The 140,700-nt window shown below is 40.4% G+C and overlaps 11 protein-coding genes, 2 long non-coding RNA genes and 1 other non-coding gene across 23 annotated transcripts in view; 5 read left to right on the plus strand and 9 right to left on the minus strand.

Annotated features, from left to right (window-relative positions):
- The window catches only part of mfap3l (microfibril associated protein 3 like), an 8,300-nt gene extending 3,889 nt beyond the window's left edge, over positions 1-4,411 (minus strand). Inside the window, exons 1-2 of the mRNA XM_018705181.2 lie at positions 4,232-4,411; positions 2,254-2,654 (exon numbers count right to left, since the gene is read on the minus strand). Coding sequence (XP_018560697.1) covers positions 2,254-2,527 — 274 coding nt within the window. The 5' untranslated portion in view covers positions 2,528-2,654; positions 4,232-4,411. The remainder of the gene's footprint in view (positions 1-2,253; positions 2,655-4,231) is intronic.
- A 2,869-nt stretch (positions 4,412-7,280) lies between these two features.
- aadat (aminoadipate aminotransferase) lies at positions 7,281-16,228 on the minus strand. 6 transcript variants are annotated; one of them, XM_018705175.2, is made up of 14 exons: positions 16,083-16,228; positions 15,316-15,387; positions 14,707-14,875; positions 14,352-14,484; positions 13,565-13,639; positions 13,262-13,471; positions 12,978-13,043; positions 12,707-12,789; positions 11,756-11,852; positions 10,943-11,004; positions 10,729-10,793; positions 9,058-9,164; positions 7,738-7,839; positions 7,281-7,648 (listed from the first exon to the last, which is right to left on the minus strand). In XM_018705175.2, the coding sequence occupies exons 2-14, from the start codon at positions 15,380-15,382 to the stop codon at positions 7,607-7,609; spliced, it is 1,278 nt and encodes a 425-aa protein (XP_018560691.1). In that variant the 5' UTR covers positions 15,383-15,387; positions 16,083-16,228; the 3' UTR covers positions 7,281-7,606. The 6 variants fall into 6 exon arrangements, 5 of the variants coding, with proteins under 5 accessions (XP_018560691.1, XP_018560692.1, XP_018560690.1 ...); XM_018705176.2 differs by lacking the exon at positions 16,083-16,228 and adding an exon at positions 15,817-15,953; XM_018705174.2 differs by lacking the exon at positions 16,083-16,228 and adding an exon at positions 15,690-15,822.
- Positions 16,229-16,708: 480 nt separating this feature from the next.
- On the plus strand, positions 16,709-19,166 carry ino80b (INO80 complex subunit B). The gene is given in 7 exon segments (XM_018705184.2): positions 16,709-16,753; positions 17,116-17,242; positions 17,244-17,297; positions 17,405-17,565; positions 17,826-17,872; positions 17,874-17,999; positions 18,088-19,166. Coding segments are annotated over 7 exon segments (1,020 nt in total). The 5' UTR covers positions 16,709-16,713; the 3' UTR covers positions 18,553-19,166.
- Positions 19,055-38,106, minus strand: intu (inturned planar cell polarity protein). Of its 2 annotated transcripts, none has more exons than XM_018705173.2 (17): positions 37,602-38,106; positions 34,988-35,589; positions 33,223-33,308; positions 29,279-29,494; positions 26,399-26,517; positions 25,724-25,813; positions 24,983-25,060; positions 24,516-24,699; positions 24,211-24,264; positions 23,435-23,497; positions 22,650-22,874; positions 22,220-22,312; positions 21,684-22,115; positions 21,167-21,261; positions 20,899-21,088; positions 20,541-20,683; positions 19,055-19,872 (listed from the first exon to the last, which is right to left on the minus strand). In XM_018705173.2, exons 1-17 carry the CDS (start codon positions 37,685-37,687, stop codon positions 19,761-19,763), a joined length of 2,868 nt encoding a protein of 955 aa, XP_018560689.1. In that variant the 5' UTR covers positions 37,688-38,106; the 3' UTR covers positions 19,055-19,760. The 2 variants fall into 2 exon arrangements, with proteins under 2 accessions (XP_018560689.1, XP_018560688.1); XM_018705172.2 differs by lacking the exon at positions 37,602-38,106 and adding an exon at positions 36,694-37,087.
- An 890-nt stretch (positions 38,107-38,996) lies between these two features.
- On the minus strand, positions 38,997-39,213 carry LOC127143278 (small nucleolar RNA U3). Its single transcript, XR_007814569.1, has one exon. It is a non-coding gene; the product is annotated as a small nucleolar RNA U3 (small nucleolar RNA).
- A 1,600-nt stretch (positions 39,214-40,813) lies between these two features.
- trmt10b (tRNA methyltransferase 10B) lies at positions 40,814-45,899 on the plus strand. Its single transcript, XM_018705185.2, has 8 exons — positions 40,814-41,536; positions 41,714-41,822; positions 41,964-42,097; positions 42,240-42,392; positions 42,567-42,645; positions 43,680-43,747; positions 43,922-44,045; positions 44,125-45,899. The coding sequence occupies exons 1-8, from the start codon at positions 41,417-41,419 to the stop codon at positions 44,259-44,261; spliced, it is 924 nt and encodes a 307-aa protein (XP_018560701.1). The 5' UTR covers positions 40,814-41,416; the 3' UTR covers positions 44,262-45,899.
- A 2,431-nt stretch (positions 45,900-48,330) lies between these two features.
- cxcl19 (chemokine (C-X-C motif) ligand 19) lies at positions 48,331-52,587 on the minus strand. The gene is made up of 3 exons (XM_018705196.2): positions 51,977-52,587; positions 50,721-50,856; positions 48,331-48,702 (listed from the first exon to the last, which is right to left on the minus strand). Exons 1-3 carry the CDS (start codon positions 52,059-52,061, stop codon positions 48,573-48,575), a joined length of 351 nt encoding a protein of 116 aa, XP_018560712.1. The 5' UTR covers positions 52,062-52,587; the 3' UTR covers positions 48,331-48,572.
- Positions 52,588-56,898: 4,311 nt separating this feature from the next.
- LOC108903102 (uncharacterized) lies at positions 56,899-59,042 on the minus strand. Its single transcript, XR_001964193.2, has 4 exons — positions 58,735-59,042; positions 58,434-58,542; positions 58,231-58,311; positions 56,899-57,668 (listed from the first exon to the last, which is right to left on the minus strand). It is a non-coding gene; the product is annotated as an uncharacterized LOC108903102 (long non-coding RNA).
- Positions 59,043-65,435: 6,393 nt separating this feature from the next.
- LOC108903101 (growth-regulated alpha protein) lies at positions 65,436-66,811 on the minus strand. Its single transcript, XM_018705197.2, has 4 exons — positions 66,557-66,811; positions 66,326-66,434; positions 66,107-66,187; positions 65,436-65,922 (listed from the first exon to the last, which is right to left on the minus strand). The coding sequence occupies exons 1-4, from the start codon at positions 66,615-66,617 to the stop codon at positions 65,841-65,843; spliced, it is 333 nt and encodes a 110-aa protein (XP_018560713.1). The 5' UTR covers positions 66,618-66,811; the 3' UTR covers positions 65,436-65,840.
- Positions 66,812-69,545: 2,734 nt separating this feature from the next.
- Positions 69,546-93,268, plus strand: LOC108903094 (protein mono-ADP-ribosyltransferase PARP14). 3 transcript variants are annotated; one of them, XM_051075475.1, is made up of 14 exons: positions 69,546-69,851; positions 69,953-70,080; positions 70,569-72,138; positions 72,221-72,454; positions 72,706-72,930; positions 73,080-73,134; positions 73,233-73,379; positions 73,501-73,563; positions 73,653-73,829; positions 89,160-89,342; positions 89,456-90,079; positions 90,432-90,568; positions 90,665-90,845; positions 91,770-93,268. In XM_051075475.1, exons 3-14 carry the CDS (start codon positions 70,873-70,875, stop codon positions 92,054-92,056), a joined length of 3,579 nt encoding a protein of 1,192 aa, XP_050931432.1. In that variant the 5' UTR covers positions 69,546-69,851; positions 69,953-70,080; positions 70,569-70,872; the 3' UTR covers positions 92,057-93,268. The 3 variants fall into 3 exon arrangements, with proteins under 3 accessions (XP_050931432.1, XP_050931433.1, XP_018560659.2); XM_051075476.1 differs by lacking the exons at positions 69,546-69,851; positions 69,953-70,080; positions 70,569-72,138; ... (4 more) ...; positions 73,501-73,563; positions 73,653-73,829 and adding exons at positions 76,679-76,849; positions 77,704-78,771; positions 78,862-79,098; ... (3 more) ...; positions 80,454-80,516; positions 80,614-80,790; XM_018705143.2 differs by lacking the exons at positions 69,546-69,851; positions 69,953-70,080; positions 70,569-72,138; ... (4 more) ...; positions 73,501-73,563; positions 73,653-73,829 and adding exons at positions 86,631-86,773; positions 86,867-87,103; positions 87,367-87,591; ... (2 more) ...; positions 88,722-88,784; positions 88,869-89,045.
- f13a1b (coagulation factor XIII, A1 polypeptide b) lies at positions 92,513-102,995 on the minus strand. Of its 2 annotated transcripts, none has more exons than XM_018705187.2 (15): positions 102,854-102,995; positions 99,461-99,684; positions 98,666-98,854; positions 98,269-98,517; positions 98,045-98,163; positions 97,867-97,974; positions 97,511-97,685; positions 97,155-97,293; positions 96,650-96,753; positions 96,305-96,393; positions 96,053-96,206; positions 95,034-95,309; positions 94,661-94,821; positions 94,400-94,536; positions 92,513-93,717 (listed from the first exon to the last, which is right to left on the minus strand). In XM_018705187.2, the coding sequence occupies exons 2-15, from the start codon at positions 99,645-99,647 to the stop codon at positions 93,576-93,578; spliced, it is 2,229 nt and encodes a 742-aa protein (XP_018560703.1). In that variant the 5' UTR covers positions 99,648-99,684; positions 102,854-102,995; the 3' UTR covers positions 92,513-93,575. The 2 variants fall into 2 exon arrangements, with proteins under 2 accessions (XP_018560703.1, XP_018560704.1); XM_018705188.2 differs by having other exon boundaries at positions 102,896-102,994.
- On the plus strand, positions 102,856-115,160 carry si:dkey-185m8.2 (trichohyalin). The gene is made up of 5 exons (XM_018705186.2): positions 102,856-102,952; positions 107,536-107,667; positions 107,981-107,988; positions 108,110-108,803; positions 109,474-115,160. Exons 1-5 carry the CDS (start codon positions 102,856-102,858, stop codon positions 115,071-115,073), a joined length of 6,531 nt encoding a protein of 2,176 aa, XP_018560702.2. The 3' UTR covers positions 115,074-115,160.
- A 22,642-nt stretch (positions 115,161-137,802) lies between these two features.
- On the minus strand, positions 137,803-140,340 carry LOC108903098 (uncharacterized). Its single transcript, XR_001964192.2, has 3 exons — positions 140,269-140,340; positions 139,913-139,965; positions 137,803-138,045 (listed from the first exon to the last, which is right to left on the minus strand). It is a non-coding gene; the product is annotated as an uncharacterized LOC108903098 (long non-coding RNA).
- ankrd53 (ankyrin repeat domain 53) overlaps positions 139,924-140,700 on the plus strand; it is a 4,955-nt gene continuing 4,178 nt past the window's right edge. Inside the window, exons 1-2 of the mRNA XM_018705194.2 lie at positions 139,924-140,011; positions 140,319-140,412. Of these exons, the coding sequence (XP_018560710.1) occupies positions 139,959-140,011; positions 140,319-140,412 (147 nt within the window). The 5' untranslated portion in view covers positions 139,924-139,958. The remainder of the gene's footprint in view (positions 140,012-140,318; positions 140,413-140,700) is intronic.

Here is a 140,700-nt window from a genome sequence, read left to right on the forward strand (position 1 = left end):
CTTCATATTTGTTGTACAAACATGAAAGTACCAGCTGATCTAACTCTTGGCAAGAAGAGTAGGGCATATTTTCCAAGGCTTCAGATTAAAGTCTGCCTAAGGTTTCAGTCTGATCTACTAAGGTTCTGCACCTCTTTGAATGAAATTTAATTAAATCATGCTCAAAGCAATGAAACACTACCTTTTGAAACCACAACAGGCCATTCGGGTCACTGTCAATAGTTGTGAGTATTTTCCACCTTTTGTTGAAAACAGTTTCTAATCAAAAAGTGTTGACATGAACCCTGTGCTGGCTGTTCATGGACGACTTTAAGTGCACCATTTATCCACAATAAGAAAAGTTTTAGTGAATTCAACTGCAGCTCCTCCTCAACTACTCTCTGTCAGTGTGGGAGTACAGATGGACAGATAGCACACAAGGCGTCTCTAAACCTGCAGTCTGAAGTCTGGACTAGACCATAAAAACATCTCTGCCGCCCTCTATACTGCTGGCATGATCAATTTCCCACACTGGTATCCTCTGGAGGAGATGACTGGGCAGTCAGGAGAAGCAGCCTGGGCTGACAACAGCGTCCCACCCATCCGCTTTTCCCTGCGAAAACAAGATTTCTAATTTTACCTCCACCACCGGACCATGTGATGCGATTGATGTACTGCCCAATACTACAAGCAAGTTTGTAGGAAAGAAAAAGGAACCAAGGAGCCTGAGTAACAGACAGACATCTGCAGAGGAAACCAGGGAGGACAGGTTGGTAATACTGCTCTTAAAGTAACAACTGTGTATCACTGGGTAAACTGCTGCCTGCTGTGGTGAAAGTCTACCTCTCCCTAATTATATTCTTGTGTGTAACCCCAGGGAAAAGCTCTCTGATGGTACAGACACAGCTGGGTCATAATAACAATGCTGCCTTTCCTCTCTCTCTCTCTCTCTGTCTGATGGCAGGTTTCAACAGGTCGGCTCAGGAGAAGCATCAAAACAACAAACGGCTTTTCCCTCTGCATTCTTTCTGAGGTGAATCACAGTATTCAAAAAGATGAAGGAAGCTCGACTTGAATAAAAATCATTTGTTTAAAAAAAAAAAAAAGTGACTTTCTTAATGACTTCCTGAATCTAACTGGAAAGGCTGACACCACAGGAAGAAAATAATCATTGCTGCCAGACAAAATGTGCAATAATTGAGACAAATGTTCCTCAGGAACATGAGGCTGTCCTGTCTGCATGTTCACAAATCAGGGGTTCGCTTCAATTAAAGACTCAAAGACAAACGTCTGCGTCACATCAGTGGAAACAGGACTAAAAACAACTCTGTACACAAGGTCTTCAGTTCCTGTCTTTTCTTTCCCCTCTTCCTTTTTCCTTGCTAAGAGTGTCAACATCCCAAAACCCTTTAATATACTTAGTTACAAGTAGAGGGGTCGGTCTCTTTGTTCTCATTGATGATAATCATCACACAGTGGACATCAACAGATGGCATTTAAGGGCCTAACATCACATCAGTTAATAGGCTCTGATAGTTGTGTTCACAGTGTCGATCAAAGATTATCATCGTGTCGAGCAATTGCAGTTCTGTTTACCTTTTGTCTAAAAAGAGACAAATGACACTTCAGCACTTCCTGTGGTTTCTGTTGGTGCACTCTTTAACTGAGGGGAACCCCACCCCCACGCCCCCACAGTGCATAAAGTGCATTAAAACACCTGCTACCATTGTTTTCTGTAGTTGGGGGATGTGCTTTATGTGCATCAAAGCATCAGGATACACCACAGTCCTATTTCCTAGTTTCAAATCATGTAAAAGCCCCAGAAAAGCAGCATTTTTTTTTACATTCTCTCCTGAGATCAAAACACCCTGGCACCTGTATAATGGCTGCTGAGCTGTGGTGTGAGTATCCTGTATATTAAATCTATGGTGTATACTATGTTACAGATGACGTCAAAATGTAAATAATATATCTGCTACTAGATCACAGTATCACATTAACCGTATCTCAAAAACACAGAATAAAATGTCTCTCTCTTCTATGTCTGTGTGAAACAGACCTTCATGTAATAATCAGTAGAGTGCAAATTCATAAGACCTTTCCCTACAACTAGAAGGTTCCAAGTTCAATCCTTGTTCTTTCAGGAGCCTTGTTCATAGTAAATAACAAACCTGACACCTTCTCAGCTAATGAAATTATAATTAAGTGACTGGCAGCGCTGGTGACAAAGAGAACAGGAGACCAGGTTTAAAGTAACAGCACAATCTGTCTCACCACTCGTCTCCGTGTCCAGGCGGTCTCCATGGGAATTGAACCACTGAACTCTGGGGAACGGGTCTCCGGTGACATTGCAATCAATCAGCGCGCAGCTCCCCTCTCGGGCAATTATCTGGCTCACTTTGGTGAACACAACTGGGACAAATCCGCCGTCTGTCACATTGCTGGTTTTTGTACCGTTTCCATCCGTGTCCACCGATAAGGCCCCGGCGGTGCGAGAGGCGGTAAGGGACACCAGGACCACAAAAACGTATCCACCGGTCCAGTGCATTTTCTCCAAGTGTCGGTGAGGGGGAAGAGACTCTTGTCATTCCTCTTGGGTCTCCATCCTGCTCACTGGCTATCTCTTGATAGTAGAAGGCAATTTGGTATTCAGCTCTGTGGCTTGAAACACCTCACTGAAAACAAGAAAAGTGACGTGTGAGTCATTATTAATCAGAGACAGAACAGGACACAACACGTATCTGTTTAGGTTTTGATGCTCAGCAGCTGGAACAAACTGATAAGGAGGTTGTTTGTGTAGCCAGCCTTTACATGAACACAGGACAACAACTGAAGACTATTTTCATTATTAATAACCATTTGACCTGCAAGACATATTAAAAAGGGGAAAAATACCCCTCATAATGCCACAAAACCTAATGTGACATTTTCGAATTGCTTGTTTTGTCCAAGTGTCAAACACCCAACGATATTCAATTGACAGTAACAAGGAAAAGCAACAAATCCTCACATTTGAGAAACTGGAACCAGCAAATGTTTGACATTTGTGCGCAAAAAATGAATTAACTAATTGTCAGAAAGAGTAGCAGATTAATTTCTGTTGACAAATTGCTACTGAACAAATGATCTCTGCTCTAAATGATTAACGAACAAATTAATTAACCTTCCTTTGGTTGCAACTACACATATGCTTTAAAGAATCTTTGCTTTTCTTTGTTTTATACTATAAGAATACCATACAATAGCTGATTGCTGATGATGCAATAAAAAATAAGTAATAAATTGGTTGACAGTCTATTTCCGTAAGACGTTCAAGTCTCGCATTGGTTGTAGTGGATTCCCAATTGTGGAAAAATGCTTCCAACTGAAGCAAAATAAAAAGCTTACATGCAGCCAAAATAAATGTCTGTGTGATTTTACTAATATACTGATTACATTCACATGCATATTTAACTAACAGCACAAAACACCAGCATTTAGTCTGGTGCTTCATCAAGTCTAGTCTAGCTAATCTGTGTTCACAGCTGAAGCCAGTTATATTGTATGAAAATATTAAAATTTGGGTATCCATAACTTGCAATAACGTTAAAAATGTCAACTATAAGGTTAGATTTAAACGGGTAAGCTTCCTCCTCTGGGTTAACTGCACATACCGGCTTGCTTAATATGAAAACAAAGCCACACTACAACATAACGGAGATGTGACTGGGCTCCGTCTATTTTCCCGTTCACGATGGTATTGTTAGCTTCCGCTTATAAGTTAGTAAGTTAGCAAAAAATTAAAGACATGTAATGATCTTTATAGTTAATTGTATATATATATTTCAGGTGTGAGAGTGCTGTCACGATTTCGTCGCCATTAAACGGTGCAATTTAAACGCAACGCAAAAGAAAAAGGCGTGGGATGCGGCTATGTGCTGGACACCAGTTGGTTTTATATCACGGGACCCTTCCAGAACTGTGCCACTGCTAACTGTTTACAAGAGGTTGTGAGGCAGCTCGTTTGGTACATTTGATGAACGAAGGGTAGTTTCGTGTGTGGCTACAGTTTACAGTTAATATTACCGCAGATAATAACCAGAGTCATTCAAATAAAGCGTTTTTAAGCTCTGAATTCATACCGAGAAACGTTACCTCCTCAGCGCGAGCCCGACAACCCAGCAAACGGCCAACCCAGCGTCGACGTTAGCGGCGTTTGACACTGACAAAAACTAAGAAAATTCTGGTGATAAAACCCCGTTTTCTTACTTACATCATGGTCTATCGCCGTGTGAACGCGGGTGTTGGGTGGGAAGCACCAGAGACGACGTTTGGTCGTTTAATTCTCCGGCATCTCCATCCTCCTCCCACCGCTGCTCGTCCGCTATGTAACCAGCAACTAGTTTCTCTGTGCTTTAGGACAATCTGCCTGGGTGGCAACATCGCCGAGTTGCTTGGGTTGCATTGCTGGGGCAGGTAAAGCAATGAAGCGCACACATGGCTGTTAAAACAAAGATATAGATTTAGAATATGAACACACAAAGACAGTTAATGGTGTGCTGACATTATTATTACAAATTTAATTTGCTTTCTGAGCAGGTGACATGTGGCAGAGCATGTCCTCACCCAGTGGTGGAAAGTATGTATTTACTCATATACTGTACTCAACTACAATTTTAGGTACTTTTGTAATAATTTACTACATTTTAGAGGGAAGTATTATACTTATCTGACAGATATAATAAGTAGTTCCTGTGAGATTAAGACTTTACACATAATAATCTTATAAAACACAAAATGCATTGTTAAAGATCAAAACATTGGTTCCCCACCATTTTGGCTTGCGACTCTTTCAGATGTGTGTGAGTCATAGTATTTTTCCCCTCTAAACCTTTGAGATGGTTTCGTTTAAATAACTGTTCAAGGCCCAAACTGGTAAACTTAACCCACATTTTTCACAAACAGAGAAAGTCTAAAAAAACAAAAAAACAAAAAAACAAAAACTAGAAATTTGTGTAGCAGAGCTTAGTTGCGTCTTCTTTCCAACCGCAACTGGAAATGAGGTTGAGCTGAAATATGCATCTAATGTTACTTGAAGCTGAGGAAAAATTTAATTGCATGATGATTCCCTGTGAGGTTTGTAACTGCAAGGGTCTCTTTTCACATTGCATTTATTATGTGATCCAGTGATGATTGTTTAATGTAGCTTCAAAGGTTAAATCAAGTCAGAGGGAAAGTTCTGGGGGAAAAAAAACATAAAACTGGAGTCTAGGATCCACAACAAGTCTGTTCAGCTTCCCCTGTTCACCAGCAACAACCACCGAGTGATGGACTTGAAAACCTTGCTCACACAAGTACATTTAATTTTGCGGTGCAGTAAGTGGATCCTTTCCTGCATTAAAACATGGTGTGTAGTGACAGGTAAATGGGCTGCGGTCAAAACCCATTCCCTCCTGCAGTTATTATCAATTAAAGCTGAGAGGCTGGACTATGAAGGAGCAGCCGTAGCAGACAAAACAGCAAGATCATAACAAGCAGGAAGACGCACAAACAACAAACTTCCTTCCTTGGAGCAGTTAGGACGCGTGGAAAAAAAAGATTCCTGGAAGAAAGTAAAGACAGAAGAAATGGACTTCTAAATATAGACAGTCAGGGTTATCCAGGTCGTACAGGCTGTTTGTTTGTGAGCCAGAGTTGATAAGTGACTGACCTTGAAGCCACAGTAAAAGTCTGAAATCGACTCTCTGCACCAAGGTCTCAGCAACAGTTTTTTTTTTTTTATTTAATAATAAAAATCTATGGAGTTTGGTACTTTTCCTCCATTGTTTAACAGCTGTAGCAATTGCTTATGTTTGTGTTAAAACTTTGCATGCAAATGTACAATAGATCCATAAAATATGATGCATCGCTCTAGTTTCAACTGCCCAAGAGGTTGAAACTAAGGGTCAGGATGCATATTTTAATGCTGGATTTTACATGGTGGTGTTGCAGCCTTTACCTGAGGTTTTTAAGTGCCACTCCTGCAGCAAGAGGAGTGTAAATAAGTGTTGCAAAAGCCAGATTCCTAAGCGGCCCCTCTGATCCTGTTATCCTTTACAGATGAATGTTTCAGTTGTACACACACACACACACACTTCTGAGAGCTCGGACACGCTGTTCACAAAGTGCTGCATATTAACACAGCCAGGAGAAAGTCTGTACAAAGGAGAAGAAAACAGTCGGGCTCTGTTGTTGTCAGCAGGTGCTGGTGCATGCAGGTTAAAAAAAGTTGAAGATGGCCTGGTGATTTGAACCCGATTTTTCAAAGGTCATCAGAGAAGAGAGGGAAACTCCAGCACTTTGTTGCACCAGCTGAACATTTACTTCAAGCATAAATGAGGCTGCAGAGGTAACCTGACACTGTTTTTAACTTGTCGGCTGTAAAAAAGACAGCTACATAAAACTGCTGGTGACCAGAAATAAAAGTCTTCTTTGTGCCCTGATTAATAGTTGCCTAAATCCTGAGAGCTTTTAGTTTTGCAACAAGATTTTGGTTCTAAAATCTCCAAATCAACTGAGCTGTTTAGCATAACTTAGCGGATTAAACCCACACTACAGAGAGGGATTTAGATGGCAATGTGGCAGTTTGATTCTCAGAGCTGCACCTGCATAGTACAATGATAAATCTATGACCTATTTCCTCCCTCAGAGTTATTTAGATATCAGCACGGTTCCTGAATGTTGGTGTTAGTTGCATTTTCTATTTTTGGTGTTCCACAGCCTCCACCTCTTATCTACCTCCAAAATCAGAGGCAAAAGGCAAAAACAGAAGTGGAGTGAGGGTTACTGGCCCAGCTTCACCTACTTCTAAGGTGTTTTTTTCATTTTTAAGAACAACTTTATTGTGTAGCTGACGCATTTTGACCTGTAGTTGTTGTCCGTGCCAGGGATGACCCATGTCTACTTCAGGTGTTGTCATTCTTTGCACCACGTTTTTGAAATGACACGTATTTGAATAACAGAAAAAAAATCACAGGTCACTGCATTTGTTCGTCTGTATCCTATATGTATCACTACCAGACTCCATTGACAAAAACAGTAATTTTAACATGCAGAACACAGGGGTTGCTGGAATGCAGCTTCCTTGTTTTGTTAGTTAGTGTGTGTTATTGTGTGACTTTAAGTGTGGGAACAAGTATTCAGATCCTTAACATAAGTAAAAGTACCACACAATAACACAAAGAAGCTAACCGATAGAGGCAGGTGTTTTAGGCTCAAAAGTTATCCTTGAAAGTTTTAGTGGAGCAAAAATGTTTAGACTTAAGAGACAAAACACAGAATAATTAAAAGCTATTATTTACTTATTTTCTGTCACAGAAAAGATAAAAACATCTTCACTGTGTTGTGCAATGATGGAGCAACAAATCATGACTGAGCTTTCTTTCATTGTTCCAAAGGGCTTGTAGTGTTCAGCACCATGTTGACTGGACATGCAGCCAAACAAACATTTGTGCCAATATAACTCTGAAAGTGTCTTCTTGATTGTGTTTAGATACAGTCAAAGATAACAGAATATTAAAATATATTCAAACTCAATGATATATTTTAACATAAAAACCCTCAACAATAAGTTAGAAAAATACATCATCTGCCGAGAAAAAGTCTCTCATCACAAAGCTTCTTTGATGAGTGAAGAGAGTCTCCTGAAAGCCTGTTGAAAGAATTGTGAGTGATTAGAGTCAGTTATGGAGTGTGTGTATGTGTTAACATGTGTTCATATGTGTGTTGAAGTGTGTGTACCTCATCAATCTGTTCTGGTGTGGAGAGAGAAAAGGCAGCTCTGACGTAGGGACAGGGGTCACTGCTGTTGATCATGAAGACACCTCCGGGAACCAGCAGCACCTTCAGCACACACACACACACACACACACACACACACACACACACACACACACACACACACACACACACAGGACTTCTGTTACTTGATATCTTCATTGCTTTTTTCTTTTTTTCTAGTTTTTACACAGTTGATCTTTTCATGCATCCAAGGTTGTGAGAACAGAAGCGAGCTTTGTTTTTTTTTTCCTATCAGTGGCTGTTTGTGTTATGAGAACACCAACTTGAGTATGTCTTGTGCTATATATGTAAAGCCAGAGAGGTGATCAAATTTCATTGTTTTTTTAAAGTCACTATTCCCAGCCAAGATATAGGGCCCCATATAAACCACTAATTATTTTTACATTTAGCTTTTAATACATATTAAACAAGTGAAACATAACATGGTGGTTGTTGTATTTTTCTCTTCAGACTGAGCTAGGCTAGCTGTTTCCACCCTTTATGCTAAGCTAAGCTAACTGGCTGCAGCCTCATATTTAACTGATATATGAGAGTGGCATCAATCGTCTCATCTAACTGGCAAGAAAGAGAATAAGAGTATTTTCTAAAATGTCAAACTGTTCCTTTAACATCTGTCAAACTGCTACTTAATCATCTCTAACCTCTAAAAAGAGGCCTAAAGACAGCTTTGAATCATGGGATGAGATAAAGCACAAACAGGACTCTCTTTGTAAATTCATTTCAGATTTAAAATGTTGTTATTCCTCCTGTTAGCGCCGAGGACACACTAGAGAGAGTCTTTACAATCTGCTGTGTGGAGGTGTTAAATATCCAGGATTCAGAGGAGAGAAGCCTACTGTGCAGAGACCTTGGAAAAGCCTGATTGTACCCACTCTTGTTTTTACACGGCTGATCAGCTATTTGCTAGCAGGGATTTACAGTCGCTCAGTGTGTGTGTGTCTGTGTGTGTGTAGGAGGGGAAACACTCAGTTGCTAAACCCACTCACACTGCACACAATGGCTGCTTTACATGCACCATCGTTTGTTGTGTTCAGGCACAAAACCAGCCTCGCCCCTGGTGCAAAACATCTGCTCACAAACACACAGACACACAGAGGAGCAAAAAGCACCCAGATGCATTCTGGGTACCTGCTATTTGCATATTAGAGTGAAGCAGGTATGTGCTAGCCTGAAATGGACAGAGTTAATTACAAAAAGATGAATACATGAAGGTTTTAAGTGGAAATGACAGGAGTGTGTTGTGAGTTTGTCAGTGCTGACCTCTTTCTCTAGCGCCTTCTGCATAATGAGCTGTTGGGTATCAGCGATGCCCTTTAGTTTGATCCACAGAAACATGCCTGCTGATGGGGAGTGCCACTCTGCTACATCTACACACACAAGCATACACAAATTAGGGAAGAGAGACAAGCCAGGGTGTGTACTTTCTGTGAAGCTTCTCTAAAAACTCTTTTCTTAACATTCATTCTTACTTTTCACCTTTACAAATGTAGATGTTGTTATAAATGACATGAATTCCTGTGTCTTCCAATGATCAAGCACTTTAAAATGCAGTTCCATATATGACCACTAGGAGGTGGCTCCTAAAATTCAAGCTATGTCCCAAACCCAAACCACGAACAACCTTTGAACACGTTTTTTGCACGTTCACCCTGAAAACCTAACAAAACCAGTCAGTGTCCATATGCAGACTAAAAACCACCTGATTTTGTTTGTGTGCTGCTGATGGACACTTTTCTCCCACAATGCTATTCACAAAGGAAAATGGTGGCGCCACTCACAGCTGGAAAATATTAAAATGAACTGAGGATGGTGGTAAAACAGTTCCAGGAAAAGTAAAAAAAAAAAAACATAACATTTCTGGAAAAACACTTGCTGTGTCATTGTTAAGTGTGACTAGCAGTGTTACTGTAAACTGTGTGATCTTGTTGGCACAGTACACACACTGCATCATTTCCTTTATAGTATAAAATGGTAAGGGATGTTTATTTCTTGGACTAACTACACAAACAGTACACTGTACACGTATAGGGAATGTATACAGTAAGTGTGTAATGTGGAATTGGGACACAGCTTTGGACAGTGCGTCAATGACTCATAAAAATTCATTCATTGCAAAAGTCTATGCCAGTATGTTTTTCCACACGCCATGGTCTGGAAAACTAATTTTACTTGTCGTGTATTTCACAGTGGCATAGGTTTCTTTATTAGTTTCTTTTCCCTCTCTGGTTTCAAGGTTCATAGGCAAGTCATTTCACTAAAGTCACCTTAGTTCAGCAGGTTTTACCTTTACATTTGACCAGTGCTGACTGGATGGAGTGGAAACATTTCTATATCTACATACAGCAATCTAGCCACAGCAAAGACTACAGCCAGCTACTTCTAATAATGTTGATTAGACAGCCAAGAGAAACTTCTCTTATGCATTATGTCACATCTGGCTTGATAAAACTTTTGTATTTGTCAGTACAGGGATGTATACCATGTGGTGTTTTCTGATAAACAAACAAAAATTATGGTTTCATCCAGTGTTTCTCATAAATATTCATCCACTACATCTTTAATACCTAACAAAACATGCTGAGTGCATTTCCCTCCACATTAAACATTTACAAGGCAAATTTTTTGAATATTTTTAACCTGTTTTGTTTACATCCACGTGTCCTAGCTGCCAGTTTTCCTTCATGTCGTGTTGCTACATTTCTTAACACATTACTGCCACCAGTGGTCAATAAGTGGAACTGCATGAGTGGAATGGGAGTGGATTTATGGTCTATATGCCTGTCACGTTCAGTTTTGGTGGTGGATATCACATTAGCTTTCGACCCAGGAGCCAAATTTATGTTTATCTGGTCAGTTTATAGTAAATCCAACTCAAAAGGCTACAAAATTACCAATTCTCTGTGGTTTTCCATCTACAAAGACTCCACAAACCTTTGAGCCACTTGTCTGCAGAGCTGATCATGGCATCACGTTGTCCCCTGTAAAACTCAATCACCCTGTGAGAAGAAAGAGACTGTTTCATGCATCGCTGCAGGAGTGGCTGTATTAAAGTGGTGCTGATGAGCAGTTATCATGAATGAGCTCATTCTTTTCTTAACCAGTCAAGCCTGTCAAAGCACATATGGCTGTGCAGCCAGTGACATACCTGTCTATATGCTGGAGGAAACCCTCTTGGCCCCAGCTGTGCAACAACTGAGACACCATGAGCTGAAAGGAAGAGCAGCGAGGAACCAAATTATTTCACTGTGCAGCAGATTTCCTTCTTCATGTCTTTATCAGTACAACAGTGCAGTTAGAGTAAGACACACCTTCTGCCTTTCATAACAGCGCTCTGCATATTTGTTTTGGCCTGTTCATGTTTCCAATCTCTCATCACATTAAAGGAAAAAATGTCTACCAGAATGCATGCATTTCTGAGTTATTGTGAACATTTCAGTCCAGATTAGATGACAGGGCAGAGGCGGGGATTGAATCAGAGGATGGCAGCAGATCTTTTGCAGATCTTAATTAATCCTCCTCTTCTTTCTTATTAAAACCTCCTCTGCAGCTGCTGCTAATCCAGAGACACCAAGAAGTTTTATTTGGCCTTATTTGGCTTCAGCTGTAGCGTGACAACACACCCCTTCTCGCTGACGAGTTTGAGTTTGTGTTGGTATAAAAGTGGCGTGCTGGAGGGGTGGGAACAAAAAACTGGCAGACTATACAACTGTGATGACTCGGCTCAAAACTATGCTTCATCGTTGGCACTGTGTGGACAAAGACTGATCTCACTGCTGCATGGAAGTCTGCTTGGTACAGTATTGTCAGTGTCAGCAGTAGATGCCACCAAGATGGAAGTTGTCACACAGGATGAATGACAAGCACCGACAGAGAGCAGGAAGTGGCTTTGCATGTGAACCAGACATGTAAAATGTTTGTTTAGAAATAGTGAGAGGTGTAAAATGAAGGTTTTATTCACCTGTGTGAAGGTACTAGTGTGCATTGTTGAGGCCTGGATGTGCAGCACCACTCGGTCCACCAGTGGTTTGGGACCGGTCACAAAACCTATCCTCAGCCTGAAATGAAAATGCACACAGACGTAAACATGCTGATCCAGTTATACATAGAACCACACAGAATCTGGTGTAATATTTAACCTTATGTTGCTTAATATTAACCCCACAGCCTGGTATGTGACTCTGAATGTACTGTATGCGGACTTAGCATGTTGTTGGATGTTTTTAATCTGCAATCTGAAGTTCTTATTTCAGAGCAACAAACCAAGATAGGCAAGATCAGACTGAATGACTAGATGCTGATTGTAATTCTGAAAGTACACAAATACACACATCCAGTTTGGTGATGCAAAAGCACAACAGAAACATCCTGTGTAGGGCTGTGACTAACATTTGACTGATCTAGATGTTGTGTTGATTAACTCTGTAGTGTGTCTGTATGTGTTGGTGTCTTTGCCCGACAGATATAGAAATAAAACAAACTGCTGTAACAAAGATGAGAACACACAAACTGTCTAAAATATCACTGCATCCTGCATCACTGAGTTTTCTCTTTATTAGAACTAAAGGACCAAACTATGACCAACAGCCCCAGACTATAACGATAAAGATGCCTGCCTTCCTATAAACAAAACCATCAGCTGTGTCCTGGACGCACAACCATCAGATATGACCGGTTTTGACTTACACAAGCAAATTAAACTGTGAGATAGACTGGAAAACCACACCCTGCTTACATATCAGGTCCTGACTCGTTAAAGGAAAAGCACAACCACAGAGCTGCAGCAGAGTCAATAAAACCCTAAGTGGTTACAGCAGAGCTTTACACGCACTGGTATTACAGAAAAAAACAAACAAAAAAAAACACCACCACCCACACACACATACTCATGCACACAGATTCAGACTCTCACCCTGAAGACAGGATCTTAGAGAAAGAGTCTGTCCTGATGATCCTCCCGTCAACGTCCATGGAGAGAAACGTGGGAGCCCACGGCTGCCAAATACAGAAACACAACATGAATCACACCAGACTGTGGCCTCAATTCATAAAAATCCAATTTAAAAGTGTTAAGACCAGACCATGAAGCAACGATCAAGGAGACAACTCAACCGTTTTACCTTGTTTAAATATAATAAAGTAAATTCTGACAAACAGAGGAGGTGAGTGAACTCTTCTTGTACCTTGTCAAACTGCAGGAAATAGTACGGGTCGTCCTCGATGATGAGCATGTCGTACTGCCTGGCCAGCTATTAAAAAGACCAGAGGACGTCAATAGAAAACGACAGAAGAAATCTGCAGGGAAATCAGCTTCACAACAAGCTCTAATTAGAGGAGTCAGCGCTTCACTGGCTGCTTTGCATAAATCAGAGTGAGGAGATTTTCAGAGTCATTCATAAAATGTAACTTCATCTGCAGTCGTCTTTACTGTGTGTTTTTGTTTTGTGGCGCTGCAGGTGAGACCAACCTCATACACTTCCTTCTTCCTCTGAGTCGTCATGGAGGCGCCGGTGGGGTTTCCTCCGTTGGGGATGGTGTAGAGAACTTTGGGAGCAGTGCTGCCGGGCTTGTGGACCTCTGACGGGTCCCACCGAGACAAGACCTCCTTCAGGGCTGCGGGAATCATGCCGTGCTGATCACTGGGAACGTTGATTAAGTTGCAACCGAGTGGCTGAAGCTATGGAGTGACAGAGGTAAAAGGGTTACAGCAGCTTGAATCACTGTATGTTAATGTTATAACTCAAATCATTATAACTTAAAGTGCACTCACTGCTGCCAGCGTGCCTGAATACGTGGGAGCATCCAGCAGAACATTGTCTCCAGGGTTTACCAGCATCTCAAACACCTAAAAAAAAACAGTGATCACACAAGACTCCAAAAACATGGTGGATATCAAAATCACCATAATCATTAGGAAGACAGAACCGCAATATATAGCTGCATCATGACACTGAATTAACTCACTGCTGTGTATGAAAATGTAAGGATTATCACTTTAGGCGGCTGCAGCTGTCTAATTTCTGGGTTTGTTCACACCAGCACATTTTGGACAAATAAAATGAAGAATATGACCCCAATCAACACACACTGTTTTACACGGACACACACACACAAACACTGCTGTTTTATGTGTAAAAATAATAACAATAAGAAAACCAACCCTTTCTTTCCTTTAATGTATTTTATTAATTAAAACCCAATATTTGGGAAAGTGCTGCATGATAAGCCTTCCAAACTGGGCTTGCACATTTGTGGAGGGTGACTATGAATACGGAAATGACAGCAAAGAATAATTATTACACCAAATAAAGTGACATTTAACATTTAATAGGTTCCTACACTATAAATCTGATTGCAAAAAAGTCATTCACAGAAAACGAAACACTAAACTCCAAACGTGACTCCAAACAGAAGTAAAATATAAATTTCTGTTGTGGGCTTCTGAAACATCTGTTCAAAATCATGTCTATGAGCAATTCTCATAAAATCATGAAAAGTCATTTTATAACAGCATGAGTGTTTACTAACAGCAGCATTGCAGCTGGTGGTGTCAGTACCTTACAGAGCCCCTCCTGACTCCCTGTCGTCACACACATGTCCATCTGGCCGTTCTCGGAGGTGTAGCTGGCGGTCGGTGGGTTGTGGAGGTTCTTCTGCAGGTTCTTCATCCACGTCAGCAGCTCAGGGATTCTACGTTTGATTAACATAAAGGAACAAGGTGCAGGTGTAAAATACTCTGTATGGATTTGATGCTCAGGTTTATCCTCAGGGGCATCAACTACTATCTGTTGTCACTGATTACTCAACAAACTCAAAGTCAGCCACCTGAGGCTGTTAAGTTTACAGAATTGGTCATAAAAAGATAACAGTCGCTTCAGAGTGATAACGGGACGACCTGTCTTGATCTCTCACCCGTTCGAGGCAGAGTACTGCAGAGCCCTCTTCATCGCGGCTTCGTCGAAGGAGACCGTTTGCCCGTTCTTCACCTTGATGGACGCCGACTGGAAGGGGAAGGTGTTGGGGTTCGGTGCTCCTCCGGCCAAAGAGATGAGGGACGGAGGCGACCGCTGCTGCAGCTCGGCTTCACACAGAGGGAGACAGAGAAGATGAGGATTGATCCTAGCAGTGGAAAAACTTCCAGAAATAATGCTACAACCTGCAGTCTTTACAGAACTGTGATTAAAATGTGTTTTAAACAGAAGATTTAAAAGGTGAAAAAGCTCAAACATGCTCCCTGTGTGTCAAAATCTGGTTTTAAGACATTTATTATTTCAGCTGATGCTGTTCTTACATGTTGCATATGTATACATTAATGCGTTAAATTGATTAAATTGCTGAAACATGAGTCACTATTTCCTTAAAGTCCAAGGTGATGCAGTTTTATGTTAGATATTTACTCGAAATATGACTTACACAAAGATCTATTATCAAAACAGCTGCCCTAATTCATGTAATGAAAAGCAGAGGAGAGTATATTCAGGTGAAACTGTTATGGACAAGTGGAATAGCAGGAAAACTTACTCAGTATCCTGATGGGAGAGGGCTTCCTGGCTGCACTGACAGCCGTCAGAAACCGAGCGTAATTCATGATTCCTGCAAAAAATTATAAAATCAGAAATATAAATTTCCCCTCGCAAGAAGAAATAACTAGGATAAATAGGATAGTTCATTCGTTCAGTCTCCACCTGTTGCTGAGCCTCACTGTGAAGTATCTGTTCTGTTTGCATCATTTATTTTACATTTAATATAAGATATAATGTAAGTTTTAGAATAAACTATGTGTGACTAAAGGTAACAACAACAAACGTCGCTAAGGTGCGTTCATGAGACCGGTACTGTAACGTTACACGACTATAAAACAACACTAAACCGTGTTAAAGTGAGCTAACACATACACAAGCAGGGGCTAACACTCATCGGGACACCACCGTAAACAGGTCAAAGGGAATTATCCCGAATATAAGTGAGAAATTCAACGGTAGTTACGGTATTTACTCGACCACGTTCAGCTGTGTAACTGACCTTGCGTGGTTTGGTTCGATGGCCCCCGAGGGCTTCTGGTCAATGTATTCTTTCATATGTGGATTATCTGTACCGGTCAGCTACAGTGTCCCTTACGTGAACTACATTACCCAAACTGTTGCAAAACGTTAAAGTTAAAGTTAAAGCTAGCTGTAGAGCTTTACGAAACAACTTCGCATGGTTTTTTGACATTTAATTGTTTGATTCGGTTTAATATAACCAGTTACATTCATTCACAGAGAACAAAAATGACTGTAAATCCGTACCCGCGTAAGGTCTGATGCAGCTGTCGCCGGCTTGTTCTGGTTTTTCTCCGCTAGAGAGCGGTCAACAGTTTCCATAGGCGAGAAATGGCCACCGGAAATCAACGAAGCAGGCGAACTTCCGTGTTGTTAGCTTAGTTGAGTTGTGCTAACTACGAATAGCAAACTTTTCTGCTTAATTTTAATCATTTAATCGGTTAAACTTACCTCAGGTTTACAGCCTGTGGCACGTTTTATTTTTTAAGTTAGTCTATTTTACGATGAGCTTTCTAATGTTAACTGAAGGCGATGAATGCATGCTAGCAAAAGAGAGTGATCTCCCGGCTAAATAAGATAACTTCAAAAACTGACGACCTCCTCGTTCAAGTTAGTTTTTTACAGCTTACTGTATTAATACATAAACTGAAAGGATAATATTCTCTCGGAGAAACAAGCTTTTCAGGTAGCTGCAGCTGTCCCTGTCTGGATCAATGTTGCATTATATAAATGGTAAAGTTATCAGGTGCGTTTCTGCCTGGTTTGCTGCTCAGAGTTAGTTAGGTAGTTTTCCAGATCCCTGCAATATCTGAGTTGTTATGTAGAGCTGCAGACTGGCCGTTCTGTCCTCGGTGTCAACATCCCTGTCGTCGTTTCAATGGGGAAAAGGAAAGACATGATTCACCCCAGGTTTCTCGGTGAGTATGCAAAATTATTGACATTGAATTGTACATCTTGAAAGTCAATTCATGCTTTCCCTCTGCTGAAATATATACTTTATTACCACTTTACTAGACACACCTAATGTAATAGTCTACTGTTGTTTTTATAGATGGAGGGAAAACTGGTGTACATAGATTAATAAAAGTTCAAACAAAAGTTCAACATTATATCCTTCAGTAAGGCAGTATTTATTGCAGGGCTGCATCAGTTTCAGCTAGATTCACTTACATACATAATATACTGACAACTAATTAGAGAACTCCATTGCATTAGAGATGTGGCTGGTTATGTGAGATATAAATGAGATCATCTGTTTCTGATACCTTGTCCTCTGCAGGTGAAGGCAGCTCGAGCCTGCACAGCGTTCACAAGCGGAAACACAAGAAACACAAGAAGCACAAGAAGAAGCACCACAGCTTCACTGAGGCCCCGGAGCCCGAGCCTGTAGTGGTTCCTCGGCCTCCTCCAGCAGCTCAGACTCAAGATCAAACTGGGAGGACAGACGCTGGGGACCAAGAGGTGAGCGGTGATGGTTGATCACAGTCTGATCTCTGGTCTCATCTCCGTTGCTGCTCATTCATCAGTTTGACCAGCACACTAATCCTTTAACGGTCTGTCTCTACCAGTGTTCCCACCTTCACGGTGCATCCCGGTGTGGCCCGTCCTCCCTCTCCACTGATGATCATCCATAACGATGTTGATGAGGATGATGATGATGATGAGGACGATGATGACGACGACGACGAGGAGCCTTCTGTGCCTCTGGAGCAATATCGAGCCTGGCTGGGTTAGTTACAAGTTCATCTGATAGATTTTCATTGCATCTAGAGGTCATATTTCTATCCTGTGGTATCAGTATATTTTTTCTGGTCTTGAAGGCTGCTGAGATGAATGAGTTAAATCATTTTTAAAAAATCTGGTGGTCATGAATGCATCCATTTTGATTTCTACCTTTCATCTTTGATTCAATTTCTGTGTAATGAAAAGCACAGTGGTCTTGCTTAGACTAGAGATCCATTTTGTTCCCTTTTTTTTGTCCTGTATCAGATGAAGACAGCAACCTGGCCACGTCCCCTTTACCAGACATGGACTCAGGACTCCATGTTGGGTGGGCCTGTGGACGAGGAGGAGAGGTGGCTGGACGCTCTGGAGAAAGGAGAGCTTGACGACAATGGAGAGCTAAAGAAAGAAATCGACGAGTCTCTGCTCACGGCCAGACAGGTGAGGAGAAGAAACAGGAGGAGGAAAGATATATATACACTACTACAACTGAAAATGACTTTAACTTGTTTGTGGTGTTCTTCTTCAGAAAGCCCTGCTACACAAGCAGCAGAGCCAGCCTCTCCTGGAGCTCCCCATGGGCTACAAGGAGAAGGAGATGACTGCAGAGATGATGCAGAAACGTGAGGAACGAGCCCGAAAGAGACGCCTGCAGGCCGCCAAGAAAGCAGAGGAGAACAAGAACCAGACGATAGAGCGACTGACGAAAACCAGCAAGGCCAAGATCAAAAGCATGAGGGAGAGGAAGTCCAAGCAGAGCCAGTGCCCCATGGTCCGGTACAGCGACTCCGTCCAGGGCATGGCCATCTCCTTCCCCACAGGGGTCCCCGCTCCAACCCCAGCACCTCCCTGCCCTCCACCTCCGGCCCCCATGAGCTGCGGGGTCAGCGGCTGCACCAACCTGAAGAAATACTCCTGCTCAAAGACCGGGGTTCCTCTCTGCAGCCTCGAGTGTTATAAGAGAAACCTGCTGCTCGTTCAGAGCACAGCCTGAACTTCACAGGGACTGGTATCGGTTGGTTGTAGCTGTAAATACTACACAGGGATGCAATGAGGTGCCCTCAGTCTGCGCTCATAAATTGTGATGAAATTCACGGATACTCTCGGCTGAACTTTACACTTCAAATATAAATCTTTTCAGGACTCAGAGTCCATGTGCAATGTGGATTTACTTTTTATCTACTCTCCTTTTTCTGTTTGTAGATGTGTTATATAAATAATAATAATAATGGCTTTCCCTGCAGTGATGCTGATCACACAATTCAATTATGACATCAAAATCTGTGTGTAATCACATTATCCAATATTTATGATTTCCATTTTTGGAGTCTCTATTTGTTGAAGACTAGATAAAACCCATATTTTTGTACACGTTTTGAAACAGAGTGGTGTTGTTTCCACTGGCTTAGACTTTTCATTTTGTTAATAATGTGAAAGTTATGCTTAGACTGACGGGAATTGTCTATGACAGACAGATTAGTTTGAGAGAATCCGAGAAAATTTGCTTTTTTTAATCTCAAACAAATGTTCATTTTGGTAACAAACGAGTCGATTTCCATACAAAACTATACAAACGTACTTAAATTAATAAAAGAAATTCCTTCCCAACACTGCATACAATTTGTGAAAATATCAATACAACCTTTTTTTTGTTTGTTTTTTTTTTTTTTTGCTCTGTCAACATGGAGATGTGCGCAGCAGCGTAATGTTTGTTGGTCCATCTTTGTAAACGTTATGGCAGCAAAGTGGGCGCCTGCTCTCACCGTCTGCTTGTTATCAGAGGTTTACACCAGCGTGTCTGAGGTAATCACAGATTGAGTGGCTTTTCATAAACACAAACACATTTCTGTTCAGCCCCAGAGCGACTTTTGCTGTGGAACAAGGCACAAAAACGCCCCGGTTTGAACTTGAGGCCAGCAGTCAGCCTGCTATTTACTTATCACTGCTGTAAAGGCCGTGGTCACGCTCTGCTGTTATCTGCAGAAAATCATCTGTAAAATGGAGGCACACTGTAAGAGTCAGACTCCATGTAGACCCATTTTACATTATCCCACAGCAACTAGCATAAAATTCCCACATCTTCTCTCTCAGGTGCTTTCCATGAGCACCACAGTTTGAGCTGTTTTCCTGAGAATGCAACATAATGCTTTGTTAGTTCAAGAAATCTCCATCAATGCCACTAATCTAAAGAGAGATGACGCGTCACAAGGCCAGACCGAAGGAGAGTCTGAAGGCCATCTCTACAGGAACCTCTGCCACTGAGTCGTGAAAACACACATAGAATTCCTGAGGGACGGGCTCGAGCAACATCCGCCTGAAAGTCAAAGAAAAAGATGAGAGAGAATGACTTTAGTTTAATAGATATTTAAAGAGCAACGCCATAAAATATGGACATTTTGACCAAAAAATAAACCTGTTGTGTCACAAATATATCATTAATTAGATCTATATAATGTGGAGGATATCGCCTCACTTTATTGTTTTATGCTAACAGGAAATCAGACTGTGACTTTAAACGATAAAACTCCTTGAAGAAGAAAGTAAATGTCAGTTTTTTGAGTTGAGCTGTTTCACCACCATCCACAAGCCTCTCTATTTCCATTTCTGGGGATCAGCTACAACCTCTGACTACGCTTACTGATGCCTCACTCTCTCATGATCCCTCTCTTCCCCCTGTCTCTCTTCTCTTTGAGCTCCTAAGACTGGGAGACTCTCCAAGACAAAGTATCATCAGTCAGGTCAGTTTGGGGAGTCGCCCCACTTTCAGCTAGAACACTGTGTACAGTCATAGCACAGCAGACAAAGGTTAAAACAGAACAACTGGTACTCTTCATCTGAAGCTAAAAGGAAAAGAGCCACAGAAATGGCAGCTGCATGTTGATGTAAGTCAACTTTTTCCTTTTCTTTTCTCTACAATGTCCAGTTTTCTTACAAGGATCATTTCACTGAAAGTTGAAAAACATTCCCCATTTCCTGACGTACCCTATGACCCAGTAAGTCATGGTGGGAGCAGGTTTCCTCTGGTCGGTCCAGTTCTCCGGTTTACACTGGAACAGGACCCCGTGTTCCTTCACAGGGCCCAGACCCCAACCACCGCCCTGAGGCCGGTCTGCCGCCCGACGACCCTGCGGGGAGGAAAAAAAAATAAAAAAAATAAATCACACTGACGATCAGCTTGATTCATCAGCCACATTAATGCACAGAGGGTTGTTTTCCCTCAGAGGTGACAGAGCAGAGATTTACGGAGACGCAGATGTGGCTTTACAATGTATAACAGCAGCGGCTGTTTGAGGTGTGTGTCTGAGACTACGTTCATTTCTAACTATGTAAAATGAGTCACCCTGGCTGGCAGGCTCTGCTGAAACGCGGCCCGAATGGAGAGGCAGCAGTGGTGGAAGTTGCGGATGAGCTGTGGGTGAATGGAGCCGCTGAGCTGAGCCACTTCTCTGTGAGTGGGAGCGATGAAGATTCCCTGGACGGTTTCCATCAGGACGTAGTGGAACAAGGTGTTCTCAGCACCTGAGGTTAGTCTGCCACAAACACAGGACGGACAGATACAGTTACAGAGAGGACTGATGGTTTTAATGTGTTTTCCCCTGGTCACTTACTTCATGGTGTTGTACATCTCCTCTGTCTCCCTCTCAGTCAGGGTCTTCTTTAGGGTGCCCAGGTAGAACGGGTTTGGGTGTTTCATCCTGGAGATCTGGTGTCAGAGCAACAAGAATAAGCCAGAACCTTGATACGTTTCTTATGAGATTTGAGTTCGAATCGTCAAGTAACAAAACAAAATTGACTTTTTTGACTTGTAAATATGTAGATCTTTCATTCTGAGAGGGAAGGAAGAGAGTGCATGTTCAGACTATGACTAACACCATCCCAGATTTATTTCATGTCATCATTTCAATCCCAGGCTCTCTTCAGGCATCTCTCCACTTCCCCATATTATATTATATTAGGTTAAAAAAAGCAATGACAATGTTCAAAATGTTTCTATTTCACGCTGAGAAATCCTTCCTCGATCTACATTTGTCTGGATGTGCCTCAGAAATCATGGCCTAACCCTCCACCAAATTACATCTAAACTTTACTCAAGTCTGTCCTGCTGTAATCTGATTACTACTGCACCTTGAAGAGGCCTCCGCTGCCTCCACTCCCATCAGACCCCCCAGATCCCAGAGAATCACGTCGCCCCCCCAGCTTCCTCGCCGAGTCTGGGGTGGAATGCGGACTGAAGCCTGGAGCCATCGATGAGCTGGACCTCGACCCAGCATCCATCTGTCCCTCGCTCCCGCTGTCTGATAAACTCCTCTGGGGGCTGGACTTCCGGGACTTCTCTCCGAACAGGCCGCGGCCTCTAGACCCCGATGAGGAGCCTTTAACCGCTCCGGCTAGTTTACTGAACACGGGGGAAGAGGAGGCCAGGCTGTCCAGGCGGTCTCGGGCCGTGGCGGCAGGGAGGAACCAGTCGGCACAGGAGAGGCATGGAGCGGGTGGAGCATTCAGGCGCTCTTCAATACCTGCCTCTAACACCTCCAGCTGCAGCAGGGTGGCCTTCACCTGGCAACAAGAGGAAAGTTCAGTTTATACTGTGATCGACAGATTTGGTTCTTTTTAATTCTCTTGGTTGCAACGTGATTATATGTAAGTTCAACAAGGTCCACCTGATCCACGTAAACACAGTCAGGTCCTGGAGAGCCCAGAGCAGGTGAAGCACAGCCGCCTGCCTCCAACAGCACACACTGCATGAAGTGTCTCTGAGGTGGAGAGAAAGAGAAACAATGAACAGTGTGTACAATGAACATTAACGCATTTATAACCCTCCTGTTGCAGACGTCTTGAGTTGTGTGATAATGCTTACTAGTCGTAAACATTAGAATCTTTTCCATCTCCATTAATCCCATATGACGTGAGCACGGCCGGAGAAGCAGACTACGTCCTTAACAACTGATTCATATCAGAGCAGCACTGTAGTTTGTTTAAAGCAGGTATTTGGCCGAATGAAGGAAATAAACCTCTCCTGAAGAAAGAACAAGACTGACACACACACACACTCAACGACGACAGTCTACAGTCGGTTATTTGTCTCCTTACCAGCCCCACTATGAGGAGGAAGTGTCGTCCTTGTGGCTGGCTGTAGCCCGGCGCCTTGCTGCTGCTGCCGCTGCCGTTAGCTCTCTGCTGGGGGAACACCTCCCTCCAGATGACCAGCTGACCCACGCGCTGCTCAGACGCCAGCGGCAGGAGGCAGTAGTGCTGGCAGTACAGGCACACATCCAGCAGGTCCTCTTTAGGCAGGTGGTTGGCGATCAGGTAGGACTGGGAGGAGGTGAGGGGGTGGATGATTTGAAATCTTTAGTAAACAAGTGTCAACAACTTGGAGTGTGATTATTGCAACAAACTACTACACCCATTGAGGAAAGCATGTACATATTCACTTTTTATTAACCTTTACATTTTTAAATTCTCTGAAGGTTAAGAATAATTTTTTTCCATTAAAACATCTTGCACTTGAGGATGTAAATGTACAAAAATCCAATTCAGCCACACCTGGTAAAAACAGGTGATGTGCTCACACCTTCTCTGAAACAAAAGATACAGCACAGTCCACTGCTCACTGTTCTCCTTCTCCCTTTTCCACTTAGTTAATATTTTAACAGAGTAATCAGGTTGATGATTTGTCACTGAGTCAGAGGACAGGCTTGTCGTGTTATCTTGTGTGAAAGGCCATCTGCATCTGCATACAGTCACTGTTAGCTGGGACTTTTATTGTTGACATTTGCTGTCTAGACAGTGGGGTACCATCAGGGGAGGAGATAGATATGATAAGACCGCCAGCACTAAAGCAAGTGTGTGTCTGTTTTGACTGTGACACATACCTTGTAGAACAAGCAGGAGCCAAGAATAACATACAGACGCCTCAGGCCAAAAAAGTCCTCTGACTGCAATAAAACATAAAGACAAAGATAAAAATACAAGAATGTAAACAAAGGGACAGATATTGGAGAATGCAGACGGTGGCAACAGATGAAAAAAGAGCCACTGTTAAAGGTTTGAGAAATAATTTATGAGTGAATGTAGAAATAAATTGTTGAAAGACTCTCCAACAGTTTTCCCAAAAATGTCTCCAGTACTGTAGATCCTAGATCCTAATTCACTCTCTAAGGGCAGATGAGACATTATTCAGATAGTGCTCATCTGTTTCTAGAAGTAAACCAACAATGAGAAGAGACATCAGGCAGAAAAATGTGTGGAATAAAAAGATGAAATCTCTGGTTTTGCTGCATCCATTTTGACACTTTTTAACTGAACATCATGAATCTGACATAAAGTGCAAAGCAAAACTGTTGGAGTGCGCTCTTAACAAAATGACATCCACTTCACTTAACTGCTTCCGGCATCAGTAATCCCTCTGTAGTCAGCTGGTTAATGCTGCACACTCAGAGGACAAGCCAGAGCCCATTAGCTTCTCATTAAAAATACACACACATACACATGAACATGCCCCTAAAAATAGGCTAACCTTCTCCTCTTCCTTGCTAAAGCAAGAAGACAGATGGCAGATCAGCTCGTGTCCTAACAGCAACATTTAGAAGTACTTTATGTTTCAGTTTTCTGTTTGTTGTAAAAGTGTGAAACTGATGACATGTCTTACCATTTCACCAAAATCAGAAGACTCAAAATCAGAAAGAACAGTGTCCACCTCCATCTGTGGAAAGAGAAAAACAAACATTAGCTTAGCAGCATTTAATTAAGAAAAAAAAAAGATTCTTTTGTATCCTGCAATGTTGCAATGTTCTCTATTGTCTTATAATGTGCATCGTTTTGAACAGTGGAACACTAGAGGGCACCATACCATCAACTTTAAACAGCAACACTAAGACATTTCCTGTGCTAACTGCTGCTTCTTGACAAAATTAAATCTTCTTCAATCTCCACATGCCACACACAGAACTGCACCTTGATTTCCGGAGGCAGTGTGAGCCATCGGACCGCTGGCAGTCCGTCGAGGAAAAGGGTCCCTGAGACGTCGGGGGGCGGGGCTGAGGAGCCGTCCCTCAGACGAGACGGCTGGATGAGCTGCTGGAAGAACAGGCAGAAGAAATGGTCCAACCTGGGGGTGTGGTCTGGTTTACAGAACGCACTGTGGAGGACACAATGAAGTTGACAACTGGTCATAATGACACACTGAAGAAGCAAATGGATTAAAAGAAGAGTGATTATATTTTGTAAAAGAGGGTTTAAAGAAGAGTCGAATGAAGAGTTTGTCTGTAATCCATCTGGAAATCACCTTTTGCTTTGTTTGGGCAGAAAGACACTGTTTTTATTCCAGTATATTTTACATTAAGTATAGAAATGACAGCCATAAAGGGGAAGTTTCAGCCAGGTCTCTCAGCAGGACCACAGGAAAGCTAAGACCGACAAACCTGTCTAAAGAGCCGTACATCACTTTTAGTGTCCGGACAACGTCTCCCACCACCGTCTGCAGATACAGCAGTGGAACCCTGGGGGGGGAAGGGAACGGAAAAAATGTCAAACACAGACCTGGATAAACTTCAGCCCTCGCAGATCTACTGCTTATCAAATATTTGGACTAACAGCCAGGAGCCACGGCGGAAAAACAGTTTATAAATTATTGTTTTTGTCGACACCTGGGTGTTCCTATCGATCCATGACCCTTCAGGCATGAATGTGATTATTTCTCAGCTGAGATGATGATTAATTGGGCTGACCTGGTTGCTAAAAAATGAGAAGGTGGCTAATATGACTCATCTCAAGAGCCATTTTACAACCACACGTTCCTTAAAGAGGTATTCATCCTGCCAGCAAAGGACAAAAACAAGCACATGTGCAAGTTGAAATTGAGAAAAACGAATGGCCCTTTTCAATTGTTTTTACAGGCCGTGCTCTTAAATGTTTCCTCCTCACCAAAACTACTTAATTCCTCGAGCACACATCATGCTCTGAGAATTTATAACCACACTAGTGTCATTACTTTAAAAATGATATTCTGAAAATTTAGTCAGATCTTCTACATCTGCGATTTTTGCTGTTAATATCTATATTAATATTTGATTTGCTGTTTATTTCTCAGGTGGCAGAGGCTGCATCTCAGTGTAATGATCTGTGTGCAGCATGTTTGTGTGTTTGATACTGCCTCCCTCTACCTCTCCGCAGGAAGACCGATGACCAACAGGTTGTTGCTTTCCTTCCAGTAGCCCACATGCACCAGATGTTTCCCGAGCAGGAGAGACGAACTGTGGAGAGAGGAGATGGAGAAGATGGTAAAATCAGACGGAGTACAATGAACAGGACATGTGACTGAACAGAACATAAGAAGATATATATAGAAATGTGTGTTAATGTAACATATTAATGCATACGCTTTAATGTAACGTATAGTGACTGGGGGGCAGGATAAGAGTCCCAACAACCATTACACTCTATTACAGGATTAAGTTATTATTTACACATCATTTTTCAGGGAAAAAAGTCCTGAACATTTACTGGTTCACTGGTTTTTCTTTGTGTTATATGAGAATTCACTGAATATCTTTGGAGTTTTGACTGCTGGTTCAAATTTTCCTGAGGAAGTTTTTACTATATCAGACACCTTTTAGACCAAAGGATATTCAGATTCAGAAAATAATCAATAATCAATCAATGATGAGAATAACTTGTCGCTGTCCTGACATCAACCACAATACACAATTTTTGTTTTCAATGTAAGATGGAGACACTTTGACCTCAGGAAGAAGCAGTTTGAATATCTGGTTGGTAAAATGGTTTAAAGTAAAATTTGTGCATTTTAATTGATGTTTTCTCCACGCTGCCTCTCATACCTGATGATCCTCCCTCCTGTGACATTCTCCAGCATGTCACACAGAGTGAGGAAGATCCCTCTCACTCCTTTCAGCTGGCTGGAGGCTTCAGACACTGGGTACTGGTACAAGATCTCCTCCTGCAGACAGACACACACACACACACACACTCACAGTGTAATTTGGAATATCTGGTTTAAGTGTTGCCCTTTGTCATGAAAATTATACATGCTGCCGGGAGAAAAATCTCTGGTTAGCCTATCAACAGAAAATGTCACATAAAAATGTGAAATATCTGCTGTTGGATGCTGCAGTTACCAAAATTTATGTCTTCTCCGAATTATGGACGGCAGAGAAGAATGAATGGATGAACCGCTGGATGTTTGTTCTGCCACCTCAACAATGTTAGCTTGGTTTTAGTTTTACCGTCAAACCCATTTTCACTTTGGAATAAACAAAAAAAAAAAAAAAAAGTCACTTTAAAGATAAATGTTGCTAAAATATTTTAAGTTTGACTTTTCCAGAGTAAAGAAAAGTGGAATCAGGAAATACGGGAAACACTTATCTGTGTTTTGGGAACTGTCTGTACACAGTTTTCAAATATTTTTCAACAAAATTATATCATAATTACATTTGTACTTTGATGTACTATGAGCACTTATTTCTCTTATTGCTGCAATCTGAAAATCTTCAGGGCCATTTGTTGCAGAAAAAACACTTAAAGTGTGAAAGTCCTCTGAGCAGATTTAGTTTATCGTTGTGATATTAGTATTCCTCCCAGCATGCTGGCAACTCTGAGGAATACAGGGTGGGTAAGAGGCGAGTTGCTGAGAGGGTCAGAGGACGCGGTGGTGCACAAGGGAATAAAAACCCTGAATGAACGGCGCCTCACAGCCTTGGCAACCAGAACAAAGACACAAGCAACTGGCTATGTAAGATATTCACCTTGGGGTCAGAACCGCACACAAGGAGTCCGCTAAAAGTCTGTGAGCGCTGCTGAAGAACAACAAACACAGTAAAACCCTTCAGCTACATCTTGTCTGTACATGCAGGCAAAAAAACAAAAAAAAAAAACACGCACATCACACAGTTAAAACTCAAAAATACCACCGCACAACCTCTCCAATTTCTGCTACCCTGCAATCAAAGGACTAAAAAATCAAAGTCAGAGTTTAGTGGGTTCTAGTGCAGCACTGTCATTTAGAAAATCAGCCGCTGGCTGATGTGGCTCCAGTCAACCCGTACTCTATCTCCACTGCCGTTTTGGTCAACATAAAAAAATAGAAAAAAAGAAAAGAAAAGAAAAAAAGTTTGGCTTGCAGCTACACAAAAAGGAACTGCAGAGCCATGAAGTACAACCATAAAAAAACATAAACCTGCCAATAGTCATCCACAGGGAAAACGTGATTACAGTGTAGAAGGTGTCGGTCAGCAAATGAGCGTAGTTTGCTTCTCAGAGCAGGAAAACGCTTCGGGATTAACACTTTACTACAAGGCAAGCTGTGTCCCACCTTGTGGGATATAAAACAAAAGAATTTGCATGGGACCACTTAAAAAAAAGGAAGTATGTTATTTTGTTAATAGACTGCTCCACCTCAGCCAAAAGGGGCATGTGTGGATTCACCCTAGAGAGAATAAAGTTCACAGCATTAAAATGATGGATCATTTATTGACAGGAGCTGTGCTCGGGGCAGAGCTGCTCCACTTCTCTCGTTTCTCTCCTCCGTTCTCTCTGTTTCCTGTTAGTAGCACCCGCAGGCCTTGGAAACCGTCCAGAGCAGTAGTTTTCTGAAGAGTCTGACTCACATGAGAGAAAGTCAGAGAAAGCTTCCCACTCCTAGACGTGGGATTTCCTACACAACTAAGGTCGTTCTTGACACTCAATTATCAGGATACACTTTGTAATAGTCTAGGTAATAAAATAAGTCTGCTCCATGTTTTTAATGTAGTTTTGTAGGAGTCATGATCAGCTTTCCCCATACAATTTACTTACTGAAGATATGGAACATTAAGTGGTTACTCTGGGTTTATATATCAACAACAGACATTCTGTTTATTCTGTCAGTTTTTATGTTAAAATTATTGACAATATTTACGTTTTGTTTGTCCAGTCTCAGCACACCTGACACAGAAGGTGGCTTCCACCTGAGGAACTATAGGAAGTTTGAACTTTAACAGAAACTTGGGAACTTTAATTGCATTTCAAATGAAATCAGTGTCTGAATGTCGCTCTTGCCCTTCAAAATATCCCAGCTTTGGTGTTAGTACCTTCCCATGGTGCAGGAACTACAGGGGTGAGGTTTGCAGCACTGAATGTCAGCGGTTGGTGAAATACACGTCTTTTTCACTGTTGAGTTCAAGATTAACCATAAGAGTCACAGAGAGATTTTATTTACTAGGTTATTTCATTATGGTTGCCAGACTTAAACAAACACTTGGTGCATATATTTCCTTGCCTCACACCTTGAATTCCTGGTGTTTTCAGTCTCCCTGTCTACTGCTGCACATCTCTTTTCTGACATTGATTCAATCGCCGTAGTTGCAAATCAGTAAATTACAAAGAATAACAAAAACTACAACTTCATCAGCGTCTGTTGTGCTGTTTTGGTAACGCCATAACGCCATCACTGTAGCTGCAGAATCAGGTCCCACACAGATGTCACTTTTTGATATGTCGACTAACTAATGAGGATGCTCTTTGTGGGACTTTAGACCCAAGGGAAAGACAAAAAGCAGTGAACTGAAGGAACCTTGTTGGACTTTACTTCTTGGGACTTTTTGTAAGAGGTCTTTACTCTCATCAAGGTTGTGGTGTTAATTGTCATCCATCATTTTCTCTTTTAAAATGCACATGCTGTAAAGACCTATAAATGTCTCATCATATATTTTACAAGAACTGACCTCCTCCTGCGGTGACGCTGAGTCCAGTTTAAGTGACAGGTACATGACAACATGTGGGATGTGTCCTATTGACATCTGGAGTTCTGCAGTGTCCTCCCCCCACAACAGACGCACCAGCTGGCTGACCGGCGGAGAGGACTTCGTCTTACGGGCTGATGAGGTGTCGCTAGCATTGCTGCCGTCCACCGGAGCCACTGTCTCCAAGGTCAACCTCACCTGGAAGACATGGCAAGAGGAGAGATGGAAAATAAGAGAGTAGATGGAGAAGAGGTGGTTTTGAAAATCCAGTAATGGAACAAGGGATCAGAAAGGAGGAGAGAAGAAAGGGATAAGTTGAGGGAGGGAGAATGATAATTATTAAAGGAGAACAGAAATTGGAAAAAAAAATATTTGAAAAAACAAAACAAAACAGCTATTCTGTTATAATATTGCATCAGCCTGCCCACAAGTCCCCCCTCAGAGTTTTCATTCATTTCTAAAAAATCTCCGAGTCACAATGGCTCCACATGATTACACTTGGCGAAGGATTTTAACAGTGCTCATGTGTCTGTTTTAGGAAAGCAGAGGTGAGCTTGTGTGCCGAGCTTCCAGGAGGAGGAAAAGCTTCAATCATTACACATTCACTGAGGGGAAAAGGCAGAAAAGTGGATAGGAGGATGGCGACTGTCAGAGAGAAAGTGACACCGACATCCAGACCAAACCGCAGCATAACAAATAGCAGGGATCTGTGTGTGTGTGTGTGTGTGTGTGTGTGTGTGTGTGTGTGTGTACACTTGTCTGAGTGTGTTGGGCTAAATTAAAACCAGACCACTGCAAGCCCAAGAAACAGCAGCAAGACAACACACAGTCTATCTTCTCTCGTTCATGCAGTATCTTTTTTTTTTTTTTTTTAACTTTCCATACCCCAGTGCTCTATTTTACATTGTCATTCACAGCAAGTCACAGTGGAAACAGAAACAGAGCTGCATGGAAATCCAACAAGCACGCACATGGAAACACATGCAGTCAAGATGCACAGAAGGATGAGAAACTGCAGCTCTGTGGTGTCTCTGTTAAAACAATCTGTCAGACCTACATTTGAGTCTTGTACAGTCAATCAACATAAGATTATAACCAGGAGAGGCTGTTCACTGACCTCACAGATTGATGTACTGTACATCATGAGTCTGGAGAAAGCTGAATCTAAAACAGTGGACTGGAGTTTTGACTGAAGAAGATCAGTTTTCTTTTCTATCAGTGTGTTTCACTGACATGAACTACATTTCTTTGCTCGAATGTTCTCACAATTGGGGGAAACACAATCCCATTAAAAAGAATTTCTGACAAAGAAAGGCTTCATATGTAGACATGCCATGGTGGCATACCTGTTCACACATTGTGTTTACTCTGGGCTGAAACCTGTCAGCGCTACAGAGGCCATATGTGGAGCTGAGCTGATGTTAACTCAAGTAAATCAGAACCAGAGGCCAGATGTTAGAAGGATCCGAAAGGTTTAGATTAGAAAGGTTAGCAGAATCTGGTTGAACTCACTGGTCAGGGAGAACTGGTTAGTTGGTGTCCTAATTGAATAAGGTCCTACCTTCCTACAGTAAATGTGTTCCTTTTAGCAAATCAGCTAAACTATTTTCCGACTGTGATTTTTATTGACCTTTCAAAGTCAAGTGAGAACGTCAACATGGAAAGCACAGCAACAGCACAGGAACAGGATCTTTCCTCTATATCGTGCAGACTTATAGTCAAGGCCAGGCACTTATATAGTTTATTTCATTTAAAACTGCAATCTAGTAGCAAATGAGCCAACCTGAAGTGCAACAGTGAAGATGGCTGTTGACCAACAACTGAGATGATTACTCAGATAAATCAACGTTTAAAATGTCCATGCTTCATCTATATTGTTGAGAGATGAGTTACTTCTAATAATATCTTCTAATATTTCAAGTACTGTGAACCAGCTGCTGCCAGAACAAAGAACACAAAAACAGAACAGTTTATCCTGTTTATCCTAATGAGGCCTTTTCCTGGTTAAACAAACATATTAAGTTAATGTGAGGTGTAGCTAGAAATGTGTTTTATCACCAAACACCTCCACTTCAAAGCAACACTGATGACGATTACTGCATTTTGGTTCCACCTCTCTGCTGTTATGCAAAGGAAACATCCTATAAAGGCTGAGGAGTTTTCTTTCACTGAGGCAGAGTAGTGGAGGTTCGGTTCTGCTGGGATTTAACCTCAAACCACCAGGGACCTGGCAGATCCAGTTGTGAGTTTTAACCACTGCATCTTTACTGGACACGCCCCAACTATATTTTGGTGTTTGAGTGAAACACAGAATGTGGAACATGCCATTATTGATGCACTCCATGGCCACTTACATTGTTTTACACACAGAAAAAGCACAGCTCCTAACAAAGGTGTGTATGTGTGTGTGAAACTAACCTGTGAATAAATGAGGTGTTGTGATCATAACCTCCACAAAGAGGTAAGATCTGTATTTTTCTTAATCCTAGACCATATGGTGCCTACCAAAAATGTTTAAGGAAAAAAAAGATCATATTCCCTGGTCAAAAATGTTGAAACTGTATTTTTCTAATCCAACGATCACTCCCAGAACCCTCCAAGGCCTGTCAGCACTAACCACAGGCCACCCGCCTCTCCAGCAGGCGCCTACATCTGGGCTCCCAGCCATTTTAGCCAATTTTAGGAATATTATTAAAGAAGAGCTGAGTGGTGGTGGAGCACCATGTGATGTACCTTTCAATTGGCGACACTGACTGGCTCACTCACAGAGTGAGAGGCAAAGATTGTAAAATGGATTTAAAGCTACTGCATCCTCAATTTTTAAGGATTCACAAAGGAAATAGTTATGATTAGACTGAGCTGAGGGCATCAAATTCAGACGTGAAAAAAAAGGTAGAAAACTTTCAAACTCTAAATTTGGGGAATAATTGGGTAAAGAGGCTGAGTGGGCTAACTGCAGCACTTTCTCTCATCATAAATAATAGGGATGTGGTTAGACTGGAGTGTGCTCTCACTGAAATTCCAGTCTGTTGATGTCAGTCATTTAGCACTCGCTCGTGGATGGACACACACACACATATAAGCACACACATGAAGGAGTAACTGTAGTTTGTCCAGGGTTAGTAAAGGGCACGGTGGACTGACTTTAATACTAATATTTGCTCCTCCAAACATAATAAGTACTGTCTCCATTCCATCTGGGAGGGCTGGCACATAGAAAAACCACCCTCCAACACACACACACATACACACTCTCAAACAAAACAATCATTCTGTCAGCAATACAACTCTATTTCAAGTTTTTAGAAAGTCATCGTGGTGCCTGACGAACCTTGTATTTTTCCAAAAAATCTCCCTTGCTCCTTCCCTACGATGTAATTTAGTTTCCGACTACATCTTCTAATCAGCTGAGCTTTCAATCCCACAACAGCTTCCTGTGGCACCGAAAAAGAGTCACACCACAGTCCTGTCCATCCGTCGTGCTCGCCATCAACCCTGCACACACTCTGTCATTTGCAAATTCCTACTTTTTGATGGTCTGCTTTTTGGTGCAAACGCACAACTGAGAGGCACAGACTATGGATTTTTTAGCTACCGATCAAAGGATCATTTCTCGGTAATTGAGGGTTTTCTAATGTTGAGCGGCGCTGGCCTCTGCTCTCTACACACATTTCAGCATCTTAGAAGTACCAATGCGTTACCAAGTAATTTAATGTCTATATTTACTGTTTGAGCAGGATGTTCGTGCCTAGCAAGGATTTTGAAGACCTAAATGCTACCTTACAGATTTAGAGGGCTAATCCAATAGGGTACAAGCTGAGATATTGTTTCAATGTGTGGCAGCAGAGATTATGACAGCTACTGACTATAAAGAAAACTACAAACCTGTGTCCACACAAGCTGTTTCTGAGGATTCATTTGCTCACCTGTGTTGGCCCCGGGATGCACGACAGAACCCTCTCAATGTTTTCTGACGTCACGTCCACATCGTCCACTGCTACAAGCACGTCACCTAAACACAGCACGCAGAAAATAAACATTTATCTGAGGCAGACCTGGATTAAACCGTGAACATAAATTTAATTAGTTTACAGTCCCACACAAAAATGAGTTCATCATGCATCTTTAGATATATATTTGAATTGAAAAACAAGGGAGGAAGTTCTCCATCTATCTGACAATAGTGAAACACAAAGCAAATCCGCTTGGTGCACAAGTATAATACTAAATTCCACCCCAAAATCAAGGCACACTAACACAAAAACAAAAGCTTTTTAACTTTTGCAGTGTAATAAAGCAGTGTGCCTTCATTTATTGGAGCAATGTTCCATCATAAAATAACAGAAAGCACCTCAAACTTTGCCTGCATGTTATTTAAAAAGACAACAGCCAATACTGACTGATCTGCTGTCAATCAACACTTACTGTAACATTTGACCCAAGTTAGGTTGACAGGCAGTGATGCTGATCTGACTTCTAAGAGCACAACTTGAAATAATTTGATTTACTGGATGAATCGTGTCGTGCTTTCCACCTATGCACTGGCCTGTAGAGACCCAGTAAATGCCCTGTAAAGAGCTTCACCTGCTTGTGTGCAGGGAGGCACACTACCATCTAAGTAACAGAGCTATTTCAGGTATTTAACCACTCTAATTGTTTAAGTATGTAGCTCCGCTGCATAAAAGCTCCTCTAAACAGTAACTCATGTGGGTAGTCATTTGTGGTGAAGCACAACTGGCATTCCTCTGTCTGCTAGTAAAAAAACTGCCCAATGATTAGCCCAGATAGAAGAAAATCACTTCAGAGATGCCAAGCTTTCAAACAGACAGATTACTATTTCTAAAGGACCAGACCTGCATTTGAAGTCTCTATAACACTGTGCTGAAAGTCTGAATATAGATGCTGTTCAGAGTTGGCCACAAGAAGTAGCTATTAAACTTCCTACACACATTTTTAACAAGAACTGTGTGGGTTTTACAACACAGCTTAAAACTATGACAATGATTTGCATTACTTTGTAGTTGTTGCTATGGAAAAATAAAGCAGCGTCAATCCCAAACCTCACCTAGTTCTTGCAGAATATTCCTACAGACATGACATATCAATCTAGTTACCATCACAGATTACACTTCAGCGACTTTAGTTACCTCTGACTTGATTGGATGTTGTGTATTACGCCCATTGTTTAGGCTGTGGGCTCTTTTTCATTTAAGAAATATCTGTGTTGTAATAATCGCAGCCTGTGCTTTGGCAGTGCATTTGTGTGGTGTGGAAATGAATGAGTCAGTGCTGGTTCATGACTCTGTAGATGACTGTTATTGAAATCATAACTGCTGTGTAGCTGCATTTTCCCTTTCTTAAGGTTAATAAGTTCTTTTTGAGAATGGGGAAAGCAGTTCTTGCAAAAATTCAGTCACAAAACTACTATTTTTATCCAAATAAAAATTTCCTCTGAAGCTTGAGTTCCTCAGATACAATCCCCCTCCTTTTACTAGAGTGTGTGTGCATATCATTACAGGAACTTTTTAATAGGTCAGGATAGTTCTTAAACTCTCCCGAACACTAGAGGACATAGTCTATTCATTGTTAAGAAGGATGATAACGTATCTTTTCCCCTTCTAAGCTTGACACTATCTTTGTATCTTCGTGTACCTTTTCAAAACCGTGTAGGTTCAGGAATAACAGTCTTACCAATCAGGATCTGGCCACATTTGATGGCTGGGCTGTTGGGTATTAATCCATGAATAGTCAGTCTTTCTTCCTGTCTGACAGCTGCAGAGTCTCCCTGTCCTTTGCTCCACGAGGGGCGATGCACCACCCCCAGCAGAGCCTCCAACAGGCCTCCACTGTCAGAGAGAGGTGTTGATGAACCTCCAAGACGTTTAGGGTTGAGGTAGACGCACACGTCCTTCAGCTGCTGCTGCTGAACTGTCACACCCTGCCTTGGGCCTGGCTGGTTTTTCAGGATGGACGCAGGTGGTGATAAAGTCGAGTTGTCTTTACCCCCATCCTTCCCTCCTCCTCTGCGCTGAGACGGCCGGCGTTTTCTCCTCAGGATCCTGGCTAGCCTCTTGAGAGCAGGCTCGCCTTTTGCCCATGAACCACATCGCTGCTTCTTGTTTTGCTCCGTGATGATCTCTGCTTCCTTTTCGCTAAAGCGAACATGATTAGTGGACACACCTTGACTGGCATTGGCCTGGGCCAGCGCAGCCTCCTCTTCGCCCTCACTCAGCTCCAGGTAGAAAAGCTCACCATTCTTCTGAATGTCGTCCAGCCATTCTGGTTCCAAGTCACTAAGAGAAAAACAAACAGAGCATTGGGAAAGTGCTACTATCAGAAGCAGAGAAACTGGGAAGAGAATGTAGAGTGGTAGAGACAGAGATGTGCTGATATAAATCAACATTATACACAACAAATGCACAATACGCACAATAAATAACTAAACTTTACTGTCATTACATCCACATAATTAATTTCAGTCCTGAGAGGAATCAGACATCCCTCATGCATAATGTAAGTATTTAGAGAACAGTTATGCCAACATGTCTTCAGATTGATGGAGAAAGGTATTACAAGATTTTATCTTTTTAAAGTTCCTTCAGTTAGTACAAAAAGCTACTATAAACTGTAATCAGGTGCTTGACCAAAAGGGTGGAAGTAAATGGTGGATATTTTTTCTTTTGGCTTCTCTTCTTTTAAACCTGCTTTGAAGAACAGAGCCTGTGGTAGGCAGCTTTGACAGGACATCCATAAATTTGCTGAGGATGGCAAGAAGTATGCAATTATTTATGAAGAATTACCTCCCAAACTGAAACCCTCCCAGAAAAGCTATGAAAAGCATAGCAGATGGAAACCGTGTGGATGGGGTAACAATCATCCTCTAGCAAAGCTGGTTGCTGCCTTCACAGGTGTCGTTATTATGGTCCTAAGATTATACGTGTACATAAATTATCTAGAGCAGCCACATACCACAGCTCCGATTTATAATGTAAACCATCAAGTGTCATCTCTTACAACCTTTTGCAACTTTAAAAGACCTCATATTGTTAGCTGCTAGTGCAAATGGTTTCTTTGTTTCTAGTCTCATATTCAAACTATTTCCTTCCTACTTGTGGAAAGTGTTATATATAACAGGTAAAGCCTTAACACTGACTTAAAACCCACTTTCAAATTTGTGAACCCTCATTCTATTTGTGAAAACGGAAGAAAATGGGGGACTTCACTGTTTTTTTCGACATATAAGCGACCTCAGACTAGGTGCAGATAAAAAAACCACTATAGTTAGACTTGTGAAATCTGGACTAGATTATCCCGGAGAGGCTACAGACTCTTTAAAACACAGTTTCAGGTTTGTAAAACCTTTATCCTACTTGTGAAAACGCAAAAAAGAGGTTTACTCAGAGTAGTTGGAGCTGCTGAAACTCGAAGTGGATTCACAGTCACTACCGCTGCCGTGCTCGGTACCGTCTCCTTCCGTTTGACCGTGATAAAGAGTTTTTTCGGCACACTGCTGACGAACATTTGCGAAGGCCATTTTCTCCCGAAGATGTTTTATTTCCTACGCACTTCTAGCCAAACGAACGGTGATACTCTCTCGCCATGTTGTAAGCGCCGACGAGTCTCCTCACAGCGTCACGTGACGCACGAGCGCCTCATTTGATTGGTGGACGGGGCAGTTGCCCCTAACAACGCAGAAGCTTCGCCGGCGGAGTCACGTCCCAAGTGCTTTTACCTTAAGCGACAGCATGAAGCTCTCATCCCATTAAATAATGCAGCAACCGCTCAGACAACACCACAGACATGCCCAAATTAAATTTACTGAAGACGTTATTTCAATTCAAGCCAAAAGAAATAAACACTGATGACAATATGCAGTATTTCATTAACATGTCATGCTGTCAAAAGATTACAAACCCATTTATACATAAAAAATAAGATTATCTTATGGGGTAAAAGTACAAGAACAACGCTGATGTTCAACAACTTTCTCTACAACAATAAGGAGGAGGAGTGCATTAAACATGCGGATGCAATAATGATCTATTGTCTACATGCTGGATTTTAAATTTGCACGTTTTCACTTTTACTTTTTATTTATTTATTTATTCATCTTATTGTTGCCCCCTTTCCCCACCTCCCTGCAGGCTTGCACGAGGATTTTAAATCCCCTTCGGTATTCAGCAAACTTCTGGCCAACTGCCTTTGGCCAAACAAAAGCACACAACTTTAGGTCTGTTAAAACACAAACAGAAAATACAAGTTCTATCCAGATACCAGTGCGATTCTTGTATGAATATTTACTCACCTGTAAAGGAGAACACTGCGAATAGAGTCGAAGTCCTCCAAATTTTTAGAGAATGAACCTCCATCTATAGAAATGTTGAACATCATTTGTGTTTCATGTTGTCGCCTGGATGAGTGCGGCCAACAACGCTGCCTCAACTTAAATCGTCCGGTTTATGAGAATGCAATTTTAAAACTCCAAGAGACCCGAGAGAAAAGCTTGAAAAACTCCGTCCGTCCTCGGCCACCGACAAGATCAAAATTAATTCCTCTCCTGACCGCATGAGCAGCACCTCAACCACCGTGCAGACTGAACCGCGTCTCCAAGACCAGAACAAATCCTCCTCCAATTTCTCACGTCAATCAGTGACACGGAGTAGTGAGCGGTTCAACACCAACGCTATTCAAAAGGAAAATAAAGCCACTGGTGTTTCTTTTTTCTTTTTCTTTTTTTAAAGAAGTTTTGAGTGTTTCTCCAGGCCAGCAGAGCGGAATTTGTCCCAGCGGTTTTCTTGGCAGGTGGAGTAAAAACCCGCCTACTCTGAGTTACCAAAAAAAAAAAAAAAAAAAAAAAAAGCTCAGCAGACAAGCCCACATTTGTCCTTAAATAAAACAGTGTAGTATTCAAGCCTGAGGAAATAAGGGTACTATTCCACGTGTATCCTTGGCGACAATCCTTAAATAAAAAATCACGCACTAACATTCCCAGTTACGGATAAAATACTTTAGTAAATACGGTAATAAACTTTGACTTATGCTGCGGTTGTTTTCATGCTGCCATCACAACGGAATTTCAATCGGTTTTACGCACAATATCCCTCCCGGATCTTAAATCTTATTATGTAAGTCTTCAGATTAATGTTGTTAGGTAAATTATTTGCAATTTAATCAACGAGTAGAAGTATTAAATCACAAAAAACTGAATCAACAGGGTGTCGGTATGTTTACATCCTACTATAAGAAGAGTAAAAGTAGTTTGTTACAAGATTATTAATAATGGAACCGTGGTGGAGGAAGTATTCACATGGTTTACTCAAATAAAAGTACTACTATCACAATATAAAAGTACTCTATTCCAAAAGTCCTGCAATCAAATATTTACTGAGGTACATGATAGAATAATAAAAACAATAATAGAAGTGTAATCAGCACAGAGTACACAAAAGTACTCATTTAATGCAGGACACTCCTTTGGGGGTTTATGCTATTATTAATGGATTATTATATCTAAACGCAAGGAACATCATAGTGTTTTAGCCGGGGTTAATTTGGGTAGTTTACTGTATTAAACGAATTAAATATGGATAAATGGCACTCTCTGTTTTCACATGAAAACACAGACAGGAGTAAACTAAACATAATATCTCTTCACTTGATACTTAAAATAAACTCGCTTTACATTTGACAGTATTACGCTACCACTCTGATCATACTCCTCCCCTCATTGCCCCCAGAGGAGACAGTGAACGGTCATCAAAAGCGGAGAGCATATGAACTGAATCAAGTCTCTCCACCCGCTTCGCGCTCAGGAAGGAGTATCACCACCTCTTCATCGTGGTTAGCGAGACCATACAGTTTAGAAACACATTTCTCAAGTCAGTAACTATAGAAATGATCCCTGAAAGTATAGTCTTAACGAGCTACTGCACTTTCCCTGGTACTAGTATGAGGAACCTGTGCTCCACTGTCATGGTGCTCACAACCTCACACTGAAAACCATCTATATAGTGTGCGTTTATTAAGACAATCATCACAAATACATCACATTTGAACTACATGAGATTAAAGATACAATATACGTTTGTTATGTTTGGAAATTCTTACATATAAGGACATTTGAAAACGGGTAAAACATTTTCCTAACTGTCACATATTTACACACTGCACTGCTTGAAATACAAAACACAAACTACATGCGACGGCTGATTCAGCAACAAAAGCCTCTTTTAACTGTAAAATAATCTAGAAGTTGTCTTTATTTAGTATACCCACAATGCAGCTTGGTGCACGGCCCTCCTCCGTTATCGCTCATTGGCTGCTGTGATGCTGTAAGGCAGCGTGGTAGCCACAAAGCTAACAACAACGGAGGTGAAACTAATCTTTTTAAAGCAGAGACGTTACACAATCATTACGAGGTAAGCATTTACTGAATGCCCGTGTCACACACTGTAAAATAACATGGGACGAAGAACATGTCACTCGATAAAGGACGAGAAAATTACAATTTGGAGTTAAGGAAAGCTAACTGATGACAGGAAGCGTGTGCGCCACTTCTTTTTACGTTCGTCTGGAAACGATGTTATACGATTGTTCCTGTTCATGACAAAATATCGCGGCATGATTTGAGAGATATTTTCAAAACGTTTTAGATTTATTAATTATGGTCGTTTAAGTCTATGAATACAAGCAGAACATATCTTACAACACAGTGCTACGGCGATGTATTTTTGTAACAGTTATGTTAAAAATTTTTCTTGCTCACTGGAAGTTTTATGTTATAAAACACAGTTGTGCGGTTTCGGTAATGGCTCGTTTCTGCAAATTACAACACAAAGCAAATACACATAGAAAAGTAAAATCTTACCATATAGTTTATACAACAGTTTAAGCAGAGGAAAAACAGGCTGAATTATTGTTAGATTACATTTTTATCATTTATATTGAAACTTCTTTATACACTGTCTAGTTTATTTAGTTATCATATATTGCATTGTTCTTTACCTACAACATTGTTTTTGTGATTTATGCGAAGTGGCTGCTGCAACATTGCAATTATCTTTGGAATTACTTAAGTAATAAATGTGTTTGTCTATTAAAAGTTGTTTTTGAAGACCTACACACTATCAACAGAAATCGTACATTCGCAGACGTTGGACGTAAATTAGCTTAGGGAGGCTAACGGTCTCTTACTCTCACTTTTTTTTTTTTTAACTTGACACATTTTGGAGCCAGCGTGAACATAAGGTTAAGATTTATCTTCGCAGAGATAACATGTTTGAACCACCACTCGCTCTGAAAAGTTGATTTAATTATTTCCTTGATAAAAAAAAAAAACAACCAAACAAAATTCTCACTTTAAGATAGCTAGCTAATGGTATGCTAACAGGCTAATGCTACTGTTAAAAGTTAACTGACCAATTAATAGCTGGCTTAACTTCAAGAGCGCAGCTTCGAAGAAAACACAAAACACATCAAGACATATTAAATTAAAAGAAACAATAGGATTCACTCACCATTCAGCCAGGTAACCACGGTGAAATGCACCTTACACTAGCACGTCTAATTAACTGACAAAGAGTTCATAAAGTCCTTCTCACAGGACTACACCACCCTCTTCTGGTAAATAGGCGAAAATTAAACTATCACACTGTTTGTGATTCAAGATTATCTTTCCAAATATATCAAACAAACGTTAAAATACCAAACAGGCGACTTATGTAGGTTTGAACAAAACATGCAGGTGTGTTTAGTGACCATTTTATCTACAAGGTAGTCCGCCCTCTTGCCCCAAACCCCTCCGCTTTGTTTACGTGGACGTCATAAGTATGCGCCGTTCATATGTTCGCAATCAGGAAGCGACTCCTGCCTCTGCTCAGGCATGTGTTTTTCCTCCTCTTCATTTATATGTTGCTTTTAGGGTATGATTTAGGGTTAGTTTTACAGTAATGATGCTAATATGAGTTTCTAGCCACACGGTCGGGCTCTCTGTTTTTTTGATCTACTCAAACCGAACACTTTTGCCACAAGAACTGCACAAATAGCTGGACATTTACAGAGGAAACTCATATGTTTTAAAAAAACAGGGTCAGTAGAGAGAGAGGATAGCAGCTGACAGAAATGGCAGAGGTGTGTGACATGCAGCTGAATGGAGTATCAGAGGTGATGGAGCTGCTTCACATAGATGTGGAGACTGATGTGGTGGAGGACAAGCCTGGAAGAGAAGATGCACTGTGTTCAGTAAGTTTGTTTATGAAGCCCTCATTTGAAAAAAGCATAATATTTAACATTGCATAGATTTATACACAGTAGCGTTATTTTCACTGGGCATTTGTTTATTATTTTCTTTAAAAATTCTGTAAAATGTAGAAAAAGAAATTGTTGTACACTTGTAACAGTTTTTTGTTTCATAAACAGAGGAATGTGTTGAGGAAGCAGCGAAACTGGGAGAGGCAGCTCGCCGCAAAGAAGAGAAAAAGGAAAGAAGAGAAGCAGAGGAGGAAGATAAACCGTGAGCAAGAGTCAGGTAAAGAACCAGTGAAAATAAATCAAACTGTAATTGTTTTTTTGTTTTTTTTTAGAGAGACTGAAGGTGAAAGTAAAAAGCTTTTCTTTCCCTTCGTTTATAATCAGAGAGCCTGTATTTCCTGTGCTCTTGGTCACGCAGGTGCCTGTGCTGACAGTCCTCTGTTTACCAAACGGGTCATGAAGGCGATCACCAAAGAGCGTTTAGCTGAGGCCCAGTCCACAGGGCTCAAACTCTGTGTTGATCTGAGTATGACTGACTGCATGTCTGACAAGGTAGGTGTTTATAAAAGCCTGTTTCTAAAAAAAAAACCTCTAGGTACCAAAGAGCTGGTTTTGTCTCCCATAATGGTGCAGCAGTTGTACGACTTTCACAAGAGAGACATCTACCTTTATTGTGCGTGTTTGTCTGTTTCAGGAGATAAGCCGGCTGGCTGCCCAGTTAAGAAGGCTGTACGGGTCAAACAAGAAGGCAACTCGACCGTTCCACCTGTTCCTGACAGACCTGAGAGAGGACAGCCGTCTCTACAGAGAGTGCATACGAATGAATGACGGCTTCCTCAACTACATGGTGAGTATTATGTTTTTTTGTTTTTATCAAAATCAGAAAACCTTAGCTGTGCATTAGCTTTAACCTCCAGCTGAAACAACTGAAACATGAGAAGAAGGCCTTAGAACAACTTTGCAGAATTATGAAATAAACATAATGAGCTGCGTGCATCCCTTTTGTCTACTCTACTTTCAGATGGACATAACAGAGGACAGCTGTCTGGACCTTTTTTCCACAGAAGCGATCATCTATCTCTCTCCAGATGCTGAGGAAGGTTCGAGAGATTTGAGTTAATTCACTTCACATTAGAGACAGCTTTGTCAGTGCAACATTTCATCTTTTGGCCAGCAGAGGGAGCCACACAGTCACTTTAATTTGTCCAAAAACAAACCTATTGCTGCTGCCAGTGATAAAGTTGTCTGGATAGTACCTCACTTAATGATACTCTTGCACACAGCGTTGAGAGGAAAAGGGTAATTCCATGTCCATGCACAAAATATGAACAATGGAATGATGTTCTTTTCCAAATGTGGTGGAAGTGTATACTGCCTGTCAATTGTCCTGTGGGCCAACTGTAAATCTTAGAGGGACTGTGGATGTGTAGATACTACAGTTTGTTCCTCTACAGATGTAGCATTGGATTTTCCCAGGAACATCAGGTCCTCCAGTTGACCTCCCAGTCACTTTATTTGTACTGCTGATATGGTCCCTTGGAAAATGTGTGGCGTGGGTGTATTACCACAAGTGGTAAATGTTTGGCATTCAGATGCTAAGTAATACTACTAAAGTACTACAAATACTATACTATATACTATACAAATTAAAAGATTTATTGTGGTTTAGTGCAAAAGACTTTTTAGTGCAGTTTTCAGCAAGCCATAAATTGGCAAATATGAATCTTTATGCAAACCATTTAAGAGATTAAAAACATCTAATACTGTAGAGCAATCCTTGAAATTTTATCTAGCATAAATAGTTCAAACGTAACTTATGGAACTTTGCAGTTTTTGAGCAACCCCCCCCTTTTTTAAAGCGTCCATATGCCAAATACTAAAGAAGCTAGAGGCCAAACATTTTTACACACCAGTTGTTGACACTGACATTACTCACTTGACGTATGGAGAAAATCCAAGATGGTTAGTCAGGAGGCCTCTGTTGATTTGACATGGAATGACCCAAAAACATATGTAAATCAGTTTTCAGAGAAAAGTTACACAATACTATACGCACATTTATATTTGGATATTCAGTGTTAATTTACCTGCCTGAATCTCTTTGATATTATTTTTTTATCTCCTTTTCTTTCAGCTTTGGAAACAGTGGATGCTGACAAGGTGTACATCCTCGGGGGCCTTGTGGATGAAAGCATCCAGAAGGTAGGCATCACATAGCAGCAACTCAAGTCAGCTAATTCAATATGACTGGGTAGATCAGTGCATAATTCACCCTGACCTCTGTTAAGGTCAAATGTCATTGCATCAGTGCATGCGTTATATATAATAAACAGGTATACCACTGGCTGTGCTGATTTTTTTTCCATCTCTCTGCAGAAGCTGAGCTTCTCACGGGCCAGAGAACTGAGCATCCGCACGGCGAGATTGCCCATAGACGAGTACATGGTGAAGAAAAACAACACCAAGAATTTTCACTCAAAAATCCTGGCAATTAATCAGGGTGAGCAATGATTTCTGAGTCATTTGTTTTTTTTACCTCTTTAGTTTGTTATCATTGAAACCTCTCCTTCCATCCACAGTGTTCGACATCTTATTGACTTTCTGTGATACGGGCAGCTGGACAGAAGCCCTGCAGACATGGTTCCCCCAGGGGAAGGGTTACATCATCGCACCAGATGATTCATCACCACTTCCTGCAACACAGACTTTGGATTAATGGCGATACTTTCATTTCATGCTTACAACAGAAGCTCATATGGATGGACAATAAAAAAAAAGACAGTATGTGTTAATTACCTCACTGCCTTGTGAAGGAAAGGTAGCACACTGTTGGTCAACATGTTCTTTACACTGAAACCAAATAATGTTATATTTTGGTGCTGCAGATGATTATTACTTCTCATCTGACTATGACTTAAGGAATTTATATGAACAAAAAGAAGCTTTGGTGACACTTTCTCAGGAGGTATTTTGGTCAGATCCCTGAGGTTTTGTGCTCATGTTGAAGTAAAATAACGATGAAATTACTAGTTTCCAATGTGCCTTACTGTAGAAAATAAGTTCAGAAAACACTATTTTTTAACTCATCACTTCTTCACTTTCTACATAAACCCTTGACATCAAACCATCTTATGATTCACTATTCATTTTAAGTGACTGTCACATACTCTCAGTATGGCTCATCGCAAAGAATGAATTTTGCAACTGCAACTGAAAATGTTAATGTTTTTCCCCTGCTGATGATGCAGGTGTGAATCAGCAACAACCTGCATCACCTCTCCACTACACTGGAAAAGTCTCAGAGAGTTACTCTCTCGTCCTTTCTCTCGTTTTATGTCTTGGCACTGTAGTGAACCTTTCCCTGAGAGCTCTTTGTGACTTATATGATTTATAAGAGGCAGAATGTGGTGGAGTATGTTTATTAAATCTTGTCTTATCTTTTCACAGCATTGCCACACTTTCATACACTGTTAATGTGTGTGCTACAATAACACTTCAGCTTGATAACCCATAACTTTGAGGGTTTTTTTTTGAGGGTTTTGGTTCCTGTTTAAGCACAGCCTGAGCTCTTAAAATCTGAGCCATCTTTCAGCTTCAAAGCTGGTTTTGGCAGAGAAACCAGAGATTAGTATCTCTGTAGTAACTTAATTTGTCCTTTCTGTCATTTTATGCATAATTTTATAGTTTAAAATTCTTAATGTAATTGTCGTAATTTCTCAAAATCACTGAATCACCCTATTGCCCTGCACTCATCTTTTTTTCTCCTTGTCTTTCTGTAAACATGATTAACAACTTAGGGCTATTTAAAATGCAGCCATCTCTATCTCAACCAGAAGACCGGAAAATTAAATTGGCATGCTGCTCTACTTCTCAAACATCTCCACTGGCTATCTGTCAAAAGCCAAAACAGATTTTAAGATTTTAATCCCTCTATCTTAAACCTGCCTGGCCGTGAGTTTTCTTTCACTGGATATACACAACAGGTTTCTCAGGACACAGGACCACTGTCTCTTTTGAATTCCTAGATTTTAATCAACATCTGGTGATATAGCGTTACAGCACTACAACAGCCTGTCCGCTGATATGAGGTTCACGCAGGGATAAACTCGAGGAAGTTTTGCTGAGTTTTTACTCTTTTCCCATTTTCTTTTGCTAACAGTTGTATGTGTTTATGTATTTGTATGAATCCAGGTTTTAACTTGTTTTTATCAATTGTTTTTGAATGGTATTGGTATTATGCTCCAAAAATAAATGTGAAATCAAAACTCTTGTGTAAACCGAATGTAAACGAGGGATTGTGAGAATGTGTGGGGTAAAAGCAACCCTGTAATGCTTTAAGAAATGAAAACCTTTGTATGGACTTTGGATGTTTTTGTGTTAACACAGCACAGTCGTTTCCAAAGGGAATCCTCAAACACCACGAGATTAGGATGAGTTTGATGTTGCTGATAATAATGAAAGCATCACTAAAATATTATTAATCGGCTGTTTCTCCAGGAAAGACTTGCTCAATAACATCAGCAGGGACTGAACTCAGGACTGCTCTCTTTCACCACTTCTCTTCTGGGCCCTAAGGTTAAGCAGTTTGTCAATTATTTCATAGCTCAGCACACTAAGCACCATATTTCACTGTGTGCTACAGATATCCTCAGCCCACTGGAACAGATCGTTTTCTTCCTGTTGTTTTGGACATTTTCAGTACGATTACTTAAAATTGAAAAATTAAATGATGATTTAAAATCAACTTGAATTGGCTCTACTCATCCATAACATTTCCAGATTCTTGTGAAAATGTGCAAAACTTGAAATATAATGCTGATAAATGAGAGTGAGATCAGTATGTATCAGAAGATAAACATACAACACTAAGAACAATAACACTGGTCTCACATCCTTTGAGCTCTTGAGAGATGTCAGAAAGTGAATGCCTAACTATTTGGAAACGGGACCCACCAGTTTGTTAGACCCTGGCCAAAACTCTCAGGTCGTAAGGCTTCGTAAGCCTCACTACACAAAATCCTTAGTATACTTTCCCACAGCACAATGACATGCATCTTCTGTTTTGTTTTTTTTTTTGTTTGTTTGTTTTTTTGGCAGATAGAGCAATCCCACACATCCTGTATACAATATTTTTTGAAATCCAGACAGCTTTGTTAATCACTACTGATACTGCACAAAGGTTTTTTTTATTTATTGGAAATGGATACCCAGAGGACAGAGGCCCAAAGCCAGAAAACATGGTGCTTACAGGGAGACTTGCAGTAGTTAATATTTATTTTATTTCCTCCTGTTTTACACATGCCTCCTGTAATAGAGACTATGTACTTCTGGGAGGCCAAGACAATGTGGTTACTATGAAAGAGGAGAGCTAACCTAAACAGACATCCCCCCCACCCTTTCGCAGCAAACATGATATGTGAATGGTAATTTTTTCCCAGACGCACAGAAGGTGTGTGCCTGAATTTGAGCGAAATGACTCAATGTCTGTGGGCAGGTTTGGGATATTGTTTCACTTTCAACAGTGACAGAGCCTGTAATTTGTCTCTATCTCTTAGAATGACAAGGATGTACCTGTCTGAACAGGTACAACAAAAATCATGGATCATGAACGTCTCTATCAAAGCACACACCAGTAATGATGAGATGTTAAACCAGGTAAAGGAGAGGTTTATCATTTTATTACTGTACTTAAAAGTGTCCTGGTCCACATATTACTTTCATTGAGGATTTTAAAATGAATTTCTCTTAAAAACTGAGACCTGATATTGTCAAGTCCTCAACAGGTACAGTAGTAGATATGTATTCATGTTAGAATATGAAGAGAGATACATGCAATGTCAGCTTAGAAGAAGATTAGGAACATCAAAGTAGACAAAGTAGATCTCAAGGTAGACATAAACAGACATCAACATCCTTTCACAACACCTGGTGTTATGCTGTACTGAATAGATTACTGTAAGTAATAATGGTAATTACAGAGTTATCTAGAAATTTACCACCATGTAGCTGGCTCATATCCAAGCCAAAAGAATTTGAGAAACCACATCATGGCAAATGCACAAAAATCTGGTGGTGCTTGTGCTAAATTTGTGATGTTGATGACTTTACACTGCCACTTGCTTGCATGGTGTCTTTTAGCATATGGTTTATATATTTTTAGCCAGCAGCAGCTTTGCTAGCAATGCAGCTGCAGGGACTACACTGTCAGTCTGTTGGCCGATCCACCACTTTGGTTCTGACTGAAATACCTCAGCTACTATTGGATGGGTTGCCATGAAGTGTTGTACAGCCATTAATGGTCCCCAGAGGTTGAAGAGGGTGTTTTAGAGAGACAGCTATTTGTTTAATTGCCTCAGCATGAACTGTTCTAACTTTTATCTCATTTCTTTTCATCTCCATCACCAGGTTATCACTTTCATTTGTCCAATACTTTGGTTAATGACCAAATACAGTTCAGCCTCATAAAGCCCCTTGCACTCCTGAAGACTCTTGTCTATTTTTTAATGTATTTTGTTGTCTCATAATAAAATCTCGGCGTGTTCTGTGTTTTACTTGGCTGCAAGATCAATCTCCCTCAGGGGACAATAAAGCTGAAGCTGAAATTTATTACAGTTTACCTCAACCATTCAACTATTCAACTATTAAATCAATGTGTTAAAAAAAACAAAAAAAAAAACAACCACACATCCAAAGCCAACTTTAAAATTGAGTGCAAGAAATTATACTTTTTAAATTAGACTTTTCAGTGTGTGGTAGCTCTGTAAATGCAACACTTTAACAAGGAATGATTATTTATGAATGATGTTTATGAAGCTTAATCAGAATCAGTGTCATTGGGAATACAATTCTTAAGAGGAAACACAAAGAAATAAAACGGCAGAAACCATAAAAAAAGAATGTATAAAAATAACAAACCAGATAAAAACATTTGTTATCCTTTAAAGTAAGACAGCATGGCTCATTGTTGCAGGAGAGGTTACTGTTGGCAAGTTTAACTGCAACATGGTTTTAATTTGAATTACCCTATTTAGGCTTGATTCTTTGGAAGTGCTCCTCCCTGCTGATGTAGCTGTTTTTCAAGAACATAGTGGATCAGCTTCTTCACCCAGGAGGACCGAGGATTCAAACAGACCTTCTCCCCGCTTGCCAGCCCAGCTCTGATTAAAAACATTTAACACAGTTACATTCATTGTCAGGAATTTATCTACACTGAGGTTATGAATCCCCAGAGAAACACTTATGGCACTGACAAGCTACCATGAATTTTCTGAGGACTGTTCACATTATTTCAGTTCATTTGATTGTTATATTCGACTATATTCGAAATTTTATCCCAGCACACAACAGTGTAAATGTTGTATCAAATCCAAAGCAAGGTCATTGCACCTTTTGACAACAATGCAGTTCAAATTGCTTCATGTGAGATGGAAAAGGTGTCAAGATATGAGAAACGTAAGGCCATATAAATAAGACTGAAATGAAATATGCCTACAAGACAAAAATGTGTTGTTGCTCACTAAAGATAAAAGCATTGATTAAAGGTCTGTTATATCTTGCTGTATTTTTAAGGTGTTAACCGGCCAGTCTCTTATGTCTCAATGTGGATGTTAAAATTTCAGTCTGACTCCATAACTGCACCAAGAAACACTAAGGTTTGTGGTTTTCAAAGAAGCAGAGAACAGACTTTTAATTGATCGTCTCTCGCTCAGTGACTGTATGAGGTCACAGTCACCTGTGTACCATCTGCATAACTGTGGTAAAATTCTCAGTTGTTTACCATAACACAAAATGGGAGCATGCAGATGTTGAGTAGAGGAGGTCTGTGAAGGGAGCCTTGGGGGAAGTCATTGACATTCAGATGTGCAATTTATGGTTTCCTCAAATTAGTTCCTGTCTTTCAAATGAATTCAAATCAATTTAGCACCAACTCCCATCCTGTTTCCTTGTCTGTCTAGTGACCTGTTGTGGCCGACTGTGGTGAATGTAGCACTGACATTCAGTCATCTAAGACTGAACTTTTGCAACATCAACTATAAAAAATTACCATGTGTAATTTACATGTAAATGTAAATGTAAACGAATCCTCAGTTGAAGCCTCCAAATTCACAGCGATAATAGAGGACACATGCTTACTGTCTTCAATAATAGATATGACCATGACCATAATAATTTCTACATGACTGTATGATTATGATGAGCTCTGATGTTCCTTGGAACTTAATTAAAAACATTAACAGTTTCAAGTTGATGTAACTCTAACTCCTTACAGATATTTGTTAAAACCCAATTTTATTCCCAAAGTAAAAAAAACAAAACAAAATATATATGAAGATGATATTTACAATCCTGGGAAAGTTCTGCACCTTATAATCTTCTAAATCTGTTCTTAGGCATGATAGCAGGTTCATGCTGATTTCTATCAGTTCAGCCATGTCTGTTTTTGTAGTCCTTGTCACACAACATTTGTGATACCTACCCTACTAAATAGACCTATCATTCACAGTACATGGAAACATGCCATTTGGCTGGTGGTGTTGTTTTTATTGGCACCATCAGATAAAATTGCAAAACATACGCTTTCATACTTGTGGTTTCACTGGTGGTCTGTGCAAAGGAAGGAGAGATGGGTGTGCTACGCTACAGCTCCCAAGTTTAAATGAAACCAGAACGATTACAGATATATGGTATGCACCTTAAATCTGCATTGTACTGAATAGTGAGGACATTTGTGCCCACTTTGGTTTCAGTTCATGCTGGTAAATGTAAAAAAGCCACTGATGGAAGAAGATCTGAGACATTTAAGTAAAAACAGAAAGATGCTTGGAAATCCATGGATTAAAATTTAATTGGCCACAGTTTTTATAACAAATAATTCATGTATTATGAAATTTTCAGTGTCAAAAGGGTCCAAAAGCTGAAAAGAAAAAAAAAACATCAATCTAAGTCCTAAGTTTCTTGCCAAAAATATTACATGATGTTTGAAATTCTGGGACCAGAGTTCTGATCCCTACGACCTTTATTTTCTGTTCTCTGCTGTGACCAGAGAGAACATATCCGAACTGATTTCTATCACTTCAACTTTGTCTGTCTTTGTAATCCTCGTTACACAACTACACACTGCCCTCATTGGTAACTATGTTGATTGCTTGATGACTTGTGTGATGAATGCACTTACATGACTTCTGTATCTGGGCAGTGAGGGCCTTCAGGGATGAGCTTGATGCTCTTCAGACTGTCTGGGGGGATGATCCTCGACTCCACTTGCAGGCACCGACAATGTGTGTTGTAGTCCCGACTTATTGGCGGCATACCTGTCATGAACAAACATTCAGTCATAATACAGACTGTGCCAAATTATGCAAACATATAAGTTTGGTTTATCGTCCCCTGCAGAGTTTTTAATAAACCACTTGGGAAACTAAACTCCAGAGAACATTTATTTGGCTGTTGGTTTATCTGGCAGGTCAGAACATCCAGATGTTTTTAATGTTTCACTGGCAGAGGCTTTTATTTCATATTGGTTTGCAAGTTTTGTCAATATTTGCCTGAAATCTAAACCCTTCTCTAATACGTACAATGTTACATCAACCTGCTCTCTTTTGCTCAGTTTACTGAGAATTTTGGTATTGCTTATCATGATAACCCAGATATTGCATGGCTGCTAATTCATGAATCAGATGCTGATGAGCCCACTTTCTAACAAGCACGCTTTCATCACAATCACCAGCCTTGGTATTGCAACATTTCCCCATTTTCCCTCTCAGTCCTCTTCCTGTTCACTACAACTTAAATATGCAAAGTCATGGTAATGGTCAGGTTCTCTGTTCTTGCTGCAGACCAGAAAGTCTGTCTGAGATACAAATACACAGTGAAACAGTCTGTGATCTGTGATCTCTTAGGGCCCATCAGTTGGTCCGTTTTTCAGACTATTCAATTCTAATTATACAAACCACTGAACTTCTTTTTAACCTCTTGTCAAAGTCTGAAAGTTTCCAAAGACACTGAATTTATCCAGCTCAATTACAGAGAGTTGTCTATAAAATTGTATAAAACTATGCATATAGATTTTTTTTTTTTTTTTTTTTTTTTTTACATAAGTGAAACAATTCCAGACTAAACTTTCTGCCATGTTCTTACCTTCCATGCTGCAACTTGTTTGCATTTTAATATCATTTTCCTCTATTATTACATGATTAATATAATGGTTAATTTTCCATTTCCAAGCAAAACAACTCTGCAGAAAATGCGTCAGTATCAGTTATCAGTGCAGTTTCCCAATTTTTCATTACCTTTTGTCAACATCTTCACTTCCCCAACGTCATTTGGCAAAAACCCATATCAAACCATCATTCCAAGCTCCTGAGTTGGGCTTTCCCAAAAATGCATAATTCTTCAGAAACAATCATACTTTATAGCTGATTCAGTTCTTACCATTGATGACAACAATGAGGGCCAGACACATGAAGGTGATGCACAGCTTCATCTTGTTACGGCAGCTGTTTAAGCTCTTGAACATACAGATATCATATAGCTGTTGTGACTCTAAAAATCTAACCCTGCACTCCAGTATTTATATATACAATGATCATGTGCTCCTCATGAAAAGAGCTGTGTGTATGTGTGAATATGTTGGTTTCACTTTGGTGTACTCACATGTGCAGCAGAAGGCAGTCATGGGATGGTGAGTTCAGGGACAGACCACAGGCCCCATTGAGGTTAAGACGACATGCTTGCAGTCAGCGGCCAGAGATATGAATCATACAGACAGAATATGTCTGTCTGGATGGTCAAACCAACAGCTGCAGTTACCATCTGCTTGACATAAGTGTGAAGTATTAAACTTTGTTTCCCCTTTCGCTATCAAACAAGAAACTGATATGATGGTCATCAGATACAGTTTTGTAAACAAGCACAGTTTTACCTGTGGCTACAGTACATATGATACTGTGAAATAGCGTTCTCAGTTGTTAATGGTAGGTTTTATTCCTGGGGGCTTGTTCTGACCTTATACTTAAAGCACAATGTAGTTACTGTGTAATATAGTCCAGTAGTGTTTCTTCTTACAGTTTTCTTTATCTTCTCATTTCTGTTAGTTTGTGGTGTGAATGTGTTTTACTTTGGCTGTTATTCTAGGTGAATTAAAGAATATGTGTACTCACAGAGACTGATCAACTTTCTCTCTACGGAGCATTTTAGCATCTTTCAGCTCATTGTTTTGGGCCCTCAACTTCTCTGTTAGGTTCACTGTCATTACTCTCATCAGCATGTTTTTGGCTAAAATCAGTAAAAAAAAAAAAAAAAAAAAAGATCTAATAGACTTCTGTCAACCATCTGCCCAGGACCAAATGCGACTAGCTGGTGAACATAACGAAGCATTTAGCGGCTAAAAAGCCAGATATCATCCTCAGGAGCTGAGACCAAACAGGACTAACAAGCAAGTGAATACTGGGCTTACATACATTAGGTGAACATTAACACAGTGACAAATGAATGCTAATATTGTTCTGTGTCTCCAGGATGCTCTACTCTACATATACGCCACTGTTTGACTATGCTAATGCTAGCAAACAGTGGCTAACATTACAGTAACAATAGAAATAGTTATATGTATAATATGTAGTAATATGTTGTTTGTTGTGGCCCAAAGAAACTGTTTACATGCATTTTCCATTTCATTTTGCAATGCATTCTGTAGAAAAAAAAAAAAAATCCCAATTTTTAAAGTCCTGCTCATCAGAATGAAAATGAAAAACACTCCAGTTCTGCTTTTCCCTTCATGTGTCATACATTTTACTAATATTTAACCTATGATGTAGTATTACTTTGAAGTTCACAATGTTTAACACCCAGCCTTTCCTTCCCTTTTATTATCGATTTACAGTAACAACCATAATATCCACTCAGCGTACAATTTTGAATTAAGTTAATATGAAGAGACTTAAACTAGAATATCCATCTGTTAATGAATATAACATGAAAATATATGGTTAAACTGTCCACCTCCCTCAGTTCAGTTATAGTTGAAAACAACATTTATGTGAAGGTAGAAATTCCATAATTTGATTAACATCATCATCAACGTCTAGTCAGTTAGGGTTAGGGTTAGTGGTCTAAGATTCATCTGTATTCATGCATAAAGTGTCACGCTGCTGAGCAGTTGAGACAAAAGACAGACAGATAAACAAATAAGCAGACAAAAAGAAACCACATCCACCTTAGCAGTGGTAAAATCTCACATCACCTTTTCAGTGACAATGTGCTCTCTGGTCTGACTTGAGGAACATGGCCCACTTATGACTGAAAGCATGTGTTATGTCTGAATCTGGGCTAAAAGTGGGTCATCATGCAAAGCCTCAAGTCCACATGACTGTAAGAAATGAAATTATGTATTACAGTGTGACTTCGCAAAATTGTCACCTTTTGACAAACAAGCCCAGGGGGACCTTTTATGGGATTTTTACTAACCAAAGGACAACATAACCACAACACTGTACGTACATCCCATTTTGGGCTGATAAGAAGACACTTGAAAAAATAAATAACACCTATGACTAACTGATTTCTGGAAGTCAGAGATGTAAGCACAGCAAAGCCTAAATAGGAAAAGAAAATTTTTGTTTGTGTCTTGTCTCAGTAAAGATAGAAGCCACCTGTGGTGTAGTGATTTATCACTTTGCTTATTCTTCCTCAGAGGAAGAAAGAAAGAAAACTTAACTAAGTGGTCCTTGTAGTGGGTAGACTGAGTGTTCAAAACATCAGCCATTCATTTTCTGTGTTTGCTCTCTGTTTGCAGGTCACAGCCCTCTCCAGGAGCTGCTGCCTGAAGGTTACGTCAAGCTGCCTGAAGACTCACTTGTATTTTCTTCTGCTCCCCTGTCTTTCATAAGAAGAAACACTAACTGTTCCCCCTCTTCTCATTATGACATTGCTTTGGGATTCAGGTTTTAAAGATAAACATGTTATTGTTTGTGTGAGCTGATGAACACTGCTTTGTCAGCAATAGACCTTCACATCCACTGACAAGTACTAATGAAAGAGATGAAGGTCAGCTGTGTATGAAACAGCATGTGAATGAGTGAAAAAGAAAATAATTTACACTAAAATAACAGAATCATCCATCCAATACAAGTACGTCAAATTCATATCAGAGGTGGGGGCTCAGCTACCCATCAGTGGTGCTCCTAGCCTGCATGGTTCCCTGGGCGAATCCCGCTTTTCATGTGTGTCAGAAGACTGTTAAAAATTTCTGTCTGGCCTGAAATGTTTTAGAACAATATATCGTTGGCTGTTTGTATAGGTTTACAAAAACATCTGACATATCGACGGATACTTATGTAAAAACACACAGAACAGAACTGAACAGAACCTGAACTGCTGGTGACTGCTGGGGTGGAGTATAAAATGACAGCCAAATCGGACAGAGTCTAGGCACAAGCTGGTGGTACGTCTAGTCACTGATTTCACTGTGTTTGCCTTTTACAAGTTGTTCTCATAATTCATCAAATATATCCAACTCACTGTGGAAAACCTGCACAGCTGTTCTGTGCTTTTTTTTTTTTATAGAAAAATATGTCAGACTGTTTTGGAAACCTGTATACACACAGTCAGCCAAAGACATGTTATTCTAAACATTTCAGGCCAGAAAAATGGGTGATGAGTTCAGGTGTATGTCGGAAAGGTTACACATGGAATACAAGCTAGATCAACACTTGGAGAGATCACATATTCTATCTATTTTCTGTTTAGAAACATAGACATGAGAATAAAAACTTGAGCCACCGTATTGCCAGGGGAGTGAAAAGAGGTGAAATATGAAAGATAAAATGACCTATAAAGGCTTTACTTCTTCTACAATAACAAACTGGACTAAACTAATGACTAACAACTTTCTTAAAACTATAGTGTTGGTGTAGGTGCACATATGGAAATGTGTGGAGGTTAAGGGTTGTGGGGGGCCTGGAGCCAAATCTCAGCTCACATTGGGCAAGAGGTGAGGTACACCCTGAACAAATTGTCAGTTATTTAATTCATATAAAAAAGCTGACTAAACCAATAAGAATCACAAGCTCCCCTTCTTTTACAGAACATAAAATCTCTTGTTCTCATTCTTGAGAACTTTTGAACGAGAAGTTCTCAAATGTTTTTAAATCAGTCATAATACTGTAGTGGCTATAATAAACATTTAACTTAGTCCTTATCATAGTGATAAAATCTTTCTGAAATACAGTCAGCTGATCTGTCCATCTTTTCCTTGCTGCTGAGGTGAACAGCCTTCTTAGCCTGACCCAGGAGGAAGTTTAAAAGGTTTACTCTTACTTTCTGACTTTATTTGTAGCATGACTGAACACGTGTTTGGTGAAAAAAATCACTCCATACAAACGGGAACAGACAACCCTGCTGCAATCCAAGAAACCTTTCAACCATAGCCACAAAAACATTCACAGCAACAGAACTGTGTAAAAAGCTCCTGAGGTTATCTTAAATCTTTTGACCAAAACTATTCCTCCTGCGTCACAAAGATGCATGAGTTCTGATACACTGTGTTTTAAAAACAAGCAAAAAAAGTCAAGAAACAAGCTCTCTATGAGAAAGCTCTCTGCATCATTGAGCGTTAAAAGACCTATAATAACAGACAATGATGTGAAGGTTTGGCAGCACAGCTCACATTAATACACAGTTCAGAAAAGTGAGTCACAACTCTGCAATCTTTCTCTGATAAAATCTTGGAAGATTGCCCTCTCTGTGGTACTACTGAACCATTAAAAACAAGGACTCACCCAGCTGCACCCCCCAGCACTGAGCAAAAAAAAAAAAAAAAAAAAAACACAAAAAAGTGACTAGTGAAATTTGGTAAGCACATCCCTCTGTGGATTGTCGCTCATCCTCTCACTCGTAATCATAAGCTCCATATTTTCATTTGTCCAGTATTTTGATTGATGACCACACTAATGACATCCAGATCAGCCTCAGCTGTACCTTGTGTTTAGTGCTAATTACCAAATGCTAAGCTGCTAGCACAGTAAAGTAAGATGGTGAGTATGGTAAAGCTTGTACTTGCTTAATGTCAGCATGATGGCATTGCCACTGTGAGCACGTTAGCACACTGACATTAGCATTAAGCTAAAACCAGTGCAGAGTACAGAGAGCTGCTAGCATGGCTGCGGACTCTGTCTTTTTTGAGAATATAACATATACAGTCTAAGACAAACACAGATGACTGACTGTATATGTCATATGTTATATGTAATGTACATAGCAAATACAAACAACAACACAGCCACCTAGAGAGAAGAAAGGAGAGCAAACCACTTCACTGGCTGCTCTGGTGATATATTCATAATAAAATGCAGATGTCAATTTTTAAACACAGATTTATTGCAATCTGCAGCTCTTTATCAACAGCATTACATGGCGATAGTCAGTTTAGTAAATTATGATTTAAGCCTTAAAAAAACAAACATGATACATGTACAGTGATAAATGAGCACATAAATACACATTTGTAGAAAGAAATCCTTCAGATTTGAAAGAATGTAGTTTCAATATGTGAACTATAAAAACATCACATTTATTATAATTTTTAAAATACTCCACATTACTTTTATAGACTGCTATAGACTCTATATGAGATCACTGTGGCCTCCTCATTAACCTTAAGGCAATATTAAGATGGAAATGCATCACTCTCATCACTGTGTGTACATCACAAAGGCAAGAACTTTCCATCCTACAAAACTGAAACCTCAGACATGCACTTTGTTTACTCGTGTGCCAGAGTAAGATCATTTCTCTGACTTCACAAACGAATGTGCCATTCAGTTCTGGCTGGAGTGTTCAATATTTCACATTTGTGGATAGTTTTAGCTGCCAGTGTGGAAGGTTGGTGAAAGCAGCTCTATAGCTCTAAATCTTAACTACACCAGTTTGGAAAGGCATGCTGCTCTTTCTCTGTGGCTTGATACCCCATTTTAACTGTAACAATGACAAACACAAGCAATGTGTTTATGATGTTGGCGCTATTGTGGCTGGCGGTGTGGCTGACGCCGAGGTCGCCACTGAGGTTGCCACTGAGGTCGCCACTGAGGTTGTTTTTGGGACGGTGGTGTTCATCTTTTGGGATTGTCTGTGAATAAAGAAAATATCATGTTCAACCTTCAATCTGAAATTTCATTAATCTAAAACACTGGTTTCAAACTGTTTTGGCTTGTGACTCCTTACAATGTAGCCAGGTCTACTTGTGACCAATCATCAAAGGTTTCAAAAGTCACGTCTGATTTTAATTCTCAACTTGTCTTAGTATGTTAATCTAATCAGTAATTTACAAGCAGAAAGAATGGATTGTGAAAAAGGGATTCTATATTTTCACTAATTCAGTGCAAGTTGTGGTGATTCACGACCCCCAGGTTTGGAACCACTGCTCTTTTTTTTCCTAACTCTAGTGTGCAGCTAAAAAACATTAAATGTGGAATTCAGTCTAGCTTAACTGCCTCTGTCGTAGCTGGAGGGCTGTGTAAATTATATGATCTTTCTTTCATGCACACTGACAGTGATGAGGGTTGCAAAGTGTGACACTTTGCAGCCAAATCCTCTGCTTGCAGAATTTGATATTGCTGAACTTTCCATGCATTGAACTGGCACGTTGCTCCCTATCTTAGTACAGAAGAAAAGCTTGTCCTCTGACTTACTTTTGTGTGTATTCCACGAGTGCTTGGGCAAATTTTCCTCTGGGGTCAAGGCAGCGTTCTCCCCTACCTTTCAGTCGGACACTGTAGGAGAAAGATGATTTAATTTAGAACAACTCTCTAAACAACACCTGCAAATTACTGTCACTGGAGAATCAACAGTTATCAAACACAGAAAAATAAAAATGCAAACTGCAGGCACTTACATGACTTGTTTCTTGTCGCAGTATGGACTCGGATTTATCACTGTGATACCAGTGATGAGAGAGAGGTTCACCCTCTGGGTTGTTGTTAAACACCGGCAATTGATAATAGCTGTAAAAATATAGTGTAATAGTGTAAATAAGGTGTGGGATAGCTACAGTTTTATCTCTCATGTTTTCCAGAAATGTTAGATGTAGCAAGAGAAGTATAGACGGAGATGTTTTCAGTCCAGGTTTGGCTCTTTTCAAGCAGAAAAATGCTATGAAAAAAGCTTTCCACAATCCAATAAATGAACACACTTACGCTGTGAAATGCAAACGACCACACAGGCCAAGAGAACAATGCACCGGATTGCAGTATTCATCCTTGTCTCAAATGGTAGAAATTAGTGATGGATGTTCAAAGAGGATCTGCTGAATCCCTGTAGCTTCTGAGTCTTAAAATGAGGCAAAATCTTTTCTTTTTGCAGCAATCTCCTCTCTTCAGAGGTGAAGAATCTGCTGTACTTCAGTATATTTATCTCCTCAGGCTGCCTGAGCACGCAAGACTGGCTGCCCCATGTTTTCTGCACCTCCTTTATATACACTCAAAGAGGCTGGACACTGGCCAAGGACGATTTCCAGAGAAGTAATTTAAAAAAAAAACCCAAACCCGTTTTCCCATACTTTCACTGCAGGTTTTGTAATTCTTCTATTTTTCCTGAGAATCACTTGGATCACTCAAATTTCACTTCCTTTTAAAGGCTTCCTGTGAGTTGAGGAATGAATCTCTCACGTCAAGATGTGCTTGCCTCGACATGATTCTGTGCCTGCTCTACTAATGCTGAAGTCAGATGTTTTTTCATGATAATGAAACTCATTCTGCACATAAATCCTCATTTCTGCAGAGATGCACCAATTTACAGATAAGTAAAATGATACATTAACCTCCTGTATTTACTTGGCATCTCTGCTCTACATTACTATTCTAATAATGTGCTTATTTGCTTACTTGTGCTCTAAAATATTTTCACTGGCACTCAGATTTCTTTCCCTTGAAAGAGGATTTTTGACACTGTTACCAAGTGCTCACATACTGGGGAATGTTGGGCTCTGTGAATAATATTGTAGAGTACGATCCAGACCTGCTCTATTTGACAAGTACCCTGAGGTAACCTCTGTTATGATATGATGCTATATAAATAAATGACTTGAGACACTTAATTGTACTCAGCCAACTGGTTCATGTCTGATGAAACTGAATACACAGAAAGCTTTTTTACAACCCTCCTCCCTTGGACAATGGGCCTCACTTTTGTTTAACTGCTCTGTTTCCAAACAATGACCCTGCATGTCATTGTGGCCAGCCAGGTTTATTCACTTAACATTTTGTTCACCCTCATTAAAATTCCCAACTTTCTCTGGACCTTTTAACCAAATTTCAGGGTTAACAGCTGATCACGTGAGGACCCTCTAGGAAAGACAGTGATAATTTCTGTTGTGATTTGGCACTGTATGAATATAAACTGATTGACATGCAATTGAAAGCTCTGGGAAAAAAGTAGATCAAGTAAGTTTTTCATCAGATAATACAAATTATTTTCCCTGCAGCACAGTTGGCTTGTGATCACTCATCTAGACAGGTCAACCTCTGTTGTGTTTTTATAGTAAACCAAAGGGACTATGTGAACATTTAACAACAGAATGAAACTGTGCTGGGATTGGAACCAGACAGCCTCCACATCTGTAAATGTAGCCACTGCTACATTTACAGATATCACAGTGAATGTATTATTATCATAAGTCACAGTGATGTGTTGCCACAGGGTTTTTCAGTGGTTAAATCTGATTTTCATTTATATACTTCACCCTTACTGGCTGCACATGGGGAGTGCTGTTTGATGAGAAATACTTTGATGTCTCTGTGGTAAAAATCTGTTCTGGCCTCAGTCATATATCAGGTCATCACTTGGTTAAACAAAAAAATAAACAAATGAGCAAAGAAAAAGCAACATACATGTAGTTTGCTGTACCCACATACAGTCTTAAGTGCTAGAGTTGAAGGCAACTGCATTGGTTTTAGGGTCCTTGAAGACGTTTCACCTCTCACCCTAAAGGCTCCTTCAGTTCTGACACTGCCACGACCTGGATGACTGAGAACCTACACAGGCATATACCCATATATACATACACACCAAGTAATAATGGTGGCATATTGCTAAACTCTTACAACCAACATCTGCTTTGTCTTAGTGTTGAGAAACCTAATGGACACAGGTGGGACTTGGTGTGACTGGGAATTAAATCAAAATAAAAATTTCCATTACTGTCTCATTTGGCACATGTGGACTGTCAAATTTACATCAATGTTACTGGAAGCCTCCCCAGCTGTTTATTACAGCATGACATCAAAGATTTAGATAGATGGAGAAGAGAAAGAAGGTTTCCTAACAACACTGTGCAAAAATATGTATGAGTTTTTCAATGACTTTCTTAAAATGTTTGTGTACAGGTGGAAGTGCAGGGGTGGGGTGTTAAATCGTGTTGCAATTCAGCACAGACATCAGCCAGGCATCAGTTGCTGCATCTCAAAAGCTAAACACATGGATATATAGTTACATACATACATGGATATGATCCTCAGGAATTTATGGTAGTTGTGTACGTTGTGTAAGATTTAGCTTGCACCTCATCCGAGGTCATGACTGTAGGACAGGAGCATGCAGAAGCAACAACCTCATATTGAACATTATGTAATTTTTAAAATGGCATGCACCAAAATTGCACAAAAAAAAAAACATCATCACGTCACTGTCTCCAGTATAGCAGAAAAGAAGACTGCACACTGTTATTTTGAAATTATTTGGTTTGCTCGTAAGTTTTCCCAAAAGTTCTTTCGCAGTCACCTACAGTAACTAAGCTAGGTGGCTAATTTCAGTTTAACTCTGAGACAAACATGTATGAATGATTTAAAGTGAAGTCTATTTGGAAAGCTTTGGGAGGCTTGCACTGCCTCCAATTTGCTAGAGGTGGTGGTGAGAGTCAAGTTAGAAAGACCCCTTATTCACAAAAGCCATAAGTATCTAAACTATTCCTTTAGGGGTGTAACTGCCAAATGGTGCACTCAAATGACATCAAATAATAACAGCCTGGAGTTGTGAAACTGTGTATGGATAACACGACAAGTTAATTCATGTCTTTTTTCTACACATTTTTTTCTGTGCGTCAGTTCACACCACTTTTTTTTTTCTTTTTAACCTTAACCCCCACCTCCTTCTCCTCCTCCTGCTTCTAGTAATCAGAACAAAAAGGTGTAAAAAGACACGCAGGAGTAAGCAGCGGTAACTTCACAATGTTGCACTTAAATGACGTCAAACAGTAACAGCCTGGAGTTGCGAAACTGCGTATGAATAACACGGCAAGTTAATTTGTATGTCTTTTTCTCTGGACAAAAAGCATGAAAAGCTTAAAATGCGAAGACATGATGCGTGAAATGTCGTAGCATTTGTACGCTATCCCATGAGATCACATTAACAATAAACTAGCGTGTGATGGTGCTTGCCAATCACAATGGATCAAAAAAATGTGGTATGGTGACATTATATTTCATAATGTATATTAATCTTAAAAAGTAATAATAATAACCTGCAGTACTGTATCACTGTATCATCTGAAAAGTCTAAATGTTTTGTTATATCGTGTAGAAATCACCTACAGTCATGGTAAAACATTGACAAGTAAAGTCCCTACATGTTGAAGAATAATGTGAGTGCAGTGTTGTGTCAATTCTGATGGCACAAATTTTTATGAGCGGATCTGAAGTCTAAACTTTTACCCTGAAAACTTGCTTTATTCACTCAGAGCTGTAAACGGATGGCAGGGGTCATTTGCAGTGCATCTGATTTACAGAAAATGTCCCTTGACTCCTGTTACTCTAAAGCTGTTTTTGGGGGGTTGTTGTCTTTTCTGGTGAAACATCCAAGTCATTCTCCAAATAAGGACAAAAACGACTAGTGACAATACAAAAAAAAAAAAAAAAAACAGTTACCATATCAAGTCTGCTGCGTTGGTGGATTACCTATTTTGGGCTGTTTCTTTTTAAAAGAGAAGTACTTAAGTAACAAATATCTTTTTATGTTCTGTGACTGTGTGCAGACACCAGGAGCAATGTGAAGAACACTAGAATCTTGCATTTGTTAACACTAATATTTTTGTTTAATGCAGTTCGTCTCCACTTTAAAGAAGCTGTAGGTCTTGACAAACCTGTAATGTCTCCTGATGAAAGTCTGTCTTTATCAAAGAAGTCAGACATTAGTTTATAGCAATGCTCCTAAATCTAGTTTTATGCACAGGGAATATCAAAGTATCTGTTTGTTTTATTTAGTCTGTGATGCTCAAAGACTCTAAAGCCACTTCTGTGCTCTGGGATATTTTGGTTTACAATCTAAGCACAAAGCTCATCACCCTCATTAGAATATTTAGGGTCAACAGTTTTTATCTGACCTAGCTCTTTAGCTCAGGATGTGTCTCATGTCATTTTCAAACATGTCAAGTCGCCTGCAATATTTGGTAACATAGTACTCAAAGTCCTTTGTAAACACAATTTATACTCCCAGACGCACATATGAAAGTGTGTTGCAAGAGTCAGAATAAAGGGGAAACCACTGCAAAAAGAGAACTTCTCTAACACAGATGTCTCATGATTGAACAATTTCTCAATCTCTTGACTTTCCTGCTAATCGTAAATGATCCCTGCACTCAAGATTGTCCTGGGACGCATTTTCCCAACAGATCAATACAGCAAATTCCATAAAAGGAATAAAATAGGTAGTAGGATATTAAGAAAAAACTATCACTGAGAAGGAGGCCACTGGCAGGGCAGAGGGAAACTTGAGAAGTCCAAATGCTCCTGGGGTTTCCCCAACTACCCCACAAATACTCTTTGATTGGTTCAAGTCGCCAATGTGGCTATGCTCCTGTAGTCACCATAAGTGCCCCCCACTCACCCCAAACCACCCAACTGGTTAGTCCTACTTCCCTCTAGTCTACCCAAGTTTCCATTTTTAGACAGCCTGTGATAAGCTCCAAGTATCCTGTGGTTGGTTCAGGTGCCCCATTCATGAGCCTAAAAGCTTCCCTGAGAGTCCTTCTGTTGAAGTGATATGCCACCCAAGTCCCCCGTTGGACAGGTCAGTTACCTCCTGGTTAGCATAAGGTCCCCCAAAGTGTGCGTCTGATTAATCATAGCAATTTGTTCGGCCAAAGGGACAATTTAGACAGTACAAGTGGGCCTGTAGTGAGCCTAAGTCTGCAACAAGATGCTGGCCGGACCCCCATCTTGATATCTTGGAACGTGTAGTTCCATCTGGTGATGCAGATACCCTTTAGTGAACACAAGCCCAAGTGACCCCCAGTGCCCTTCTGGTCACTGTTCCACAGTGATCAGACAAATTTACTGGTATTTTCACTTCCTTCTTTCTCTGGAGGTTCAACTCATTTTAACTCAGTGAATTGATAAAACAATGGCAGCTGTCCAAAATTAAATAACAGGATACTGCCACCCATCTATTGTCCAGCCTCCGCATTTTTTCCTACACCACTCATCTTTTCTCTTCTACACTGGCTCCCTGTTGAACCTCGTACAGTCCAAGACTCCAAGACAGTTGAAAACTCTGAACTTGGAGTTGATAGAATATTTCACACACACTCTGAGTAGTTAATTTGAAAGAGATGGACCTTTAATTACACATGCCTCTTGTACATATGGAGATTATTTTTTGACGAATCTCATTTGTCTATTTAGTTAATGTAGTGAATGAACTCAGCACAAATACTACAACATGAATAATAAAAAAGGCTGTAATTATCGAGTGACATGTCAAAACAAACATAATAACTGTTTATAACAACTTACTGCAAGACAAGTTTCTACAAGATGTAAAAATAGGCTACGCCCCAGTTTTGCTGGGACTGTGATCACTGCAATATAATCTTGTTTATTGCTTTTTGTGCAAATTTTACTGCGCTGTTAATAATCCTCTGTGAGGTCGTAAAGGTTCACTGGCAGCCTGGGAGCCGCTGTTGTACTATTGCCAGTTAATCAGTAGAATTTTTTTGTCTCAGTAGGACATCTAGTGGTTTGGTGTGTTACTGCTTCAAGATGTAAATTTTACACCATAACGTGTTGTGAAGGTGTTTTTCTCTTTTGGTTTGTTTTTATTTTTCTATGGTGTGAAATCGCAACAATTGAAACTGAGGACATATCAGAAAACACTGGTGTCCGAGTTTCCTGTTGGGACTCTGGGTTGGGGTATGGACCATGCAACATCCCAGTTCGCATATCATTCCCCCAATCTCTCTCTCCCTCATTTCCTGTGTACTTCCTAGTGTTTGCAATAAATAAAGACATAATTTCCTGATTACTGATGTGTATATAAAACAACATATATTATCATCATCATTACATCATATTCTGTGTACAGTGACACTGACCAGGGAAAAGCCTTATTCATAGCTGCAGTATTTCTGTTTATTTTTGGGTGAGTGCACAGTCAGACACATACCCACCAGCCAAAGTACTCAAAACTGCCTCAGTTACTGCTACAATAAGTATCTCCAGGACCATTTTGCAGAGATGGTGACCACATATCCACCAAAATAATAACATTCCCATCAGCTTCAGCTGTACTTTGTGTACAGTGCTAATTAGCAAATGTTGAGCTGGCACACCAGACTAAGATGGTGAACATGGTAAACCTTGTACTTGCTTTATGTCTGCATGATGGCATTGTCACTGTGAGCATGTTAGCATGCTGACATTAGCAGTAAGCTAAAAGAACCGCTGTACAAAAGTACAACTTCAGAGAGTCGCTATGGCTGCAGAGAGTTTACATTTTGGCAAAATAATATATACAGTCTGAGTGAGACATAACTGTATATACAATATATAATATAATGTACATGGCAAATACAAACAGCAATGCAGCCAACTAGAGGGAAGAAAAGAGAGCAAACCACTTCACGGGCTGTTTTGAACTAGGTAATTTATTCATAATAAATGCAAAGATGTCAGTTTTTAATTACATTTTTTTTTCTTTTACAGAGACCAGATATATTGCAGTTTTACAGGTCATCATCAACAGCATTGCATGGTGAGAGTTAGTTTATAAAAACAAACATATATACACGTAGTTATAGAAAGAAATCCTTCAAATTACACAAACAAATGCAGCTTCTTCATATATACCATAATAAAAACTGCTGGAGGATTAAACATTTCAGCTTTGCTTTTAGTTTTAGCTAACTGTGTAGAAAGCTGGCGAAAGTAGCTTTAAAATCTTACTATACCAGTTTGGAAATGTGTGCTGCTCTCTCTTTGTATGAGGTGATACCTCATTTTAATTGTAACAACGACAAACACAAGAAATGTGTTTATGATGTTGGTACTATTGTGGTCGGCACTGTGGTTGGTGTTGGGACAGTGGTATTCATCTTATTAACTCGTGCCTTCGCCCTGTGAGTAATCAAAAAAAAATCATGCTCAACTGTTAATATGAAATTTCAATAATAATAATTTAATATTTCTGTAACTGGATGTAATTATTCCTGTAATTATATCTAATTACAGAGATATCAATGACACATGAAAGTGCACCATCAAAAAAAGCAAAGCAAAAAAAGCTCATCTTTGGACTTACCTGTGAATATACTGCAGGAGTGCTTGGGTGAGTTTTCCCTTGGGGTCAAGGCACCGTTCTCTCTTGCCTTTCAGTTGGACACTGTAGGAGAAAGAGGAAGATTTAATTTCAAACAATTCTCTAAACAACACCTGCAACTTACTGTCACGCAGAAATCAACATTTATCAAATACTGAAAAATAAAAAACTACTACTAATGCTATTACTGCAGGTACTTACATGACTTCTGTCTTGTCGCAGTATGGACTCGGATTTATCACTGTGACACCAGTGATGAGAGAGAGGTTCACCCTACTGCTTGTTTTTAAACATCGGCACCTAATCACAGCTGTAAGAAATAAAGGTGCACGGCCAGCAAAAGAAACAAAGTTTAGCTCATGTCAGGCCTCATCAATTCAGAAAAATTGCAAAAGGAAAAAAAAAAGCTACAACACATTTAAGCACACTTACGTTGAGAAGTGCAAACGACCATACAGCCCAAGAGAACGATGCACCGGATTGCAGTATTCATCCTTTAATTGTCTTAAATGGTAGAAATTAGTGATGGATCTGCTGAATTCCTGTAGCTTTTAAGTCTTAAAATTAAGCAAAATCTTTTCTTTTTGCAGCAATCTCCTCTCTTCAGAGGTGAAGAATCTGCTGTACTTCAGTATATTTATCTCCTCAGGCTGCCTGAGCACGCAAGACTGGCTGCCCCATGTTTTCTGCACCTCCTTTTTATACACTCAAAGAGGCTGGACACTGGCCAAGGGCGGATAAAGGATAAAAAAAATATCCTGTCTTTTTTTTCCTGTGAGTCAAAGGATGGATTCCTCATGTTTTGACACCCACATGTTTTGCCCTGAGCATGAATCTGTGCCTCCTCTATTAATGCTGTAGTCAGCTTTTTCATGATGAACTCATTCTGCGTGCACTATCGCTCACTGGCACTCATTCATTTCTTTCCCTTGAAAGAGAGTTTCTGCCACTGTTTCCAAGTGCTCACACATTGGGTAATGTTGGGTCTCTGTAAATAATATTGTGGAGTACGATCCAGGCCTGCTCTAGTTGAGAAGTGACATAACTTCTGTTATGATTTGAAACTATATAAACAAACGACTTGAGTCATTTCACTGTGCTCATTCAGCTGGCTCATGTCTGGTTCACCCTGCCTTGGGCAGTATTTTGTTTTGTTTTTAATTAAGGTTATATGTGTTGAAATGTTCCAAACACTGACCCTGCATGTTATCCTTGCCAGTCAGTTTTCTTAAGATTTTATCCACTATTTCTCTGGCCTGCTACAAGTTAGCCTGTGCAATTTGTGTAATGGTGTGTGTTTTTTCAATAAACTGAAGAGAACAATTAAACTGGGATTGGAACCAGATAGCTTCCTGCCATTGCTATATTTACAGATAAAATAAGATTTAGCTCCCTGTAGAGAAATTGCATGCAGCCAATATCTACATTACATTCCATGTTATTGCACAACCCTCATGACCAACAGTTTTTGTGTTGAGAAACATCCTCAGAAGTGAATGTTTATAGTGGCTCAGGTTGTTCTTGAGAACCCTGAACCTTCCACCAGGGAATACTAAACACCAGCAAGTCTTGTTTTGAGTATAAATACTATTTTTAATAGTAGATGCAAAAAAAGTATTAATAGATTTATTCTAAATGCATGTGTGGAATTCACAAATATTTATTCAATACTACCACTTTTTAATACAAATTATTTGTTATATTTTGAGTCAGTGGTAAACAAAATGTACTCTGAACTAAAATATAAATGACGCATTCATCTCATATGGTTCCTCCCTGGGTGATAGTGCAGTATATTTGGTATTTTTTAATAATAAAAAGTATCAATATTTCTATTGATATTGGTGATTCTGGTCCCTGGTGTGACTGGGAATGGGATCAAAACCAAATTTTGCATTGCCATCTCACTCTGTGCATCCTCTCTCTCATCTCTCATCTTGTGTGGTCTGTCAGCTTACGTCAAACTTACTAACAGCCTCTCCAGCTGTTTATTCCAGCACAATATTACAGATAGAGATAGATAGAGAAGAAAGAGAAGATTTCCAAATAATGGGCACACTGTGCACTGTGCAACGTTACAGTTGACCACAGACGTCAGCCAGTGGACATGATATATAACAGTTATCAGTTATTGCATCTCTTGCCCATAATGATCCTCAATAGCAAAAATGCATGACCCTCGGGAATTTACTGTTGTGTAGATTGTGCCTTGAACTATAAAAGAGAAGGTGACTGCATGCTCTACTGCATTTGAATTGATTTGGTTTGCTAGTAATTTTTCCCACTGGATCTTTATGCAGTTAGTTTTAAGTTTTAGGGAAATCTCCCTTAATCCTGATGAATTTAGGGCCATGACATGAATGCAAGGAGTATCCCCAGTACCCTTCTGGTCAGCTCAAGTTCCACAGTGATCAGACAAATTCACTGGTGTTTTCACTTCCTTTTTTCTATGAAGCTTCAACTCATTTTAACTCAGTGAACTGATAAAACAGTGGCAACTATCCAACATTTCTAACTAACAACAAAATGCTGCTGCCCATCTATTGTTCAGCCTCTGCATATTTTCTCACACCACTCCTCTCTCCTTACACTGGCCTCCCTGTTGAACCTCTAGTACAGTCCAAGACTCTAGTCTACTACTCTACTCTACCCAACAGGGTAAATCCTACTCTCTGAAATGACCAATGCCCTGTTCTGCTTCTGGATGATTGGAAACCCAGTTATTCCGATGACTTGCTCAATTGGGATGAACTTCCCAATCAAGTCGGAGCAGCAGAGTCTGCCACAGGCTGAAAATGCACATTTCCAGACTATACCTGGACAACCTGTCCTGGCACTCATAGTGCAACACTCAACACTGCCTTGGTTTTGGGCACTGAAATTCATTTTGATCTTGGGTACAGTGTGCTTGACAAAATCATCTAGAGCAGTCGGTGTGTGCAGAACGAGTTTAAGAGCTTTTTGCCAGTTCATCAGTAGAATTCTTAGTCTCAGTAGGACATCTAGTGGTTGGTGTGTTGATGCTGCAGGAAGTCAGTGGTTTCTGCTTCAGTTTGTTTTTTATTTTTCCATGGTGTGAAATCACAACAACTGTGGTTTCACAACATGATTCTCTAGTGTTTGCTATCAAATTATGCTTATGTTACCACATATGTATAAAGGCATCATCATCCTCCTCACCCCATTGTCGATTTAATCATCATCATTATATATCATATTTCAAGTATAGTGAGACTAACCAGGGAAAGGACTTAGCTGGTTTATTTTATTTTTGGTGTTTGCAAATGCACACACCCAATTTGACTAGAGACATTCTTGCAAATGGGATCACACCATTTGCAGTCAAAACACACACACACAGAGTGAGAGAGAGAGAGAGAAAGAGAAAACAAACCAACATCCGCTGTCATAGCAGGTAAATATGAGGAAGTGAATGAAACACTTGAAATTGAAACTAAATTGAAAGCTCAATAGCAGGTTGCCACACAGCTGGCATACTAGAGGTTCTCACTTTTCTTTCAAGTTTTTCAAGTATTTCAAGTAATTTAAGGCACCATGGATGAATATCGACACCCATTACTCTTTGAAGCAAAAGAGCTTACAGACAAAGAGATGAAAATCATCTGGAGATACTTTCAGAAACAAAGAAATTCTGATGGGGGTGACTGCGGAATGATAAAAAAGGTTGGAGACAACACTTATCAAATCTGTTTCAAGGAAAAAAAAGGTAAGAAATCCCGATACATCCAAATGATTTTAATTTGCAACTTTCACAGAAACATACATGCCTGCTACAGTTGCACTTTGTTTTTGCTGATGTACTTCTAGTCCAGGAGAGAGTTTTGCAAAAAAAAGAACACATCATCTCTCTTCCTTGTCGAGAGCTGCATCTGACTGTGACCCTATCCAAATCTCACAATCCCAAATCCACTGATCAGACACCTGCCACTTCACAGGTGAGTTAACCCTTGTGTTTTGTTGACACTGTTTTTACTTACTCATTCTTATGGGTTCCACAGACCCCAGTGCTGTATGTGCATAAAAATATTTGCAAGATCAAAAGGTTTCTTTTTTCCTATGAGTGGGTGTGTGTCTATACACTTAACTGGGATCACATAAAACGATATTATGTACGTTTTTTTAAAAGCCACAGGTGTCCAGGACACCACATAGAACATCAGGTGTTACCACTATAACACTGAGCTTTAGAAACCTTGGGCTAATTGACGTAATAACAACATTTGCATAACAACATGAAAGAGAAACTCATAAAAGGTCAGAGTCAAATGAAAGTCTGGCCAGACCAGTTCTTAGGAATTTCCAAGTGGAAACTTTTAAAACTTTGAAATGCTGCATTGCCACCTTTTGATTCTAGTTAGAATACCAGTATATAACTATGATCATTATAAATGTTCTCCTTTTTTTCCCTTTTTCTTTTTTTTAGACATCCACAAAGGCAAACACAAAAGGGCTTGAGAAGACTTTCAAGCTAGACATTTACCTCCTGTATTACCTACGAGACAACCCTAAAGCATGTAAAGTGTTACAGAAACAACTCTCTTCTATTGGCTGCACACTGGAATTACATTTTGATGAAGAGGAAGCAGTGATTAGAGGGGATATTGAGAAGGGACCTGGAGGGGCTTGTGGTGCTGGAGAGAAATGGGAGATGCCAGGTGGATCAGGTCTTCACCAATCTTAATGAGAGCTACCTCTGCCATCATGTGGTTGAGCGAAAACAAATCAAAATGCTACAGCAGGACCAATCTTTTGAGACTGATGATATCAAAGTGTACGCAGAGATTGGTTATTCTGTGATTGTTGGAGCAGCTGACGCTGTGAAGGAGAGGATTGCAATCCTGGAAAAGAGCCTGCCAACCCGGAAGGAACTGCCAGTTGTGGAGAAGAACCTCAAACTGGTAGAAGAAGAGTTCAGACGAGAAATGTCTGCACAATACCCAGAAGTTAAAATCCACATAGGTAATAACATCATCATCCTGGAGGGACCTGATAAGAAGGTTCAGTCAGGAGTTACAAAAGTTGATGAGCTGATGAAAAAGGTATTGAAGAAAAGAGTTAAGCTCCCTGAAGATTTAATGTCCTTCATAAAAACTAGTGGTACCATCTCCAAGTACCAGAATCGCTTCCAACAGAGCCTCAGAAATCCTGTTTCCCTAGAGGCGGAATCAGACTTTGTTCTGTCCAGTTTGTCTTCTGGTGCCCTGGATGAGGCCTCGGCAGCAGTGGAGAGAGATCTAAGTGTGGACACTGTGCAGCTGCAGGGAGCTGCAGCTGTTCCACCAGATCTGGATAGAGTGAAGGACATCCTCAACAAAGCAAAGAACGAGGCAAACTGTCAAGACTTCAGAGTGGATGTCAGCTTCATCCCAGGAGCCAGTGGAACCGCTGCGACGAAAGTACGACTGGTAGGCTACACTGAAAATGTGAACAAGCTGAAAGAAGTTCTGCATGACTACCAGATGAACCAGGTTGGGACACAAGAAGTGCTGAACCTACCACATCCTGAACTGGTTGACTGTTTTGATAAAATCATAGACCTGATCGGGATGAAGCAGACTAAAGTGACAATAAAAACTTCACCTTTCCCATATCCTTGTGTGCTTGTATCTGGGCCCCGCTGCCTGGTCAAGGAAGTTCAGACAGACTTAAACGCAACTCTAGCCAGTTTGACATTAGAGATGCTGGTCCTAGATGGACCAGGAGTGCAATGGTACTTCCAGAGAAAAGGTAAAGAAAGCAAAGAAGAGGTAGAACAATCCTTGCAGGTCCTCATCATGGAACAGCAACATTCTCAGAGTACGGAAACAGTCTCAAATTTGTACACAGAACCACAATACAGCAGCATCCCCAGCCTCGGCATGTCCACCAGATGGCAACACAACACTACAAGCAGCACAACAAGCAGCACAACATGCAGCACAACAAATACAACAACAGTCTCAGTCAAACAAACAATCCTGAAGATCAAGCTTGGCAATTTGGTGGATGAGCAGGTAAGAAAATGTCTACTCTATTCAACTTTTAATCAAGCAACAATGCACCACTTCTTAACATTATCTCACATCATTTCCGCAGGTGAATGTGCTGGTGGCCCCCATGATCAACAAAAAGCTTACGTCTACTAAAATTGGTAAATGTCTGAAAGAGGTGGGGAGTGCAATGGAAAAAAACTTTGACCAGATGGCAAAGAAGTGGAGCCTCTCCAGTGATTGTGTTATGCAAGTTGATGCACCTCCATCTCTGGGCTGCTCCAAGATCTTCTTCATTGAATGCCTGCCATGGGATGGGGTCAGGGGGAAGAGCAAGCAGGTAAAATGAGATATATGGTGAATTCAGTAGTTTGCTGAGGAGGCAAGAGAATTGAGCATAGTATCATCTATAGTTTAGATGAAGCAAACATGAGCATTCATCAGTATGACTTTGACATATCAAAGTCTGCCAGTCTTTTACCCAAAATTCCCTCATTATCTTTCCTTATTGTGGCAGGAATAATAAAATATACAAGAGAAGAATCTTGCTCAAAAGAAGATCCTGATTAATGTCTGACTTTTCTTTCCTAGGCTCTTAGGAATGGGCTGAAAAGGTGCTTGGACCTGTGTGTACAGCAGGGCTGGTCCTCAGTTGCCTTGCCAGTCATCGGACCTGGAGTGGCTTTAAAATACCCTTTGAGAGAAGCCATTGAAGTTCTAACTGAAAACATTCACCAGTTTGGATTATCTGCATCCTCTGGTTCTCTCTCCACCATCCATGTTGTCATTAAACCAGGCTACCCTGACTCTGAAGAGGTAACAGACATTTATTTTATTTTAATGGTTTAATTCCAATATTTGAGCAGTTGTTGTAACTATTTCCTTCTCTGTGAGATGTATATGTGCATGATTTGTCAATACATGTACTACAAGATGGCGTTTAATGCAAGCATGTGTATTTACAGAGTTACCATGATATCTACAGACATCTCAGTTTGAACATGAACCAGGGAAGCCAAGGTACACTGAGAAGCTGATCTGACTATTGTGATTAACTGGTAAATATAGGCAGATATTTGCAGAGTATTTTTTAATTGTTGTGGTCCTCTTCCTCTCAGCAATCTTCAAGCCCCTCACCAGTGACCTTGATGACGTCACCATAACACTGGGAGGTGGGGTTAAACTACAACTGGTGTTTGGTGACATCACTAATGAGACTACAGATGCGATCGTGAACACGACCGACTTCGTTAACATTCAGAACGGTATGTGAGAGCCAAAAAGTTGTATCTTCCTCTTAATCGCTTTTAAAAATCCACATTTTAAAAGGAACTCTTTATGAAAAGAACTATATAAATAAAGTTTAATATCACTGTCAATCTACAGATGGTGTGTGCAAAGACATCTTAACTGTGGCTGGCCCCCAAGTGGAGGCTCAACTGAAAAACGGTAAGAGAAAAAGAGGTTGAGATAGACATTTCCAAACAACACTACATCAACAGTATCCTACTCATGTTGTCTTTGTTGTGTGTGTGTAGCAAAAGTGAACAGAGGAGAGGTTTTTGAAACCCAGCCCGGATCATTCCCTTGTAAAGCCATCTTACATGTGTGCGGTGAAAAGGACACAGGCATCATCGAACAACTGGTGTGTCGCATTATTCAACTTTGTGAATCTTCTGGATACAAGTCTGTGGCCATTCCTGCCATCTGTGCTGGTAAAAGTCTACATACTCAAAAATAAATAAATAAATAAAAAAATCGAAATGCCAATTCCCCAGCAAAGACCATGGCACTTATTTATGCAATTTTGATTATTGGAATGATTATCCAGGAACTGGTGGTTTGGATCCCGTTCAAGTAGCACATGCCATTCTTAGAGGGGCCAACACTACCACGTCATCCAGTCCCATCCAGTGTCTCACTGAAATCCGCCTCGTCCTGATCAAGATTGATGTGTTCCTGTCATTTAAAAAGCAAGCAATACACATGTTTCCCCATGCTGTGATCAATACAGGTAAGTGGAAGTGGACTCTTTCTTTCTCCTGGCTGTTTATGAGAATCCAATTGTTGTTTTCAAGGAAATCTTCAATTATCATCACTGTTTCATTCATTTTGCAGCGTCAGTGCCCCAGGTCACTCGTGTTATACAACATCCTCTTCCAGTGGTTATGAACGTAGACCTAAGTGTCCTCCGTACCACCTCAACAATTCAGCAGTGCCGCTTTCTGATTGTGGGCCTTTGCAGAAATGATGTCGACAAAGCCATGGCAAAGCTGAAGGATCTATATCAGGATCAGTGCTGCACACAAACCTTAAAAAAGGAGGATCTTGCAGGCTTCACCCAGGACAACATTAACAGTCTTAAGCAACTGATGGAGATCTTGGGCCTGTATGTGGAGGAGGACCTATCTAACCAAGGCAGGTGGACAGTGAGAGGGTTAAAAGATGGCGTCAACCAAATGATGCAGAGTATTCACACATCTGTGCCATGAAGACTTAAGTACAGGGAGTAAATACTAAAAAAGCTGACTGTAATTTGAGTTTTAGACAGTTGAATTTTCGGTAGTGTCTGTTGTTATGGTTATATATGTTATATACTTGCACTGTATCAAAATACAACTTCAGTTAAGATTAGAGAGACAGATAAATGGATGCATAAACAATATCAGATATATAAGTAAATCTGCAATGTGTCTAGCTATAGGTTTAGGACCTCAGAATACCATTTCTGCTGAAACTTAATTTGATTAAGTTGCTTGAACACATTAAGTGTAATCTCTCAAGTTTTTTTTACAAGATCACTTGTGTGAAAATCAATGTTAAACTTAGATTACAAGAAATTACAGTATCAAACTTTAGTGAGAGGGAATGACTACTTCTCTTCAGTGATTACTTATGTCTAATGAATTTGTTGGTATAGTTTTATACCAAGCAAAATAAAATAAAAAAAAAAAAAAAAAAAAAATAATAATCGACAAAGCAGTAATTAAAGTTGTTGAATTAAGGATGCTGTCACTATGAATAAGGTTTATATGTATATAAAGAGGTAGGTAGAGTATTTTACTGAAGTAGAAACATCAAACCTTGAGTGTGATTATAAGCACACACACCACACACACACACCAACTCTGTAGCTCTAAAGAGCTTTTTAGCCTCTTTTAGGTTAAGTTTTATCATGAATCATGAATTGCAGGTGAAAGGAAAAAGCATTTCTCATGTTTTCCCCAAATACTTTCCCTAAGGAAATTGCTCATAGATTTTCCCAAAATTTACTGTGTCACACTTAAAAACAAAAACAAACAAGCAAGCAAAAACCCATAACCTGAAGCAACACTGTTAGTAGACTTGAATCTTGTATTTTTTGATATTAAATAATAAAAGCTGTAACTGTCCTTTCAAGTCTAAGTGTTTGATATAATAAAAAATATTTTTGAAAAGCCTCTTGAATGGCCAAATTACAATTTCAAGGATGATTGCATCTCTGTTCTAAAGACTGCAACTATATCTTTCATTGCCATAAATACTGAAGATACTTGCTAAGCAAATAAGTGTAAATCTATAGTTAGGCCTAGCTAACTGTTAGCCACTTAGCTAGGCCTACGTTTGGACTACTACAGAATAAACAACAGAGGTTCTTGAGCAAAGCCGTGAACATATGAAAGCAAAACACAATAATACCACACAAAACAGAGCAAATATAAAACACAGGTCTACTAATATTCAGTAGTTTGTATGTGGTTATATTTTTTGTATCAGCAGGGAGATGGCTGCTATTTTACTATGGTGCTGCCTCTGTACAGTTTAAAGTCTAGTCTGAGTATGACATCTAGTGGAGTAATTATCCTTGTGTTGTTGATACCTGTATCAATGTTGATACCTGTATCAACAACACGTCTGAGGCTTCTATAGATATCAAGTTCCGGGAAACAGCCGAAATAGTTACTCACAGTCTGAAGTTCCACGGGTTTGAAAGGGTGTTAAGTTCTTGCTTTGGGCGCTTTGATTGACTGTGTTGTCATATAAAGAAATTAAAACTCCCAAACCAGCGTGCTTCGAAAATAAACAGACCACTTAAATAAATCAAATCCATGAGGCCAAACTAATCTTAGACTAATCCAAACTAAAAAGCTGGTTTAACCGTTTCTCCGTGGCGTCTTCGATAGCTCCCACCTCAGCACACCTGGTCTAATCAAGAGGTTTTTTGAGACGTAAGTCACGTGATGCTGTGCGCTTAGTTTAGGCTGTTATCAAACTAGACACCACTAGGTGGCGCCAAACATTGAAATAACTGAAACGGGAAATTATAAAAGCCAAAATGGCTCTAACAATCTCATTAAAACATAATCATCAGTATCAACATAATTTTACAGCGTTATTGACTATAGTACTTGCACAACAAGACAAACAGGGTAATGCACAGGGAAAAACCAAAGATAACTATTTGTGGGTGTGTCCATTTCCAAATATGAAAGAAGAGGACTTACTGAAAGTGAAATATAATAAAGGTACTTTCAAGAGCAGCGTTTATTCAGGAAGCTGACACACAAAGGAGTGTTATACTGTTTAAAAGTTTTCCTATTAGATCAGACTTGTCTGTAAAATGGATGACCAACAACATCAACTGTTCTTTGAGGTGAATGAGAAGCACAAAGAAGCAGAAGGTCAGACGGAGGTGATCGTGGGATGATTGAAAAGGCTGAAAGCATTGTTTATAAAATCTGTCTCAAATAAGAAGGTAAGGAAATATTATTATTGCTATTGTTGTTGTAGCAGTAGTAGTAGTGATAATAATAATAATAATAATAATAATAATAATAATAATAGTGTTGTTTGGTCCTGCATTTACTGCTATTGTTATTATTATTATCATTACTATTATTATCATTATCTGTACACCTAGATGTCTGCAGCTGTTCCTGGTCTCTCTTTCCTCTCTCCCCCTCTTTCCACACTGACCCCTTTTTCTCCTCTCTCTCTTATCTCTGCCTCCCCCCACTCCCTCTTTCCCAACCAGTCAAGGCAGATGGCTTTGAGTCCCACCTTGAGTCTGGTTCTGCCAGCGGTTTCTTCCTGTTAAAAGGGTTTTTCCTCTACACAGTTGCCTCAAGTGCCTTGAGATAATTTATGTTGTGACCTGACACTATGTAAATAAAACTGAATGGAACTGACCCAAATTTGATCATGCTCACAGTGACATGTGGATACTAAGCATGTATATTGTTGGGAATGTTATTAGTTTTGCCAGTACTTGGCCTTAGTAGGACAATTGAAAATTTAACCACATGGTGGCGCCAGATAAAAAGTTAAAGAAACACCAGTTGACAGATTGTGTGCACCAGCCAGCAGTTCTTAACTTTTTTAGAAGTGTGAACCCCTTTTTAAGGGTAAAAACACTTCTCCTTCTCTTTAGCCATATACAGTAAGGATTAACCATAGAATTATTTGAAACTGCACTTTTCCTACATATGATTGAAAGTGTCTTTGGTGCCATCACTGTCATCCCTGGAGGCACACCACTTGCATGGCAAACATTGCTGTTGGTTTTAGTTTAAATGTTGCATTTGTTTGGATTGTTTTTATTCTTCACAGACCTTTAAAGAGTACTGCAGAGAAGATTTCACACCATCTCTTTTCCTTGTGCGGAGCTACGTCTGACCATGATCCAAACTGGATTTCTTCACAACCCTACACCCGCTCAGGTGCAGTCAGGAGCTAAAAAACCTGATGGGCTGGTGAAAAAGGTACTGGAGAAGAGAGTTAAGCTTCCTACAGATTTGCTGTCCTTCATAAGATCCAGCAGTGCCATCTCTAAATACCAGGCTCACTTCCAGCGGAGTCTCAGAAATCCTGTCTCCCTTGTGGTGGGATCAGACTTGGTCCTGTCCAGTTTGTTCTCTGATGCCCTGGATGAGGCTTGGGCAATAGTGAAAAGAGACTTGAGTGTGGAAATTGTGAAGCTGGAGGGCCCTGCAGCTGTACCTCCAGATCTGGACAGAGTGATGGAAATCCTCATCAAAGCTAAGAACACGGCAAACTGTCAAGACTTCAGAGTGAACGTCAGCTTCATCCCAGGAGCCAGTGGAACTGCTGTGACCAAAGTGCGACTGGTGGGCTACACTGAAAATGTGAACAAGCTGAAAGAGGTTCTGCATGACTACCAGATGAATCCATGCTGAGATACAAGAAGTACTGAACCTACCACATCCTGAAATGGTTGACTGTTTTGATGAAATCTGGAGCCTTCTTAAGATGAACCAGAACAGGGTGACTTTAAGAGCCTTTCATTTTCCTTATCCTTGTGTGCTCATATCTGGTCCCTGTTGTCATGTCCGGGTGGTCCAACAGGCCCTAACCTCAGCTCTTGCCAGCCTCACGTCACAAACACTAGTTCTAGATGGACCTGGGGTTCAGCGGTACTTTCAGACAGAGGGTAAAGTGAGCAAAGAACTGGTAGAGAGTTCCTATAATGTCCTTATCAGGGAACAGCAAGATGCATACTCCCCAGATGTCAAGATTAAATCACCAAGTGTCAGCAGTCCCATCTCCAGCATCAAACCTAGACCTTCCTTTACCAGATGGTGCGGCAACCCTGTCGGGAGCACTGCAGTCAACAAAACAAGCCTGGAGATTAAGCTTGGCAGTTTGGAGGATGAGCAGGTTAGAGAATTTCTGTACTATGTTATTCTTTTCTACTTTAAATCATTTAATAATATAGTCCCTTTTCACATCCTTACCTTATTTCCACAGGTGAATGTGCTGGTGGTCCCCATGATCAAAAGGCAGCTAACTTTTACCAAAATTGGGCAATGCCTATTGAGTAAAGCAGGGAACAGAATCAAGGTACACTTTGCCCTGATGGCATCAAAGTGTCCTCCCCACCCCGGTGATGTTCTGCAGATCGATGGGCCTCCATCTTTAGGCTGCTCCAAGATCTTCTTCATTGAATGTCTGCCGTGGGATGGAGTCAGAGGGAAGAGTGTGGAGGTAAAGTGAGATACTTGGTCGATTTATAAATGTGTAGGACAGTAACACACACAAACACAGTCTTTCTCTGAGGACTAGTAGGTAGGTATCCGGGGCCATGTGATTGGTTTTAAAGGTTATTGGTGACAACTCCACTGTCATGAGAAAAGACATCATGACATAAAAGTCATATAAAATAATCACACAATAAAACTGTTATAAAATGTGAATTATAAAAAACATTTAATTAAAAAATGAGTTGAGTTTTGTTAGGTTATTTCACAATTTGTGGCATTTATTTTACCCTCATATTCATGTACTTATTTGATCATTTCTGATTTTTTTAAATAAAATGTCTAACTTTTGTTTCCTAGGCTCTTAATAAGGGGCTGAAAAGGTGTTTGGAACTGTGTGTGCAGCAGGGCTTTAGTTCGGTGGCCTTTCCAGTTATCGGACCTGGGATTGTCTTGAAATACCCACTGAGAGAAGCCATTGAAGTTTTAACTGAGAACATTCGCCAGTTTGGATTATCTGCAGCCTCTGGTTCTCTGTCAACCATCCATATCGTCATTAAACCAGGCTATCCTGACTCTGAGGAGGTGAAAAAACTTTAAGAACAAGATATATGGCCTTTGTAACCATTTATACATTTGTAGGATTCATGTAAGTGTGATTTGCTTTGAAAAAGGTGTTTACTACAAGCATGTGTGTTTACAGTGCTACCATGATGTCTACAGACACCTCAGCTTGAACATGAATCAGAGAGGCCAAGGTAAACTAGTTTGACTGTTAGTAACAAACACAGCACATCAGTATCTCAGAGTGTAAGCAGCATTTTATTTAGTGAGTCTAGTCAATTTAATAATTCAATAATTTGAAAAATAACTAATACACAGCTGTTAGGTAAGGTAAGTGCATAAAATGGAAATACTTAACAGTTCCTCAAAACTATATTAACTTATAGTACACGATGTAGTACTGTAATATTCCTAGTCTTTAAATAAAATATCAAACAAATATGAAACATATTGTGGCTTTCTTACTCTCAGCAATCTTCAGATCTCTCACCACTGACCTGGATGACATCACTATAACAGTGGGAGGTGGGATTAAACTACAGGTGGTGTTTGGTGACATCACTAATGAGACTACAGATGCCGTGGTGAACACGACTGACTTTGTTCATTTTCGGAGAGGTAGGTGAGAGCTACTGTGGCTGCTCACTGTAAATGAGTCCAGTAAGTAGGGACACAGGAGGAATTTGTAATAAGTATGGCAAGGTTACAAGGTGTCCTTGTGATCAGGAGGACTGTATCTGTTCTGTAATGGTAAAGTAAATAATTTTTGTATATTTAGCATCTGTCTTTATGCTACAGATGGTGTGTGCAAAGACATCTTAACTAAGGCTGGACCCCAAGTGGAGGCGATACTAAAAAGCAGTAAGAAAAGGAGACAAACGACATATTCCCCAAACATTCTAACATTCCCCACCAGATTCTTACACCTGTTGTCTTTGTTTGCTTGTTTTCTGTGTAGCAAAAGTGAAACAGGGAGCTGTTGTCAGAACCCCACCTGGATTATTCCCCTGTGAAGCCCTTTTACATGTGTGCGGGAAAAAAAATGCAGGCATCATTGAACAGCTGGTGTGTCGCATCATTCAAGACTGTGAAACCTTTGGATACAAGTCTGTGGCCATTCCTGCCATCTGTGCTGGTAAATATTACATAAGACTATCTAGATTAATAAAAATATTTTGAAATAGTTTTGTTTTTTGGATAAAAACGATGAAATGATTGGGTTGAGGACAAGGAAATTAATAAAGAGTTAATGTGTGTAGGCCAGACCTGTGGGAAGAGGGATTCAGTGAGGTATCATAGCCTTATTTTTTCCACAGGAGAGAGATAAGACACACCTGTACAGGTTGGGACAAAGTGAAGATGAGGTGTGGTCCTTTTTTTGTTGTAAAAACCAAATTTTTTGTTTATGCAGGGGCTGGTGGGTTGGACTGTAATGTTGTCGCGCATGCCATCCTCCGAGGCATTAAAACAGCCACTTCATCCACTCCCCTCTACTGTCTCAGCAACATACGTCTTGTACTGATCAAGATTAAAGTTTTCTTGGCATTTAAACACCAAATGATGCAGATGTCAGAGTCAATACTTCAGCTGCCACATGTACCTCAACAGGAGTCCCCAGTCTCTATTAATGCAGACCAAAGCATCCTGTGTACCAGCTCTGAAAATCAGCAGCGGTCAGCCTTCATGTTCCTGGGTCTTTGCAAGAAAAATGTTGACGATGCCATGACAAAGCTAAGGAATCTCTATGAGATTCAGTGCTCCACAGAAACCTTCACAAAGGAAGACCTTGAAGGCCTCACCCAGGATGACATGAACAATGTGAAGCAGTTGGTGGAGAGCCTGGATCTGAACATGGATGAGGACCAGTTCGACAGCTTAACTGTGACTGGTTTAAAAGATCGGGTCACCCAGGTGATGCACATGATTCACACCATCGGTCCTCTGAGAAGAGAGACAAGAGCCAGGGGGGAGGAGGATTTGTACACCCGTGTGGCTTGGTGCATTCTAGGACCTAATGGCAACTGGGAGAGACTTCCCAGAACAGCCAATCACAACCTGGAAAGTTGTGATGTTATGGGAGGGATTGCAGATGCAAAGGGCATCCTGTGGAGCGTGGATCTACAGAGAATGGAGGCCCAAAGACACAGACAGACAGCGAAGCTGAAACGACTTGAGAATCTTCCAGGTGAGACAATGGTTCTTGTCAAGACATGGCATTTTAGGCAACAAATTCAGTGTTAGGTAACAAGCAAAGATTTACATGCTGAAGATCTCTGTTTTTGAGACCTTGCAAATGTTCTAAATGAGATTCATCCTCTCTGCCAGCAGGAAACATTCAAATGCAACAGTACAGTACAACATACAGTATTTCAGCGACAGTGTGGATTTCACCTGAATACTTTGTCTTTGGAAACAACACATACACATAACTCAAGTCCTCTGAAGGTCTGAGATATTTATGTTTTTGTCTAACTGCTTTTCAGACTTCACTCTTCCCCTGTATTGGGACAACATGGCTGCTGGGGAGGGTATGAAGGTGGTTGAACTGCAGCCTTCCTCTGCAGAGTACCAGACAGTTAAGGAGGCCTTCAAACGAACTGCCACTGCCAAGACTATAATAAAGGTGGGTGGCTTTGACCAATAGAGACATTTGATTGTCTGTACATTTCAAAAGCACCCTATAGAATTGTATATTGGCATTCTGTATAATTGAAATCTATAAGATTTGTGTCCTACACATAGCTTTTTGGCAGCTGAACCTGTTTTGGTGGTTCTTGTTAGATCGAGCGTTTGCAGAATGTTCACTTGCGTCATGCCTATGAGGTGCAGAAGAAGCACATTGCTGATAAGAATGGACAGGAAGGGGCAGGTGAAAAGTCTCTGTACCACGGGACGACACAGGACAACTGTGACTCCATCATGAAAACTGGGTTCAACAGGAGCTTTGCTGGGAAAAATGGTAATGTTTTTGTCCAATCTACAACAAAGGATTCTGTACATGTGTTGTTTCAAGTGCAATCTGTAATCTGTTCCTATATACAGAAATGAGCAGTTATTGCTTCAACCAACTTTGAAAGGGGAAAGTGTGCTGTATATCTAATCTCCAATCTTCATTGCCTCCTGTTCTCAGCTTCATATGGTCAGGGATCCTACTTTGCTGTAGATGCCAACTACTCAGCCCACCCCACTTACTCCAGACCAGCTGTTGATGGCTCTCAGTTAATGTTTGTGGCTCAAGTCCTGACTGGCATCTACACTTGGGGATTCAAAGGCATGAAAATGCCTCCACCTCACAACAACCAACAGCCTCACAATCGCTATGACAGTGTGGTGGATAAATTAGACAACCCCGGCATGTATGTTGTGTTCCACGATAACCAAGCGTACCCGGACTACCTCATCACCTTCAAGTGACTGTGCGGGAAGAACTAAAGTTGCAAGACCATATTACATATCTAAAGAAATTTATATTTATATATAAATTTATTGAGTGTTGTTGTTGTTGTGTGATTTATACAAAATGTTTGGAATACTTGCATTAGCAAATTACAACTTTAGAAATGATTGCATTTTTATTCTCTCGACTAAAATATATAGGTAGAAAATATAACTATCAATCATGATATACAAAAATAAATGAATAATATCCATATTAATAATAATATCCACACTCACACAAGAAGTTTTCACTCACAATCACATCATTAGCACATTTTCAGTTAATTACATTTGCACTTTTTTAGACTACATTAGTTTGTTCTGGATTTCCTGCTAAATCATTTAATAATAGTTTAGTTTAATATACTAAACTAATTGTCCTGCTGTATTGCTTTCATTGTGTAGTTGGTTTGCTTGTCTTTGTGTTATAACTTTATTTCAAAATGGTCTGAGTCTAGCTCTGTTTAGTAGACCTCTTAATCATAACTTTTTGAAAAATTTTGTAAATTATTATTTCGTACATTTTGGGTTAATAAAAATCCCTTTTTTTCAAAGTTCACCTGTTATCTCTTCCTTGCAGCTCAGTTCTTCACAGTCTATATCATTGTCTACATATCTCCATGTAGAGGTGAAGACATTTCCACAGGTTGTATCAAGAACACATCAAGAAGTGTCTCGATTTTATTTATACATTTAATGTTCCAGCTACATTGAAAAGGTTAATCCTGTGTTTACCTCTGCAAACAAAGTCAAAAGGGAGGAGAGATATCCAGAAAAGGTGAAAAATAGATAAAGCCCTGCATTTGTCTGTCAGCACCATGGAGGGCATTTATCAATGACCAGTACCACTGAGTTAAGGTCCATATGGGTGCTTCAAACTTGGTATTAAGACATATAATGAATTGTTCATTAATTGCTGAACAGCACACACAGAGGACACAAAGTTGCCGCTGTATGAGGTTGTATTTTTGTGTCAGCAGGGAGACTGCTGCTACTATATTGCTGCACTGCATCTGTACAGTTTTTAGTCTCAGTGTGACATCTTGTGGGCTAATGTGGTGATGCTGTGGGATCTTATGTTTACACCCTAACTTTATGTGAGATGGTGTTTCTCTGGGTTGGATTTGTTTTTGTTTTTCTGGGGTGTAAAATCACAACAAAGAAAATGTCTCAAATGACCAAAAGCTAATTGGTATCAATATCAATACTCAATACTATCAATCTTTATGCCAGTATTACTATTATTATCAAAGTTACCATAATCATAACATTACAGTATTACTGATCATGGCACATGCACAACAAGACAAACAGGGAAATGCCCCCTTTAAAGGAAAACGTGATCTATTTAGGTCATTGGGTGTGGCCGTTTGCAAAACAGTATTCATAAGATAGCAGCATTTACAGTAAGTGAAAGTGAAAGCAAAGCACTTAGACTCACCACTCACTCAGGAGGGTGGCAGACAGAGGAGTCATAATCACTGAAAGTTTTCCTATAAGTTCTGTGAAATGGATGAATACCAATATCCATTGTTCTTTGAAGCGAAGGAGGATCTGACAGACAGAGAGAGGGAGAAGATCAGGAGACACTTTCAGAAAAGACGAGATTCTGGGGGAGGTGACTGTGGAGTGATTGAAAACATTGGAGGGAATATTTATAAAGTCTGCTTCAAGGAAAAAGAAGGTAAGAAACCACTGTGTGTTAAAATTGGTTATATGTAGAATATACTTTGTAGTTTTGGCTTAAGTGTTGGCTTCTGTTGTTGTAACTTTGCTGTTTACTACAGATCAGGAAAGGGTTTTGCAGAGGAAGTTTCACAACATTTCCCTTCCTTGTGGAGAACTACGTCTGACTGTGAGCCGGACCAATTCAACACAGACCCCTGATCAATCATTTACACAGGTGAGCTAATATCACTCTTGAAGAAAACTTAGCTGATGATGTCACGATTACGGTAAACACAAACGTGTGAATCAAAACATCTGGTCAGACCAGTTTAGTAAGGGGATTCCAGAGTGGCGACAACTTTAGATAATCAAAATCTTACTTATAGTGCTGACTGCTGTGACATAATGACAAAATTCTAACTCTTATTGGATTTATATCGCAATATGCTCATAAATTTGTTTATTGTTACTTCTCTTCTCTAGACATTTACAAAGGCAAACACAAAAGGCCTTGAGAAGATTTTCAAGCTTGATATTTACCTCCTATATTACCTGAGAGACAACCCTAAAGCATATAAAGTGTTACAGAAACAACTGTCCTCTATTGGCTGTGAAGCAGAGTTAGATTTTGATGAAGAGGAAGCAGTGGTTAGAGGGGATATTGAGAAGGGACCTGGAGGAGCTTTTGGTGCTGCGGAGAAATGGGAGATGCAGGTGGATCGGGTCTTCATCAATCTTACTGAGAGCTACCTCTGCTATCATGTGGTTGAGCAAAAACAAATCAAAATGCTACAGCAGGACCACTCTTTTGAGACTGATGATATCAAAGTGTACGCAGAGCTTGGTTATGCTGTGGTTGTGGGAGAATCTGAGGCTGTGAAGGAGAGGATTGCAATCCTGGAAAAGAGCCTGCCAACCCGGAGGGAACTGACAGTTGTAGAGAAGAAGTTCAAACTGGTAGAAGAAGAGTTCAGACGAGAAATGTCTGCACAACACTCAGAAGTTAAAATCCTCATTGGCAATAGCATGATCATCCTGGAGGGACCTGATAAGGAGGTGCAGGCAGGAGCTACAAAAGTTGATGAGCTGATGAAAAAAGTATTGGAAAAGAGAGTTCAGCTTCCTACATATATAATCACCTTTATAAAAAGCAGCGGTGCCATCTCCAAGTATCAGACTCGCTTCCAACAGAGTCTCAGAAATCCTGTTTCCCTAGAGGTGGGATCAGACCTTGTTCTGTCCAGTTTGTCCTCTGGTGCCCTGGATGAGGCTGAAGCAGCCGTAAAAAGAGACCTGATTGTGGACACTGTGAAGCTGGAGGGTGCTGCAGCTGTTCCTCCAGATCTGGACAGAGTGAAGGACATCCTCAACAAAGCAAAGAACGAGGCAAACTGTCAAGAGTTCAGAGTGGACGTCAGCTTCATCCCAGGAGCCAGTGGAACTGCTGCGATCAAAGTGCGACTGGTGGGCTACAGTGAAAATGTGAAAAAACTGAAAGAGGTTCTGCATGACTACCAGATGACCCAGGTTGAGACACAAGAATCGCTGAACCTACTACATCCTGAACTGGTTGACAGTTTTGATCAAATCTTGAAGCTGATTGGCCTGAAGAATACAAAAGTGACATTAAAACCTTCACATTTTCCATCTCCCTGTGTGCTCATATCTGGTCCCTGTTGTCATGTCAGGGAAGTCCAACAGGCCCTAACCTCAACTCTTGCCAGCCTCACGTTACAAACACTAGTTCTAGATGGACCTGGGGCTCAGCGGTACTTCCAGGCAGAGGGTAAAGTGAGCAAGGAATTGGTAGAGAGTTCCTGTAAAGTCCTTATCAGGGAACAGCAAAGTACATACTCCCCAGATGTGAAAACCAAATCACGAAGCATCAGCAACCCCATTCCCATGTCACACCCAGATCTTCCTTCAACAGATTGCACTCTAACTCTGTTGGGAGTACTGTGGTCAACAAAGCAAGCCTGGAGATCAAGCTTGGTAGTTTGGAGGAGGAGCAGGTTAGACAATTTTTATTCTATTCTACTTTACATAAGCCAATGAGACAGCAATGCAACACTCACAATCATATTATTTTTCATTATTTTCCACAGGTCAATGTGTTGGTCGTTCCCATGCTCAAAAAACAGCTGACTTCTACTAATATGGGTTCATGTCTGTTGAGAAAAGCAGGGAATGCAATCCAGTCAAAGTTTGACTCAGTGGCAGCAAATTGTACCCTCACCCCTGGAGATGTTCTGCAGGTCAATGGGCCTCCATCTCTGGGCTGCTCCAAGATCTTTTTCATTGAGTGTCTGCCATGGGATGGAGCCACAGGGCAGAGTGTGCAGGTAAAGTAAAATACCTGGGGGATTGAAAAAAAACTAGGATGAGGGCAAAGGATAAGGTCAAATTCAAGGTTGCAAAACCAGTGAAATGAACTTAGACACCAGGACTTAGTGCAACAGTAATTGTCAACACAGACAGAAAATGCAATATTTGAATGTCAAGCAAAATCATTTATTCACAGATCTAGAATAATGGAGTCATTTCTGCTGATGTTATGTAGGAATGCACAAGTGACATTATGAAATGTCTAACTTTTGTTTCCTAGGCTCTTACAAAGGGGCTGAAGAGGTGTTTGGACCTATGTGTACAGAAGGGCTTGAGTTCAGTCGCATTTCCAGTTATTGGACCTGGAATTGTTTTGAAATACCCACTGAGAGAAGCCATTGAAGTTCTGACTGAGAACATCCGCCAGTTTGGATTATCTACATCCCGTGGCTCTCTGTCAACCATCCATGTTGTCATTAAACCAGGCTATCCTAACTCTGAGGAGGTAACTATTAACTCTTGTGTTTGTAAGACACAGGCATGTATGATTTAGTGATAGGAAAGTGTTAAATGTTGGTGTTTTTATTTACAGTGCTACCATGAGGTCTACAGATGCCTCAGCTCAAATATGAACCAGGGAGGCCAAGGTAAACTAGACAACTACTCTAATACAACCAGGAATTTGCTTTAGCATTCTCAATTACTAGATAGCATATAAAACAAATCCAAAATATGTTGTGGTTTTCTTCCTCTCAGTAATCTTCAGATCCCTCACCAGTGACCTCAACGACGTCACAATGACAGTGGGAGGTGGGGTTAAACTACAGGTGGTGTTTGGTGACATCACTAATGAGACTACAGATGTCATCGTGAACACGACCGACTTTGTTAATTTTCAGAATGGTACGTGAGCAGAATTCCCTACTGAGCAGAAAGATTTGCTGTAACTGTAAGGTTATTTTTAGCCATGTAGCTGATGGCAATAGTAGTCAGCATGTCCACTGTTTTGGTTCAGACAAATATCTCAATGACTATAAGATGGAGTGAAATATTGAATTCAATTAGTTTGACGATCCCTGAACTCTCTTAGTGTCACCAACAGGTCAAAGTTTTCACACAGCATAATATTTCAACATCGACTTGTGTCAGCACAGAATTTTGTATACACATTCATGGTTCCTAAATGATGTATCCTATTCACTTTGAGAACCTGAGATTTCCTTTAGTGTCACCATAACATTGACATTTTTTTAATAAAATGTTTTAACCACATGCTGCAATTATTAACAAGAAATTTAGTACACATATTCATGTTCACAACAGGATGAATTATAATGAATTTCATGATCCCTTAACTTTTCATAGAACATCATCCTTAAGTCAATTTTTTAATTTGTCTGGTACTTTGGTTTATGACTAAATACCTGCAAAACTAATGACACTCTCAACATCCACAGCTTTGTGTTTAGTGGTAATTAGCTAATGTTAGTATGCTAACATGCTAAACTAAGAAGGTGAACATAGCATTCTAACTTTAGCATTTAGCTCAAAACACAGCTGTGCGTATGTACAGCCTCAAAGAGATGCTAGCATGGCTGTAGACTCATATTCTTGTTCTGTTATTTTATTCTACAGATGGCGTGTGCAAAGACATTTTAACTGTAGCAGGACCAGAGGTGGCGGCTGAACTGAAAGCAGGTGAGAAAACATCAGGTAGAAATTTTAAAGCAACACACATGTAACAGCTTCTTGCTAATGTTGTTTTTGTTGTGGTATGTGTAGCAAAAGTGAACCAAGGAGAGGTTTTTGCCACCAAGTCTGGATCATTCCCTTGTGAAGCCATTTTTCATGTGTGTGGAAAAAGGGATGCAGTCCTCATTGAACAACTGGTGTGTGACATCATTGAGACCTGTGATCGTTTTGGATACAAGTCTGTGGCCATTCCTGCCATCTGTGCTGGTAAGATAATTCAACAAACTAATTGTCAATTTCAGTGTTTAATTATCTAATTGTTTTTCAACTCAGTGTCAGTTTTAATTCTCCCAGTAAAAAAAATGAAATCTCTTTGTGCAGGAGCCGGCGGGATGGACCCTGGTGTTGTTGCGAGTGCAATCCTCCGAGGGGTAAATACTGCCACATCGTCTGCTCCCCTCTTCTATCTCACTGACATCCGCCTTGTCCTGATTAAGATCAATGTCTTCTTGGAATTCAAAGAGGAGGCAACACAAATGTTCTCCACTGCTGTAGTCAACAGAGGTGACAGCTTTCTTCTTTTGTGGTTGTTTAGAAATTGCTCTTTTTCTAAAATGAGAATTCCCTCATTTTATTGTGTATTTTCACTGATTGTTGTGATTTAACCCATCTTGCAGTGACAGTACCTCAGCTGCCTCAAGTACAACAACAGCCACCAAGGTCTCTGAATGCAGATCTAAGCAGCCTTCATGTCAGCTCCATGAATCAGCAGTCCATCTTCCTGTTCTTGGGTATTTGCAGCAAAACTGTTGTTGATGCCATGGCAAAGCTGAAGGATCTGTATCAGGCTCAGTGCTCCTCAGAAACCTTCTCAAAGGAGCAGCTGGAAAGCCTCACCCAGGATGACATTAAGGATCTGAACCAGCTGATGGAGACTGAGGGTCTGTACATGAAGAGGGACTGGGGTGGCCAGGGAAGCTTAATGGTGACTGGGTTAAAAGATGGGGTCAACCAGGTGATACAGATGATTAATGCGGCTGTGCATGGCAACCTCAGGAGAGAGGTGAGAATCAAGGAGGAGGAGGACTTGTACAACCGAGTGGCTTGGTGCATCCTGGGATCTAACGGCAACTGGGAGAGACTCCCCAAAACGGCCAATCACAACCTGGAAAAAAATGATATTGCAGGAGGAATAATGGACGCACAGGGCACCAAGTGGAGCGTGGATCCACAGAGGACAAAGGCCCAAAGACAAGTAACTGGACAGACGGCAGAGCTCAAACGACTTCAGAATCTGCCAGGTCAGAGGACTGATTTCAAACATAAACAAAAATTTTGTGATAAAGATATTTTACATTTGAATAAACTGAATCATTTTTGAGCACTTTTCTTGGCCTCAAGGGGTGTCCATGTTGGTTTCCAGTTAAGCTTCAAAGTAAACAAGTAAAGAATATACTGGACTCTAACTGAGATCAGTTATATCCAATTGTAAAGTAAAATATATTTATTTATATGCCAATAAATGTTTTTATTTCAATTACTTTTTGCACATCTGCTAGAATACAAATGGACATTTACTGTTGATTGATTACTTGACCAAATGAAATGTAACATCTGACATTTTTCGCTTCATTTTCTCCCCTGACTTTTCAGACTTCACTCTCCCCCTGAACTGGGACAACATGGCTGCAGGGGGAGATATGAAGATGGTTGCATTGCAGCCTTCCTCTGCAGAGTACCGGTCAGTGAAGGAGGCCTTCAAACGAACTGTCCACAAGACTGTAATGAAGGTAGGTGGCTTTCCCTGGTGAAGGCAGATTTGATAGTCTGGAGACACAAACTGCAGGGACCTTCCATTTCTCTTCACACATTTTTCTCCTCGTTAGATCGAGCGTGTGCAGAACGTCCATCAGCGCCGGGCCTACGAAGCTCGGAAGAAGCAAATTTCTGACAAGAACGCGCAGAGGGGTGGTGCAGGTGAAAAGCTTCTGTACCACGGGACAACGCAGGACAACTGTGACTCCATCTTGAAAACTGGGTTCAACAGGAGCTTTGCTGGGCAAAATGGTAATAATTGTTCTGGCCCATACCGAACTAAAGGCAGCCATTGCTTTAGCAATTCAGGGTCTGACTCAAAATAATGCAACAGTGACATCTGCAGGCTGTGGCATCTTACTGCAGTTGCCTCTGTTCTAGCTCCCTATGCAGCAGAGGAATTTTTGGACAGACAGAGCGACCTATTTATAGGTGTTACGAGAAGAAAATGTTGTGCATGTACGTGTAAGCATTTGTGGCTGTTGATTGTTAGTACCAGTCAGTACTATAGGCAGGGTTGTGGTTAACAAAACAATTTTTTATGGGCATGTGGTGGACCAGGAAGTAATATTCTATTAACTTTATTCCTGGCAGTGTAGAGGAAGCTTTAAACAAGCATTTATCTTCCAGGTAGGAAAATAAAATAAAATGATAAGATTTTACAGGCTCTGTTTTTGGGTTTATGGTTTCAACTGGATTTACAACCTCAGACTTTCTAAAATCCTGTCTAGAGCCCAGATTGAAAGAAACTATACTGAGAGTTATTTCTGTAAACACTTGTAGATTACTACTTTTAAAAAGACAAAACATGTTTCACTCCACACTTCTGCACTTTCCTCTGTGCTGTATTTCTCTCTTTCTTAATTTGTCTCCTTCCCTTTATTCAGAGACTGTCTTTATCAGGAAAATGATGAGCAACAAGCATCAGTCTTTTGTTTATATGTTTAAATGAGGCATGTTCACATTCTCCTGAGCAGTTTTCTCTTAAGGTTTTCAAGAATATAAAGTGTCAGTGTCAATAACCAGCTTGAATCATATGTTCTAATAACATTCAGGATTGCTTTCTTATAACTGTGCCCATATGAGTATTTTTTGTAACAATCATATGGATAATTTTGGAAAACAATTGTTTGAGTATTGGGTACTTGTTAATTCCCTGTTCTCTCTTATTCTCAGCCACTGCATATGGTCATGGAACCTACTTTGCCGTAAACGCCAGCTACTCAGCCCACCCCACCTACTCCAGGCCAGCTGCCGATGGCTCTCAATTAATGTTCGTGGCTCGAGTCCTGACTGGACTCTACACTCAGGGTCAAAGCAGCATGAGGGTGCCTCCGCCTCTCAACGACCAGCAGCCTCATGACCGCTACGACAGCGTGGTGGACAAATTAGACAACCCCAGCATGTATGTTGTGTTCCATGACAACCAAGCATACCCGGACTACCTCATCACCTTCAAGTGACTGTGAGGGAAAGTTTTGGTATTTTCCACTGTGCAGTGTCCTAAGTGTAGAAAAATACAGGTATGTTTTTAGGTATGTTTACTCAGAGTTATAGTGTAAATAGATTCAAAATGAAATATGTCATAAATATGTTTGAATATCAGAATTAGTCTCCAGTTTAAGTCAAAACTGAGGCCATAAAGTTTTCTACACAAACTTGATATTAGCTGCTTGAGTACCTGTAGGGTACAAAGTTTTACATAAATGATGTGATGTGCAATATACTGTTTAGAGATAGTTAATGATTCATTTTCATCTTATTCTGATGAATTATGAAGAATGATTTGAAAGCCATATCTATTCCAATCTAGCATTAATAAAATATGGTGCCACTGTGAGAGATTTAGACGTCATTTCTAATAAGTAAAAATGGCAAGATGAAATCCAAGTATCACCACTGACTCACGTGTCACAAAATTATGCAGTTGTCAATCTTTTATTTGGTTGATATTTGTACTTTAAAGGAAGAAGAAAAAGATGATTTATGTAAAGATTTGTGTAAGATAGAGGTGAAGGTAAAGAGGTGAAAGAGCACTTTACTCTGATAAAAATATTGATGTTTAAATTTCAATGTTGTATAGTGTGGGTTAATTTAGAAAATAGTTCAAATGGTAAAGTTAAAGCTGCATAGATCACTATTTTGTTCATTAAATGAAACATCTCATATTCAGAGAGAATAATCAGCCAACTCTACAGCTCCACAGAGATTTTTAACCACTTTTAGCTCGTTGTTTTAATTGTATGGCAGATTTACTGTTTGGTTCACTGTCACTGACCCAATTAACCCTGTTTCTACTCACGCAAAAAGCTTTTCTTATAGGACAGATAATTTTCTCAGGAGTTGGTGGAAACACAAACTGATTAAACACAAATGTGTATATTTGGATAAAATCAGGAGACCAGAAAACAACTCCAGAGGGATGATGATGTTGCTCTTTGTCTGCTGGAGTCTTGAGTGGGCAATGTCTGCATGCTAACCCTATCAACTCTACATGTCAGGGCTGTATGTGTATGTCAGACTCTTTTTTTGGGGCAATTCTGCCCACTAGTGGTAAAAAGTGATTACTGCAGCTTTAAAATAGAAATACTCCTGTATTTTTTTATACTTTTGAGCTAAAAACTTTAGATTTTCAAATGGTCAAAAAGACAAAACAATAAAAAACACTGAGATAACATTGTTTGTGGATTGCTTCTTTCATAATCATAAAAATCACATAGCTTTCTTGTGGTTAATTGGACTATTGTGATCTCGTATGTTAAATTGAATTTTTAAAAATGATTATACTTAGAGAGATATTAATGCACATGCTATTCTTATGACTACCACCTCTGCAGAGTATTTTAAACTATCACCATTGTTTATAAGTGCTGAAGCTATACTTGTTGTAAACCTACAGTTGCATAACTATATTATAAGCCTATATGTTGGCTGAAGTGTAACTGAGTTAAATGTTGGTTATCAGTGACCCTGTAGCAATCCTCAGGGCTCGATGGTGATGGTTGCCTGGCCGTAGACCTGCCTGAGAGCAGGACAGTCCAGAGTAGCGATCATCCTGGTGGAGCCGCTCCTCTGCGGGGTGAAAAACTCGGCCCAGGTCAGAGAGGAGCCTCCTGGGATCAGACTGAAACCAGAAAGTTTAGAGTTAGACACTTTTTAGTGTTAGACAAAGGATAGTCAGACACAGAATCTGGAATCAGGAGCACTGTGTGATAAAGGTACAAAACACAGGCTTAAATAATGCTTGACTGAGGCATAACTCATTACGTCACAGTTACTTCAGACATCAATTTATATGCCACCAAGTTAGCAGGAATTTGTTACATGGAAAGGGCTATTTTATACCCATGTAACAGAACTTTTCTTAATAATGAAATTCACCCTGAATTAATTCATGCATTTATTCCCCACGAGTCACACATTAGTTATATATTAGTCAAACATGTATTTTGTACCCTTTTTACACCCTTTTCTCCTTTGCAGGAAATTAAATGGACATGTGGTTCTGAATAAAGAGTCTGAATAAAGATCTGTTCCATAACTTACTTAAAAATACAGTTGCAAACTTTTTATGTAATTTGAATGTCAATTTAGGCAGTGGATTTCTTTTATATTGTAAATTTGATAAAATATCTGCAGCCTGTCACGAGAATTTTGTGCTACACAACCTACACACAACAGAGGACTGAATGCTGTAACATAATGAATGAACATGGTGCTTTTAAAGAGTGATTTTTATTCCAGCTGCAGGTTTATATCAGGTATCATTTTAGTTTTATACATACACACTTATGTGCTGAGCTCACCTGTAATATTTGAACTTGGGTGACATGACCCCAGGTCCCTCCATGCGAATGTAGACACCCTCCAGGTTGAAGGTGAAGGGGTTTGTAAACTGCACGGTCGCCATCATCTCCTCATTCACTTTGCCTCCACCGGAAACCTAAAGTACACACAGGACATAGATTATATTATGCAAACAACTTCACAAATTCAACCTATAAAAATCACACTCATAAACTAAATAGTGTTTGTTAATGTTTTAGATATACAGCAGTATAACACACCTCAACGCTGAGCTTGGGATTGCGTAGGGTGACGACTTTCATGGCGGTGATGATCTGGCCGGTCTCGTTGACCTTCCCAGTAACGATGAAGTGAAGGTTGGCCTGTTCCACCAGTTGCTTCATGTAGCTCTTTGACTGGACAGACACCAACTCCTTCACAGCTGCAGGACGTAAAAATACAGTGTTGCTCCCTCTGCATTTACCTTTTATTCTTTTATTTGTTCTATGTATGTCTGATGATTTCTAACAGTGCTCACATATTCCTGCTGAATGAATATGATGATAAAAATCTATAGAAAAACTTCTGTATTAGTATGTTTTGTTGGTCATCGGTTTATTTGATTATGATAAAAGTGAACGAGTAAACACTCACTTTGGTTGGGCTCAATCTCAACTGTGGGAGTCCTGAACAGGAACTCAGAGCTGGACACTCCGGTGTAATACACCACGTTCCCACTGATGTAGGTGTCCACGGTGCGCTCCTGGTCGCTCCGGTTTATGAACTCCACGCTCAGCTCAAAGTCATCGCCCACGCTGATCTCCAGGGTGGGCAGGACCAGGTCCACATCAGCCAGGGCAGGGTTGGACTTCTCTCGTTTGCAGCCATACTCCTCTGCTTTTTCCAGGACCGTACGCTCCTCTGTACTGCCTGGATTGGATGGTTGAAATAAAAGTATGTATTTGTATATTTCTATATTTCAAAATGAAAACATCATCTGCGTCTTTCACATTTGGATATGACAGGATGTTTTCTTTGCTTGAGAGGAAACTATTCTCGTTCACCCAGCAACAAAGTGACTTGGGCTTAAAGCAGTCTGAGTCCGTGTTGTCAAATTCATGCCATATTTGTGGTAAATGAAGCACCAGAACCGACCCAAGTATTCTATTCCTTTTCTGGGTGCCAGCTCTGGCTAAAACCAAGCCAGACTGATGCCAACACAAGCTGATTTCCAGACCAAAAAGGCCCATGTCCACACTCTTAAAAAAAAAAAAAAACCTGTCTATTCTGGCAGCCACATAAGGGCTGGTCCGCTGGTGCCAGAATACAGCTGACTGTGCCAACATGCAGCCACTATCATCCCAAATTTACTTTGTACTTAGCATTTTTGCACAGAATTAATTCACAGGAAACATGAAGCCTTATACAGTGTATTTGCTAAATGATGTTCCTCAGTCTGTTTTCAATGTGATTGTGTTCAATATATTCATGTCAGTGCATTTTACAGAGGAATAATCTTCCAGGATTTTAGTTGTGATGGCTGATTCATTTGACATTACTCATCTGAAACTCATCGTCAAAGAATTAAATATAAAAAACACCAGTCTCAGAGGCTGAGAGAAAAATGGTTCCTCAGTCCCTTAATGCAATTTGTATTGGACAGAGTCACCTACCTTCAGAGAACTTGTACTGACTGGTGATGTCTCGACGGGTCAAGTCCCCTGGATTTTTGGTCAAAACCAGGCGGCCTATGTGAGTCCGGTTCACTTTGACTGGTTCCAATGTTCCATCTTTCTTCCGGGAATAAAACACCACATCGCTGTTGACCTGTGAGGAGAAAGACAGTGAGACTCCAGAACACCCCTGCCAGCAGAGAAAACTACAGGTACAGCATGAACCTACAGTGTGAAATACAAAAGACTCACCTCAGCAAACACAAAGGCAGCATCAAAGGGGAAGCATATCTGCCCATGTTTGATGGCCTGGACTGATGCAGGACCACATCTGTACATGCCTTGATGGATAATGGAGGAAGAGATTAAATATTGATGTGCCATCAGTACGCTGTATTTACTTTTATCTTGACTGAAAACGCATAAGTAATTGTCCATTCTTTGCATTGCATTTATTCATGGCATAGACAGAGCAACCCAGAGGGAAAATTATCTTATTCTGATTTGTTTCTTTTGTGTCTGAGATTTATCTGTAGTCATTACAAACCCATAACCTGTTTTTTTTTTTACAGCCAATAAATAGTTCATATTATTTACCATCACTGGTCTCCTGTGGTGTTGCATCCACAACTTGCCAACCTCCAAATCCAGTTGGGAGGTCAGGCCTGGACATGTAGCACTCATTCCAGCAGTGATAGTTCCTAACAATGACAAAACACTATTTTACATGCCATTAAGGAAATGATCAATATCATTATCTAAACTTGTGTGTTACTATTGGAGATTATAGTCTTACTATTACTGGGGTTTTGGCCCAATGGCCAAAGAAAAGATGGAGGAATCACCAAAAATGTTCAGAACTATCCTCTGAGGACCATGAATATTCACAGATTTCACTAAAATGATTCATTTTCAAGACACCTTGTCATGGACCAGGGTGTTAGTGAAATGGGAATTCTGTTGTTGACTAAAATGTCTAATTACTACGAATTAAATAGTGTTGAACAGACACTTGTACCAACAGTAGCATCCATACAGGCCACAACACCAGCCGGTAAAAAAAAACAGCACAAAAATTAAAATGTCAAAGATGACATGGTACCAGATAGAGTCCTTGGTACGCTTGCGGTCAATCCTGCCGTTCTCATCCAGGATGATGTCAGTCTTCAGGTTTCCATCGTTGTCATGGGCTGAGAAGAAGTTGGTGACGACCCGGGATGGGATGCCCAGACAGCGCAGAACTGAGACACAGTGGCAGAACATTTAATGAAAACCAAAGACAAAAATCAAGGAGTGGATACTCCAGAACAGCAGAGAAAATTGACCAGAGGTTCCTAACTGAGCAAAGTGACCCAGATTCTAAGTATCAGTCATGATCAGTTTTTCATCTCCTTGAGCCTGAGACTTCTCTGTCTTAACATTAAGTCATTTAACACTGAGGTCAAGAAAAGATCTCACAGGTGTTGAAAACGGCGGCGTAGACCCAGCACTGAGCGTAGCAGACAGGCATCTTGCTGCTGGCGTAGCTGAGCAGAATGTCTGTGCTGCCAGTCCAGGAAGTGGGCGCCACTCCGTAGCTGTAGTCGCCACTCCAGCTCCCCACCAACACGCCATCGTCATCACGAGAGTTCAGCTGAAGACGACAAAGAGCAGATTGCACACGTATTGTTCTGAGCTATCACAAGACTTCCTGCAATGTAGTATAACTTTAGAAAGAAAAGACTGAACTAATCAGATGCACGGTGTCAGAAATATTGTATATTTTACTATACAGTCATATTCTGTACACTGAAGCACCATTTAATGTGTCTTACCATAGCAGACGCCTTTCTGGTCACTTTGATGGGGTCTCCTCTGTTGGTGATAGGCATCTCAGACCTGTCCATGATGTACAGACAGGCATCCAGGACTCCATAGTTGAACTAGAGAAAACAAAAAGTGTTCAGTCAGAACAACAAGTCTTGGAAGTTCTTGATTTGCTTTTTCTCCTACCTGTCCATAGTTCCAGTTTCTCTCAGAGATGTCGTCGTAGGCGCCGTGGTAGATGATCCCCATCTCACTCATCACACACTCATCCCTCTCTTTCTCATCATCCAGAAACACAGCATCATCTGAGAAAAGACGACGGATCATGTGGATGTTCAAGAGCCAAAACTTCATGTTCCAGCATCAGTGGTTCAAAAAAAAAGAGTTGTGGTTGTGAGGCCTAAACCCACCTGCCACCCAGGGGTTGAAGAGGATGTAGAGGTCTCGGCTGATGTCCCGTCTGGTCCTGCGGATGCCGTAGGGCGTCGCCACGGCAACGTACATGTGGTATTTCCCCACAATGCAGTCGGCAGCAGGGGTGATGCCCATGGTGATCGTGTTGTCTGATGTGTTTGTGATGCGGCCTGCCCAGGGGCTCTGACGATCCTTAGTGGGGAAGACAGGAATGTAGGTGCCCTTGCTGTACTGTGGGCTGGAGCCTGGGTGAGCACGGAGCATTGGCTGATTTATGTAAGTGAAAACACTTGGATATATACTACACCATGTACAAGAGAGAGAGCCACAGTCAAGTTGTTTTTTGCAGGATGGAAAATATCACTGTTTAGAACTTTAAGACCACAGGCTCACCAATGACAAACTCCACAGCAAACTTGTCTTGAGCAGAATTGAACGGACGGTTGAAGGTGATCTTGACCTCAAACTCCTGTCCTCTGCGGATGATGAGATTGTCAGACTGGTACAACGCGGTGTGGTGATTCATCTTGTTGCTCTCATTCGGCTTCTTCATCATGTCCACGTCTAAGATGTCAAGATACTCTGAATGGACAGAGACAAGGAGAGCAGGATGTCTCAATGGCAGTGTGACCAACACAGTTTATAGTAACGAGAAAAACTTGAAATTAATGAGCACCTAACTTATATTACACTTCTATATCTATGCCTAATATCACATCAGACGGGGGATATAGAGGCAAACCCACTCCTATGATTGTCACAAGTTTTCTCTAATATCAACAATTCATGTTGAGATGTGTGCGTAGAAAACGCCATCAACTATTCATTTGTTTTTATTTGCTGTCATTCTGATGTTCTACTCTAATTTACCACAGAAACTGCTGACACTGCATTCATAAATTCCTGTCACATCTGGATATCAGTCTGTGTGCAGCTCTTTGACAGAAATACAGGCAGCGGCGTTGCAACGAACAGTTTATCCTGTCTGGACGTCATTTATGTGTCAATCATGTGCAGAACCTACTGGAAACTGTGTCATTGCAGGGAAAAAGACTTTATCTTCTCCAGCCAAGACATACTGTGACATCTGTCTTCTCTTCAATTCTGCTTTTGTGAGAGAGATATTTTTCCTAGAAGGGTTGAAGCTAAATTATACAAACACTGTCCACAAACCCCTCCCTCCCTCACCAGTCAGGGGTGGGAGTCCTCTTGGGCCCGGTACACCAAAGTGTTCAAACTCTGGGACGTCGGTTGACTCAGAGTTGGAGCTGGCGATGGGAACTGTGGTGCGGCCACGGTTTATCACCTTGGGAGGGCGTCCAGAGGGTGGAGGGGGGGGATCAGAGGGAGTCGGGGTGACACTTTGATCAGACATGCTGGTAACTGTTCTGTGTGGATGATCCCTCGCAGGACTGGAGGAGGAGAGAAGACAGAGAACAGTGTTTTCATTTATTTTGCACAGTCAAAATTAACAAATCTGGTGCATTTAATGTGATGTCTAAAATATGCTTATACACTAGTTAGTGTCTTTGCAGTTTGTCTGTGCAGTTTCTACAGCCTGAATTCCCATCATGCTCCCTTCATTACTGTGTGGTGGGTGAGTTGTTTTCACACTCATCTGCTTTACATCTGTGGAAAAAGTGAAAATGTGCCTGAGTGTGTGAGTCTGAGTGAGTGACTCCTCATCCCTTCTATTCAAGAGGGAAGGATTTTCAAAATAAAATTAAAATATGAATATGATGAATGTGCATTAATTAATAACTGCAGTTTCACAGTTTTATATGACAAGTGGTTTCCATGTGTATTTGTGGGTTGGGGTAGAGGGGAGTTTACAGTCACTCCCCCTCCTGGTAAAGAACATCAACAGTGTTTGGTGATTTATTTTCACTTGACAAATATTGTCTTGTGTTTTTGCGGTCACAGAAAGAGGAACATTAGTCTTAACCCAGAGCATTAATCATGTCTATTAAAAGACAAAGTTATGTACAACTGGCAAATAAGAGAGTCATTCCCGGTTTTGGAGCCACAGCGATCTTACAGGGTTTTTCTTTTGTGTGATATCATGTTATTATGATCTAATGTTATACAGACAAAAGTGTCCTCCTACACATTAAATTTACTTAAGAAGTTTTGAAATAAACACACAATTCAACCCTCTTGAGTTTCAATAGTAGTGCATGAATACAGATAAACTGGGACTATGTAAGTGAAGCACCTATAAAACACACTTTAAAAAAAAAGTTGACATAGCAGCACTGATATTAGCAGTAACAGTAGCGGTGTTACTCTTAACCACAGTACCACTGGTAGTAGAAGCTGTATTGTAGTAATGGGACGAATATTCCTAAATGTATAAAAGAAATGCCATACTATTGTAGTTAAATACAATTTTGAGATATGTTTCTAGAGAATTTCCATTTTCTGCTACTTCATACTTATTTTTGTAATGTTTTATAAACATCTTCCACCACTGCTAATGTGTCATATTACTTATCATATAGTCTATTTAATCTTCTAGTTATGCAGGATTTTATGTGGGTGTGAAAACATTTGCATATCTAAGTATAAACTTTCTAGTATTTACTATGTGCTGTCGTCAGTGTGTCTGGTCATTCGTCCCCCTGCCAGCCTGCAGAGGGTACACATGTCTATCTCTGCCACTGGTGGTTGAGGTGAGAACAGAGCTTTCACTGTACTAAACGATGACTCATGCGGCCAAACGTCGTCCCAAACTTCTCGCTCTGCGTCCAGCACACGCCCACATTATGCAACACTTAGTCTTTTTCTCAGGCAGGTGTTTGTACCACAAACTTACTTTCTACATAATGTTCACCCTGCATCTTATGAAAACAGCTGTTGTGTATTTAATGGTAAAATCAGTCTTACCACATACTTACATAATCATCATGACAGTAACCCCACCCACCCCCTGGAAACAGGTTTTAGGTAGACCCCATGTGGGCTGAAGGGTTGATGTAATTTCAGTTCTGTTTCATGTTTATGGATTTAATGAGTCACACTGAGGGTCTTTGTTTACATCGATTTTAATGTGTTCACACCCAAAGCGAAGTCTGAAACTAACAGTGTGTTTAATTTCCACAGTGGTCAGTCGGGTTTTAAGGTTGTTTTTGGTTTATTGTTTTCACCTTCATAGAGTAATTACTTTGGTTAACCATGAATAGAAATAACTTCTCCAACTTGTCCAACTACCATTGATGTGACAATTTGTAATGCACCATTATCATGGGCGCTTCCACTGCTGTTGTGGTGGAGAAATCATGATTACATTTCTCTACTATGGCTACAACTAACAATTGTCTTTCTTGACAGTTATTCTCTTGATTAATGGAAAAAAAATCAGAAAATAGTATTAAAAACGGCCTGTCTTTCCCAGAGTACATGGTGATGTCTTCAAATTGCTTGTTTTATGTCGCAGCTCAATATCCAAATAAACTCTGGTTACTATCATACAGGAAAAGACAGAGAAACACTATCAATATTGAGAATCTGACACCAGAAAATAATTAATGACTGATTGATTATCTGTCAACTAATGAATTAAAGGGATAATTGTTTCAGCTCTAATTATTCAATTGAATTAACTTCTACCACTATTACTATTTGAACAACCAGTGCTGCTGCCCTTGGTACTACTCCTATTGCTCTAACTTGTCATATACTTATGCCAGTCTATGTGATATCCAACCAAAAGTAGAAATTATAATATGTTGAGTTGGATTAAGCAGTTTCAGGTTCTGGATTTATTAAGGTTAGTGTAAAAGTACAATCAGCAAAATCCAAAGTATCAAGGACAAAGGTACTCATTATGAACAACAAACCATCTCATCCACTGTAATAATACAATATAATAACAATAGTAAAATGTAGTACATCAAAATTCTACTTAAGCACGGCACTGGAGTGAATGTACTTCATTAATTTTCATCACTGAGCTACAGTTTGCAGTAGAGCAAGTATGTGAAACTTTTTCATTTCTGAGACACTTAATCAGTGACATACGCACACATACATGTTTTTAACACAACTCTGGCAAATGCTGACACAGAAGAAAACCTCCACGTGGGTTTAAAAGCAGAGCTGAGGGTTTTATAGTGAGCCCTGAGTTCACTATAAAACACTCTGCCAAGACCACACTTTTCCCAGCAAAAAACCTGAGTTAAACAGTTTTGGATATATAATATACTTTTTAGAGAGAAAAAATATAAATTTCAATTCAGTATCTGTTGTAGAAGTAGAGCAAACATGTCTCTTATTTGAAGTTGAGAGAGAACCACTGGATTATTGGTTTTAGTTTGAGTGACTGAAGTTTATCAAAAACAGTCAAATCAATCAAAGACAGTCATGAAATGACTATAATGTACAATAGGTTTTGTTAAAGTTACTCTGTAATTTTGAACATTGCACAATAACTGTAAAACTTTTAGAATGACTCTCAGATGTGTCAGCAAATTAATTTGCATCTTCACATCTGGAAGATATAAACAAAACATTAAAGTTACCTAACTGCAAAGGAATTTTGGTGCAATAAAACTGTTGCACCAAAGCAGAACTTTTACTTACGAATGAAAGATTTGTATCTGCTGCACTGCAGAGTGGACACACCTCAGATGAAGCTGGAGAAGCTGCTGTCGGCTGGAGTCAGTCTGCTGCTGCCGCTGCGTCTGTGAGTCCTCTGCTTCTGCTTATATACCCTACAGGGGCAAGGAAGACAGCTATCTGTATGTGAGTGTGTGTATGTGTGTGTGTGTGTGTGTGTGTGTGTGTGTGTGCAGGGAAACAGTGTTGTCCTGGGTGTAACTGGTCAGTCTAACTTGGGAGCAGGATGTGGAATCTACCATCTCTGCACAAACCACAGCTGGATGGGGCTCAGAGAGATAAAGTTACAGACTGATCGAGATGTCTCCGCTCTGCAGCTGTCAGATGGGATAGTTTGATACAGATACACACACACACACACACACACACACACACCACACACACACACACATATCTTCATCTTCTTGACTGCTGAAAGAGTTTGACAAGATCATAGATTCATTCAGATTTCGTGTACGTCTTGTTCTGTTTCACTATTTTTGTCTAATTTTCCAGACAAACTTCAGACCAGACTTAATATCCTAACAACTTTAATGGACTTTTTAAGGTTCCCCTCAGGGTGAATTGTAATAACTTAGACGATCTATTCATCCATTAATTATACCGCTTGTCCTTTTGAGGTTTGCGGGGAAGCCAGTGCCGATCCTGGCTGACGTTGGGTAAGAGGCAGGGTACACTCTGGAGAGATCATCAGTCTATCACAGGGCTGACATATAGAGACAAACACCCATTCACAAATTCACACCTATGGGCAATTTTAGAGTCGTCAATTAATCTAACCTGTATGTCTTTGGACTGTGGGAGGAAGCCAGAGCACCTGAAGGAAACACAGGCAGGCACAGGGAGAACATGCAAACTCTAGGTTCAAACCAGAACCATCCTGCTGTGAGGCGACACAGTTTACTGGTTTGTGAACAAATACCACATATTTCTGTCACTCTCAGCTGTAATTTGTGCTATTTTGCAGATGTTAGCACGCTAACATGCTAAAACAAAATGGAGACTGTGGTTAACCCCTGTGCTTGGGTACAGATGACCCTCACAGAACTGCTATTCTTGTTAAAATCACTATTATTTTAAGTGAGTTTGCCATGAATTTTATTTTAGGTTGAGAAGCTGAAAAAGAATAGTCTTATGCAACATACGGTATGTAATGTCTTAATTTAACATTGCAAATTCTCCATATTTATCTTGCACCCAAATTTATGACTGAATTGTTTGCTCACAGGCCGGTCACTGACTGATATCTATTTCAGCATGTTTGTCTCAGTATTGTTGATTTTAGTATTATTTATCTCAGCATTCTTTGTAGTATCGCTCATTTTAGGGTTTTAATTCTGTCTGTTCGGTAACAGGTGTGGCTGGTGTGCTGGGTGTCCACTCACTTTTGATGGTGGTGTGGTCTGTGGTGACATATTTACTAGTGTGGTGTTTTTATTTGAAGTGTTGGTCATGGGTAGGAAACTCCCAGTGCCCCACCAGTGGGTGTTTGGCTTCTCATCATGGTTTGTCCTGTGCTCTTCTCTCGTGTATGTTTTTTTTATGGTTTTGGCTTTTGTTCTTAATAAATAGCCAATTATGCAACAGGCTCTCTAAATTAAACAACTTCACCACAGAAAAACACATATAAGCGTTTTCTAATCTGACACTTCAACCAACAGGACAACATCATTTGTGTGTGCCTTTGAAAACTGTTCAAACTGTTACAAATCACTGTCTTATAATGTATCAACACTTTAAAGTTTGGTCGGGTTTAGGCACAAAAATGAACAGGTTTGAGATAAAATGCCTTAAAGCAACACTATGCAATTTTTACTGAGCAACAGCAGCCTCCGCAGACACAGGTGGTAATTACATGACACTGGCGCGTTAAATTCTGTTGGGCTCCCAGTCCGAGCTGTTAAGGGAACAGGAAGCAGCTCATGTGCAGAAAACAAAGCCTACTGAGGCAGATGGCTGCTCACCCTGAGTCCGGTTCTGCTCAAGGTTTCTGCTTTAAAAGGAAGTTGTTCCTTGCCACCGTCACCTAGTGCTTGCTCTTGGTGGGAAGTGTTGAGTCTCTCTCTGTGAATATAATAATACAAAGAGTACGGTCTAGACCTGCTCTATATTAAGAGGTGCCTTGACATAACTTCTGTTGTGATTTGGTGCTATATAAATAAAATTGACCTGACTTGACTTGATTCAGCAAAGAAACAATCACACTGTCCACTCAGGTCACGACAGCATTTGGCTAATCTGATTGACCGAGAACATCTGAATAGTTAATGTTACTTTATTACTTCAGTTACTTTGACAGTACTACAGTCACTGATATTGTTGCTACTATGTAATATTATCAGCATTATTCCTTCCACTGTTGCCACCATTTCCCTCCTGTGATTACTCCTACATTACTTCCTCTGATACCACTACTTAACTACTAAGACCACTCTCTGCATTCACTCTAGCATCTACTCAGTTTTCTTTTCCACACTGGCTCTGATACTGTGTTGAAGGGTCGTAAAAAACAAGAAATGAGTCCAAACACAATAAAAGGCACAAAAGTCCCTCTGCTGATGAGCCAGTGGAGCCACCACATTTGGTTGTGCAAATGATTTCCCTCTCACTCATTCAATCATCTGCCTCTACCAAGAGTTTCCATCAGTACTACCCAAAATATGAACATAAAATACAGTTTAATTTCCCTCTTAAGCAGAGAGATGTGTGCTCCTAACATTTAAAACTGATTGGAAAAAATGGATTAGATCTACAACCTTTACTTTAAAACTGATTCAGATGTGGAAACAGCTAAAAATACCCACAAGCTCCATCACAGAATAACATCACAGGGAACACTGCTCTGTATGTTTCAGGTTTTCACATTTCCACCACTTATCTTCTTGATTGACCAATTCATTTCAGGGGCAAACTAATCAGCAGATGCCAATGCAAATGTAGCATATATGTTACATTAAAAAGAGCAACTGTGAGCTTCAGTGCTGATGGTCGAATATTTTGGGGGCTGTTTTTTATTCATGATATGGAGTCTGTTAGATGCCAGGCTGCCTCATATTTGGAGAGAAGTGCTGCTGCAGGGAGTCCAATAAAAAGTAATTCATTTGACATTTACGAAAAGCAGCACACATGTGAAAAAGGCATCCATCATGGCAATATTCACCAAACAGACCTCAAAACAACTCCGCTTGGGTTAATGGTGCCAAATCAATACGGCTGATTCAGTCCTTTCCATAAACAGGGTTTGTTTTTATTAACCCTGACTGTTGCTGAAGGAAAGGGTGAATCATAAAAGACGTGATCTAATGTGTGTTTATGTGTGTTTTCATGCGTACGGACTGGACTGGACATGAGAACATGTACCATGTATGCAGCCAGGGACGTCACACAGCCAAGGTGCAGCGACAGCAAGCAGTTCTGACCGCGAGCATGATGAAAGGGTATTGGCTCTTCACACAATATGACAACTGTTAGAAAACAAATGTATCTCTATCCTAGATTATGGCAAATTACAGCTACACGGCTCATCAATCATTAGCTGTTCTGTTTTGCTCTGTTGATTTGGCATTTGTCGTATTACGCTTAGGAAACACCACAAAACCAAAACTGATGGAAGAAAGTACAATCACAGGCATACTGTGGAAAAGTTAGACATTATCTATCTACAGAAATAAAGTTAATTCAATAAATAAATAAGCAAACTATATCTGCTCTACATAATTTTACCACAAGGTCCATTTAGTAGCTGTTGTAGATCTTTTGATCATATCACAAGATCTTCATCAACAGATGTTATCATGAGAATTGGAGTTTTTCTCGAGCATGCTGGCTTAAAAGAAGAGTTTAAAAGTCATTCATGATGCTGAAAATAAACATATCACATGGTGAAGATCACGTGATATGATCAAAAACTTCAGAACAGTTACTACCATGGCAGGTTTTTCTTTCTCAGCTGCCGTTTCCAGGAATTAGGACTGGTTACTTACTGGTTTTACTCTGAAGTGTAACAGTGAATAAATTAGGGAACATGAAGCTTGTATGTTGATGTTCAGATAAGCTTAATGCAAGTTGTTCTTCCTCATTTACTCATCACAATTATAGATTACTGTGGTATTTCATAATTTCCACTTTGTATAAAACCAGCTTCCGTCTGCTGTTTGCTCACTGTCGTCCCTTTGTCCTTTAAGGTATGCAGACAAAATTTGAGGCAGGAACTCTTAACCACAAGGCTAAGTTAGCTCTCTATCACTTCGCTGGTGGGAAAGGAAACAGAAGTGCCACACATTTACCACAGGACAACGTCTGACAGCGCTGAGCCCTGCAGCTCTCATTATGAAGCCTGCATGTGTGTCTCAGCACGCACACATTTCTGCTGTACATGTACAATATATACACACATGAACGAATCCTTGCAAGTGTGCGCAGCATGCATGTTTGTTCTGCAAACATGTGCATGTTTAAATGTGTCATAGAAGCTCACTCTGCCACCTCCCAACTTCCTGTCGTCTTAAGTGAATGCACGTTAGAAAACCACAGGTGAGTCACATGACAGGGCAAGTCTTCCACTTTGTGTGTTCAGTTTTCACAGCACGAACCCTCGTTTTAGATCGGTTGTAATCACAGTGTTTCTGTTCACTTTCGCAATGAAGCTGCAGAAATTCTTCCTGTAAGACTCACAGGAACCAAAAAGAGGAAGAGGAAGGACAAGAGGAAGGCAGTGACCAGTGAAGTGATGGACACGACAGATGAGAGCCTCAGTCTAATCACCGTGCCGAATGGTGGTGAGTATGTTGTTGAGCTCTTCTTCTTCTTAGTTGGTTTAAATTCTGTACATTTAAAATAAACTTGTAAAGATGTACCTTACTCTAAGGCTACAGCAAAGCAGATTATACAAATTTGTACTTTCTGACAGCAAACTATAATTCATATGTTCAGGTATTTCATAATAAGAACATGCACAATAATTTATAAGAAAAGCGTAACAATCAGTTGTGGTTCTTGAGGTAAAACAATGAAAAACAAGCATTAATTCAGATGTAGAGCAGAGACTAGATGACTGATAATTGTCACACTTCTGTGTTTTGTATCATTCAGCTTATCCGGTACGATGCACTGAGGAAGTACTTCTCAATTTCTTCACAGATGAGAGTCTGCAGGCGGCCATGGACTCACAACCCTCTGCTTCAAACAGCGTCCCTCCCGCTCTCTCAGAGCTTAGACTAGGTCCTCCTGGGCCGGAAAGGAGCAGGGAAGAGTGCGGCAGGCAACACCATCCTGGGAGGAGTGGGAGGGTTCGAGAGTGGGAAGCCCACAGAGGAGTGTGTGAAAAGGCGAGCTGATGTAGAAGGGAGAAAAGTAACGGTGGTGGACACACCTGGGTGGGAGTGGTACTACCCGCTCAACAGCACCCCCAACTGGGTGAGGAGAGAAACTTTACGGAGTGTCTCGCTTTGCCCTCCTGGACCCCACGCTGTGCTTCTGGTGGTTCGGTCCTGTGCCTCTGTGACTGATGCCTATATCATGGAGATAGAGGAGCACCTGGAGCCGCTGGGAAAAGGAGTCTGGGGGCATACCATGCTGCTGTTCACCAGGGGAGATGAACTGGGCCTGACAACCATGGAGCAACGAATTCTGACAAGCGGCCCAGCTCTTCAGAGACTCCTCCAGAAGTGTGGGAACAGATACCACGTCGTGAACAATCGGAGTAAAGGAGACGGGACACAGGTTAAAGAGCTGATAAGGAAGCTGGAGCAAATGGTGGAGGGGAAGAAAGATGGCCACAGTCATTTGGAGATGGATAGTACTGTTGTGTTGGGTTTGGAAGCAGACGGGAAGAGGAGAGCCAGGGAGAGGAGGAAGAAACAGAGGCAGATGGAGGCACAGATGCAGAGAGGGACCATCAAAGCTGCTCTTACCAGTGAGTTCTCCAGTCTGTTTGATTTATAAAAGTCTCAAGTCCTCTCAAGTACATGAAATAGGCACAGTAATAAGGCACAGAAAGTGTTTAATGCAAATGTTCCAAAACTGACTGCAGTCTTATTGGAAAATATGTGAATGTGATGCAAATATGCAAATATGTAATCAACATGTTTTCTACTAATGATAAATCAAATGGATGACACTTTAGTTTGAAAGGACCATCCTACGGAGCATTTTTAGCCTCATTTAGCCTCATTACTTTTGTCTTATGACTTGAAATGTCTTATGTGGTTGATTTTCACTGATTTCATTAAAAATGTGAAATCACTTACAGCAGAAATATAATAAATATTATAATAATATAATTACATGCTAATGCAGCTATGTTTCTGCTGGCATCAGTTTAGTGGTCAAAAGACCTCACTCACTTCAATCACTTACCATTTATTGTATGATTGGGTTTCACCAATTTCCTTGACTATAACAATAAAAACACTCTAATAAACCCACTATTCATTACCTACACCGCACCAAACAGCAGTTAGACAAAGTTAGCAACTAGTTGGCGACAACAGTTAAACATCTAGCTAATAGCCAAAAACATTTTGTAAGCTAATGAGTAAAAATATTTATGTTTTATTGAAAATCTGTACCTTTGTTCCTGCCAGGTGATGGTCCTCAGGGTTCCGAGCTAGATGCTCATCAGTCTTTCTCCAAGGCTCCTCGACGTCTACCTGAGGTTAGGCTGGTTCTCTTGGGCGAGCGCGAAACTGGGAAGAGTTCTGCTGGGAATACTATCCTCGGCAAAACAGGCTTCTTCCAAGCGGGTGCAGTGACAGAGGAGTGCATCCGTCATCAAGCGGAGGTGGCCATGCGGCTGGTGACGGTGGTGGACACACCGGGCTGGGAGGCAGGTGTGGCAGGTGCTACAACGGAGAGAGTGAAGAGGGAAATTGTTAGTAGTGTGGCCTTGTGTCCACCAGGGCCCCACGCACTCCTGGTGACTCTGAGGGTGGACACACTGGTGAGGGCAGGACATGTGAGGGAACATCTGGAGCTTTTGGGCGAGGGTGTATGGAGACACACAATCTTGCTGTTCACCCACGGTGATCAGCTTCGAGAGGGGGTGGATATTGAGCAGCACATCCAGGGTGGGGGCAGGGACCTGCAGTGGCTGCTGGAGAAATGCAGGCGCAGGTACCATGTCATCAGCAGTGTAGATGGAGGAGGAAGAGGAGGCTCCGCTAAGGTGACAGAGCTCCTGGAGAAAGTGGAAAAGATGGCGACAATGAACAGGTGTGAGGCTTTCTCCTCTTTGGTTCAAGAGGTCAGGGATCTGAGCCAGCAGAGGAATGAAAAGTTCAACCAGCGCCTGAAGGAGATAGGAGACAAGATGCTTCGTCAGGAGGTGGAGTTGAAGAATATGAGAGAGCGGGAGATGAAAAGCATTAGATGGTTCTTTGATAGGAAGAAGAAGGTGAAATCACCTGGGAAAGCTGACATTCAAAGGGAAGAGGAGGAGGATGAAGACAGGAGGATTGGCGATAGGAAGAATGATATTGGTGAGCTAGAAGAGAGGATGCGATGGCTGACAGAGGACAAAGAAAGAGAAGTTCAGGATCTTAGCCTTGAAAATGAGAGAATCGGTGTGGCACTGAAACAGAGTAATCAAGAGAGGGACAATGCAATGCTTAGCCTGGAGCTAAAAGAAAGGGAGATTGAGGAGCTGAAAGAAAGAATTGACGAGCAGCAACTGAAGCTGCTTGACCTTGAACGTGCTGGTGTAGAAAACGAACATGAGAGAAAACAGAGGGAGGATGCCATTAGAGCAAAGACGCAAGAGTGGAGGAACGAAGTGGAGAAATTGGAAGAAACTGTAGAGCTGCACAAAAAAGAGAAAGCAGAGTGGATGGAAAAAGCAGATTCTTTAAAAGCAGAAATGGATAAGACAAAAAGACACTATAATGATGTTCTTGAGAGAAAAGAACAAGAAAATAACAGGGAGATGACAAAGCTGGAAGAAAAACTGAAAAAAGAGATGGAAATAAAAATGTCCGAGAAAGACAAAGAGCAGGACGAACTAAGAAAGAAAGCCTCAGAGGAAAAGCAGATAACTCTTGATAATGCAAAACAATATGAAAAAGATATGGAAAGAAAAGTTGAAGAAATGAAAGCACAACATAAGGCAGAAATAGAGAAGAAAATGCAAGAGAGAGAAAAAGCAATTCAAGACATAAAACTACAGCATCAGGAGGAGATGGCCAGAAAAATTGGTGAAATTGAAAAAATGATGAAGACAACCAGATTTCGACACCAGGAAGAAATTGACCAGAATTTGAAAGAAAGAGCACATGATATGGAAAGGGTCAAACAACAGCATGAAAATGAAATAAGGGACATGCAGCAAGAAAAGCAGAGAGAGATTACAGATTTGAAAAAGCAGTTTGCAAAAGAAAATGAGGAACACCTACAAGCAAAAAAGAAAGAGATTGCAGAGCTGGAACAAAAGTACCAAGCCGAAATAAAAGACAAAATGCAAGAAAATGAAAAAGACAAGGAGATGATTGATCTAAATCACAAAAAAGACATGGCACAAAAGATGCAAGAGAAAGAAAAGGAAACAGAAGCCTTAAAACTGCAGCATCAGGAAGAACTGACCAGAAAAATCAATGACATGGAGAAACTAATGGAGGCAAGGAAGGCTGAACATCAGAAAGAAATAGACAGAAAAGTGAAAGAAAACAAAGAAGATGTAGAAAGGCTGCAACAACAGTACATGAAAAAAGTAAAGAACATAGAGGAGGAAAGAGAGAGAGAGACTGTGGAGCTGAAAGAACAATTTGCAAAAGAAACTGAGAAACAATTGCAGGAAAGACAAAGAGAGATAAGAGAGTTAGAACAAAAGTATGCAGCCAAAATAGAAGAAAATGTGCTACAACATGAAAAAGAGAAAGAAATGATTAATCAAGCTAATGAAAAACACATTTTGGAAAAACTGCAAGAAAGAGACAGGCTAACAGAAGAGTTAAAACGTCAGCATGTTAATGAAGTTGAGGGAAAAAAGCAAGAAAGTCAGAAGGAAAAAGAAAGATACGAGAAAGAGATGGAGAAAAGGATGGAGGAAAAGGAGAAGGAGGTTGAGGGGATGAAACTCAATGTCAAAGAACTTAAGGAAAAGCTGCAACAAAAAGAAGAGAAAGAAAGAGATCATCTAAACTACTGCAACGAACTGGAGCAAAGACTGGACGAAAAACAAAAAGAAATTGAGGAGATGAAGCTAAATGTCAAAGAAATGAAGGAGAAACTGCAACAAAAGGAAGAGACAGAAATAAATCATTTAAATAACAAGAAAGAGATGGAGCAAAGACTGGAAGAAAAAGAAAGAGAAATAGAAGAGACAAAAGAACAGTTAAAACAACTTGAGCAAACCCTGCGACAGACAGAGGAGGAAAGAGAAACAGATCGATTAAATCACAAGAGACAGATTGAGCAAAAACTGGGAGAAAACGAACGAGTGATAGAAAAGTTGAACCAGCATATAAAGGATATTGAAGAAATCCTGCAAAGAAAAGAAGAGGAGAGAGGTGAGATAATTCTAAACCAAAAGAAAGAGGCAGAGCAACGACTGCGAGACAAAGAGAGAGAGATGGATGAGATGAAATTACAGCTTTTAAATGAAATGGAGAGAAAAGTAAAAGAAAAGGAAGCGGAGATTGAGGGTATTAAACAGCAGGCTGACTCCAGGGAGACGAGATGGAGAGAAGAGCAGAAGAGAAAGGATGAGAAAGGAGAAAATGAGATGAACAAGCTGATAAAAATCATCGATGAGAAAAATAAAGAACTAACACAAGCACAGTGTCTTCTTGCACAGAGAGACACTGAAGTGAATGAAGCGAAAACGACATGCGCAAGCTACTTAAAAGAAATTGAAGACCTGAAAGAAAGCAATGAAAACCAGACCTCCAGTATCATCGAGATACAGCAGCGTCACACAGAGCAGGAGAGGAAAAAAGATGCTGAAATGATGGAAAAACTGCAGGAGAAAGAAGAGGAGCTCGAGCACCTGAGGCAAAAAGACAGAGAGAACGAGAAAGAGATCGTCCAAATGAAGCTAACAATTGAGCAAACTAAGTCAGAGCTGAAGAATCTCACCAATAAGATGGAAAAGGAGATGACGAGCATGATTCAGGAATATGAAAAGGAGATTGCTAGAAGAAACGAGAACATAGAATCGATTACAAAGGAGAAGGATGATGCTATAACTTGTTTGGAGGAAGGTCGACAAAGGATTTCAGACGTCACCGAAAAATACGAGGAAAGTCAAAAGAGAGCAGAGGAGCTGCAGGAGCAAAATGAGAAGATGAGGAAGGAGATGGACAATCTTAAAATAAAGTATGAGGAGCTGACGGAGAGTGAAGAAGAAGTTAGAAGACATGTCAGGGGATATGAGGAGCAGGTGAAGAGCAAAGAATCTGAAATCCAAAGCATTCTTGAGGAGAGAGATCTGGAGATCAGAGCATTAAAAGAGGCAAATGATGAACTGGAAGTGGAGATAGAAAGGATGAAAGAGAGAGAAGATGACACAAAAATGGAGATGAATGAGCTGAGAGAGAATTTTGAGAGACAGCTGATGGAGAAACAGAATGAGTTCAGAACTAAAGGTGAGGAATTCTTGAAAAGGGAACAAGAAGTAGGGGAAAGGGAACAGAACCAGAGTAGAAATGAAGAAGAGTTGAGCAAACGAGGACTTCAATTGGATGCAAAAGAGGTAGAGCTTGTTGAAAGGGAGGCGAAACTTGAAAGTAAGGAACAAGAACTTAGAGGACTAGAAGTGAATCTAGAGATAAGGCAAAAACAGCGAGAGGAGATAGATCAGTATGAGCAAGATGTGAAAATGAAAGCACAGAGTATTGAGATAAAGGAGAGGGAGATAGACAGTTTGTTAAGACTTCTGGAGGGTACACAGAAAGAGCTAAGCTCTCACGGCCAGGATCTTCAGAAGAAGGTAAGAGGGTTGAAAGACCAGGGGAAAGAGCTAAAAGACAGGGAGCATTACTTAAAAAATGAAGAGCAGGAGTTGCTCAATTGGAAGTCAGAGCTGCAGATGCGAAATGAGCATGTACACTCTACAACTCAGCAGTTAGATGAGATGGGGAGAGACTTGGCTTTTCTGAAAGACGAGCTTCACAAAAAAGAGAAACATTTAAAAATGTCACTTCAAAAATTGAACAAATGGGAGCAGAATCTTGCAGCACGAGAGGCAGAGTTGCGTAAAAGAGAGCAAAGACATTTAGGGAATGGGCAGCATGAGGCTGAGGACAACATGAGAGTTCACGAGGAGAGTTTCTTCAGTCAGGAAGCTGAGGTTGAGAGCTCAGAAGATGACGTCCATGTAATGTACCAAGAGGTCAGTGAGAGAAGGGGAAACAGAGGAGGAAGAGAGGCAGATAAAGGAGAAAGCACAAAGGATAGGGAGGATCAGAGGATGAAAACAGCACTGTCAGCTGCAGAGAGCAATAACTGTCATCTTGAAACACTGAAAGAGATAGAGATGGCTGATAAAAAGGAAGGGATGAGAGGAAGAGGAGCAGAGTCGAGGAAGAAAAGAGGCAGAGAGGACCTGGAAAGGCAGAGGGTCAGCAGGGATTTGAGGTTGTTTTCTCAGAGTCAGGGTCACAGAAGTTCAAACAACACAAACTCAGCTGGAGGGTCAGATTTGAGAGTGGTGGTGTTAGGAGAGTCCTGGTCGCCCTGCTCCCCAGCCGGAATCACCATCCTTGGTGGAGAAGCGTCCGAACTCGATGGCTCTACCTTCAGGTCTTGGAGAGGTCAGATCGCTGGGAGACACTTCGCTGTTGTAGAGCCGCTGGGTTTGAGGTGGCGAGACGGTCCAGACCCAACAAAAACATCACAGAGTCTTCTGGACAGCATCTCCTGGTGTCACCCAGGACCTCACATCGTCCTCCTGCTCATGCCTGCCTTCTTAACCTGCACACAAAAGTACAGGAGAGCTGTGGAGGAGCACATGGGTTTGTTTGGGGAGGAGATTTGGCAGCACACCCTGGTGCTGTTCACATGGGGGGAAACTTTAGGGGTGAGCGCAGAGCAGCACATCCTGAGGAACGGGGAACTGATGGGGCTCATAGAGAGATGTGGGGGCAGGTATCATGTGCTGACAAGCAAGAAAACCAACTGTGTGACTGAAGGATTGTTTGAAAAGATGGAGAATATAGTGGCTTTGAACAGCAGAGAACAGTGTTTGGTGTAGATATCTAATGAGACCGTATGAATTTATCATGTAAATACTGTGTTTTTTTATGTTATGTGAATATCTTCCAATAAATTTAAGAATGAAGTACTCTGGTCTTTTGTTCAAGCAAAAATATCAATACCACAATATGAAAATTTCCATTTACAAACACATTTAAGTTAAGCACATAACAATACAAGTCAATGAATCTCAACTTAAGTTGAGATCTAAATAATTAAACCAAGAGCTAATTTAATTCCCTAACCTTTGCTTTTTTGTTGAAATATTGACTACTTGTATGGACCTGGGTATCATATAATTATTAAAATTAAAACCATCTGAAAAGTTTAGAGGGGAAATCACTCTTTGTTGGACCAGCTCACAAATCAGAAATAGGACAAGGGGCCTCACTCAGCAAGGATCACAAGACTGAGAACCACTGGTTTAATCTATGAATTGGATTTTATAAGCATATCATGTATTTTTTTAATGTTGATCTGAAAAGTAACCAGTAACTAAAGCTGTAGAGTAAATGAAACAGAGTAAACAGTATAATATTTAGCTCTGAAATTAAAGTGTAAAGTAGCAGAAAATGGAAATTAACAAATAGTAATACCTCAAAATTGTACTTAAGTACAGCACTTGAGTAAATATGTTACTCTCCATCACTGAATTTAACATCCTGCTCACTAAATTATTCATATAAATACCCATTAATTATTCATTACTTGAAAAAAAAAAAAAAACATAAAAATCTGAATGAGCTGCAAACCCAAACCTTATCACATCTGCTCTATCACCACTCATTTAAAAATGACTTTCATACTTTCTCCACAAGATGGGGACCTTGTGTCAGTGTAGCGCCGAAGCACCAAAGTAATCAGTGTTGAAAGTCACTGATGACAAGGAGTTGATGGTGAAAGTATAGTGAAGCTAGTCAAATATTTTTTTAACCATGTTTTACAATTTTCTGTGTAAATGGCTACTTTTAAAAAGAGTACACAAAGCCTGACTAGCAGGCTTGTGCTCCGTCTTGACTGGAGGCATTTCAGGAGAACCAAACCATCTCGCAATTATAACCCCAGGGAGCCTCCCGCACGCTGAGAGGACTCCTGCTTTGACAAGTAAATTATGACTCTTGATGAGAGGAGTACGGCTTTCTCAGAATGCAATTTTTGACAGCCAGGAAAATGCGGGTGGATACATACAACAACTTCCATCATCCACGGAGCCAGATGCAACATCCAAAAACACTCGTGTGCAATCATCAGGCTAATAATTATGGAGTGTGAGTGCTGGTCTGTATCTAACATGGCAGCAATGTTTTTTAATCTGCCCATTCAATGTGAGCTGCCTTTAGAGGCAAGATGAGAGGGTGTTGTGTCAAGATGGATCCCTGCTTCTTTGATCATCTCTGCAGGGTGGGACTTTTTTCAAAGCGTGTGGGGAAAAATTAAGGGAAAAAAAAGTTGTCAAATTGCAGTTGATGCCGACATAATTTTCATACATTTTAGCATAATGTTTTAAAGATATCAGGTATCCAACACAAACTCAGCCATTATATGTCACGAACATTGGCCTTTTTCATTTTTAAATCTTTACTTTATCATCACGAATCTCATTTATAGTAGCACAACACTTGATTTATTGATTATAAGCTTGGACTGATTTTACGGTGCATTGATTACAAAGACCTGGTTATTAATGGTTTAGTTTAAAAATGTTTTAGGCTGTTTGAAGTTTGAACCTTGTCAACTCTGCAAAACAAAAACACTTGAAAATATAATTAAAATGAACATCAGATAGATAGATAGATAGATAGATAGATAGATAGATTAGATAGATAGATAGATAGATAGATAGATTTCCCCCCATTTCAGCTTTAGCCTCTGAAAATATATTTTCATCTGATGTAATGGCGTAGCCTAAAAGTACACAGTGTCTAAGGTTTGAATATTTTACTGAATTTGGGCATTTTATAACTTGAATTAAATACTGGAACAAGAAAATACAGAGTATGTACTTTAAACTACAGAGCATTTTAATAAGTTGTTTTTCAGACTTCTCTAACAAAAAACCACATTCCTTAACCCCTGCGAGATGAACCGATGATATAAAAGTTTCTTAACATGAAGGTCAGAGAGGATCAGGCATGAGGATTTAAAAAGTACCAGCATGTAAAAATGTGTTTTTAAATGAACTATGATCCAAAACGTCATTGCACACTTTCTTCTTTCCATTCAAGGACATTCAGAAAACAAAAAAAACACCACTATATCTGAGTTCAAAGGTGAATCCTTGTTCCATATCAGCACTGTCACGCTGAATGGTGCAAACAATGAATGATGAAACCACTCTTGGGCACTCATTTCGGTTTTAGCAGCATTAGTTCAGATTAAGGCAACATGGTAACCCTAATTTATCTTTATTTGGAGCCTTTTAAGGTCCTGAATTAGGCTTTTTGGGAAATATGGATGGGGCCACATTTACATGCACCACAATAGACAGGAACAGTGCAGTCAATCATGTCTACAAATGTTGGAAACAAAATTACTGGGCTGTGTTAAAACAGAAGTTAATGGTTGGGCTGATTTCTATTAAGGTCTGTGCACTCTCATTTGAATAATGGTCTTTCCAACAATGTTTTTTCTTTTTAGTACTTGACCCAGGAAGGAAATAAATGTGATTCCGCTTTAACACCTCCATTAATATTCAAGTGGCTTTAATACTCCAGGTTTATTTCTGACACACCATAATTAGCACGGCAGTCTGGTGCTAGTTTATGATAAATCATCTTCTGATTGTGCATTTGGGTGGTGGCGGAAAAAGAATGAGTTTCATTACAAAAAATTTTTTTTTAGGAAAAAACATTTTTGAGGAAAGACTACCCAGTAGTCAGTATTTTTGGAAAGCAAAAATGATTTAGTCATCAAATACATAATTAGTTTGATCATTGTGTTTGATTCACTATAACACAAAATCTGCATTTTAATCACAGTGTATCTCACTTTGAATGAACCGGTTTATTTTTAATCACTGTGAAAGTTTGATTTAAATGTATTCTTATTGTTCTTTTGGGGCTAGTAATAAAAGTAAACTATGGACATTTGCGTTTATTTCATCAGCAAGTCCCCTCAAGTGGACTGTTTGGACCTCTTTGTTTTCTCTGTGCACATTATCCTGACTTCCCAAAATATTTTGGGGCATTAAGTTGGAGACATCATGACTCAGGGAGTAGCTGGCAAAGGCAGAGGTGGCATCCAGCGACAAGGACAGGTAGGTATTTGCATGGTCTTGGCTGCAAAGGTCAACACCGGTCCCTCGAGGGCAAAGATTTAAACCTGATGGACCATGAGGAGTTCCTGATCTGACCCCCCCCATCCACACCCCTCCCCACCTTCTCCAACTCAGCCACCTCCTGGGGGTAAGTTTAGATAATGTTAGCCTTTCAGAAATAGATAGCCCACTCTGGCCAGTTACGTAAACCACCCGTAGTCCCACAAAAGCCTTTCGAGAATCATCAACCAAAATAGTTGTAAAAGTAAAAAAAAAAAAAAAATACACATCCATTTTGACGACACAAATCCGTTAGAGCTATATTTTGGAAAAACTAAAATAATTCTATCCTCAAAAACAATTATTTGGGCTGTGCCCAAAATAGCTGTAGCGCAAGGGAAATGTCCCCTGCTGTGGTAAAGAGGTGGACAGAAACCAGACCAGCTAAAACTTTAGCTGATCTTGAAACATGCATCAACTGGTGATGTGTAAAAATAGGAAATCACAGTTTTTAAAAAACAGAGTGCAGAGTATTTTCAGTAAAAAGTAGAATTTGTGAGGCTTATTACCAGATTCTGGCAGTTTTGTGCGTATCTGGGCGTTTTACTTTCTCGCCTCCCCTGCTCTGTCCTTTCCTGCAGAGGGAGGGGGGAGAAGGGGGAGCAGAGTGAGGAAGAGGACACGATGCTGCAGATGATGAATCCCCCTCTGGACTGCATCCTTTCTGGCTGAGTGCGTCCAGTGGGCCAGAGCCAGGTCCTGGAATCTAGCTAATGAGACACACCCCCCCCGAGGGCTCCGTGGCATCCTATTGGTCGCGAGGCTGGCGGCGGACGAGGCGATTGGCCGATCGAGTCCTGTGCAAGCAGCTGTCAGAGCGTGTTGCAAATCAAAGTCACAGCATTCATATCCAGCATGGCATACAGTAAAGAAGCTAAATGAGTGGAGTGAAATTTATACTCAAACTAACATTGGAAAGAGTTTGTAATATTATAAAAACTACATTTTAAATCTGAAGTTGGAGGCGCAGCAATTTTCTTTACACTCTGATCTCTTGAACATATATCTGATGTGACCACAGGTGCAGATAACAAAGAATTAAAGTGATGTATGTGAGGGAGTGCTCCCATAAATTTAACACATTTGCAGTAGCAACATTTTTTCATCCTTCTTTTATGTGTTTACCTTTCCTCTTATGGCTGAATGAGTTCCGATGCTCCAGAGAACCATCTTTCAGGGCGGTAATGTGCTCTTTTTTCAAGGTCCCATTGAACTGAAACTCATGAGACATCACAAGACATCACCCAGACATGATTGCTAACTTGTAAAAAATATATACATATAGATTTTATTTATTCAGTGAGATATCTGAGAAGGGCCTTTGACAATGAAAACTACATGCTGTGTATCTTGCAGCATGAATAAAATATTGTATTTTTTACTACATGCAAAGGTAGAACCTCTCATCCTGGAATGTCCTACAAATATTTCTTGTTGCACTTTGACACAGATTTGCTGTCCTAAACATGATGTGGACACTTGCTGCAAAGAGGGACATCATCTTGAGCCGTGACCCATGTGGGAAATTAAAGGGAAATTATCTCAAATACTTAGAAGCATTTTCAGTATTTTGCCAGAGAACAAGACCTAGAGGTGCAAGACAAGTACAAGAAGTAGGACAGTCCAACAAGGGATGTGAAAAAGTCAAACCTGCTGCTTTTTCATCCCATCTTTAACTTCTTGCTTCTCTGTCTCAGTGGCCTTGGAGCTGTGAGGCGAGTTCAGCTGAAGGTCAGGACGCAAGAAGAGGGGATGATGATGAACATCCCTGGTCATAAGTGAGTGCCCTCTGATCAGCTCATGGTGGCAGATGCCTGAAGGCTGAAAAATGGCAGAAAAAAAAGAGAGCAAGAGGAAGAGGAGGAGGAGGAGGGTATAGCTGCAACCGCAAGGGAAAATCAAAGCCATGACTTCGGCCTGGCAGAGAAGAATGTGGGGTAGAAAGTGTGGCATTAAAGGCCCCTGGGCACAGACATGTAAAAGCCCCCCCCTACTCATCCTACTTTGGAACAAGTTGCATTTCTTTGAGGTCATTTTGAATCTTTTTATCTTTGCAGTCCTTTTGAGCTCTATTTGTGTCTTTTGATGCTGTTTTGGCTTCTTTTTTAGCTGTTTCACAACTCTTTTTCATCACTTTGTAGTCATTTGTGTCGCTTTGTGGTCATAGCGTGTCGTTGTGGCCAGGGGCCCCCCAACCCTTTGGGCCCTTCAGTTATCTATCCATGGTAAGAAGGGATGAAAGAGGAAAAGACTGATGCAGAGGGTGAGATGACGTGCAGATCTGGGATCAGCTCTGAAAGACAGAAAACTGCTGTGTATTTTAATCTACACAGTCGGAGCAGTGTTGCCTTTGAGTGTCGAGCTGCATCGAGCGAACACATTCACATCTATTACAAGTCCTGTCAGCTCCTCTCTCCCTTCTCCTCCCACGCTCCCATCTCTCTCTTTCTCCTCCGTTTCATAGTTTGTCAATTTGCATCACTTCACGCTCTCTGTTTGCTTTGCCCCTTTAATCGTCCGGCAGAGGCTTTGTCCTCATTTGGATAGTCACAGAGTCAGTGAGCGCCATTGTATTCGCCTAATTAATCAAAGCTAAATCACGTAATAACAGATGTGATATTGTCTGAATGCCCGGCAGCAGGGGTCAAAAGTTCACAGAGGATGAGCGCTCTCTAGTGGTTAACACAGTGTCCCATCTGCACAGTATGGACTATATGCTGTGTTTTGCTCATTATTTAATGCATACGCATGTACACACCGTACAGATGCATGCATGCATGAACATACACCCTTGAGCAATGTTTATTCTGATGTATTTTCATCATGCCATACAGTTTTGTCCATGTATGTTTCTGCGCTGCTCTATACGCTGTCGACTCCTGTGAGCTGACCCACACACATACATACACAGCAGTACACTCAAACACTCACAGGAGCCTCATCCAGATCCTTGAATGACTCGTTCACCTTATGTGAGCTGAATTATATAAGACTGAAAAAAAAAAGAAAAGATTTGTGTAACAGACTAGTAGGGAATTACATGGCTGTACAAACATATTACACACATGTGCACACACACATTTATGTCAACAGCTGCAATGAAACAAGACACTTTTGTTAACCCCATCTGAACTCCTTCCTTTCTTTTTCCCTTTTTATACAGGATAGACGGAACCTCACATGTCCTGAAACACACACCCATCCTTATACACCATCAGTGACATAACACATTCCCTATGCCTTAAGTCTTAACCCACAAACAGCCATTTAAACTTGTGGGGTCCTGGCATTTTGGTCCTTACAAAACTGTTGGTCCCTGCCACTACTGTACTAAAGTGGGATCCTGGTTTTCAAGCCCCCCCCACACACACACATACACATAACTGCTCCCTTAGGCCCCTGTAGAATATTCTATTGGAAAACACTTACGCTCGATACCATTCAATTGCCATCCAGGCTGTACAATACATTTTGGTAGGGAAACCTTGTTCAGAGAGCCGTCTGGCACCTTGAAAACGTTTTCTTTCACCTTTCCTCCGGGATTATATGGAGGGAGCAGTTATTCCATTTCAGCTTTATCTCGATTACCCTTATGAAAGTTTGATGGGCTGGCGGAGAGCGAGAGTCACAGCTCTGGATGGAGGTGATGAGTGGATTAAAGATTAATTGTGTTGTATAATGAAGTCAATCTTGGAGGGACTTTTTCTCCTGCTTAGGTCAAGTATGTGTTGTGTGTGAGTGTATGTGCCAGTTTGAAAGACTGTTTGCAGCCTGTATGCTGTCAGTAGAAATAAATGTGTACAAGGCTTAGCTAAAGAAAAACATAAGCACCACCTGGTAGAAGAACTTAGAGCTGGAGTGTAGGCATTTTAGCTTTAGAAAGAGGCCTTTCATACAGTGTATGAGTTATTGACATGAAATGAGGCTACTCATAGAAGACAATGGGTCCAAGCCACTGGTTCCTTACTTGAAAAAATGAAATGGGAGTAAGGAAAGAAACTAATACACACAAGCAAAAAGGAATGATAACCACACTGCAAATCTCTCCATCTTGTTAAACAATCTTGCCTCTTGCTGAGTCCTAAAGGTCATGTCAGTTTGATTTCTATAACCTTAAACCACAAATATTCCTCAGAGGGTTTTACAACACACAATACCCTCTGTCCTGTTTCAACAATGTTCCCGTATCAGTCGTTATCCTTCTAGATTCTAGTGCAGCAACTTGCCTTATTCTGTCTTCAAGATACTGACTCATATTTAATCTGTATTACAAATATGTTGAAATAATCTTACTGACCTAAGAGATGCTTTCACTTAAACAAATATATATATATGAAACTTTCTGACTGGACAGCAAGATTTTTTACAGTGAATGATTGATGTGATGATTCAACAATCACAAGTTGGCAGGCACAGATACAGTCAATGGACTGTACTCATCAGATTGACCACAGCACTGCCCGACACCTCCGTGCCAAACTGTGTGCTCTGAGCCATTTGAAAACAACTTGAGTCCAAGGCCGAAAAGATTCATAACCTGAAACACAACCTTTCCTGTGGAGCAAAACCTGGAAACTATGAGCGGTGAAAAATAAGGAAACATGATCCGATTAGCTGTTTGTCATCATTTCTATCACACCGAGTACAGGTTACATCTACAGAGAAATGAAGGATGCCTTCAGGTCAGATGATTTCTCTCAGTATGAAGCCATTTTACAGGACACTTTATGTCCTTTATGTTGCTGTTACACTTGCTGCTGCTATATGATTATCAAGCTTTTTATACGTATGAAAGATTGCTTTATTAACATCAGAATTAAGTCAAACACCTTCCCATCAGTCACCAGACTTCATGGAAATCAACAGAAAACAACTTGTTTTCTTTATTCCTCAAAAACCAAGAGGCTTTTCTACTAAAAGAAAGGTCCAATGTCCAACTCCACACACTTCATGACTTGTATTAAAGCATTCCATGCAGGATTGACGCTGTTTTGTGGCCAAAACAGTGACCTTATTAACTGCTTAGCATTCATATATTGTAAGGGTGTTTCAATTACTCTTTTTATCTTCTGTATGTAATGTAAATGATAGTCAAAGCATGACTTGTTGGCTGCTCTACAAATCACTGTAAACCTTGACTTGACCTAAACAGATGCAAATGATGTTAGAATTTGCAAACTAGGATTCAAGCTGTCTTCTACTTTTAAATGATACAATTTAGTTTAATTTAAAAGCCACTTTTTCTCCCTCAAATGAATACCACTACACTCTTTCCTCCCATTTGGATCTGTACCCAGGACAAGGCCACTGAAGTTAAAAAAGGAGTCATGTTTGGTACATCTACTAGGGTGACCCCATGGTTAAAGAAACTATCCTGTAAAGTGAGATTACTTCTGTTTGTGTCCTTGCTTCCTTACACCAGCTCACAGAATATAAAACCAAATCCCTGAACCACCAAGGTTAAATTGAAGGGTGCACAGCCTGTTCTGAATTTTCGGCCTCTCTCCGCTGGATGAGGTTGATGGGTGGGAGGATGTAATTGGCTCAGTAGCTGAGCCCATGACAGAGATGATGGGTGTTTGTCTCTTTATGCATTTGTTGCAGAACTGACTCAGATAGTGACTACATGAGTGGACCAGCTAACAGAACAGGGGCAAGTTCAGTGTACATGCACCCATGCTACCACCAACCACATGAATGAGCGTTTTAACAACTCACTTCAGTTCAGTTTAATTCAGCTCATTTGAATTTCGTTCACCCAATTAACAGGCACTAAGTAGACAAAATGACCACGAAAATCCCAGTAAAAGTGAGCAAAAACACTTCATTTAAATATAGTTTTAGTTCTTTGATGAGAAATAATGTGTTTCTAATACTTTTATGCATTTTAACAGCTTATTGTGTTACTGTTAGCACTGTATATGTTTTAAGCAGCTGTCTGTGCTTTGTTGTGTACATTTGTTAACTCTCTTGGAGAAGAGATTTCAACATTAATAGACCATCCTAATTTTATTTACCGAAGTAAATATAATATAAAAAACCAAGTATTAGTTCATCAGTCGTTTATTCCTATGGTGCAGCCTGAAGCTACAACAGCACTTTTTAACAGTACTAGTTAAATGCTTGGTACCAAAGATAAAACTACACGACAGAATACAATGTCAGTCTGCTGCAAACAGTGATAAAAATGCTCAGCAAAGAGAGACAGTCATGCAAGAACAGCCAGTCAGCTACATGTCTGTGTATGTAAAGCATCAAAGCCTGCAGCCCGCATGTTATAGCCTGTGGAAAGAATGCAGAAGTATGCCCCTGTGGTTACTGTAGCGTTACTGTGACTCACAATGTGCTTGAAGCTATTAATGCATGTATGCATCCTGGTATGTCACATTAGGTCTACAGTTTGTTCAGCTGTGTGTATGAGTCACATTTAGCAGGTTAGGCCATTTTCTTCATATGTAAGCCAAGACTACAGTTTTACATTTAATCTACACAATTAATAAATCTACACAATACAATTTCTTTCATTAACTCCTGTCTGGAATGAGATTTGACTTGGCTGTGAAACCTGTTGCTTGTAAAACTACTGAAATATCATCATATTTATATACAGAGGAGGTAAAGGTCACAGTTTATACTGTATAGTTTCACCATACTGTATGTGTGTGTACTGCTGCAAAGCCCCAGAGCCCATGAGCGAAGTAAATCATCCAGCCTCCGCAAGTAAGTAGGCCCACAACATAAAAAATGCATACAGTGGCATATGGTGTGCCAAGCTGCGTTAGAGGCAATACAGCTACACTCATAAATCCATATCCATTACTGCCATTTCTCTTTTTTAAAGGCAGGTCAATAGTTCACATCTCATCACAGAGGAGAAACCCCTGAACATCTGCCTCTGTTGTCATGGCAACTGCCTGCTGCCACTGCTGCTGCTGCCTAACAACTGGAGAGAAGAGGAAAAAGAGAGTTTTTTTACTGCTGCAGGTGCATTTTAATGCATTTTGACACAAATTGAAAAGCAGTGACGCCTGCTTCTTTTCAGGAGCACTGCAGGTCTCGGCCCGTTTTGTCCCCAATCCTCTCACACACCCGAACTATTACAAGTGTTTTTCCAACACATTGGAACACATCTTATTCACCTGTTCCTGAGGGAGAGAGGTGTCCAGAGGTAGCCTCTGTGACTCAAAGAACCACAGCAGTATAGACAAACAGATTCAGAGTAGTCATACGTGCCAAAGCTAAAGTAATGTAAATAATGAATTATTTGTACTGCGTTGTGAAATGCGCTAAGATATAACAGAATACTGTAGAATTCCAGACAATTCTATTGAGGAAAACTCTGGAGATGGAACAATTTTATTTTACAATAAACTCTAGAATAATATATAACATAATTGCACCATTGTATTCCTGAATACTCTCTAGAAATGAGAAATTCTACTGTACAACTCTAGAATACCCTAGAATAGAACTGAGATCTAGAATTTCATCTTGAACACTCTAGAATACAACTGAATATTCTAGAACTTTGGATAATTAATTCTTTTCAAGTATAGTCCCCAGAACTGAGTAATTTTAATAATAATACCCTATGACTATTTTTTTTTTTTTTTTTTTTTTTTTTTTGATTTCGCACCCAGTCCTATCAACCCATATAAATAAACAACAAAAAATATAGTAGCTGACCCTTGGAGCTGACATTAATTTGTCACATCTAGAATACTGTACAATATAACTGTATAATAAATGAGTTCTGAAATCTGTTTGGCATCTAATAACTTCTAGATGTGTATTTAGATGATACTACAACAGTACAGGACCATTTATTTATTTATTGTAAAAAAAAAAAGAGGCAGCATTAATAAAAGATAAGAAACTCATAGCATAGCTGTAACATACTAGGAGATTCATGCAACTAGTGAGTTGCTTAACTGTGCATGCAGAAGGAAAAGGTAGTAAACCAGTGGGCCTTGAGCATGAAGTAGTAAGCCTGGTTGCTGCATCAATTTTAAATGTAACTTCAAAGTGTGTGTTTTTATTTCAACAACCTTGACCTTGATTCAAACCTCACACACCAGTGACATCTGAGAAATCCAAAAGAAGGGTAAAAAGACATTTACGAAATATATTTACGTGAGTCATGAACTTAATGTGACCTAATTATGTTTGTATTCTGTCTCAACATGTTCAACGCTCATTTAACCGCTTCACTGTAAAGGCACACACTCAGCTCCTGGCTGTTTCAAAGAAGTACACACACACACATACACACAGAGATAACACACACTAATGCAGCCGTAAGGGCTACTATTGTCTATGCACCAGTAGAGTGCCAGTTTAATTAAAAAAAATAACCGATGGACATGAAGTGAAAAAGTATAACAGAGCAGTTTTCATAACAGCTCTGCTGTAGCTCTGATGTAACTATTGTGGGAAAATGACTTCTAGGTTTTTTCTTAAATAGAATAATAAACATAAAATCAATAATTTGATCAGAATTTGTTTTAAATATTTTGGTACCATTAATGTTTTATTTTAACCTCTGTTGAATCACTTCATCTCTAGACTAGTATGAAAAGAAATATTAGCATATCTCCACAGACAAATAAATTGAGCTATTACACAAATTAATACTCAAATTAGCTGTTTGTGAAACAAACTGTGATCAGATTTAAAATTAATTTCCCTGACTCTGTTTTCAAATTAACAAGAGGGTTAATGCGGGGCTATTAGAAAAATATTTTTTCTCACCATTACGTTTAATTTAATTTCATGTTTAATGGCACACACCGAAGCTGGGAATAATAACAATAATAATGAGGATAATAAAAAAGAAAGGCACCAATTAGCGTGCTCATTTGTGGTTCTGACTGTGTGATGAATTATTCATGAAATCAGAGTTAACAAGAAGGAGAATGAAGGGATCAGCTGGCCCATTGAGGAGGGACTGGTTTAAAGACAGACACTGCTGCCTTTTCTTAGAGGATACACAGTCAGTCTGCTGCTGCTACTTGCTGGATACAACTGCACAAATCAGGTACTTTTTATTCTTACAAACATAGTCATGTATACTGGTAGTATTACAGTTTTGTGCTGTTATTTACTTGAAAATTAAATTTAAAAATACATTCAAATGTTAAGAGATATGATCATTTACAAAGCTTTTATGACATTTTTCCTCCATTTTAGCAAATGACATTTTAAAATTACCTTATATTTACAAATTTTACTTTTACCCATTTGGTTTTAAAGAATAACTTCTGTAATTGTAGAAAAGATCATATTTATCATATTCATATAATTCACTGCATGCTACAGTTTGTTAATATTTTATTCATTGCTAAAAAATTTAAGCCTTTTTAGATGGCATTTAGTCAAGAGGGATTTGAAAGATGAATGCTTTACATTTCCCTTCATATGCACAAAAAATGTTTTCTTTTTTAATTACATGTATTATTTCAACTCTTCATTCAGCATCCTCGTGCACAGCAAAACTTAAGAAATTATTCACAACTCCCTGATCTTCCCTGAAAGCGACGGACCCCAGGACCCAGAAGCCTCAGCGTGGCCGAATCCCTGCGCGCGGTGCATTCACAGTTCACAGGCATCTCGACCTAAATGCGATGTGACGGGAGAACCTTTACTGAAACAAACGGGAATATAGTATCAGGGAAGGCTGACCGAGCTGTGAACCGGGGCCCTAACACGGAGCAAATTAACATCAGCAAAAATAGCTCTGCGTTTTCAGATCGCTTATGTGCCAGGCAGCAAATGCATCAAGCGCTGTCAGGTCATTTTAGCCTGCAGATGTTTAACAAAACAGGCTGATGTGAGAGGGCTCTTTCAGCTGGGCATTGTCCTCGAACTCTGACCACCGAGCTGGACCAGCTCCTGAGGTGCTGCTGTTTTGTGTCCTGCGGGCAAATGTCCCTGGGTCTGAGCTTTCAGTCCCACTATCATCCATCATGAGATCTCTTTCGTGATGTCTTCGGCTGAGCTGAGTAGTCTAATGATGCTATCTCTGCCACTCTGCCCAGCCAGCTGAAAACACAGAGGGGAGAGGCTGCCTTCTATGAATGCTGTTTGAATCTAAGGCCACTGAAGGGATTCTAACTGCATCCCTGCTCCTCTGCAGGTCAACTCCTCAAACCCATGACAGTGATGTACAGCTGTCAAACCAAAGCTTCTGTTTATGACTGACAGTCCATCCCAGAGCACCAGACTGAACTGGTTTAGGTCACCTGACAGTTGTGGGTTTTGAGGAATATGCAGCAGCAAAATGGCAGAGCTGCATCTGTGAGTGCATGTTTAACTTAAGGCAAAGCTTGATGAGGATTGAAGCCAAGTCAAGACTAAGACCAGTGCAAATCAATCCTTATTTAAGCTCAGAACACTCAATAATCAGTGTGTACACCTTTCAACATGCAGAATAAATCAGTGGAGAGATTCAAAGATGCATCTGATTTATCCATCTATCAGATCTATCAGCAAATCTGTTCTGCACTTTATCTTGCTTCTTAATGCCTTCCTATAATTAAGGGCACACAAAATGGCAAATCACTGCCAAAAAGTTGCCAAAAACCATCACATTTCTCCAGTTAGTTTCTGCCGAGGCAAAGACCAAGACTGATCCAAGACAAATGTCATAAAAAGAGCCAATGCTCAGAGAATGCATGACGTCTGCCTTTTTGTATGGACTTTACCATCTTACAGTGTATGTCGACATTACATCTACACAAAAATCTAAATTTGACAGGTCCTTCTGGATTCTAGAGTTTCTGGTTTTTTGAACGAACAAATGTCGAACAATATTTCTAAAGCTCTCAGTTTCACATATTTTTCAACATGCAGTGGTATGACTGGATTTCCCTGACGCATCTTTGCCTCCTGACTCAGGAGACAAACAGAGAATGAAGAGGAAAGACAGATGTAGTCCATTAGGTAGTGCTGCAGAACAGGGCAAAAAATCACAACTAGCAGATGAATGAAACAGGGTAATTGAGGATTTTTGCTCTCTGTCTCTCCCTCTCTCGTGCCCTTGTCTTTATAGTTTTTCATTGTTTTATTTGCATCTGCTCTGTTTCATCTTTCTCCCCTGCTTCCTCTCTCTCTCTCTCTCACTGTTCTCAGTTCTCTCTCCCTCCCTTTGGGCTTGACCTCAACGTGGTTGCGAGCACTTCAAGTGTGCAAACAGCTGGACATCTGAGCTGCAAACATTTACCTTCACTCCAGTGTGTGTGTGTGTAAGAGAGCTACAGAGCAACACCCCAGAATTTACATCTAGTAAATCTATATGTAAAGTCTGTTTCTAGGTTTCGTTTTTAGACCGATAAATTCAGTGCCAAAAATACTGCAGGCACAGAAGTAAATCACACTAAAGAGGAAGAGGGAACACCAGAGAAATCAAAGCATAAATAGGGAAGGACAGACACGCAAAGGAGGAAAAAAGGAGATGAAGGTGAGAGATTGTCAGTCCCCCTCCCTCCCTTCGCTGCTTCACAGCCCATTAGGTCAAAGCGAAGCAGGGAGCGCGGCTCTTATAGGCTAGGGGTGTAATATTGGAGAGGACATGGCTAAGGGAAGGACCGGGGAGGTTTTTAAAAGCCTGTGTTGTTGGCTGTGTGGGTGAGGTGAGATGTCATTTCCTCGCACTGCCTGAGAGCACCAGCGCAGTGATATAAAAGCATGTAGCAGCTGCTGGAGGATGGAAGGGACCTGGAGGGGAGCAGGTACACGATCAGGAGGTACCACCTGCTGCAGATCTCCAAGATGTGTTCAAATTGAGCCATTAATCATAAGTAGTATTTTTAAAGCAGCAAAAAATATTCAGAATACGAGTTCTAAAGTGACTGCGCCCACTTTTCTTAATGTACTGTGTGTCTGCAAGCAATAAGAGCTTTAGCACTTGCATGTGTGTTTCCCAAACCTTTATAGTGTGAAAAATAAAATGAAGCAATGTCCAATTGTAGCCACCAGTTGAATATGTTCAAAACCCTATCAAGCAAAGAGTTTTACCTGAACAAGTTTCAGTGGCCTAAAAATGTAAAATTATCCAGTAACTCACAAGTTTGCAAAAAGCAAAGATTATGGTAACTTCTGGACACATTTTGTACCATTGTCTTTTTTGCTTTCCTATCCTGTAAATCAAACTCCTCAGATTTATCTTGTAATCCCTTAGATGGCTGGGAACCACTGCTTTAGATAAATGTTCAGTTTGCTTTCTCTTGCCTAAAAGCAAATGTTTGCATTCAACTTTAAAAGAGAGGGTCAGTTTGTTTGAAATCAAATAAATGTCACATTTAAACAATAATCCAAATCCAAGTCTGTCAACAGTCTTGTTATATTTTGACTAGAACATTAGCTGCAATTTTTTCTGAACACTATCCAATCCTCTCTATTTATCTTGGAAACTGACTAAAAACAACAAGCAAATCAGCCTGAGTATCCGTCATCTCGCAGACCATGACCTTGTTGACATGTATATGCGTGTATGTGTGTGCATTCACCATATGTCTACTTCCATGATGTCATGCAGGATGTCAAACTCAATTTTCCCTGTATGTATTTGTGTACATATGTGTGCAGATGTTTTTCCTGCATGTTCATACAGATGCTGTACAGTATATACTGCACCTCCGCACGTCTCCAGGGGAATTTTACATTGCTTTCAAAACTTTGAGCCTCTGGTGCTTGAGATGATAAAGGAGAGAGACAACAATGGTACCCTTTAACACCCTCTCTTTGTCCTTTGCTTTAATGGAAACAGCCTCTCAGGATCCTCAGCTCTCCTCTCTGCACATTAGCATTATCCGAGGTGAGAGGACACCTGAGAACCAGAGGAGTCAGACTCTGGTCTGGGTGTGACTTAACCCTGATTTCTCATGCCCAGACTTCTTTTCACACTTCGATCACAATTGCAAGGGCGACCCCGGGTCAAGCATCTGGAGATGCCCTCACCCAACTAGAAGAGGCAACACTGAGCATGCTCACGGCCTAGTTTATAGGTCACATCTCCCTCCCTGAGGGCGTTCGAACACATAAACAAAACACATGAAGGAGGCCGACACACTCGAGCACTCAATGAAGACAGGCAGATGTGAACGCATGAAGGCGCACATCTATCACATCCAAACATTTTCAAGTTTGATTAAATTAGATCATATAAAGAGAGCACATGTAAGATAACACATACACATTTGCACACACATGCACACATGCACACACACACACACACACACACACACACAGCCACTGATAAACAGCACATCTGACAGAGTATCTGAGCCATATGGCCTAACACCACATGTTGCAGCTGATGACAATGTATATAGGTGTGACAACAGGGAAACACATTGAGCTGTGTGGATGTGTTAAAAGACGTGCCTGGCCGCCTGTCACAGATACCAAAGACTCACACACACACACACACACGCTGTAGGAGCATAATACACCCTGCACAGTAGGTGTCTGCATGCAGACCTGACTGAAAATGCAGAGAGAGCCCAAACATGCCAGACAGCATCAAAATCCCCTTCTCTGTGCCCTGCTGACCTCAGGACCCCCGGTAGGAGAAGCTGAACGAGAAGGGTGGCAGACCTCAGTGTTGGCACTGTGGGGGATGCCAGGGGAGGTGAGGATCACACACACAAAGCTGACAGACACACACACTCTCACAGACATATAATATGTATATGGGTGAAAATAACATATGAGATTAAATCATCTTACAGCTGAGAGGGGATAAATTTTACTTTTAAAGCTGCTCTAATCGATATTCTGCATAGACAGTGGGTTAAATGACTTTGAGTAATGTTAAATGTGTCACTCATGGTGATACACCCGGAGATGACGGATAAACTCTGAAGTTCTCTTCAGTTTGAGAATTGTTTTAGTGTCTTTCAGCTAATTGTTTTGGTTTTCAGGCCTGCAACGTCACTGTTTTGAGTCACTCTCGTTGCTCTTATTAACCAGATGCGGCAGGACTCTGTTTAGAGACTGACGAAACTAACTGACTGAGTTAGCAAAAAGCTGTGGACATAGTGAAGAATTCAGCAGCTAAAGAGACAGATGTTTCATCAGTTAATGCTGCTTTAAGTATATTTTAGCTGACTTAGCTGAAAATATTTGTAGAAAATGTACAAACATGTAAAAATCTACAATTAATCACATACCAAACTGCTACAGATAAAGATGGACTGCAGAAATGCTTTTAGTTAAAGTAAGAAGAAAAAGGAGCAAAAAAGATTTTAATCACCAAAAAACTCCAGCAATCATATAAAGCTTCCAACTTCAGCAGAGACAGACCTCTATTGAAAAATAATGACTCAGACAGGATTGATAATTAGCCCCCCCCCCCCCCCATTCTTTCCATTCACTGGGTTTCATTTGACTTTTTTTTTCCCTTTCAGTGGAAGACCTCTGTTTGAACTTTGTGTTCTTGTTGCTCTGCAGCCTGAAAGTGTAACAGCATTTTAACTTCTACACTGGTGATTTTTACATCTGCTGAAAGATGTACTGTAAAAATCACCTTCCTCTCCAACCTCTTCAATTTATGAACTCTTTTCATAACCAAGCTGATAATGTCAAAACTAATCACTGTCAAGCTGAAAAACAAGGTCATTTTATTTCTCCCTGAAGAGTTAACATTTTGATGAAGTTTTTAGCTGACATCAACAATATGTAGAGATAAGTACTTAAAAAAAAATACTATTACTTAAATACTTTTACTTTTTTTGTATCTAATTTACTTGAATAAGATGTTTTTATACTCATTTAAACTAATATTTCTAGTGGAATTTACAAAATATACATTATAAATATGGCCATGCTTAAGATACTAATTAACTATACCTACCATTCAAATACTGTCCTTTGTTCAGATTACTCACTACAAAATGGTAAATCTTTGGGGTTAAGTTTAGGTCTATTCCAGTTTCAGTTGAGCTTGATAACACTCAGCATATCCACCATCAATAATACAGTGATCAACATGTCGTACACAGAGTATGAGGCTACATCCTTTTAGTCCTGTCGGTCCAAATGGATTTCAGTGTTTCTGCATGTAGCTGTCATACTACTGAATTATTTAAGGTGGTAATTAGGTGATTGCGGCTGCTGTACTGTATGTCTCTGGAGGTCAAAGTAACTGTCAGAACACTGTTAGTTTTTAAGGATTAGGTCATCAGATCAGCTGTTTATCCACCCATCTGTATGAAAGACAATCCTCCCTCCACCCTCCTCTCCCCTCATTGTGTTTATTTTGGCCTAATTCCAGCTCCCCGGCTTCGTAAAATGAGCAAAATACAAGCACTTTAATTGAATAGATATAAAACCTCAGGCAAAAAACACCATTTACACTGTGCACAGGCCTGTGTGTGTGTCTTTCACTTCCTGTCGTTTCATGTTTGTCTAGGCTGAGTGTGCACACATTATAAAGTGGCTGACTGTCCTGAAGCTGTTGTGGTATCGCTGTCCCCATGGCATTTGCATTTTTACGTCATGTCATCTCTACCAACACCGCATTTTTATGAATATAATCAGGATGCGTGTCACGGGAACAATGGGTTTTGTGGAGCGTTGCCCTGCTGATGAACCAGGATGAGCCAATGCTCTGTGACCTGGATAGAAGAGGAGAGACCTCCATATTAGTAAGGGTCACAATGTCAGTGGCAACACACATGCGTGTAAGAGAAGGCAATCGCACACACATGCAACGCGCATACAATATAAACCCCAATGCACGCACATGCAGCGTTGGCATATAGAAGACACACTGCTTGTAGCGTGTATGCTGGCAGTTGCGTTTCAGTTCATCTCTCAAAGCTTTATGTTCATGTGCAGGTTAATAGTGCAAAGCAGTGATAACTTCTGCTGTTAAAGTGTAATCTCCTGACAGAAAAGGACTGGTAAAGTACATGTAATTTTGACCTTGTTAATGGTGCTGCTGCACAGTTGATCTTTGCAGCTTTACACACAACCAGAGTGTGAGTTCACACAGCAGCTGAACCGGTAAACTGAGTTCACGGCAAAGTCTAGGAGGTTCACGTGAGAAAAAGAGGAAATATTCACGCTGTTCTCCGAGTTATTTGTATGTTTCTGATTTCTTTCTGAATTCTGCTTTTCCTAAGGTCACAACAGGCTCATTACAACTGACGTCCTTGGTTTGATTTCTGTTCCCATGTCCACTAATATCAACTTGTGAATACATACATTAATAAACATACATACAAAAAATGTATGACATAAAAAGACATAACATCTCTTTCTGCTAATTACCCTTATTTTCCTGTGGATTTATGCTGAACTCAGTGTCCATATACAGACCATCTTACAGCTGTTGCCATATACAGTATGCTAATGTTGCTGCCTCAGCCACTTAACAGAGCTAGTGTGCTTTAATTTTTCATTTCTCTACAATTCAGACTGCTTATGGAAGCATATTCAAAGCTAGTAACAGGCTGATCTCAAGCTCTCTGGTAAAGAAATGTGGTTGGTCATGCCAGTTTCTAAATGAGTCCCACAGATTAGGAGGATATCACGTTGTGTGTCAAGTTAATATAGTGACCATTTCTCCCAGGATGCTCATCACTGCTAATCATGTAACTTGAACTAAACTAGCTTTCACTTGTAATCAGAGTAACTTCACCACATTTAATCCAAAGCATCTGTTTTATTTCTACAGCTGTTAAAGATTAGTGGACGAATTACAGCAGAGGAGAGCCTGATGTTATCAGGAGTGCAGCCTGTAGCAGGCCGGGTCGGAGGATGTGACAACCAACAGATGGACAGAATCTGCCTCAGGTTTGATGGAGGAGAGACGCAGTGCCTTCTTGAGAAAAATCACATCTTACAAATAAATAATATGGGACAGGCCTGCCATGAGCTAGTTTGAGCTTTACTACCTCCTTCCACGCACAAGTAAACGATATGCACATCTTTCTTCCTGTCTCATGTCCTCATCCTTTCTTCTCTACCTTTGTAACATTGACCTTCAAGACCTCCCCTCTCCTTTTCTCACAATCTCAGTCCTTTTATCTCCCTCTCCTTCCCTCTGGTGATTTCTGCTGAGCTGTGAGCATTGAGAAGAACGTGTCTGAGGAACATGGGGAAAAAAAAACTCTGGATCATGGGAAGGTGTGAGGGCAGGATGTCTGTCAGGACCTCAGGGATGATGAAGCAGGGGCTGACGTAGGGAAGGGAAACTAGACGTTAAAACGGGATACGAAACCCCTTGAGCAGCAACAGAAACAGTCAGGATAACCACTCTCCTTCCTCATCCTCTTCTTCACATTTGTGAAGTAACACCTTCAGTGATGGCTGAAAGAATCGAGATGTCCCAGGGTTAGGGTTAGGCAGTGGCTCAGCTGTTTGATCATCGACAGGTGCGAAATATTTGCTTTCTACCGCAGAAGAAGTCATGTACACGCCTGAGAAAATAATCTGGTCGCAGAAGCAGTCCTCACTTTGCATGCTCTACATGCTAAACTGCACACATAAGCACATACCTCCTCAGTTTAACACTTTGATCATTTACATGCGGCACAAGAATGTTTTCTAGATGGGGATCTCGGGGTGCTTAAGCGTTTCTCTACTTGCAATGAATTTATCTCACTGTCATTTGATTCGATCACACCTGTCAGTAGCAGAGCCTTGCTTCTCCTCTCCTCTGCCACCCCCACACACCCCCAAATACCCCACCCACCCATCACCTCCATCTGCACCCTGAACAGGCCCTGGTACAGCACAGTGCCTGTGTGCAGCGATGCTGAGGGAGGTCGCCGTGCGGTCACTGCGCAAAGCCTGGTCGCATTGTGACTCGGAGCTGCAGAATGTGCCATGGTGCATTAGCGCGCTGCCGCCTGGCTGAGCACGAGGCACGGAGAGAGAGAGAGAGGAGAGAGAGAGGAGGAGGAAGAGGAGAGGAGGAGGAGGAGGAGGCATAAAGGAAAGAGAGATCGGAGGAGGAGCTAAGGAATTGAGTAAAAGTCAGAAAGATGGGGAAGCAAAAGAGGGAGGAGGATCAGTGGAGGAAGGAGGGGAAAGGAGGATAAGAGGAGAGAGGAGGAGCAAAGTGAGGGCATCAGCGCACTTACACAAGCAGAGTTCAGGAGCCTCAGGGGCACAGGGTCCTTGTAAGGTGCCTCATCAAATATGAAGGCACATCGAGGCTGTGTGTTTGCTCTGGTATCTACTCCTCATCTTCTCCTTCTCTGTTTTCTCTCTCTTTTCCACAGCCTCATTTAATTCCTCCTTTTTCTTCTCTTTTCTTCCTCTCTTCTCTCTGCTCTCTTCTCTCTCTCTCTCCCTCTCCTCGCTCATCATTTCTCCTCTCCATACTTTCGTCCCTTCTTGAAATTCTCACTCAGTGATGACAAGAGTCTTTCCATAAAGACTTGCTCTACACCAGTTTTCTGCCTCTAAAAAAGCAACCAAAATATTGATCTTTTCACAGCTATCTTCATTTTACAGCAATGTATTTTGATAGCACTTCAGACCAAGGGTTTTACTAACCATTTTCCAAACCCACAGAGCAGCTCTTAAAGTGAAGCTAAATCCTGAAAAAACCCACAAAGAGTGTGTCTTGGTTTGTTTTTGGCATGCCCTCTGCTTAGTTGTAATCCTGCTCACTATCTCCCCGTGATTCCAGTCTATCAATAAAGGCTTAGATGGCAAAAAATAATAATCTTTAAATTAATAAATAAATAGCAACTAATGGAGGTATCAAATTTTATACATAACACAAAAAGTTAACAGTTCATTTTTATGTAGGAGAGTTCCTGAGTACAAGACTGAATGTATTTCTATTGGTCAGGTGCCACTAGCCAAACAGAAGCCTGCATTGCACCGCTAATTAACAACAGATGGGGTGCGATTGGATGATGTAATGGACCAATGGGAGAGCCCGCCGGGAGGATGCTGCGACATGATCTCATTTTCATCCTGGCCCTAAGCAGGTTTAGACAGCTCTGATCGGCCCGTTGCTAATCTGCCCTGCACCAACTGGATGTGCTGTAGCTAATGCATGCACACATGCCAGACGCGCACAGACACGCACAGACACACACACACACAGACACACACAGAGTATGTTTTGAATGTAATGAGCATGAAAGAAGGGGAAAAAAATATTCAGAATGAACATCTTTGAGTCAATGCAAATTGTGCTCCAGACCGTCACACGTCAGAAAGCTTTTAAGATTCTGGAGCTTTTAAGGAGTACACACCCGTATACAGGCTGCATTTGACAGTACATGGACAATCACACACACACACACTCAACTGTCAGAAGAAAGGGGTCATGTCGGGGGGTCGCTGTCCAGGGACTTGTGTTGAAAATCAAACATGAAAGAGCTCTACACCGAAGGCTCCGTACAATCTCCAATGACATGTGACTGAGGTCGAAGGAAGCCACTGAGGCCGCAGTGGGGCCGTGCTCTCACTATTAACCCCTATACGCTCACAAGCACTGTACACACATTAATGTGCATATACGCACACACACATGGTTCACACGTACTCACTCTTTCTGTGCACACAAATGCACGTGTCACTGAAGAGCTGCAATGAAGGCGAAGGCTCTGGGGTGGAGTTGGAGCTTGGAGCAGAAAGCCAGAGGTCTGTGGCCCGCCCTTGACCCTCCACTGGACTCTGATGGCTTTGATGGACAGAGGATAACACAGGATGAAAGGGAAAGTCACAAATTAAAGAACTGAATAAAAAAATACAGGTGCAAAGAGGGTGAAAATTAAAATACTTGGTGACTGAGTTGTTGACCAGTCATGTAGCATGATCTTCCTTCATCTTTTTAGCAACAAGAAAGATAAAATTACCAAATATTGAACAAAAAAAAAAGCTAATTTCAATGAAAAACAAAACAACCTGGTTTTTTTCCCTTATTCATCATATCCTTAGATGTATTTTGGAAGGAACGGGCTAAAACCAACATTAAATAACTTGGGTCACACCTTATCATTGTTTTAGAGCAAATGTCTACCCAGACCAGTCAGATACCAAAAAAATCAATTCAGTAAATTAACACAGTCTATCCATAAATGTAGATGAATAATGACACATAAAGAGGAATACTGAGGGGTGACTGCTAAGTTTCTTTTTATTTGGATTAAGTATAGGAGTTAGGAAGTGTAAAATGGGTTTAATCCTAGCTTTGTTGGTTGGCAACTTTTCTTTCTCAAAACTGAACAAAACAAAAATAATGAAAAAACAGAAACTGTAGGTCTCTGATTTAAAGTCGCCCGACTTTGACATCTGTACTCCAGCGCTGTAAACTCCAACTAAAGTAATTCTGCTGACACACATTATTCTGCACAGTGCATACTGTATGTGACCTCTGAATTACAGTCCATCACACTCAATTCAGTCAGGGGTCAAGTGGTCAATAGCTGTGATCAGAGAGGCCTGATCTACATTGAGCCCATCGACCCCTCTGTCCCACAGAGACATAGAGAATATTACAGTTCCACTTCATATTGGCCTCACGCTTGGCAGCAGGTCCGGGGGAGCATTGGAACAAACGGGCCCTCCGAGGCCTCCACAACACTGGTGCAATTGATCTGCTTTACTCGGGCCAAGTGTGAGCAGCTGGTCTTAATGCACCGTCAATACAGGCACACGAGAGATGTATGAGGACAGAGCTGTGGACTCTACATACAAGGGTGGAAGTATCCATTTCTGCCATGCCTGCAGCTACTCATCTGCCTATATCTGTCACAAGCTGTTACACTGACTCAGACATAAACACATATTATTGAATATCCTGTATAGCAGGAAGTGGGCTCTTATTTTCAGTTTTATTCAAGAGATGGAGGAAGAACTGGCAATTATATGCCAATGAAGGCTGATTCTATGAAAAGTGTTTGGTGTGACAGATGAATAAAAACATTCAGGTGGATGACCCTGCATCTTCTGTGCTTTTTCCATCTTTTTTTCCGCTTTGAGCACCTGCAGTCCATTTGTTCTCAGACACCTTCAATTAAAATATGGTGAAAATGAGGAAGTTTGCTTCTTTTTAAACACTTTAATCTATTCCAGTTTTCAGTTTCATTCAAAGAAGACAAGATGAACACCAAACAAAAAGTACTGGATGTGCTCTACTTTGGTGCTTCGATTTTAAGGTACCTGTACTCTACATTAATATTGGCATTTTACGCCACTTAATACCTCTACACTACATTTCAGACCGAAATGTTGGACTTTTTGTCAAATAATAGTTGCTAGTTACTTTTCAGATTAAAATTTAACATATAAAATAGATGATGGGCATAAAATATGAACTACAAAACAGTACCAGAATTATAATATAAATTATCGTGTATCATAAAATTATCTCTGACCAGAATTATAAACATTATACACATTATATATCTGTATTACTTATACGAAAATATAATAGTGTATCACTCACTTTACGTACATTTAGGTTTCAGTAAAATTTAATTAGGATTTATTTATTTATTTATTTATTTTTTAACATATGACGGAACTTAGGTAAAGTATCCGGTTACCTCTTCATGCTCTTCTACCGCAAGACTCCACATCTCCATAGCAACCATGGAACCTGTCAACAAATCCGGAAAAGGGAGTCGTGGTAGATGTAAAAACCGGTAAATAACTTTAACGTTACTTTAATACTTTAATCTTATTATGTGTTTATAGCCCGAATCGTAACTATTATACATTAGTCGACCTGGCTGCTTTTATGGGTTTAGTTTGTTGCTCTATGGGACATTGTGAACGTTAGGTCACTGTATTCATCCGCCGAAAATCAGCATCCACAAAAGTTGTCACAAACTCGGCGATAGGCTAAACGATCCTTTAATACTGTGAAAGCGTTTTAAAATTTGACTGCAAGTAAACTTACGTCTTTGGCCTCGTATTTACAGCCACTTTCTACACGGTTAAATCTTGCAGGAAACTCTCCCGCAGAGCTCCCCCAGACGGCCGCAGGTTGCCCGCTGTAGTTGTTGGGACCACACGGAGGCTGGACGTCGGTGTGAACAGGCAGGTAGGGTCACACATTTCCACGTACTGTTATTTTTTATGACTAAATATACTTGTTTTCCCTCCATGTCTTCTTTTCAAATACCACAGCAGCTCAGCTCGTTGACTAGCACACCTGCAGCAGGTGTGTTTCAATCAGCAGGTGTATCTGATTGGCTGGAGGAAATACTTCCTAAGCAGAATCACATCTCTTAAGGATGTTTTCAGCTTATACACAGGGCACATCAATTACTCACAGGAATTAAGAAAAGAAAGTAGATCGTTAAAAATAAAAACCAAAACAACTGAAAGA

Source organism: Lates calcarifer, linkage group LG14 (assembly GCF_001640805.2).
Source record: "Lates calcarifer isolate ASB-BC8 linkage group LG14, TLL_Latcal_v3, whole genome shotgun sequence".
Taxonomy (NCBI): Eukaryota; Metazoa; Chordata; class Actinopteri; family Centropomidae; genus Lates; species Lates calcarifer.

Bases quoted from the DNA above. Each gene is read 5' to 3' on its own strand.
- aadat (XM_018705175.2), bottom strand. From the start codon at position 15,382: ATGAATTACGCTCGGTTTCTGACGGCTGTCAGTGCAGCCAGGAAGCCC. The intron at 13,044-13,261 runs GTTGGTCTCACC...TCTTTTTAATAG, and splicing joins GGAAGAAGGAAGTGTATGAG to CTGGCCAGGCAGTACGACAT. The intron at 7,840-9,057 runs GTCAGCACTGAC...TGTGTGCTGAAG, and splicing joins AGAAGGCGCTAGAGAAAGAG to GTGCTGCTGGTTCCCGGAGG.
- intu (XM_018705172.2), bottom strand. From the start codon at position 36,830: ATGGCCTTCGCAAATGTTCGTCAGCAGTGTGCCGAAAAAACTCTTTAT. The intron at 25,061-25,723 runs GTAGAGGGAGGC...TTCCCCCCCCAG, and splicing joins ATCGGTCTTCCTGCGGAGAG to GGTTCCACTGCTGTATCTGC. The intron at 24,700-24,982 runs GTTTGTCGGTCT...TGTCCTCCACAG, and splicing joins ATGTACGGCTCTTTAGACAG to TGCGTTCTGTAAACCAGACC.
- trmt10b (XM_018705185.2), top strand. From the start codon at position 41,417: ATGGCAGAGGTGTGTGACATGCAGCTGAATGGAGTATCAGAGGTGATG. The intron at 41,537-41,713 runs GTAAGTTTGTTT...TTTCATAAACAG, and splicing joins GAGAAGATGCACTGTGTTCA to AGGAATGTGTTGAGGAAGCA. The intron at 42,098-42,239 runs GTAGGTGTTTAT...TGTCTGTTTCAG, and splicing joins CTGACTGCATGTCTGACAAG to GAGATAAGCCGGCTGGCTGC.
- cxcl19 (XM_018705196.2), bottom strand. From the start codon at position 52,061: ATGTTCAAGAGCTTAAACAGCTGCCGTAACAAGATGAAGCTGTGCATC. The intron at 50,857-51,976 runs GTAAGAACTGAA...TGTTCATGACAG, and splicing joins CCTCATTGTTGTCATCAATG to GTATGCCGCCAATAAGTCGG. The intron at 48,703-50,720 runs GTAAGTGCATTC...GTTTTTAATCAG, and splicing joins TGCCCAGATACAGAAGTCAT to AGCTGGGCTGGCAAGCGGGG.
- LOC108903101 (XM_018705197.2), bottom strand. From the start codon at position 66,617: ATGAATACTGCAATCCGGTGCATCGTTCTCTTGGGCTGTATGGTCGTT. The intron at 66,435-66,556 runs GTAAGTGTGCTT...TATTTCTTACAG, and splicing joins GGTCGTTTGCACTTCTCAAC to CTGTGATTAGGTGCCGATGT. The intron at 66,188-66,325 runs GTAAGTACCTGC...TTTCTCCTACAG, and splicing joins TGCGACAAGACAGAAGTCAT to TGTCCAACTGAAAGGCAAGA.
- LOC108903094 (XM_051075475.1), top strand. From the start codon at position 70,873: ATGCTACAGCAGGACCAATCTTTTGAGACTGATGATATCAAAGTGTAC. The intron at 73,380-73,500 runs GTATGTGAGAGC...GTCAATCTACAG, and splicing joins CTTCGTTAACATTCAGAACG to ATGGTGTGTGCAAAGACATC. The intron at 89,343-89,455 runs GTGACAGCTTTC...CCCATCTTGCAG, and splicing joins CACTGCTGTAGTCAACAGAG to TGACAGTACCTCAGCTGCCT.
- f13a1b (XM_018705187.2), bottom strand. From the start codon at position 99,647: ATGTCTGATCAAAGTGTCACCCCGACTCCCTCTGATCCCCCCCCTCCA. The intron at 97,975-98,044 runs GTAGGAGAAAAA...TGTTTTCTCTAG, and splicing joins GAAACTGGAACTATGGACAG to TTCAACTATGGAGTCCTGGA. The intron at 96,207-96,304 runs GTGAGTCTTTTG...TTCTCCTCACAG, and splicing joins CTGCCTTTGTGTTTGCTGAG to GTCAACAGCGATGTGGTGTT.
- si:dkey-185m8.2 (XM_018705186.2), top strand. From the start codon at position 102,856: ATGAAAGATTTGTATCTGCTGCACTGCAGAGTGGACACACCTCAGATG. The intron at 102,953-107,535 runs GTCTGTGAGTCC...TTCGCAATGAAG, and splicing joins CAGTCTGCTGCTGCCGCTGC to CTGCAGAAATTCTTCCTGTA. The intron at 108,804-109,473 runs GTGAGTTCTCCA...TGTTCCTGCCAG, and splicing joins CATCAAAGCTGCTCTTACCA to GTGATGGTCCTCAGGGTTCC.